The sequence below is a fragment of the Nomascus leucogenys genome, chromosome 2 (assembly GCF_006542625.1).
Source record: "Nomascus leucogenys isolate Asia chromosome 2, Asia_NLE_v1, whole genome shotgun sequence".
Lineage (NCBI taxonomy): Eukaryota > Metazoa > Chordata > Mammalia > Primates > Hylobatidae > Nomascus > Nomascus leucogenys.
In genome coordinates, this window is record NC_044382.1 from 75053712 (window position 1) to 75158597 (window position 104886).

Genomic DNA, 104886 nt, shown 5'->3' on the forward strand with positions numbered 1-104886 from the left:
ACAGGCACATGCTACCACACCCGGCTAATTTTTATATTTTTATTTTTTATTTTTATGTATTTTTGAGCTGGAGTTTCGCTCTTATTGCCCAGGCTGGAGTGTAATGGCGTGATCTCGGCTTACTGCAACCTCTGCCTCCCAGGTTCAAGCAATTCTCCTGCCTCAGCCTCCCTAGTACCTGGGATTACAGACATGTGCCATTATGCCCGGCTAATTTTATATTTTTAGTAGAGACAGGGTTTCTCCACGTTGATCAGGCTGGTCTCAAACTCCCGACCTCAGGTGATCCGCCTGCCTCAGCCTCCCAAAGTGCTGGGATTACAGGCATGAGCCACTGCGCCTGGCAGGTCACATTTGTTTTAGGGGCAATCACATTAAGGACTGAGGAGGAAGACATTATGTAAAAGGAAAGGGGCTTCGTTCAAGTGGGAAGACCAAAGAGAGAAGGTCGTGCTGATGGCCCAGGTGAAAGACAGTGAGGGCCTAGACTGACCTGAGGTGGTGGGAACAGGAGAGGGCCTGGAGACAGCTCTGGGTGTCACAGTTGAGAGAGGAGCTATAAGAGCATGCTTTTACAAGAATGGGCTGTGAGCCGGGTGCAGTGGTGTGCCCCTGTAGTCCCAGCCACTCAGGAGGGTGAGGTAGGAAGACTGATTGAGCCCGGGAGTTTGAGTCCAGGCTGGGCAACAGAGTAAGACCCCATCTCTTGAAGAAGAAGAAGGAGAAGGAGAAGGAGAAGGAGAAGGAGAAGGAGAAGGAGAAGGAGAAGGAGAAGGAGAAGGAGAAGGAGAAGGAGAAGGAGGAAGAAGAAGAATGGGCTTTGCAATCAAAAGATACAAACAAGGTCAGACACAGTGGCTTATGCCTATAATACCAGCACTTGGGAAGCCAAGGTGAGAGCCCAGGAGGCTGAGGCCAGCCTCATCTCTGCCAAAAAAAAAAAAAAAAAAAAGAAAAAAAGTTAAATTAGGGCCAGGTACAGTAGCTCACACCTGCAATCCCAGCACTTTGGGAAGCCAAGGCAGGTGGATCACCTGAGGTCAGGAGTTCCAGACCAGCCTGGCCAACATGGTGAAACCCTGTCTCTACTAAAAATACAAAAATTAGCCAGGCACGGTGGCGGGCACCTGTAATCACAGCTACTTGGGAGGTTGAGACAGGAGAATCACTTGAACCCGGGAGGCGGAGATTGCAGTGAGCCAAGATCGCGCCATTGCACTCCAGCCTGGGTGACAGAGCGAGACTCTCTCTCAAAAAAAGAAAGAAAGAAGGAAAGAAAGAGAGAGAGAGAGAAAGAAAAAGAAAGAAAGAAAGAAAGAAAGAAAGAAAGAAAGAAAGAAAGAAAGAAAAGAAAAGAAAGAAAGAAGGAAAAAGAAAATTAGCTGGACACAGTGGTGTACACCTGTAGTCCCAGGTACTCAGGAGGCTGAGATGGGAGGATCGCTCGAGCCCAGGAGGTCAAGGCTGCTATGAGGTGTGATTGCACCACTGCACTCCAGCCTGGGGAACAGAGTGAGACCCTGTCTCTGGAAAAAAAAAAAAAAAGTAAACAAGACCCCAGCCCTGCCCTTTATTAACCTTGTGAACTTGGATATGTTATGTGACCATTCAAAGCCTCAGTGTCCTGGTCTATACACTTGGGATCTTAGCAGTGGCTACTGTGAAGTTGGGAGGTTTCTGGGAGCTACCAGCATAGTGAATGCAACACATTGGATGCCCAGAACGTGATGGCATTATAATGGCAGGGAGGCAAGGACAGATTTCTGTGCTTTGAGTGGCTGGGTGGATGGAGATGATGCCATCTCTGAGGGAGAACACAGGAAGGAGCACTTTGGGGAGGATACAGCCACCTCCTTGAGGTCCCCACGTCAGCGCTAGCCATGCCCACTGTAGTCATGGATCTACTCATGGCTCTGGGGGCATCTTCAATCTCTGTCTTCTTGGTGCCCAGCTCAGAGCTTAGGCATATAGTAGGGGCTGTCTTATGGGGGGAGGATCTGGCTCGCAGGTACAGATATGGGCACTGCAGACACGGAGGTGCAGAAAGATGCAGGTAAAGAAGGAAGAGAATGCCAGGTGTGGTGGCCCAGGCCTGTAATCTCAGCACTTTGGGAGGCTGAGGTGGGAGGATCGCTTGACCCTAGGAGTTCAAGACCAGCCTGGACAACATAGTGAGACCCTGTCTCTACAAAAAATAAAATTAGCCAGGTGTGGTGGCACGTGCCTGTAGTCCCAGCTACTCAGGAGGCTGAGGTGGGAGAATCACTTGAGCCTGGGAGGTTGAGGCTGCAGTGAGCCGAGATTGCACCACTGCACTCTAGCCTGGGCAACAGAGTGAGACCCTAACTCAAAAAAAAAAAAAAAGAGAAGAGAATGGATGGAGCCCAGGGAACCCTGAGGTTGAAGGGCTGTGGGAAAAGGGAAGGACCTGGAAGGAGGCTGGGAGACAACACTCACAGGTCAGGTTAGGGGGTAGGCGGGCGGAGCACCACGGACAGGAGGGTTTCAGGAAGAGGGGCTTATCAGGGTCACATGCTGCTGAGAGGTCAGGGATGGTAAGGCCCGACTGGCGGTGTGGGATGAGGGTTTATCAGACACAGATTTGGCACCAAGGAGGTCACTGGGTACCTGGCAAGAGAATGCCGGGTGCAGTAGCCCAGGCATGTAATCCCAGCACTTTAGGAGGCTGAGGCAGGAGGATCGATTGAGAGTCAAGACCTGTCCCATTGGAGACCGGCGCCCCATTGCAGGGGGTGGGAGGAGCTGGTGTGGTGTAAGGATGGGGAGAGGAGAGGTGGACATCAGAAAAGAAGGTCACTCAGACCCTCAGGGGCACTTGATTTCCCCTCCCACTAAGGACAAATTTCATGTTCAACAGTCAGAGCCATCTGCAGATGGGCCAGGAGGTCCTGGAAGGTAGTGAGCACCCTGTCCCTGGAGGCAGACAAGCAGAGCTCCGAGACCCACCGCAGCGGGAGAGGCCCAGGCTGTGCAACACAAGCCCCGTGTCCTTCTCAGCAAGCACCTGGCTACTTCCCTGCATCGTAAAAACCACACAGAGGGTCAGTCTTTCTATTTCTAGTGTCCAAAGAGCCTCCTGCAGGAACACACACGGGCTCACACCCAGAGGTGGTCGCGCGCAGCCTCACGCAGACACCAGACACAAAACACAGCCGCGATCTGTGTCTCCTGGAAAGGGATCCACATCCCGGCTCCCAGGTTATTCCCTGAATTCATTCCCTCACCCCCTCTTTCCGCCGGGCCACCCCACCCCCCGGGCCACCCTAGCATCTCCGCTTGGCTCTCCGCATCTCTCCCTGCTCCTCGGGCTCTGCCCACCCCCACCAGCCTCCAGGCCTCTCCCGCCCCCTCCTCGGGTGTCCCCCAAGCCCGTGACTACAACCCCCAGGCGCCCCCGGCCGGGGCGCTGCGCATGCCCCCTGCTCCCTGCGCGCTCCCGCTCCCCCCGCCCTCGCTTCCTCCTCACCTCCCTCCGCCCCCCTCCCCGCGCTCGGCTCCCGCATCCCTCCATCCTACCCTGTGCCGCAGCCGCATCGCCACCGCAGCCCGGCAGAGCCGAGCCCGGTCCAGGCCCCTGCCCCTGCCCGGCCCTCGGCCAGCCGCCCCCGGCCCCGCCCCCGCCCGCAGGCCCCCGCAGCGGCCGCGGCGCCCCCCCCGCCCCCGGCGCCCCCAGACCCCGGCCTCCGGCACAGAGGCGGGAGACCCGGAGCAGCAGCAGAGGCAGGAGGACGAGGAGGAGGAGCCGTCGCAGGATGAAGGATCGGACTCAGGAGCTGCGGAGTGTGAGCTTGGGGGTGGGGAGAATGGGGGGGCGGGACCCCAGTATTGGGGGAACGTGTGGGGATGGAGTGGGGGAGGCGCTGGGACGTGGGGACGAAGGATGAGATCGGAGGTTGGTAGCCAGGGCACCCCAGTATCTTCAGGCGCCTGATGTCTCTCCAGTGAACCTGCATTTTGGGGACAGTGGCTGGAAGGGGTTGGAGGCCATTAAGACACAAGGGGGCAGGAGAGGTCTCAGGGGCCTCGAACACCCCGCATTCCCAGGAGGGCCCCGGGGTCTGGTCTGGGGATGGGAGAGAGTGGATGTCAGGAGAGACCAGAGGGGACTGTCATCCCCTGGGCAGGTTTGCCAAAGAGAAGCATGGGGGCGGTGACTGGGCCAGGCTGAGAGTCTAGCAGGACCCAGATTCAGGGGATGCTACAGGGAAGGACACAGGTTGGGACTGAGATGCCAGCACCTGGCAGTGAATGAAGTGTGTGTGTGTGTGTGTGCACACGCGCGTGTCACTCCCCGTAGGGAGGAGGCATCTCTCCGAGACAGGGAGGGAAGAGGTGGCCTCCGGAGAGAGCCAGAGGGCCAGGGCCTGAGACGGCGTGACCCAGAGGTGGGAGATGGGGATGCAGAGGAGAGGGCCATGGAACACGGGCCGCGCTCTGCTGGGGGGACCTGGGGCACCCCAGGCAGTCAAGGGCTGATGCAGGCCCCAGGTCTGCAGGCCTGAAGAGGCCTGGCTCCAGGAGTCTGGCCAGGCAGTCCCTGGTTTTGGGGGGACGGGGAAGGACTGCAGTGGAGGCTGCTACCTGGAGGAACTGGGGAATGGGGCTCGATAAGAATGGTTTCAGGGGCAGGGAGGACGCTGGGGCATTTGGAGAAATGACCTGGGGCCCCGAGGAGGCAGCGCTGACAGTCCGCATTGTGCTGGGCTGGTGGTGTTATGTTAATAAGAGTACCGGCCCTGGCTGAGCTGCCCAATGCACTGAGCCTTTACAGGGAACTGGTGGGTTGTTACCCCAGGGGTTATTACCCCACTTGACAGATGAGGAAACTGAGATTCAGGCGTGGGAAGGGACTTGCCCAAGGTCACCAAGCAAGTGGGTAGGGGGCAGACTGCAATCTGGGTTTCCTGTCTGCCAGGTTGACACAGGTCTCTGGTTTTCTGGCCTTTGAAACAGAAGTTTCAGCATTGGGGGTGAAGAGCTGTCTCCTGGATTTGGGGTTGGGGACCCAGGTTACAGACAGACGAGGAGAATGTGTTTGGAGGCAAGTGACTGCTGTCTCTGGGGACAGACAGGTTGCCAAATGGGAAGCAAGGAGGAGCTGGTGGCTGAGGGAGGCAATTTTGAAGGTTTCTTTATTACATTTTTACTGAATATACACTCAGGCATGAGGAAAATGACAGTAATAATAAACATTGTTTGAAGTGTTTTATGCATATTCACTCATTTTGATCCTCACAGCAATCCTATGAGACTGGTTATCTCATTTCATAGATATATAAATATCTTTTTAGATATACAGATATATGTTATCTCATTTTATAGATAAGGACACTGAGCTCAGAGAGGTTAAGTAATTAGACCAAAGTCACACAGCTGGTAAAGGCAGGATTCAAACCCAGGCAGGCCGGCTTCAGCATCGGTGCTGTCAACTCCCCTCCTCACGGTGCAGTTTGCAGAGCAGGCTTTCATCCGTGATCTCATTAGAGCCCCACTGGCCTCCTGGCAAGTGGACGGAGAGGCTCTTTCATTTTAGAGTTGGGGAAACTGAGGCCCGGAGTGGTTGAATAACTTGCCAAGGGTCACACAGCTAGCAGGTGAGGGATCCGGACTTGAACCCATCTCCCCTGCTACCAGGACTATTCCATGACTCCAAAACCCAGGGAAATGGAAGTGGGTTGGGATCAGGTGGTGTGGAATTGGGGTATAATTCAAGAAATAGGGAGGGAAAAGGCTAAGCGGGATAAGGGGGAGGCAGGGGAGGGGGAGGCCTCATGAATGAGTCAGGGGCCCCTGCTCAGAGGTAAGGAATCCTGTTGGCTGTGGCTGCCAGAGGTGGTGTGGAAGGGTGAAGGGGCTGAGTGGATGTGGTGGCTTTGGTATTAGTCACAGCTCAGGGAAACTGGAGATTCAAGAGGGGGCGGGCGGGGTGGGAAAAGCTGATAGATTCGGGTAGTGTAAGGGTCTCCCTGCTACAGTTGAAAGCAAGGAGGCTGGGATGCAGGAGACACCCGGCCGGGTGTGGGGGACCTGGAAACAGGGTCTCTGAGACACTGGGAAGGATGAGGCAGGGGCGGTGTGGGAGGGGACATTAGCCCAGGGGACTGATTGTCTTTCCAACAGTACCTTGGCATTCCCAAGGGGTTCTCAAGTCCGTTTGTCACACAGTGGTTTCAGGAGCCAGACTGTCTGGGTTCAAATTCTAATTTTGCTACTTTCTGTGAGACCTTGGGCAAGTTGCTTAACCTCTCTGGTCCTCAATTTCTTCTTGTATGAATTGGGAGAAGTAAGAGTACCTGTTTCACAGGGTTATCCTGAGGATTGGAAGTAGTTAATATGCATCAAGTGCCTAGGAGGGGGCCTAGCGCCCAACAGTGCTGTGTGTCTGTTACCCAGCAGATGGCTTGTTTATTTCTCTTCAACACCACACAAGCCCCCTGCGATGGGCAGGACATGGCCCCTATTTTATTTTGGAGTACATTGAGGGCCAGAGGGGGTAAAAAAACCTGACTTGTCCAAGGTCAGATAGCTCTTAATGGTCGAGGTGGGCTTGAACCAGGGTTTTCTGCGTCCAGTTTACCAGGCAACCTTGGTTGGTGCTAGGCTGGTTGTGGAGGCTGTGATGAGGAGTTAATCAGCTAAATAGGTGTCCCAGGGTCTAAGGAGTGAAGCCAGAGTGGTGCTCAAGAGGAAAGAGCAGAGCGAGTGAGGTGGAGAGGAAGGTGGGTTATGGGAGAAGACAGGAGGGGCACAGGGAGGGCTGAGGTCTGAGAGGCAGCTGTGGAGTCAGGTGGGAGAAGTTCGGAGACAACCTGGGAGGAAGGTGGGGCCTGCAGTGCAGGAGCCTGAATCTGAGGCTGGACAGGATGAAGGCTGCTGAGGGACCGCCCTGAGCCCCGAAGGCCCTCAGGTATGAGGCAGGCACAGCAGGTGCTTTAGAAACGCAGCCCTGAAATCACAGGGGGCAGAGACCAGCGAACCCTGGGTGATGGATCCATATCCTCCGGCTGCTCTGGGCTGCCTTTATTTATATTTTTAAAAATGTTTTTAGAAACATGGTCTTCTTCTGTCACCCAGGCTGGAGTGCAGCGGTGCAATCATAGCTCACTGCAGCCTTGACCTCCTGGTCTCCAGGGATCCTCCTGCCTCAGCCTCTCGAGTAGCTGGGATTACAGATGCGCACCACCATGCCTGGCTAATTCTTTTTTTTTTTTTTTTTTTTTTGAGACGGAGTCTTGCTCTGTCCCCCAGGCTGGAGTGCAGTGGCGCGATCTCGGCTCACTGCAAGCTCCGCCTCCCGGGGTTCACGCCATTCTCCTGCCTCAGCCTCCCGAGTAGCTGGGACTACAGGCGCCCGCCAACACGCCCGGCTAATTTTTTTTGTATTTTTAGTAGAGACGGGGTTTCACCCTGTTAGCCAGGATGGTCTCGATCTCCTGACCTCGTGATCCGCCCGCCTCGGCCTCCCAAAGTGCTGGGATTACAGGCTTGAGCCACCGCGCCCGGCCTCTGGCTAATTCTTTTTACTTTTGTAGAGATGGGGTCTATGTTGACCAGACTGGTCTTGAACTCCTGGCCTCAAATGATCCTCCCACCTCGCCCTCCCAAAGTGCTGGTATTCCAGGCATGAGCCACTGTGCTCGGCTGGCACTGGGCTTCTTTCTGCTATCCAAACACACAAGTTTACCCCTGTCCAAGGACCTTCACGCATGCTGTTCCCTCTGCTCAGCATGCTGTTCCCTCTGCCCTGAATTCTGTTTCCCCAGCATTGTGGCACAGTTGGCTCCTTCAGGACCTAGCTCAGATGTCACCTCCCCAGAAAAGCCCTGCTGACCGTCCTGTAGAAATCCTTCCCCAATCCCCCCCAATCCCCGAGTCTCTTGATCCCATCTTTCTGCTTATCTCCCTCCTGCTATTCAGCACAATCTGAAATGGTCTTGTTCACCTCCCATTGTCTGCCTCCCCGACTGGAATGCCAGCTCCCTGGAGGCAGGCTCTTCTCACCTGTCTTCTTCACCACCACATCGCCAGCAGCACCCAGAAGAGCACCTGGCATAAATCAGACACATCTGTTAGATGAATGAATGACTCTATGAGGCAGAGGGAGGATGAGAAAGGGGCAGGGGGTAAGGCAGGAAAGATGGAGGAGAGAGGTCAGGGTGAGAGGGCCAGGCTGCTCAGGGGGAGGGAGCAAGGAGAGGCCCAGCCAGGGAGACAGATGGACTGAAGCAGAGGGTGGGGGAAGGGGCACAGGGGGAGGCTGCTGCCTCCGATCAAACAATGATGCTTGCACCCCTGAGGAGCATGGGCAGCCTGTGTGTGTCAGTGCTGGGGCACTCATGTGTTTACACACACACACGTACACACACGCACACTCTCTCTCTCTGACTTTTCTGTCACCCAATTCCAGTCTCTTGCCGCCTCTGTGTTTTTGTCACCGTCTCACCATCTGTCTCTCTGGTCACTGACTTGCTGGCTCTCACTGTCACTCTCCTCCTTCCGTTTCTGTATCTGTCCTTGCCATCGCTCCACATCGACATACACACAAGGCCCGTGGTGGCTCCGCTGTGGAAGACTTGGACTTAGGGGGCCCATGAGGAGGTCAGGCTGCAGCTGGAGGCTTGGATCTGATGTGGGCAGTCCCCAGGTGCTTCTGGAAGGGGCTCAGGAGCACTGCATTCTCTCATTCAATCCCCCTCAAGTGCTCAAGGAGCTGTGTGCTGCAGAGCAGCGTGCCTCAGTTTGAGTCATCCCATCAGCTGTGTGATCCTGGGCAAGTTACCCAATCTCTCTGCGCCTCCACCTCCTCATCTGTCCAATGAGAATAAGAATATGACCTCATGGAGTGGTCGTGATGATTAAACAAGAAATGCAGGCTGGGTGCGGTGGCTCACACTTGTCATCCCAGTGCTTTGGGAGGCCAAGGAGTGAGGATCTCTTGAGCCCAGGAGTTCGAGACCAGCCTGGGCAATATAGTGAGATCCCATCTCTCAAAAAAAAAAAAGAAGGAAAAAGAAAAAAAGAAATGCAAAGCACTTGTAATAGGACCCAACTCGTGGTAATCAGCACATATATGTTACATGTATGTGAATTTTTATCCTCCTCGATTTGCACATGAGGAAACTGAGGCTTGAATCGTTCACCTGTAACCTGAAGCCACCATAAAGCAGACTGGGGCACATTTGATCATCTTTTCCTAGGTAGTCTGGTTTGCCCACAGCCTGCTTTCTTTTTGGCTGGCCTAACTTCTTCCAGAAATGGATGCTGTGCTCATTACTAAATATGCATCACTCAGAGCACGGAGGGCCCCTCAGAGCAGGGTGGGCACTTGCACCAGCCTGCTCATTTCAGTGACAAGGGAACTGGGGCCCAGGGAGGAGCTGAAGTTTGCCTGGGGTCACACAGCAAGATAGACGGAGGCTGGGAGGCCTGGCCTCCTGTCCAAGCTCTTCCTGCAGCCCTGGGCCCCTCCTACTGATTTTCCGTCCTGGCTGCAGTTCAGCAGTCCTGAGGACATGGCAGAGTGGGCTTTTTAGGACCAGGAGGGACTGCCATCTGTCAGCAGGACAGAAGGGAGAGAGCCTGACACTTAGTGCCAGACAGTCCTGGGTTCAGGTCCTACCTCTGGCCTCATTTGCTGTGAAGCTTTAGGCAGGTCAGGCAACCTCTCTGAACCTGTTTCCTTGTCTGTAACATGGGATCGGCCGGGGGTAGGCATTGTTACCATTCAACAAATGCAGAGACTAGGCTCAGGGGTAGAGCCAAATGGTCTTCTAACAGCTGACCTGGGGCAAGTTTTTTTTGTTTTTTTTTTTAAGAGACATGGTCTTGCTCTGTCACCCAGGCTGGAGTGCAGTGGCACAATCACAGCTTACTGCAGTCTCTTAACCTCCTGAGCTCCAGGGATCCTCCTACCTCAGCCTCCCAAGTAGCTGGGACTACAGGTGCGCACCACCATGCTCAGCTAATTTTTGTATTTTTTGTAGAGACATGGTCTTGCTATGTTGCCTAGGCTGGTCTTGAACTCCTGGGTTCAGGTGATCCTCCCACCAGAGCCTCCCAAAGTGCTGGGATTACAGGCGTGAGCCACTACAACTGGCCTGAGTTATTTAGCTCTATGCCTCAGTTTCCCCATCTATAAAAGGGGCTATAATACCTCCGAGGGGACTGTTTAAGAGTGAAATGGATAGATATGTGTGGAGCACATACAACAGTGCCCGGCACATTGTATAACGCCATCTAAATATTTGCATAATTATAATTATGTTGGCCAATGGTCCTTACAGAGTCCTAATGAAGATTAAATGGGATAACTAGAATGTAAGACTTATGCAAAAAATACCATCAAGTGCTCTTATTTTGCTAGGTTGTCCGGACACAGAGCCTTCCCCAGATTGGGACTTAGCAGGCGCTCACTGAGAGAGAAAGTAACTGGGAGCGGAAAGTCAGCAGGGGAGGTAGCCCAGTCTGGAGCCTAACAGGGGTCTTTGTGGGGCTGGGTGCCCTTGGGCAAGTCACTCTCCTTTTTCCCCTCTGGCTTCCTGTTCCTTCATCTGTGAAATGAGGACGATGATGTTTATGCAGCTTTTCTCGCAGGGCTGGTGGTGCTAAGGATCAAAACGGATTATGGATGTAAAGGTGTTTGTAAATTGTAGAGGATTATTAGCTCCCAGCTCTCTTTGTATTTATTATACCAAATAAACCACACTTAGGCCTTCTATCTTTCTTCCTCTCTTGAGGGCAAACAAATAAGTAGCCCAGGGTGCTCCAGAGATGAACCTAAGGGAGGTGGCTCCGAGAACAACAGGAGAGATTGAAATTAGATTTTAGGAAAGACTTCCTAACGTTAGCATGGGGAAGGGAGAGACACAGAACGGGAAAGTCTTCAGGCACCCGGGCCACGGAGAGGCCGCATGACCTGCGTAAGGCTGGCGGCTGAGTGAGTGGTTGAAGGGAGAGAAACAGCAGAGGAAGGCTTTTGGCTCTAGGGGAAGGAGGCCTTGTAGCACAGCTGGGTTTTGAGGACAGAGAAAGTGAAGAGCATCATGGTAGGCCGATGGGTCCTCAGAGGTGAGCCCAGCATCCCAGAGCCTCTCAGCGTCCCCAACTTATGCCACCTGTGCCGCCCCACTTTCTGGGGGCAGCTGTGAGCCAAGACGGAGGAAACCCCCTTTCCAGGTGGATGGTTGGGATTGTCTGGAAATTCAACACAAGTGCTGAACACATTTTCCGACACAGTGTGGGCTCAGCGTCTGTGTGAAGACTCCCTGGAGTTCCATTTGGGCTGGGCTTAGCAGGGAGGCTGGAGTGGGTTCAGGAGCGTGGAGCTGGAGGCCCCCCGGGCTGTGCGGGCTTTTCCCGGGGCTGTGGAGCACTGCTGATCCTGAGTTTTGGCTGTGTGGACTGCACCTAGGTCCCATCTGGCCCTGTCTAGGTTCAATCTGAGCTGTCTGGGATCTGTGTGAGCCTTGCCTAGTTCAGTCTGAGCCTGTCTGGTTTCTGTTAGGCCCTGTCTGCGTGCCGCTGGGACGATGGCAAGCTCTTCTTTTTGGATTCCAACTGACTACACCCCCAGGTGGATGCTGTTTGGATCCTGTCTTGATTTCACCCAGGCTCCAGGGGTTGGATTCTGTCTGAGCTCTGGCTGGGTTCTTTTTGGAAATCAGGATGAACTCTGTATACATTTCCACTGGGGCTGATCAGGGCTCCAGATGTCATTAAGCTTGATGGGCTCAGATTTTGCCATCAGAACTCTGTCCCAAGCAGAGAAGGACTCAGGTGTGTGTAGCACGGGGCGCCTCCCCTACAGCCTCTCCTGTCCAGCTCTGAGCGTGTGTGCAGACATGAGGCTCCGAGAAGCTGGAAGAACAAGCCCAGTGAGCCCTCCCAAATGTCCTCAGGGGTGCAGCTGAACGCCAGTGTGTCCACACATGTCAGTGCGGCTCAGCTGTGAGTCTGAGTGCGGGTGAACGCCAGCATCAGTGCATCTCTGTGTGGGTGTCCGGGGGAGGGGGGTGGCCTATTCCTGTGTGCCTTGGGTGTCAGCTCTTCTGTCTGTGTCGCGAGTCTGTCTGTCGGTGGCAGTGGTGCTGTGGGTGGGTAAATCCCTTTGTGTCTCTGAGCCCTGCGGGTGGAGGGTTGAGCAGCTGCAGGTTGCAACTGGGAAATCCAAGCCAGCAAGAGTAGGTGGGTGTGAAGTTGGAAGGGGCTGGATGAAAGCAAGTGAATCCACTGCGAGGGAGAGCCGGCTGGGAGGGGAGGGAGAGTGGGCGGGAAGAGGGGGGCACGGGGCGCGAGGGAGGTCGGGGTGCTGCCCATGTCTCTTATCCAGCCCTCACTGCTTGCTCAACTTGGTGCCTGCCGCTGGCAGTGAAGTGACCTTGCACAGGGTACATGTCTGGTCGGGTGGGGCAGGAGAGGAAGAGAAGGAATGAAGTGAGATCCGGGCAGGAGAGCAGGGACAGTAGGGAGATCCAGGCTCCCGGTTCTCCAGTCCAGGACCCTTCACGGAGCCCAGGGTCGGTTACTGCAAGCCTGACGTTGAGCCGGTTGTTGAAATATTGAAATCATCCCTATTGGCTGGTCAAGGCTGACTCTGCGCCCCCAAGGCCACATCCGCCCTGAGAGGGGGTCTTTTGCCAATTCCTTGTAAGGAATCCTTTGGGCTGACAAACACTTTTAGTGTCTTTGCCATCTCCCCTGCATGGGACCCCTCCCAGGACCCCTTCTCTGAGCCTAGAGCTGGGAGCACCTGTGTGTGCATGGCAGGGAGAGGGTGGGAGAGCCAGAGAGCCAGCCTTGGGGACCCAGGTAGGGCCTACTCACGGACTCAGCCTTCCTTGCCCCCAGGCGAAAGACAGTGATGATGAAGAGGAGGTGGTCCACGTGGATCGGGACCACTTCATGGATGAGTTCTTTGAACAGGTAATGGGCCTCCAAGGCCTCCAGTCCCAGCACCCCAGCCCCCAGCCCCAGCCCCCAGCCCCTAGTCCCACTGCCCAGCCCCAGCCCCAGCCCCAGCCCCAGCCCCAGCCCCAGCCCCAGCCCCTAGTCCCACCCGCCCAGCCCCTAGTCCCACCGCCCAGCCCCAGCCCCCGCCCCAGCCCCAGCACCCAGCCCCAGCCCCAGCCCCTAGTCCCACTGCCCAGCCCCAGCCCCCAGCCCCAGCCCCAGCCCCAGCCCCAGCCCCAGCCCCAGCCCCAGCCCCTAGTCCCACCACCCAGCCCCAGCCCTGGCACCCAGCCCCAGCCCCAGCGCCCAGCCCCTAGCCACCAACAACTTCCTTTTCCCTGTCTCCCACTTCCCTGCTCCTGCACCCTCCCTGGCCTTTTATCAGCCGTTCTGGGGCTGGTCCATCCCCCTGAACCCTGGCTGGTTCCCCTGGAACCCGTTGTTTGGCCTGACAGCTTGGCTGGGTATAGCCGATTTTCTGCTCCAGGTGGAAGAGATCCGGGGCTGCATTGAGAAACTGTCGGAGGATGTGGAGCAGGTGAAAAAACAGCATAGCGCCATCCTGGCCGCCCCCAACCCAGATGAGAGTGAGTGTGGCTGCAGGTGACTGTGGGGTGGGAGGAGAAGGGGTCTGGGGTTCCCACCCAGACATCTCACTTGCCCTCACCCTCCCCTCAGAGACCAAACAGGAGCTGGAGGACCTCACTGCAGACATCAAGAAGACGGCCAACAAGGTTCGGTCCAAATTGAAAGGTGAGGAGTACAACCCCTCAACCAGGGAGGAAAAGAACTGTGGGTGGAGAGTGTGGCTCAGGCCTTTGGGAGGCCAAGGTGGGGCCAATTGCTCGATCCCCAGGAGTTCAACACCAGCCTGGGCAACATGGCGAAACTCTGTCTCTGTGAAAAATACAAAAATTAGCTGGGCCAGTTTGGGAGGCCGAGGCGGGTGAATCACGAGGTCCGGAGTTCAAGACCAGCCTGGCCAAGATGGTGAAGCCCCATCTCTACTAAAAGCACAAAAATTAGCTGGGTGTGGTGGCGGGCGCCTGTAATCCCAGCTACTCAGGAGGCTGAGGGAGAGAATTGCTTGAACCCGGGAGGTGGAGGTTACAGTGAGCTGAGATCGCGCCACTGCACTACAGTCTGGGTGACAGAGAGAGACTCCGTTTCAAAAAAAAAAAAAAAATTAGCTGGGCATGATAGTACGTGCCTCTGTTCCAACTACTCGGGAGGCTGAGGCACAAGAATCGCTTGAGCCCAGGGGGTCGAGGCTGCAGTGAGCCAAGATCATGCCGCTGCACTCCAGCCTGGGTTACAGATAGAGACCCGGTCTCAAAAAAAAAAAAAAAAAAAAAAAAAAGGGGCTGGGCGTGGTAGCTCACGCCTATAATCCCAGCACTTTGGGAGGCCAAGGTGGGTGGATCACCTGAGGTTAGGAGTTCAAAATCCTAACCAAATCCTGGCCAAAATGGTGAAACCCCATCTGTACTAAAAATACAAAAATTATCCGGGCGTGGTGGTGGGCGCCTGTAATCCCAGCCACTTGGGAGGCTGAGGCAGGGGAATCACTTGAACCCGGGAGGCAGAGGTTACAGTGAGCCGAGATCGCGCCACTGCATTCCAGCCTGGGTGACAGAGCAAGACTCCTTCTCAAAAAAAAAAGAACTTTGCCATGCATTGAGCAAAACAGGCCTTTCTCTAACGAATTTCTACAAAGTTCCAGGAGCCAGATTATTAAACAGTGAGAAAGCACAAAACCCCAGCTTTCCCCCTTGCTCCAATTCTTTGGAGAAAGAGATATGATAGGAAATGAGGGAGAGGAGAGTGTTTGTCTAAATTGCATCTGAGCCCTGCTGGTTCCACCAGCATGAAGGTTCACCAGAAAAAGGTGATCTTCCGAGTGGCTTCGATTTCATTAAGTCCTCATCTCTCCTGAGCAGGCCCCCGGCATGGCACAGAGCACCCAGTGGGTGGGTCCAGCAAATGCCTCTGAATCGGTATCCTTGGCTCAGGACAGATTGGACTTGTGTGGCTGACATCAGGGGCTGGCGAGCTTTCAAGAGGGACTTGCCAAATGTTCGTTTATTCACTCTAATTTAAGGACTTGGGTGCTGGTAATAACCACCTTCCCCCAAAGCACCGTGGGTTGGGAACCTCCTTGTCTGCTCATACCAGGGAAATAGCAGTGTTACCGGCTTGCTGTTTTGCATGCTCCTGGTAAGTCAGTATCAGAAAATGTATGCTGAGTACCTCCAATGTCCGAGGCACATTGCTAGGCTTTGGGGAACAGGAGCTATACCAGCTACCTGGCCCAGAGAACACTGACCTTGGCCCAGAGAGAGAAGGGTAGTAACTCCATGCCCTCTGGACTCGAGGGGAGGCCATATGTGAGCCTCTGATGTGGATTTGTAAAAACAAGCCCTTTGTACTCAGGAGAGTCTGCTGGATGGAAACTGTCTGAATCTGGGAGCACGTTAAGTGCAAATCCAGGCAGACAGAGTCCAACCTCCACCATCAGCTCACCCTAGACAAGTTCCCTACTCTCAGCTTCCTTATCAGTACAGTAAGACAAATGAAAGCAATTTTAAAATCAGCTTGTTTTGGGGGTGGGGGGTGGAGGGCATCAAAATATATTTTTTTCCAGAGTCATACAAAGAATCCCAATATATAAAACATAAAAGTCAGGTTGTTCTAGCTGAACTGGAGCTGGGAGCACCTACCTGCCTGACTGCTCTTCATTCTCTGCAACAGCCCCTGAAATTCCTTCTCAGAAACAAGGTTCCTGCCGGCAGTTTAAAATCCCCTGGGCTCAGGCCGGGCGCGGTGGCTCAAGCCTGTAATCCCAGCACTTTGGGAGGCCGAGGCGGGCGGATCACGAGGTCAGGAGATCGAGACCATCCTGGCTAACACAGTGAAACCCCGTCTCTACTAAAAATACAAAAAATTAGCCGGGTGTGTTGGCGGGCGCCTGTAGTCCCAGCTACTGGGGAGGCTGAGGCAGGAGAATGGCGTGAACCCGGGAGGCGGAGCTTGCAGTGAGCCGAGATCGCGCCACTGCACTCCAGCCTGGGGCACAGAGCAAGACTCCGTCTCAAAAAAAAAAAATAAAATAAAATCCCCTGGGCTCAATGGTTTCTCTAAGTCCATCAAGCCTTGACCTTGACCACTCTCTGTAAGACCCTGAGGAGGGCTCTGTGGATGAGGGGTTCAGGAATAGACCAAGAAAGAAGCTGGAAAAGTGGCCGTGGTTTAGAGAAGCTGACCTTTCAGACCTCCAGGAAAGGAGAGAGGATTCTCTTCATCCTCTTCCAGCTGGTGGCATGAGCTCAGGCTTTGGGTGTGACCTTGAGTGAGTGGTTTTGCCCATTGGAAACTGAGTTTCTAGTCTAAAACATGAGCTGATATCACTGAACTCCCAGGAATGTTGTAAAAAGTCAATGAGATCCTGTAAGAGACCCCTCCCTCCGGACTTGGCCCCAGCCCCAAGGCTGACAGTCGGGCCCCAATCTGGGCCAGCCGATTCCAATATCCCTGGGCGGTGTGTTGCTGAGCCAGAGCTGTCACTCAATCGGGGGAGCCTTGGGGTGCCTTCCGGCCCCCGTACCTCCCCCACTGCCAACAGAACGGAAGAGTGAGGCTCTTAGGAACGACTTGGAGGCCGGTGAGGTCTGAGAGGGCCGGTGATTCATCCCTGCTGCACTTTCTGATCTCACCTAGGTAGATTTTACCACGATCTCTTTTTTAGAAAATCGGAATGATAGTGTCAGGAGTGCCTGATCCAGAAGCAGGAATCTCAGTTAATCTGTGCCCTTTTCCAGAACATCCTTCAGAAGTGGGAATTCCCGGATCCAGGATCACCTTGCAGGGCAGGGAGAGGGCTGCTTTCTCCCTTGGAATATCCATGCGTTTGCCCTTGAATTCCCCAGGGAAAGAGGGGCCACTAGAACCTGATCCACCTGGAGGTGACTGCCTTCCATCAGAAAAAACGCAGGCTGCGTCCTTGCCCCCTGTCCAGAGGCTGTAGGAAGTAGGGAGCACCCCACATACATGGCCCCTTCAGGCGGGCTGGGCCGGCACCCCTCATGGAGTTGGACAGGAGTTACCACTGATGGGACTTTCCAAGACCCGGTTCTGCCACTAGAACAAATAGCCCCCTTCTGTCTGGTGACCCTCTGACCCTCAGTATCCCTTCCTGCCGGCCTTCGGAACCCCCTCAAACGGCTGTTCGTCTGTTTATCTGCTGGCTCCTAACACCACCCTGGGGCACCGCTGCGCGCACTCGCCCTGGGGATGACGTTTCTCCCCGGGCCTGGTGCTGCCGCGGGGTGTTGACCATTGGTACGCCCCGGACCCCCGCCCCATGCGCCCCGGGTCTCCCGCCCATCGCTGCGCCCTCTCTCCCGCAGCGATCGAGCAAAGCATTGAACAGGAGGAGGGGCTGAACCGTTCTTCCGCGGACCTGCGCATCCGCAAGACTCAGGTAGGAGGCCGCAGCCCAGTGGGGGCCGGGCCAGGACCCGGCTCGGGAGGAGCCCAGGCTGGAGGCTGGCGGGCCAGGGCCAAGCACCGGCGGGGGCGTGGTCAGAGAGGGCTGGGGCAGGGCTCTGGGGGCGAGGCTAGAGGCGGGCGGGGCCCTGGGGCGGGGCTCTCGGGGAGGGCGGGGTCGAGCCGCATCTCAGCGCTGTAGCAGTGTCTCTAGCTGGTGTTGGCCTAAGGCGGGGGTACCGGGCGGGTAGGGAACCATGAACTTGTCAGGGTTTGGGATCGCGGCCCAAGCTGAAGAAGGGACCGTAAACTAATTCAGCGCGTCCTCCTTATTCCGCCCATGCACTGCCTCCTCACCTGCCTTGGTCTCTGCTCCCTGACTCCCTCCCTGATCTCTGACTCCCTCCCTGATCCGTCTGTCCTCCCACCCCCACCGTAGCACTCCACACTGTCCCGGAAGTTCGTGGAGGTAATGACCGAATATAATGCGACCCAGTCCAAGTACCGGGACCGCTGCAAGGACCGGATCCAACGGCAACTGGAGATCAGTGCGTGTGCCCCCCACCCCAGGACCCCAAACTCTTCGAGGCTGCCCAAGCCCCCTTCCAGGCATTTCCTCTCTGGAGGGGGCCCCTGGCTTAAGGCGGCCTGGGAGGGTGGGCCCCGGGTCCCCGCCCCATCACCCCACCTCAGGCCCCCAGGCTGGCCCAGCCCCTGAGCAGGGAGTCCTTTCTTCCCGCAGCTGGAAGGACCACCACCAACGAAGAACTGGAAGACATGCTGGAGAGCGGGAAGCTGGCCATCTTCACAGATGACGTGAGCCGCGGGTGGGGCGGGCTCTGTTTTTGGAAAATTTTTGCCTCCCCTCCGTAAGTTCAGGTTGAACTAAGGTCCTAAGTCCACCCTGGAAAAATGAGCAGCGGGAAGCCTGAGCCGGGAACTGGGGAATTCCAAGGGAGCGGAGCAGGAAGGCACCCCCATCAGATGACGGAGTCGTTCGTGTGCCAGGCACTGTTCTAAGCACTTTCCATCTTCACATTCACCCACCAACTCATTTAATACTCACACATCCCCTTCGAGGAAACCCCATTTCACAGATGAGGAAAACTGGCCCAGAGAGATGAAATCACTTGGCAAGATCTCAGAGCGAGGGGGAGGGCCAGGAGTTGAATCCTGTCTAGTTTCAGAGTCAGAATTCTTGAGTCCTAGGATACACGACATACTCTGCTACTGAAGCAAGTCGTTTCACCAGAGAACTGATTTGCCTACATTAAAAGAAATTATTTTTTTAATTAAAAAAAAACTTTTTTTTCTTTTTTTTTTTCTTCAAGATGGAGTTTTGCTCTTGTCACCTATGCTGGAGTACAGTGGCGAGATTTCAGCTCACTGCAACCTCTGCCTCCTGTGTTCAAGCGATTCTCCTGCCCCAGCCTCCCAAGTGGCTGGTATTACAGGCGCCCACCACTCGGCCTAAAAAAAACTTTTTTTTGTAGAGATGGGGGGTCTTCCTCTATTGCCCAGGCTGGTCTCAAACTCCTGGGCTCAAGCAATCTGCCTGTCTCAGCCTCCCAAAGTGCTGGGATTACAGACGTGAACCTCCGAACCCAGCCTAATTTGCCTACATTTTGAATTTTTTTTTTTAAACAAGTTTTAGTTTTGCTTAGGTTTTGCCCCCTGTGCTGCCCTTGTCCTTTTACATGTGAAAGGATGAGCTGGTCGGGCCCAGTGGCTCACGCCTGTAATCCCAGCATTTTGGGAGGCCAAGGCAGGTAGATCACCTGAGGTCAGGAGTTCGAGACCAGCCTGGCCAACATGGCGAAACTCTGTCTCTATTAAAAATACAAAAATCTGGAGAGGATGTGGAGAAATAGGAACACTTTTACACTGTTGGTGGGACTGTAAACTAGTTCAACCATTGTGGAAGTCAGTGTGGCGATTCCTCAGGGATCTAGAACTAGAAATACCATTTGACCCAGCCATCCCATTACTCGGTATATACCCAAAGGATTATAAATCATGCTGCTATAAAGACACATGCACACGTATATTTATTGTGGCACTATTCACAATAGCAAAGACTTGGAACCAACCCAAATGTCCAACAACGATAGACTGAATTAAGAAAATGTGGCACATATACACCATGGAATACTATGCAGCCATAAAAAATGATGAGTTCATGTCCTTTGTAGGGACATGGATGAAACTGGAAACCATCATTCTCAGTAAACTATCGCAAGGACAAAAAACCAAACACCGCATGTTCTCACTCATAGGTGGGAATTGAACAATGAGAACACACGGACACAGGAAGGGGAACATTACACTCTGGGAACTGTTGTGGGGTGGAGGGATGGGGGAGGGATAGCATTAGGAGATATACCTAATGCTAAATGACGAGTTAATGGGTGCAGCACACCAACATGGCACAAGTATACATATGTAACAAACCTGCACGTTGTGCACATGTACCCTAGAACTTAAAGTATAATAATAATAAAATTAAATTAAAAAAAAATTAGCCAGGCACAGTGGCATGTGCTTGTGATCCCAGCTAGTAGGGGGCTGAGGCAGGAGGATCACTTGAACCTGGGAGGCAGAGGTTGCAGTGAGCCGATATCTTGCCACTGCACTCCGGCCTGGGCAACAGACCGACACTCTGTCTCTTAAAAAAAAAAAAAAAAAAGAAAGAAAGGATGGGCTTTCCCCGAACCTAGTTCTTGTTTCTCTCAGTGGACTTTTGCCCCGGCCTGCCCACTCCTGTCTCTATTTCTGTTTCTAGTGGCAAAATGACTCTGGTTAAGGGTTCTAGACCAGGTTTAAAGGATGTGCTATGACTGTCTTCAGCTCACTGTTATTTGGAGAACTGATCTTTGTTGAAAACGCATTGAGCAGCCCGGTGCGATGGCTCACACCTGTAATCCCAGCATTTTGGGAGGCCAAAGCGGATGGATGGCTTGAGCCCAGGAGTTCACAGACCAGCCTGGGCAACAAAGTGAGACCCCATCTCTACAAAAAAAAAGTTTTTTTGATTTAAAAAAAATTTCTTTTAATGTAGGCAAATCAGTTCTGTGGTGAAACCTGCTTTAATTAGCCAGGCATAGTGGCCTGTGCCTGTAGCTACTCGGGAGGCTGAGGTGGAAGGATTGCCTGAGTACAGGAGGTCAAGGCTGCAGTGAGCTATGATAGCACCACTGCACTCCAGCCTAGGCGACAGAGCAAGAACTTGTCTCAACAAAGAACAAAAACCAAAAAAAAAAAAAAAAAAAAAAAGACAGGGAGACTGAACACTGTCCAAACAGCCATTGGATGATTTTGGCTTATAGAATGGTCATAGGATGAGCAGGAGATGAGGGGAGAGGGAGTCTGGGCCTTGACTGCTGAAGGGAAGGTGTGGAGACTTGGGTAGTGGGGAGTCATGGCAGGCTGTAGAGCAGAGGAGTGGCTCAATGTGGTAAGAACAGTGAGTAATTTGGGAAGTGAGTCACCTGGCTGAGGCTGGATGTTTCTGGAGAGGAGGCATATCTGACTGTGGATTGCAGTCTCTTCCCCACTGGCAGTTTTTTTTTTTTGGCATGGTCTCACTCTGTGGCCCATGTTGGAGTGAAGTGAAGCAGTCATAGCTCACTGCAGCCTCGACCTCCTGGGGTCAGGCAATCCTCCTGCCTCAGTCTCCTGAGTAGCTGGGACCACAGGCGCCACCATGCCCAGCTAATTTCCTTTTTTTTTTTTTTTTTTTATGGAAACAAAGTCTCACTATGTTGCCCAGGCTGGCCTCAAACTTCTGGGCTCAAATGATCCTCCTGCCTTGGCCTCCCAAAGTGCTGGGGTTATAGGCCTCTCCCTACTGACTCTTTTTTTTTTTTTTTTTTTTGAGACGGAGTCTCACTCTGTGGCTCAGGCTGGAGTGCAGTGGTGCCATCTCGGCTCATTGAACCTCCGCCTCCTGGGTTCACGCCATTCTCCTGCCTCGGCCTCCCAAGTTGCTGGGACTACAGGCGCCCACCACCACGCCTGGCTAATTTTTTGTATTTTTAGTAGAGACAGGGTTTCACCACGTTAGCCAGGATAGTCTTGATCTAGTGACCTCATGATCCGCCCCCCGCAGCCTCCCAAAGTGCTGGGATTACAGGCGTGAGCCACCTACCATGCGCGGCCGTGACTCTTTTTTTTTTTTTGAAATGGAATTTCACTCTTGTTGTCCAGGCTGGAGTGCAGTGGCGTGATCTCGGCTCACTGCAACCTCTGCCCTCCCGGGTTCAAGCAATTCTCCTGCCTCAGCCTCCCAAGTAGCTGTGATTACAGGTGCCCACCACCACACCAGGCTAATTTTTATATTTTTAGTAGAGATGAGGTTTCGCCATGTTGGCCAGGCTGGTCTCAAACTCCTGACCTCAGGTGATCTACCCACCTCCCAAAGTGCTGGGATTACAGGCGTGAGCCATCGTGCCTGACCGATGTGCACATATTAACTCAGTCTTCACAACCACCCTGTGAGGTGGGCAGTGTTATGATCCACATTTTCTAGGTGGGGAAACTGAGGCCAAGAGCAGGTAAATAATGTGCCTAAGGTTTCAGCTAGTAAATGACACTGGATTTGACCCTGGCCACTCCACTGTGGTGGAGGCGCTCGTGGCGGGGAAGGGTGATCGTAGCTCTCTCCCTCGTCGCCCTAGATCAAAATGGACTCACAGATGACGAAGCAGGCGCTGAATGAGATTGAGACGAGGCACAATGAGATCATCAAGCTGGAGACCAGCATCCGCGAGCTGCACGATATGTTTGTGGACATGGCCATGCTTGTAGAGAGCCAGGTACTGGCTCTACCACCCATGCCACCCTGGGAGCCTCCCTGGGCCTGAGGTCCCCTCTTCCAGCCCAGCCCCCATCCCTCCCTGTGCATGTCTCCTCTGTCTGCAGGGAGAGATGATTGACCGCATCGAGTACAACGTGGAACATTCTGTGGACTATGTGGAGCGAGCTGTGTCTGACACCAAGAAAGCAGTGAAATATCAGAGCAAGGCCCGGAGGGTGAGCGGGGCAGGCAGCCTGGGGGTAGGCGGGGGAGCCCAAGGCTGAGCCCGGGCTGAGGTGAGTGATGGCAGCGGGCGGGAGGCCTTATCTCTGGCTCTGACCTCTTCCTGTTTCTGTTTTCTCTCCCCTTTTCCCCCTGCCACCCTCTGCCCCGTCTGTCCCTGCATCTGTCCATGTGTCGGTCTCTCTCACTGTCTCCCTGTCTCACTCCTCTTTCTGCTGCAGAAGAAAATCATGATCATCATTTGCTGTGTGGTGCTGGGGGTGGTCTTGGCGTCATCCATTGGGGGGACGCTGGGCTTGTAGGCCCCCCACCCTTCTCTCTCCCAGACCCTTCCCCCACCACATTGGGAGCAATACCCCCCCACCCCTTTCACTCCATCCCCTGCTCCAGGCTCACCCCCAAAACAGACCCAGGCAGCCCCACCCCTCCTCCACCCCCACGGCAGACCCTGGTGTCCCTGGACCTCACCGGGCCATGGACCCCCCCCCCCCGCCCCCGCACGTAGATCGCAGCAGGCGTGATTACACATGCACACCAACATGCATGCCGCCGGCACATGCTCGAGACGTGTGGACACCCCAGCGTGCGTGTGCGTGTGATGTGTGTGATGCACCAGAGCACCCCCCCCCCACCTTGGGTGTGTGTGCGTGATCTGAGCTTCCCCCTTCACTGGGGCTGCTGTGTAGACTGCAGCCGAGTGTAACACAGCAGCCCATCACGCCCTCTCTGTCCTCTGTGAACGGTGTGTGTGCGTGCGTGAGACCACAGATCTGTGGACACACCATTTGTGTACGTGGAATTTTGTGTTTGAGTGAACCTAATGCAACAGCAACAAAGCCACTGATAACCAAGCCCTTTGTGTCTGCTACAAACCAGGCAGGTGGTGTGTGTGGACTCACACTCACATTCTCAGAGGATCCAGGGAGGCCCAGGTACACACAGGCCATGGCAGACACCCCATGTCTTTGTTACCCCAGGGGCTGCGACGTGTCCCAGAAGGGTGTGCATGGTGTGTGTGGGTGTGTGTGTGTGTGTGTCCCCAGGATGTGCCTGAAGTGTTGATAGGTCTTCTCAGATAGAGCCCTCCACACTGTGGACTGGACACCTGTTTTGGGAGGGCACAGAAATGTGTATTTCTTGCTACCTAGAATGCAGCTGTGTGTGTGGCATGTGTGTGTGTGGCATGTGTGTGTGTGCATGTGTGTGTGTGTGTGCATGTGTGTGTGTTAGGGGCTCTCTACATGGTGTGCTTTTTACTTTTTTTTTTTTGAGACGGAGGCTTGCTCTGTCACCCAGGCTGGAGTGCAGTGGCGCGATCTCAGCTCACTGCAACCTGTGCCTCCCTGACTCAAGCGATTCTCATGCCTCAGCCTCCCAAGTAGCTGGGATTACAGGCGCCTGCCACCACGTCCGGCTAATTTTTGAATTTTAGTAGAGATAAGGGTTTGACATGTTGGCCAGGCTGGTCTCGAACTCCTGACCTCAGGTGATCTGCCCACCTTGGCCTCCCTAAGTGCTGGCATTACAGGCCTGAGCCACCACACCTGGCCTACATGATGTGTTTCTGCCCTGCCTGACCTACATGGTGTGTTTCTGCCCTGCGTATTACACACACACACACACACACACACACACACATGCGTGCATGCACACACACTTCTAAGGACGTGGCCCCATCCGTGTTTGTCTCTCCAGTTGTCCTTGCCCTGCCCCTCTCCCCAGAGGTGCTGCCCAGTGCCGGTGTGGCCACACACGTGGCTACATCATTGTGCAGCCAGAGCTTCCTGCCTGCCCGGCCTCAGGGCTCTGCATGCTCACACCTAAAACCTCATTGTCCTCCATGTTTCTGCCCAGCATAGCCCCGAGCCCCTGGAAGCTGGTACCTCTTAGTGTGCTCACACGTGGCAAGGCTGAGGTGGCCCCAGGCAGGGGCCATACCAGGCACAAACCATGCATGCTGGCATGGGTGCGGGGATCACACGAATGCCTCCTGGAAGGAAAGGGCTACTTGTAGGAATGTTACTGATGAGGCAAGATGCCAAGGACTTCCCTGCACAGATCAAAGATCAGGACACGACCCCTTCCTCACACACCCCCCTCAGACCTGGGAGAGGACTGTGTCCCCCACTGCCCCATCGGATGCTCTGGGCTCTGCCTCAGGGAACTCGGGTTTGGGGAACTGTTTATTTCAGACGTACTGGAGTGGCCAGTGTGGCAGTGGCCACTCAGGGTGGGCTGGGTCCTGAGACCCATCCCCGACACCTCTCCTGCTGAACCCTCAGGCTGCTCCCCACACCAGGGTGTGACTGAGGGGTACACAGGTCTGGGTTTCCAGTGTGAGGAAGGGGCTAGCGCCTCCCCTGTTGTGTAGCCAGCACAGGCACAATTTGTGGGTTTGGTGGCAGGTAGGTGGTGCGTGGGAGAAAGGACAGTGTTAGAGGTCCCCGCTCCATGGCCCAGGAGCATGAAAGGTGAACACACAAGTACGCAAATGTGTCATGCCCTGGCATGGGGCTTATGTGTGCACAAGCGAGGGACTCGGTGTGTGTGTGCGGACCCCAGGGTCCCAGGTCATGTGAAGCGTACATGTGTGTGCATTGTGTGTGTGCATTGTGTGTGCATGTGGCCATACAGATGTGACCTCCCAGAACACAATATCCCTCCATCTCTACCCGAGCTCAGACAGCCGAGCTCTCCCTTGTCCTGTGTGTGTGTCAGTGTGGCCACGTGCGTAACCCCAGGTGGGCTGTCCTGAGCTGGGGGCCTGCCTGTCCCTTCCCAGAACGCCCCTCTGCAGGACAGGAAGTCTGCCCCAAGTCTGGCCGCGGCCCTCCTGCTCCCATCTCGGGCTGCTTGGGAGACGTCAGAGCAGGCCCCAGCCCCTAGTCCCCTCTTCCGGCCGCCCGGACAGGACCCCCATTCAGCCCAGGTGTTTCCGGATGTCCCACGGCCTTGGGGCCACAGGAGAAGGGTTGCAGCATGGCTGGGGTACCGCTCCCGCTGCCTGGAGTGGCATTGGGCCCACAGCTGCCCATCTCTGGGCCTCAGGTGGACCAGGGGATCTCTAAGGGTCTGCTGTGCCCTGGCTTTCTATGCGTCCCCCACATCCTATGATGTGCCTGCTTGTTGGCTGCTGTCTGTGTGCGTCCTGGCGTGTTGTCTGGGGGCTGGTGTCTTTTGCATGTTCTCGGACAAACGTGTGCCACCTGCCCAGGCGCCTACAACCATTGAGCCCAGGTGTGCCCCACGTGTGCCCTGCGGGTGGTCCCGGGCCTGGCCAGGACCCAGTGCTCCTCTTCCCCCTCCTCTCTGTTCCTGCCCCTCACGAAGCACACTGCGTGTCCATCCCATGTACCCGTGGGTCGACGCACGCTCTTGCCACGCCCTGAGCGTGTACACATGACGTGTTCTATGCATTCACCCTGCCCCCCAGCCCGCCCCGCAGAGGACAAGATGGGTGGCCCTGGCTCCCTTTCCCCTAACCACCCCTGCCCGCTGTGCAGCCGTGTGCGTTGGCGTGTGTTTCTGTGTCGCTGGCGTGTCACGTGATGTAGCCGTGTTTGCTGACATGAGCCCCTGCCCCCTTCTCTGTTTCTCCATTGGTTTCTAGAGCTCTCTCCCTCCACTTCCCAGAGGGGACAGGACTCCTGGGGCCTGGCTGGGGCCCAGAGCCAGGCCGCCCTCTCCTGTTAGCCCTCAGAGTCCCATTTCTCTCTATTGGTGACCAACTCGCAAATGGATAAAACACAGGAAAATCCTGCCCCCCCCCTTCCGCCCTGCATGTCCTGTCCCCAGAGCCCCCCACCCCACCCCAGGCCAGGTCGGGCCCTGTGGGACGGGAGAAATAGCAACCAGTCCAACAGTGGGTGTGCTGTGTGCTCACTTCCTTCTGTCCCCACGTGGGATAGGCGCCGTCGGGAGGCGGACATGGGGTGGCGGGGCGGGAGGGAGAGCTGGACAGACAGATGGACATGGTTGTGGATGAGGCTTTTAATCCGGGCTCAGCCAGGTACAGCACTGGGGACATCCCCAGGCCCAGGGCTGGCGACGTGCCGGGAAGGAACTTGGGTAGAGAGGTGGGAAGTGAAAGCGCAGGGAGGCCATAGCCCTCCAGAGGGGAATTCTAAGACAGACGGTTGAAAGTGAGGCCTTTGAAAAACAATGGGAACATCACCTCCCAAAGAGGGACTGAGGTGGCTGGATGAACCAGAGACGCTTCTGCACTCTGCACCAAGGGTCGCGTGTGGATGTCAGGAGAGCGGCGTATGCCTGTGGAGCCTCTGCTCGCTTCCTGCTCAGAAAGCCAGAAGAGAGCCGGGGCAGGTCACCAGGGCACCAGACACTCACCAAGCAGCCATCAGGACTGGGGTGAGAGGACAGAGGAAGGACACTGGGTCCCCAAACCCTGCCCTTGTGTCCTGACGGCCCTAGAACTTGGAGGCGTCAGGACACAACACAGACTCAAGGCTCCTGGATTCAAAATGTGGAGGGCTTGGGCTGGGCGTGGTGGCTCACACTTGTAGTTCCAGCACTTTGGGAGGCCCAGGTGGGAAGATCGCTTGAGCCCAGGAATTCAAGACCAGCCTGGGCAATATAGTGAGACCCTGTCTCTACAAAAAAAAAAAAAAAAAAAGCCAGGTGTGGTGGCATGCACCTGTGGTCCTAGCTATTCAGGAGGCTGAGGCAGGAGGATTGCTTGAACCCAGGAGGTTGAGGGTGCAGTGAGCTATGATCACGCCACTGCACTCCAGTCTGGGTGACAGAGCAAGACCCTGTCTCAAAAAAAGAAAAAAAAAGAAAGAAAGAAAATGTGGAGGGCTCTAGGACAAGGACAGCCATTCTGGCCCCAGAGCCCTGCCTCCCACTCTGGAATGCAGCCGTCCCTTCCCGTCTAGGGTGTGAGGGCTTGGGACCTGGGTGGATGTGCTGTGATGGGCCTCCAGGCCCCAGCCCCACTGTCACTGGGCTGAACCCCTAGCGGCCTGTACCCAGAGAATGGTGCGGGTCCGGCTATCCTCCCACGAGAACAGGGGCTCATAGCCGAAATGGCGCTGAGCCTTGTCGGTGCTGACGGTGAAGGTGGTGTTGGCCACGGCCAGAGTGTAGGGGTTCAGCAGGGGTGCGTAGAGCACCAGCGGCCGCAGCAGCCACTGAAGCAGGGCATTGAGGGCAGCCAGGAACACCAGCAGCCAGTAGGGCAGCAGTGGGCGGGCGCCTACCAGCCGCAGTCCGCAGGGGCCCAGGAACTCCATGTTGAAGTCCTCGTAGCTCTTGTAGGGCGATCCATCGTAGCAGAAGTATACCTGGCCACCCATCAGGGCTGCCCGCTGCTCCAGCTCCCGGGCTGCCAGCACGTGCATCCAGGCAACATTGCCTGCCGGTGGCAGAAGAGAGGCGGACACACCCTGAGCGCCCTTGCAACACCACATCGAGGCTGCTCTCCTGGGCCACCCCCTCTTTGGGCCCAGGTAGTTGCCGCCCACATCCCCACAGCAGCCTGGGAAAGGCTGCCTTCTCCCTCGCCCTGGTAGTCACTTGCTCTCCTGGGCCAGCCTGCATCTGCAAAGAACCTGGGGAGAGGATGGAGAAGCCAGGACCTGCGTGGTGGGCCCTGAGAGGCTTGGGGACTGCAGGATGGAACGGCAGGTGACCTTATTCCCTGTGTAGATGCTACTTCCTCTAAAAAAAATAGTTTTAGAGACAGGGTCTCTCTCTGTCATCCAGGCTGGAGTCCAGTGGTGCGGTCATAGCTCACTGCAGCCTCCAACTCCTGGGCTCAGGCCATCCTCCCGCCTCAGCCTCCTAAAGTGCTGGGATTATAGATGTGAGCCACTGAACCCAGCCCTTTTAGTGCTGTGTAGACACTGTCCCTCTCCTCTCCCCTCCTGGGGAATGGCTGCTCCCATAGCTGCAATCTTCTCTGTAGCCTATGATACACTTTTTAATGTCCCAACTTGCATGGATCCTGTATTCTCTGCAGGCTGTGGAGACACATAATCACAGTCTACCTTGGCCCATGTATAGACAATATTTTTCTAGCCAGAGTCCACACTTCTCTCCCAGGGCCATGTGGGTCCCGCCCCCTTCTAGAGCAAGTCCTCATGCCATATTCTCAGCCTCCCCCTTCCTAGCCCAGTCCTCACCCACATAGACCCGGCCATGCTCCACAGAGGCTGGGATGGCCCGGAAGAGCCAACCTCCCAGGCGCAGGCCCTGGCGGTAGAAGTCCCTCATGATCTGGTGGCCTTCACCGTAGATGCCCGTGGGACGAAGGGCACATGTCACCAGGGGCAGCCCCCCACGGACCTGGTGGCAAAGGCAGGCACTGCTGAGACTTGGGACCCGACAGCTCGCTCTCGGCCCTGGCCTCCTTGGGCTAGCGGGGTAAGTGGGTGTGCCGGGCAGGAGCCCCATTTCTGCGCCTCCTTTTTCTGGGCTCACCTTCCTCCCGTTGGCCTCCAGGACCAGCCACTCAGCCAGGGCCTTGCTGCAAGGATAGGGGTGCCTATGCACTGCTTCGTATGGGGTGTCTTCGTTGCCCCTGGCGGGAGGAGAAGGAAGACTCAATGCTGAGGGAAATGGGCTCTTAGAGGACAGGAGGGCCTGCCACTCACCTGTAGAAGGGGTGACCTTTGGTGTTAGGCCCCACAACTTCCATGCTGCTGGTGTAGACCAGGAACCGTGTTCCAGTCTGCACACAAGCCTCGATCACGTTCCGGGTGCCTGGCAGAGGAGGGGGCGTATCCAGGCTGCAGCTTCCTCCCTCTCTGCATCTTCCTCCTCCCCATCCCAGGTCCAGGGAAAAGAACGACAGGTCAGGGGAGGCGGGGGCAGGGCTGTCAATAGGACAACTTGTCCCAGGGGAGGCACAGGAGGTCAAGGCCAGAGTGGGGAACAAGCAGGCAAGATGGCCAGGAGTGTCCAGGGCTCCTCACCCTGCACGTTGACCTCATGGATGGTCTCGGGACTGGCCCTGCCAAACACGTCTACCAGCCCTGCCGTATGGATGACCACATGGGCTCCGGCCACAGCTGCTGCCACCTCATGGGCCTGGGTCACGTCCCCCTGGATGGCAGTCACCCTCACAGGCCCTGGCCGGGGTTGGAGGACACAGGCCATGTCACAGCTGGGTCCAGAGGCCAGAGGCTGGGTTCATCTTCCACCCTGGAGTCACGTTCCCAATGTGACTCACTCAAACCATCCATGTGGACAGAAACCAGCATCATCTGTTCCACTGCAGGGGTGGGGATCCCAGCTTGGGAAGGGGTGGGGATCCCAGCTTGGGAAGGGGTGGGGAAGCGTCCACACCCTCTCCACCACAAGCTCCCCCAACAAGAACCTGTCTTCAGCTCCTCTAGCCAGGGACCCAGGTGTCGGTCAAAGACCCGCAGCTCCCCGAGTCGGGGCTCCCGCTGCAGCAGCATTCGCACCACATGCTCTCCCAGGAAGCCGCAGCCCCCTGTGACCAGGTACACCAGCTTCTGGGCCTGTGCAGAGTCGGCCATGCCTGGCTGGGGAAGAGACCTTGGCTCACCCAGGGGCTGGCTGCCACCTGCCGCAACCACCTGTTACTGCTGGAGGTGCCCTGGAGCGGTGACAAGACTGGCGTTTGTGGGGAGGGCAGAGCGGATCCTGGGAGCTGCAGCAACCAGGCCACCTGCCGTCTGCCCCTGCTGATGGCTCAGTTATGGAGAGAGGGACGGGCTTGGGGTGCAGGAAGGGGTCAGGGTTTAGGGAGAGAGATTTGAAGGCAGTAAAAGGGTGGGGAGGCCAGGAGTTGAGGGAGGTGGAGGGAAGGTTATAGGAAGGCGGGAAGGGCCGGATGGAGGGAAAGGCCACTTGGGCACTGGCAGCGCCTCTGCCTACCTGCAGCCGCTGTCCCAGGGTGCCCAGACTGGCCCGGAGGGGCCCTCTTCTTTCGTCCAGGGCTGGCCGGCCCGCACACCGTCCCCTTCCGCTGGCTCCTCCTTCTCCCTCCTGCCCCATTCCAGGAACAGAGACCCGCCCAGCCACAACCCCCACCACTCTTGCCCCAAGGCGCCCCCTGGCGGCCGCTGTGTGCTCCACTGGCATCCGGGTCCAGCGGAGAACTTGCGGGGATGAAGCTCGAACTTGCAGAGTGGGCTGAAGGGCTCTGGGGCTGTGGGTGGGTGGAGCCAGCGGTGACCTCATCCCACAGTGTGACCTCAGGCCTTCCCTCCTGCTGGGCTTCCCAGGAGGCCAGAGGCCCAACCGCAGCTGTGATTCTAGGAAGGGGAGGCCTGACCTTGGCACCGCCCTGGCGGGCACTGGTGGGATATTCCTGATGCGGGTGCGGCTGCTGCAGCCTGTCAGGGGGTCCAAGACAGTCTCGGGGCCTCTGCAGGTCTGGGCTCTTGCCTGAAGGTCCCTTTACCTGCCCCACACTTCAGGTACCCACTTTTCTCTCTCTTCATCTTGCCCAACCCTCCGTGCCCTCCACCCCCAACCCCTCGCTCCTGCCCAAATACACCAACCAAACGCTTTTGTACAATAAAGTTTAATCACAATTATAAAAATGTGGCGTCGGGTTTGCACTATTAACATATGTACAGTCCAGCCCAGCAGAAAGGGCCCACCCCACCATCCTGGCCTGGCTGAGCTGGGGCGTGACACCAGGGTGGGAGGGTGACCCTCAGGGTCTGGCAGAAACAGATGAGGCAGGGTTCCAGGCACGGAGTCCCCAGGACTGGGGGTGCAGAGCCCCCCCAGGGGGAGAACATGGCCACTGCCCCAGAGACCCCTAAACTGGGGAGGGGTACACGCAGGGCATAAGGGGAAGTCCCCATTAACACAAAGCGAGAGGACTGTGCAGCCCCCCAGGACAGAATCTGTACAGGCCGGCACCCCAGGTTTCCACAGGAAACAGCTGCTGGCTGCTACAAAACATTTACAGCTTCTTCTCCGCAAAGAAAAACAATCAGGGGGTGGTGGGCAGGGGTGACAGGAGAGGCAGAAGCTGCCTCCAGGGACTGAGGCTCCCTCGCTGGGCTTGGGGTCCCCAACCCCACGCTTGGAGATGGGGGCATGTGGGCCCTGCTAAGCCCACTAAGGCTGGGGGGGGGGTGCTGGGAGCTCAGGGCACCAGGGGGAATAAATAGGGGTGTGGGCACCCGTCCTGCCCCACCTCAGTTTAGGGAGCCCCGGCAGCTCTCTGTGCCACACAGACACGGGATCTTGTTGTCTTCCAGTGGGAACTTGTAGTCGTAGGTGATCTCCTCGTCCACGCCGATGGGCTGCTTGGAGTAGATCACGATCTTCTTCTGGGACTCGATGGTGATGACCTTGGCGTAGCAGTTGGGCTGCAGATGGAAGGGCGTGTGAGCCGTGGCCACCCCCACCGACCCCCAACTCCTGCCCCAGCTGGCCCCTGGCGCACCGTGCAGCAGTGGTTGATGAATCTGGCCAGGTTGCCACACTTGGTGGCATCGATGATGGTGTCGTGGTCCACCCGGAACAGGTAGCTGCTGCCAATGCCCTCCTGCACGTAGCGCTTCTCCCGCATGTCGGCCACCATCTGCCAGGGTGAGATGCGATGGTCAGGGAAGAGTCCCCCACTTCCTGCCCCTGAGCACGCCTGCCAGCCAGTACCTCAGGTCCACACCCACCAGGCCTGGAGCTGCAGTTCTGCCTGCGGCTCCCGCTAACCCGGCACTGACTCTCTCGACTGCTTCCAGGAGCCCTCCCTCTTTGGGGCAGCATCCTAAGCCTCTGGTGGCCATTCTAAGTCACCCGCAGGGGACTCCAGGGAAATCTGCACTGGGTAGGAGAGCCACTGGCTTCTTCGAGCATCTGCCTGGTCACAGTGGGGTCCCCGGACTGCCAGGGCAAGTCTGGGGCTGGGGATGCTCCTGAAATGACAGTGGCCATGTCACCGACGGCACCCCGCTCATCGCTAGTCCCTGGACCTCTCTCCAAAACAGGCACCTGTTGGCTGCCGCCGGCCAACGCAAATGGCAGGCCGCCCATGTCAGGCCCCGCACCTCCGTGTGAGGAGCAACCCTTACTTCCCAGAAGACAGTGAGGAGCCTCTGCGCACCCTCTTCGGGTGACCTCACTCCCTTCCAGAGCCTCGGCCGCCAGCTATGTGGTGGGGACTCCTCCCAAATTTCCATTTCCAGCCAAAAGCCACCTCAGTGGAGCTGCTGGGCGTCGTCCCCTAGATGTCCCTGGGGCATTGCAACCCCACATGTCCAGACTGGAGCTCATCTTGACCACATATTTGTTGTTCCTCCTCGCACCCATCTCACTGGCCATCCCACCATACCCCCAGCAGCTAAGAGCAGCACCGAGAGAGGGCCTCCCGTCCCCCCTCACCCTCTCACTGCTGAGCCCAGCCAACCACCTTGCACCCAAAGCCTCCTCTCTGTCACCTCTGCTGCCACTGCTTGGGTTGGGCCACCCTTGCCTTTGCCTGGACACTGGTGTCAGCCTAGACATAGAGCTCACTAGCCATGGGGCCCTCTCCTGAGGAAGGACCCTCTCCTGCAGAAAGCTCCAGGACTTTCCTCCTCTCACCACAGGCCCGAGTGGATTCACAGGCTCCCAAGCCCTTGCGGTCTGGGCTCCCCGTTACCTCCAGCCGCACGTCGTTGCCACTGACCCGTTTTTTTTTTTTTTTTTTTTTTTTGAGACGGAGTCTTGCTCTGTCGCCCAGGGTGGAGTGCAGTGGCGCGATCTTGGCTCACTGCAGCCTCCGCCTCCCAGGTCCAAGCAATTCTCCTGCCTCAGCCCCCCTAGTAGCTGGGATTACAGGCGCCTGCCACCACGCGCCTGGCTAATTTTTGTATTTTTAGTAGAGACAGGGTTTCACCATATTGGCCAGGCTGGTCTCGAACTCCTGACCTCGGGTGATCTGCCTGCCTCGGCCTCCCAAAGTGCTGGGATTACAAGCGTGAGCCACCGCGCCTGGCCATGGCCCTGGTTTCTAATGAGCCAAGCTGACCTCCACACTCTCACAAGACGCCCTGCCTCCAGGTTCGTGCACATGGTGTCTCGCAACCAAGTGTGCACACACTGCCACTTGTCTGGGCCTGCGAGCTCCTTTCAGCTTTGCTCAAGCACCATGGTCTCTGGGAGGTCTTAGGCCCCCCAGGTGTGTGTTCTCATAGCCCAACTCCCCAGATCTTGTTAATACCAAACACCATCCTTTTGGCTTTTGTTTTTTCTAGAGACACGGTCTCGCCCTGTTGCCCAGGCTGGAGTGCAGTGGTGCAATCTTGGCTCACGGCAGCCTCCACCTCGTGGTCTCAAGTGATCCTCCCACCTCCGCCTCCCAGGTAGCTGGAACCACAGGCATGCACCACCATGCCCGGCTAGCTTTTGTATTTTTTGCAGAAACGGGGTCTGGCAATACTGCTCAGGCTGGAACACCATCCTTTTGTGTGGATACTTGTTCAGTGCCTGTCCTCCCGCTTCCCAGGCCCTTTGAAAGGGAGCAGCGCTTAGCCGGATGCAATGGCTCATGCCTGTAATCCCAGCACTTTTGAGAGGCCAAGGCAAGCAGATCACAAGGTCAGGAGATTGAGACCATCCTGGCCAACATGCTGAAACCCCATTTCTACTAAAAATACAAAAATTAGCTGGGCATGGTGGCGCATGCCTGTAGTCCCAGCTACTCGGGAGGCTGAGGCAGGAGAATCGCTTGAACCCAGGAGGCAGAGGTTGCAGAGCGCTGAGATCACACCACTGCACTCCAGCCTGGCAACAGAGAGAGACTATGTCTCAAAAAAAAAAAAAGGGAGCAGTGCCATCAGCCGTGCCTCCTGCTGGACCACTGACACCTGCTGACCACACCAGAGGGAGGCTGGTCTCGCTGGGTAGGTACCAAGGCTAGGGAGTGTGCAAGGCTTTAACCGGACAAATGGCATGTGTGTGAGCCCCCATGCTGTCTTGTTGCATCAGAAGCCGGGGCGGGGCTGGGAGCGCAGCCTCACCTGACGGATGTTCTGACCCACGTATTCGATGACCATCTCATCAGCAGCAATGGGTTCCATGGCAAACAGACCCCACTCGTGGATCCGGCTCCGGCCAAATCGGAGCTTCTTCTTCCGGAACTGGGGGGCAGACGGGAGACTCAACTGCCAGACACCTCCCACACCCCGGACCCTCGCTCTTCCCACAGACTTCCTGGGCAGAGGGCGTTCTGGCCACTCACCCCCCAACTCCACTCGAGGGAACCACAGAAGCCTGCTGGGTGGTCCCCTGGCCTCTGCCCCTTCCTGCCCCACCCCATCCCACCAAGCCCCTCCTGCAGCCCAGCCTCACCTTGAGCTGGTTGAGTTTTAGCAGGTCACTGTCCATGATGGCAGAGGTACCGATGGCACTCAGCAGCCGCCGCTGCTCGGACCGGCGCTCGGACAGCACGCGGTTCGTCCCCTGTGAGACACAGGGCAGGGAAGAGGTGAGCAGGGCAGGGAGGAGGTGAGCAGGGCAGGGAGGTGAGTGGCAGGAGGACGATGCGGCGGCGGGGTTGGGCCCACCTGAGTGTCCACGCCCTCCAGCTGCCGGGCCGAAACTGGGCACACGTCCAGGTACTTGTCCTTCTCCTTCTTGCTGATGGGGTAGTAGCCTTCGCTGCGGGCCGAGCCTGTCTGGTGCTCCCGGGGCCCGTCCTGGGGCCGCCGCTTGCGTTTTGGGGTGGTCAGGTTGGTGAGTGCAAGGTGTTAAGGAAGAGAACGGCTCCTCACTGGCCACCTGCATCCCAGCCAAAGGAGAAGGTGGGGCCCACGCCGCCGAGCATACCCAGGAGAGGGAGAGGGGAGGAAGCCCCAGCCCCATTGTTCCTGCCAGAAATGCTTTGGAAGGCAGAAAAGAGGCACCAGGCAGACAGAAAAGATGGCTTGGAGTCAGAGGGGAGGCAGACAGAGTGGGGGACAGATGCAGGTGCCAGGAGGGGTCGGGGGAGGACCCAAGCCCGGGGAAGGCCACCCACACTCAGGATATTTGTGTGATGGACCCAGTGAGTGTCGTTGAGCCAGTCGGCCCCGCTCGTCTGCTGCAGCAGCCGCTCGTACGTGAGCCGCAGGTAACTCATGTCCTCTGAGTCCAGGCCTGAGTTCCAAATGTCATACAGGATGGTCATCTGTTCAAACTCACTGCGCGGCTCATAGGCGCGGGGCGGCGGCGGCGGGGGTGGGGGCGGCGGGCGGCGGCGCCGGGCGTGGGAGCGGAGGCTGCGCCTCCGGAGGGCACCCTCCCCATCGCTGCTGCTGCTGCTGTCAGAGGACTCCTCCTCCTCTTCCTCCCCCTCTTCTTCCTCCTCCTCTTCGCCCTCCTCCCGCTGCTGCTGCAGTTGCTGCGGCTTGGGCTCCTCCGCCTCAGCCACCACCACCTCGGGGGCCTCCAGGACCTCATCAGCTGGGGAACTGAAGAGGGCGGCGGGTGCGGGCACTGGCTCCGGGGGCCGAGGGGCTGGTGCAGGTGGCATGGGCTTGACAGCCAGGGCATAGTTGTGCTCCAGGAGGATGTGGCTGAGCAGGGGCCCAGGGCGCTCGGCCTCGTCCGATGTCTCTGTGGCCTCTGAGTCTTCAACAGCAGGCAGGGCAGGCAGCCCGCGCCGGGCAGGGGTCAGGGCCAGGTCGGCCAAGACCGCCAGGTCCACTTCTGTCCCTGGCTCAGCCTCCTCTTCCTCGGTGGCGCGGCCTCGGCCTCCAGCCCGGCTCCGGCCTCCTCGGGACACCTCCTCAGGCCAACTCTTGACCAGAGACGCGTGGTCCAGGGGCAGGTTGCGGATGGTCCGCTCCACGCCCCGGGGGGCCTTGCGGGAGGCTGGGCCGGGAGACTTGGCCTGCGGCGGTGTGGCTGGAGGGGGCTCCGGGGCTGGCACCACCTCGATGGCAGAGAAGGAGACAGTTTTCCGGCGTTTTTTGGGTGGAGGCAAGAGCGGGATGGGAGAAGAGGGACGCTCGTCGGGGCGTGGGGCAGGGGCCGGGGGCCCAGCAGGTGGTTCTGGGGGAGGCAGGGACACACTGGGGGGTGGCTCCTCCTTGGGGCCTGGGAAGGAAGCACATAGGAAGGAAAGGAGGTCAGGGAAACCCAGGCTCAGCCGCCCTGGCCGCCCATGACCACAGGCTGTGTGCTCTCCCCCGCTTCTGCCCAGGAACCTCGGGGGGAAACAGACGCCCTGGCCTCAGCCCCACATCCCAGCAAGATGAACTCCCCTGATGATAGGGGGTTTTTCACCCATTCGTTCCCGTTGTGACACATGTGGGGGACACTCGGAGTCCACACACACACCTTCCATGTCCTCCCGGAGCCACAGTCCAACAGGGGACACCACCACAACATAAGCTGTAGCCATGCTGAGAAGGGCGGCACCACTCGCCCTGGACTCCACTTTCCTACCCAGACTGGCGGGACAGCCCTGTGCCCCGGCCCCAGCCATGTCGCATGCCAAGGACCCAGTCAGCCACATTTCAGCTAAAATATCCATTATCTCCATCATAAACAATATTCTCAGTTTAGCAAAGTGAACACGATACAACCTAAAAAGCGGCATCTTTTTATTAAAATATTTTATGAAACTTGCCTTCCTCCCCATCCCCTACAGAACTTGAACATGCCCTGCAGGGAGGGGCAGGAGACAGCGCTGCTAGAGAAGCAGGGCTGGAGCGGAGATCCCAGGATGCGGGTGGCTGGGGAGGGAAAACACTTGCTCCGAGCTAGGGGTGCTGCCTCCCCAGCACACCCCCAGGACGGGGAGTGCATCCTCCCTTGGCCGCCATCCCTGGGAAAGCCTGCATGAGGCTCCCAGAGCCAGCCCAGTGGATTTTGTGCCTAACACAAATCACATCTCTTACGTAGAGTAACTCATGTAATCCTCACAACAGCCCAAAGAGGTTCCTATCTTTTTTTTTTTGAGATGGGGTCTCGCCCTGTCGCCAGGTGGGAGTGCAGTGGCGCAATCTCGGCTCACTGCAACCTCCGCCTCCCGGGTTCAAGCGATTCTCCTGCCTCAGCCTCCTGAGTAGCTGGGACTATAGGCATGCACCACCACAGCCAGCTAAGTTTTGTATTTTTAGTAGAGACAGGGTTTCACCATGTTGGCCAGGATGGTCTCGATCTCTTGACCTAGTGATCTGCCCGCCTCGGCCTCCCAAAGTGCTGGGGTTACAGGCGTGAGCCACCGCGCCCAGCAGAGGGTCCTATCTTACAGACAGGAAAACTGAGGCACAGAGATGTGGTCAGTTACCACATGACAGAACAAGCTCTGCTCCCAGGCCATGTGGGTTGAGCTCATGCTCTGAACTGCAGCCCATGGACTCACTGGCTTCACAAATGGCTTCCCCGCTCAGCGCCAACAGGGCCGCCAGCACCAGGCCCGGCCCTAGGAGGCAGCAATTCACCTGAGTCCACCGCACTCCCAACCCTGGCGCCCTGAGCCAGGCCCTTGGCTGCACCTTAGGCTCTACACACCCCCTGGGGTCTCAGCCTGTGGCAGCAACCCACTCCAGGAAGCCAGGGAGGACCCAGATGCGCCCAGGCCTCCTCTCATCTTCCTCCCCACCATGCTGGGGTAGCGCCCCCTACGGACCACCTCGCGCTTCAGCCTGCATGTCCTCAGGAAGCCTTGCTCGAAGGAGAACACACTCCTCCACCAGCACAGCTGCTGCACACACACTTCCCTCTGCGATTGTCCCGAAGGAAACCTGCCCATCCCTTTCATTTAGGAGACAACTTTTGGGGGCACCTGCCCAGTCAATACGACTCCCACCACCTTCCTCTGAGAACTGCTCTACTGCCATGCTCAGGTCCATGGGGCGAGGCCCCAGAAGTCAGTTCCTACTGCATAACCTGCCCCTCCCCAGGGCCATCACTAACATCCCAAGGCAGCAATCACTAAGACGGTGGTGACTGAAACCGGTTCTGGTTATGAGAAACTCAGTGAGCTGGCTGGGCGAGGGGGCTCACGCCTGTAATCCCAGCACTTTGGGAGGCCGAGGCGGGTGGATCACGAGGTCAAGAGATCGAGACCATCCTGACCAACATGGTGAAATCCTGTCTCTACTAAAAATACAAAAATTAGCAGGCGTGATGGCGTGTGCCTTAGTCCCAGCTACTCAGGAGGCTGAGGCAGGAGAATCACTTGAACCTGGGAGGCTGAGGATGCAGTGAGTCGAGATGGCGCCACTGCATTCCAGCCTGGTGACAGAGCGAGACTCCGTCTCAAAAAAAAAAAAAAAGAGAGAAGAAACTCAGTGAGCCTTCACTAAGGCCCCCTTGCTCTGAGCCACGGCTCCTCTGTCCTCAGTAACTCAGACTCCCTTGTGGTGCCCTCTCACTATCCAGACACCAAGGAGCTGCCTGCATCTTCCTCTCCTCTTCCACCTCTGCCACCTCCCCAGGGGACTTGGCAATCACACCTGTTTACCTGGATTCTTCCATCTCCAGTGATCCCCTTCAATCACCCTCAGCTCCCCTCAAGCAGCCACACACCTGGCCTTGTCAACCCCAGAATGGCTCCGCCTTGGAGATTCCCCATCCTCTCCAACATTCCCCACTGTCCATTCAGTCCACCCCACTACACCTTCAATTTCCCATCCTTCAGTTTCCCTCTAGCACATCACCCTCTTCCTAACTTCCTCCTCCATCCTGCCAAGACCCCAGGGCCCGTACTTTGCCCTCTCTTGTCCCAGCACAGCCCCAGGTCCTCATCATTCCACCATACCTTTACCCTGTGGAGCCAGCCAGCAGCCTCTTCTCCCCTCACTCCCAGGCCCCAGCTCTGGCAAGGCCTTCCAGCATGGGGAGGCCCAGGCGAGAGGCTTGCTCTGTCTCCAGGATATAGTGCGGCAGCACAATCACTGTTTACTGAAGCCTCCTCGACCTCCTAGGCTCAAGCAATCCTCCCGACTCAGCCTCCCCAGAAGCTGGGACCACAGGCACATGCCACTATGCCTGGCTTTTTTTTTTTTCGTTGTTAGCCAGACAGTTGGTCTCGAACTTCTGGGCTCAAGAGATCCTCCTGCCTCGGCCTCCCAAAGTGCTGGGATTACATGTGTGAGTCACTGCGCCTAGACTGGAGCAACTTTTCTCCACTTTCCAAGGTTCTTACTCCACCCTTCCTCTCACACTCCTACAGCACAGGGTTAAAAGAGGCCTCAGGCACAACACCCCCATCTCCCTGCCTCCCCACCGAAGGGTATAACTGCATCAGATCTGGAAGCTACTCCACCTCCCCAAAAAGGCCATGCCAGCAAGCGTTCCTCTCTCCTGGCACATCTACCTGGCCCCTGTTCCCTTCAGTGGAACATACCCAAGCCTCACCTACTTGGAAAAACTAACCCCTCCCTCAACCCTGCCCTCTCTTCTTGCTCTCTCTCCAGCTCTGGCTGGTAACCTTGAGTTTGTCCCTGCATCTCACTAACCCTTGAAGCCATCATCTATAAAATGGGAATCATAGGGAGGCTGTGGGGCAAGCGCAGTGGCTCACACCTGTAATCCCAGTACTTTGGGAGGCCAAGGTGGGCTGATAACTTGAGGTCAGGAGATCGAGACCAGCCTGGGCAACATGGTGAGACCCTGTCTCAACTAAAGATACAAAAATTAGCCAGGCGTGGCAGTATGCACCTGTAATCCCAGCTGCTTGGGAAGCGGAGGCAGGAGAATCGCATGAACCCAGGAAGCGGAGGTTGCAGTGAGTCGAGATTGTACCACTGCACTCCCAGCTGGGTAACACAATGAGACTCCATCTCAAAAAAAAAAAAAAAAGTGGGGGAGGTTGTGGGGATTCAATGAGAAAATGAATTGTCAACATGCTATGCCTTGCCTAGAGCCTGGCACACATAGGTACTTGACACATGGGAGCTGATGTCACAACTCCCAATTCTTTTTTTTTTTTTTTTTTTTTTTTTGAGACGAAGTCTCACTCTGTCGCCCAGGCTGGAGCGCAGTGGTACGATCTCGGCTCACCGCAACCTCCACCTCCCAGGTTCAGGTGATTCTCCTGCCTCAGGCTCCTGAGCAACTGGGATTACAGGCGCCTGCCAGCATGCATGGTTAATTTTTTTTTTTTTTTTTTGGAGACAGTCTCACTCTGTCACCAGGCTGGAGTGCAGTGGCACGATCTCGGCTCACGGCAACTTCTGCTTCCCCGGTTCAAGCGATTACTCCTGCCTCAGCCTCCCGAGTAGCTGGAATTACAGGTGTGCGCCACTATGCCCAGCTAGTTTTTGTATTTTTAGTAGAGACGGGGTTTCACCATGTTGGTGCTGGCCAGGATGGTCTTGATTTCTTGACCTCGTGATCTGCCCGCCTCAACCTTCCCAAGTGCTGGGATTACAGGCGTGAGCCACCGCACCCAGCCTAATTTTTGTATTTTTAGTTGAGACGGGGTTTCACCATGTTGGCTAGACTGGTCTCGAACTCCTGACCTCAAGTGATCTGCCCACCTCAGCCTCCCAAAGTGCTGGGATTACAGGTGTGAACCACTGCGCCTGGCCCCAACTCTCCTATCTCAGCAAGAGTGGTCCACCCTTCCAGAAAACTCCCCTCCCCTCATTCCTTAACACTCTGTAACTTGGCTTCAGTCTGAACCACTCAATTGAAATTGATAAGGTCACCAATGACCTCCTAACTGTCAAATGCAACAGATACTTCCTATCTCAGCCTTGCTGGTGGCCTGGTGACACAAGGCCACTCCCTGCTTTGCAGAACCTCTCCACTACCTGCTTCCCTTCTCGCCTCTGGTCACCGCTCTCAGCCTCCTTGGGTCCTGCTTGCCCACCGCTCGCACAGGATGGGAAGGCTGTGCCCTTTCTCTCCCTCCACTCACCTAGCTGGGTCTACAAGTGAATTCACCGCTACACTTTCTTTTTTTTTTTTTTTTTTTTGAGACGGAGTCTCGCTCTGTCACCCAGGCTGGAGTGCAGTGGTGCGATCTCGGCTCACTGCAAGCTCCGCCTCCCGGGTTCACGCCATTCTCCTGCCTCAGCCTCTCCGAGTAGCTGGGACTACAGGCGCCCGCCACCACGCCCGGCTAATTTTTTGTATTTTTAGTAGAGATGGGGTTTCACCGTGGTCTCCATCTCCTGACCTTGTGATCCGCCCGCCTCGGCCTCCCAAAGTGCTGGGATTACAAGCGTGAGCCACCGCGCCCGGCCTTACACTTTCAAGACCTAAGCACCGACCTCATATCCAGCCTACGGTTCTTTCCAGACCCCAGATCCATGGATCCAACTGCCACTGTTTCTACTGGGAAGCCCGAGGGGCATCTCAAACACAACCCCAACTACACTCATCAGTTTTCTTCCTAATCCTGGTTTTCTTCCCAAGTTTCTTTTCCTGGGGAAGTTTAACCAAGTCATCCTACCTCCTAAATTTCCCTCCAATCCTCACCCCCATTTCCACTCTTCTGCCACATTAGAACCCCTCGGCTTTGGTTCATGCCATTAAATCTCACCTGCATCCTTTCAAACCTCCTCATGTCACCCACCTCCTTCCTCCTCTCTTCCAAATCTCTCCTCCCTCTGCTAGAATGGGCTTTCTGAAATGCAGATATGGTCAGGCCCCTCTCCTTCCTGCTCTGATGGGAATGGAAGAGGACTAAGATCCATGCCTTCTGACCTGCCGGTGACCCCACAGGCCCTTCTGCTACCCAATGGGCCCAGAAGAGGTTGGAGAGTCATCTGAGGTGCAATGAGAGCCTCAACTCCCCTCTCACGGGGTCTGGAGCTTAGTAGAGTGCACCAGTGTGAGGAGGTCTCCTGTGGATGCTGCCTATCTCAGATCACAACAACATGCAACTGGGAGATCCCTGGGAGGCCATGCACATCTTCACAGCACATCTTATTTTTGAGATGGAGTCTCACTCTGTTGCCCAGGCTGGAATGCAGTGGCATGATCTCCACTCACTGCAATCTCCACCTCCCGGGTTCAAGCGATTCTCGTGCCTCCACCTCCCAAGTAGCTGGGACTACAGGCACACAACCCCACATCTGGCTAATTTTTGTATTTTCTGGTAGAGACAGGGTTTCACCATGTTGACCAGGCCAGTCTCGAACTCCTGACCTCAAGTGATCTGCCTGCCTCGGCTTCCTAAAGTTCATAGCACATCTTGAACACTGACTTATTTGAGCTAACCTTGCAACACCCGAAGTCCAAGCTATCACCATAATTCGCCTTACATTCTACAATAGCCACTTAAAAGGCACCCTACATCCACTGTGGCCCCTTTCCAAGCTTTCTCTGCACTGCATTTTTTCGAAACATACATCTGACCATGTCATTCCTCTGATGGGTTTCTACTTCAAAATAAAGGCCAAATTCCTGACATGGCTGGCCTAATTTGTCTGCTGGGCCCAACCCTCACTCACCTCTCCAGTTTCAGCCACCCCAGCGCCCCCTTGTGCTCAACCCTCTGAAGGGTCGGCTTTCTTCCAGTCTTCCAACCCGCTGCTTCCCCTGCTGGAGGGCCTTTGCACACGCTAAGCCAGCCGTGCTGCCTGCTTTGCCCAGACTTCAGCCCAGCAGTACCTCAGCAGGAAGCCTTCCTCCTCCTGCAGATGTGCTCCGGCTGGCTGCCCTGTGCCTCTTCCTGGTGCTTCTCATGGTTCGTAACCACAGGTTTTCCTAGGTATTTTTTTTTTTTTTTTTTTTGAGACTGAGTCTCACTCTGCCACCCAGGCTGGAGTGCAGTGGTGTGATCTTGATCTTGGCTCACTACAACCTCTGCCTCCTGGGCTCAAGTGATCCTCCCACCTTAGCCTCCCGAGCAGCTGGGATCACAGGTGTGTGCCACCACACCTAGCTAATTTTTGTAATTTTTGTAGAGATAGGGTTTCACCATGTTGCCCAGGCTGGTCTTTTTTTTTTTTTTTCTTTTTTCGAGACGGAGTCTCGCTCTGTCGCCCAGGCTGGAGTGCAGTGGTGCGATCTCGGCTCACTCTAAGCCTCTGCCTCCTGGGTTCACGCCATTCTCCTGCCTCAGCCTCCCGAGTAGCTGGGACTACAAGCACCTGTCACCACACCTGGCTAATTTTTTGTATTTTTTAGTAGAGATGGGGTTTCACCATGTTAGCCAGGATGGTCTCGATCTCCTGACCTCGTGATCTGCCTGTCTCGGCCTCCCAAAGTGCTGGGATTACAGGCATAAGCCACCGTGCCTGGCCTCCTATGTATTTCTTACTCAATGAAGATGTCTTTCCCTATAGACTGTAAGCACGGTAAGAGTGAGAACACTGCCTGTGAGGCTCAGCATCCCATCCCCTGTACCTACTGTTTGGCTGCGATGAGCACTCAATAAATATCTACTGCTTGAAAGAGCGGTTTCCTCAGCAGGCTAAGCTATGCGAATGTGCTAGAGTGTAACAACTAGACGTACAAATGAACAAAGGAAAGCAGCTAGGACCAAGTTCTGTGTTGATGTTAATACTTGTTTTCTACCTATTTGCCCATTTAATCACCTGCACTTGTTCACTACTCACTGAAGAACAGGCTTAAGAAAAATTAGGAGGAAGAACTTATTCAATAGGGCACTTTCTCCCTAATTTACTTGAGAAGAGACCAACCCATTTTACTTTAGTAGCTAGCTTAGCCTGGGGTTCTGTAAATCACAACAGTGCAGTTTGAGTGTGTCAGACAATCAATGTCTCTAGAAAGGAGTGACAGGAGATGGTGACATTTTCTTTGTATGTTTTTCTAATAAAGTCACACACTTGTACACAATAAATGCAAGCATCAGTTTACACCACACACACACACACACACCACACACACACACACAGAGATCCAACCGACAACCCTGTGGCACCTACCTGCAGGCCTTGCTGGAGACGCCTCCTGTTCGGGCAGGGGTGTGACTGGGGAGCCTGCAACCCTCTCTGGCACTGGCACCTCCACAGGTGCTGGCGTGGGCACTGGGACTTCCCTGGGAGGCGGGGAGGCTGAGGGAAGGGCTGCTGGCTGCTCCTCTTCCTCTTCATCTTCAGAGGAGGACTCAGAGGATGAAGAGGACGAGGAAGATGAGGACGAAGAGGAGGAGGAGGATGAGGAGCTGGAAGAGCTGCTGCTCTCGGAGTCCGATGTGCTGTCATTTTCGCCATCTGAGTCAGCATACAGAGAACATTTGGAGGACGAATCGCTTTCCTCGTCCTCGCCTGGAAATCCAGAAGGGGCAGTCAGGAGAGGTGGGCAGACCTCACTTGGCCAGCCGTGGGCTCCTCACTCACTCCCTGCTGTGGATGCTGGGCTCTGGGCTAGGGATGGGGAAGTCCAACAGACCAAGGAGCTGCATAAGCAAACCATTTTCACGTGGGATAAACATCAGCACGCGCGGAGGATGGCAAAGGAAGCCCTAGACTCTATCTGAAGAGGCCCAACAAGGAAGGCATCCTGGGGGACAAGCTGAACTCAAGGACAAGCAGTCCACCACACAGACATGGGGACTGCACAGAGATGTCCGAAGCAAGAGGAAGTGGAAGCTTGGAGACTGGGAAGCAGGCTGCTCTGGCACTCAAACCTTACTAAAGTGGGTCTCAGGACCCAGTTTGGACGAAGGACTGGGTGAAAAAGGATTCTGGGCTGAAAAGGTTAAAAAACATGGCAGGCAGGCCGGGCGCAGTGGCTCACACTTGTAATCCCAGCACTTTGGGAGGCCGAGGCGGGCGGATCACGAGGTCAGGAGATCGAGACCACGGTGAAACCCCGTCTCTACTAAAAATACAAAAAATTAGCCGGGCGTGGTGGCGGGCACCTGTAGTCCCAGCTACTCGGAGAGGCTGAGGCAGGAGAATGGCGTGAACCCGGGAGGCGGAGCTTGCAGTGAGCCGAGATCACGCCACTGCACTCCAGCCTGGGTGACAGAGCGAGACTCCGTCTCAAAAAAAAAAAAAAAAAAAAAACATGACAGGCTCTATATTCTGAGACTGCTCATGTACGGGAAGGGCTCGAAGAAACTGAAGAATTTCACAGTTTTTGAGGAACAGAATTGGATAAGTTAGACTAGAAGGTGGTGGCAGCTGGGGAGCAGACTGGGGGAGGGCAAGATGGAGCTGAACAGAGCAGGGCCAGGAGATAAACGGCCCATGGTGTCGGCCTGGGGAGACACCCTGTGGAGAACAAGTTGCCAGGAAGGACCTTACGGAGGGAAGTCACAGGGTCAGGAGTGCATTTTAGGAAAGAGATTCTATAAGCAGTTTGGAAAATGGACTGGAACAGAGGGAGAAGGACAGAAAGAGAGACAGGGAAAGCAGTCAAGACTGCTGCAAGAGGCTGGGTGCAGTGGCTCACACCTGAAAGCCCAGCACTTTGGGAGGCCGAGGTGGGTGGATCACTTGAGGTCATGAGTTCGAGACCAGCCTGGCCAACATGGTAAAACCCCATCTCTGCTAAAAATACAAAAATTAGCCAGGTGTGGTGGCTCACGCCTGTAATCCCAGCACTTTGGGAGGGTGAGGCAGGAAAATCGCTGGAACCAGGGAGGCGGAGGTTGCAGTGAGCCAAGATCGCATCACTGCACTCCAGCCTGGGCAACAAAGCGAGACTCCATCTCAAAAAAAAAAAAAAAATCCAGGTGTGGTGGCTCATGCCTATAATCCCAGCACTTTGGGAGGCTGAGGTGGGTGGATCACCTGAGGTCAGGAGTTCAAGACCAGCCTGGCCAACATTGTGAAACCCTGTCTCTACTAAAAATACAAAAAATTAGCTGGGTGTGGTGGTGGGTGCCTGTAATCCCAGCTACTAGAGAGGCTGAGGCAGGAGAATCGCTTGAACTCAGGAGTTGGAGGTTGCAGTGAGCCGAGATTGCACCATTGCACTCCAGCCTGGGCAACAAGAGCGCAATTCTCTCAAAAAAAAAAAAAAAAAAAAAAAAAAAAAAAAAAAAAAACAACAACGTTCTGCCAGGCTGTCCTTTTGGACAGCTATGTCTCAGCAGAAGAGGGAGCAGGAGGGAGCATTCTGAGCACTGAGCTTATTGCCATCAAGGGGCCAAGGGTTCCTAAGAATGTGGCCCAAACAGATGCCCTTGCAGAGGGCAAAGGTGACCCACAAGCCCAGCAGGAAGGTCACGTGGGCTCAGAAAAGGGCTAGCCAGGCAGCCGAACCCCTCCTCCGAGCCCAAAGTCGATTCCACTGTCTGTGCTCACCATCCGACACCCCTGACTCCTTCTTTGTGGTATCCACAGCTTCCTCTCGATCTTCATCTTCCTCATCTTCCTCGTCATCCTCCTCATCCTTAAGAAAAAAAAAATGGAGACTAACAGGAAAGGGACAACTAGTCCTACACCAGGCACAGCTGCCTGGGCTCCAACCACAGAGATGCTGGCTATGGGGAAGTAGGCTTCGGCTAGGAGCCGGCACCCGAGCCCTCACCTTCTCCGAGGAGGACTCCTGGGACGCCTCCTCCCCTTCACTGTCCAGAGCAAAGGACTTGCGGTGCTTGCCCTGGGTCTTGCCTCGCTCTTCATCCCGTTTCGGGGGCTTGGTCCCCGGACGTCCGGGCTCTCCAGCCTCCTTCTCTCGCTCAGGGTCTAGGCCAGCAGAGTGGTAGTTGAGGAAATTTACCATCAACCACAAAATACTTGCCCTGTGCAAGGGGCTTTACATATACTATTACCAATCTTCCTGATGGTCTTCATTTTACAGATGAGAATTTGGAAGCTCACCAGAGAAATTCAAACACCTTAGTTACCTCATGTTTCATAGTTTTGTTTTTGTTTTTGAGACGGGGTCTTGCTCTGTCACTCAGGCTGGGGTGCAGTGGCATGATCACAGCTCACTGCAGCCTCAACCTGCTGGGCTCAAGCGACCCTCCTGCCTCAGTCTCCTGAGTAACTGGGACTATACAGGGGCATGCTATCACACCCAGCTAAGTTTTTAAAAATTTTTGTGGAGACAGGGTCTACCTATGTTGCTCAGGCTGGTATTGAACTCCTGGGTTCAAGTGATCCTCCTATCTCAGCCTCCTTAAGTGCTGGGATTACAGGCGTGAGCCATCGTGCTTGGCATATATATATATATATATATATATTTTTTTTTTTTTTGAGACGGAGTCTCGCTTTGTCGCCAGGCTGGAGTGCAGTGGCAAAATCTCGGCTCACTGCAACCTCTGCAGCCTGGGTTCAAGCAATTCTCCTGCCTCAGTCTCCCAAGTAGCTGGGACTATAGGCACCCGCCACCACGCCTGGCTAATTTTTCTATTGTTAGTGGAGACGGGGTTTCACCATGTTGGCCAGGATGGTCTCGATCTCTTGACCTTGTGATCCGCCCACCTCGGCCTCCCAAAGTGCTGGGATTACAGGTGAGCACCACCTTGCTTGGCTTTAATATATATATATACACATATGTGTGTGTATACATATATATGTGTGTGTGTGTATATGTGTATATATGCATATATATGTGTGCACATATAAATATATATACGTACATATAGGTATATATATGCATTTTTTTTTTTTTTGAGACACAGTCTCATGCTATCACCCAGGCTGAAGTGCAGTGGCATAATCTTGGCTCACTGTAACCGCCACCTCCTGGGTTCAAGTGATTCTCGTGCCTCTGCCTCCCAAGTAGCTGGGATTACAGGTGAACACCACCATGCCTGGCTGTTTTGTATTTTTAGAGAGACAGGGTTGCGCCATGTTAGCCACGCTGGTCTTGAACTCCTGACCTCAGGTGTTCCTCCTGCCTCAGTCTCTGGAAGTGCTGGGATTACAGTCAGGAGCCACTGCGCCCAGCCCACACAGTTTTAAATATGTCCTGTCCATTTGATCTTGTATCATTTTCTGGTCGGGTGGAAGAGGGAGCTGACTTGTTATGCCTGGCCCAAGAAAAGAGTATGAAGGCCAGTGGGTCTCCAGGGAAGCAGATCTGACTCAATGGGCAAGTTTCCAGGCCATGGTAGCTATTAAGCAAGGGCTCAAACTCAGGCAAACTAGGAGGAAGGTGGTAGGAGGGCATTAGCATCAGCTGGGAAACTTGGGGAGATGCCTCGTTTAACTCGGAATTCTGTGATTCCAAACACTGAATTTCATGGGTGGAAAAACCCAAAATACAGAAAATGTAAATCAGCAGAGCAGAGAAAGACCTGCAACTACAATCCGGGGAATAACCCTACCTGGTGCATCCCACACGTCCCAGAACTGCTGCATTTCAACCCTGCACCTCCACCTGGCTCTGCCCTCAGGACGACCTGACCCCTTCATCCCCACCTCTTGCTCTCACATCAGAACCCACACAGCACACCCCTTCTCCTTATGCCTGACCCTGCTCACCGTCTTCATCTTCCTCAGCAGGAGTGGAGGGACGAGGCCTCTTTTCCTCACTGGCCTCGGAAATTTCCGATGGCTCTTTCCGCTTTACCTGGGGGATGGGGAAAAGATGGGGCCTGTTTAGAACTCAAACACTCAGGCAGAGCACGATGGCTCACTCCTGTAATCCCAGCACTTTGGGAGGCCAATGCAGGTGGATCACCTGAGGTTAGGAGTTCAAGATCAGCCTGGCCAACATAGTGAAACCCCGGCTCTACTAAAAACACAAAAATTGGCCAGGCATGGTGGCGGGTGCCTGTAACCCCAGCTACTCGGGAGGCTGAGGCAGGAGAATCGCTTGAACCCGGGAGACGGAGGTTGCAGTGAGCTGAGATCACGCCACTGCACTCCAGCCTAGACAATAGAGCAAGACTCCATCTCAAAAAAAAAAAAGAAAAAACTCAAACACTCATGGTTCCTGACCACCCCTACCCCAAGGAAGGAGGCCCCCTCTCCCTCTCCCCACCATACCCCATAAAACGACAGTTCTGAGTACCTTGAATGAAGGCAGCCGCAGGGCCCCTCTCAGCCCTGACCCAAAGGCGAAGGCCTCAATGCCCGTAGTGCCCCCGCTCTTGGCCCAGTCCACGAGGGACAGCAGGCCAGGCTCCTTCAGCTTCATCTTCTCTTTATCCTCCTCCTTGGCTTGCTGCTTGGCCGCGTTCTGGAATGGCTGCAGGCAGCAGTGGGGCTGAGCCCCAGCGCCCAGAACCCAGGCATTCCCTCCTGCCTGAGACCTACTCCCGGACCCCAGGAATACAGAACGCATCTACTTGCTGCTCCATATCTTGGTCACACCTGTCCCAGCCCCCACACAGCATTTTCTCAAAAGTCTGCTCATTTCACCCACCAGTAAGAAATAGCCACCATTCCCACTTCACAAATGGCAAAATGGAAGACCAAAGCTTGAAGAGACCTAAGGGCCTTGTCCACCGCAAGCAAGCAAGCAATGGAGCCAGGACAAAGCTCTGCTGCCTCCCAGGCCCATCTGTGCCTGCTTCTCTGTCCCCTCAATTCCCCTGCCCAGCCAGGGTGGCCTGGAGGGCCTGTGGCCTCTCTCCACTCGCCTCTGTCACCTGTCTCCTCTGAGCTGTGCAGCCTGGAGGAGCCAGAGGCCCATTTCCTCCTGCAAAGCCCAGGGCTCCCCGGTCCCAGGCGCTAGCCTCACCTTGGCCTTCTCCTCCTTGCTCTCCCACCACTGGTCAAAGGCTCCGAAGGCCACGTTCTCCACCATCTTGCGGTTGAGGTCTCGCTGCATGATGCTCTTCATCTCCTGGACCAGCATGGCGAGCACACGGCCCACAGTGCCTGCTGTCGGGAGGGTCTTGCCCTCTGCCAGCTCTGCTTCTTCCCTGGGTGGCAGCCGGGCCTCCTCTCCCGAGACTGAGGAGGAGGGCAGGGGCTCGGCTGCCACGGGCATGGGCAGGTGGTAGGCCTCCCGTGAGTATGCCCCTCTGCCCTCCTGCCCCTGTGCATATAGAGCATAGGGCAAGCCATAGGCTGCCTCCTGCGGGGGTGGAAATGGGAGGAAGGCCTCCCCAAAGGCCCCACTGGGGGGGCCAGCTGAGGTGGCAATCAATCCCTTGCCCTGCCGCAGCTGATGGAGCCGAGTTAACATCTGGGTCTGCATCTGGAAGGACATGGGCATCCCTCCCCACTGAGCCCCAAGTCGGTCCATGAGCTCCAGGGAGTTCACAAAGTCATAGATGTGCGGGGGTGGTGGAGGAGGTGGGGGGTACTCAGGGGGCGGCGGCCCATCAGGTCTGGGTGGGAGGAGGTAGGCAGGTTGGTGGGGAGGATAACCAAGAGGAAGGGATGCCAGGTAGGGAGGAGGAGGCGGCGGGGGAGGGGGAGGCGGCGGAGGCTGCTGAGGGGGCGTCGGGGCCGGAGGGGGTGAGCCACCCCGGTCGTCGTCGGAGATCTCCATGTCGTCTCCAGAAGAACATGGAGAAGCCTGCGGGGGCAGAGGAGGGTCACAGAAGGCTTCTGCCTGTCCCAAGCCCTACTTTCTCATCTGGTTCCCTTCCCTCTCCCCTAGGCCCAACCCTGACTCCCAGAGCCCAGGTGCCTCCTCTGGCTGACCCCAGCCTCACCTGGTTCTGTCCATTTGCCTTGGGAGACTCCCGGGTGGCCCCTGGCTCCCCGCTCCCTGTAGGTGCCACATCCTCAAAATTAGCTGGGGCTGGAGGGGGTGTGCAGGGCCCATGCCCTGACCCAGAAGGCACCTCACTTCCTGCATCTCTGGCCCCAAGGCTCACGCTGCTGTTCTCTTCCTCCTCCTCTGTGTCAGAGGCCAGGAAGGAAAACTTGGAGCGCTGCTCCTTCAGCAGCATCTCGATGCGGGAATCCAGGCTGCTGTGCTGGGCAAAGGGCACACTCTCATTGGTGGTCTCCGGGGCTGGGGAGCCAGAGCGGGCAGGTGAGGCTGGGCGGGGGGAAGTCCGAACTTCTTCTCTCTCAGGGCTGGGCCCTCCTCCACCCCCGCCTCCACCAGGTTCTGGAGGCTCCGGGGGTGGAGCCTCTGAGGCAGGAGGCCGGTAGTCCTGGTCGGTGGGCCGGCTGGGCTCGGGGGGCAGGTAGGAGGTGTAGGAAGGTGGGAAGCGCTCAGCTGTATTTTCAGCAAAAGGGGCTCCAGGGGGTTCCTCCCGCGTGGCCCGGCGTGGTGGGTAGGAAGTATGGCGCTGGTAGCGATTCCAGCTTTCATAATACGCTGGGTAGTTTGCATCAGAACTACGAAACTGAGAGGACGAGGAGGAAGAGGACGACGAGGAGGAAGAGGACAATGAGGAGGAAGAGGCGGAGGATGAGGCAGTGGCTGCAGTGGTGGCGGCGATGGCCGTGGAGGCGGTTGTGGAGGCTGAAGATGCAGAGAAGTGGCGGCGGGAAAAGGCATCTTGGTAGCTGTTCTCTGACCGCCGGGGCTTGAAGGAGGTTGAAGTGGTGCTGGAGAAGAAGCAGGGGAGTTAGCTGGGCTCAGCTCTCTATGAGCAAACCAGAGCATCCTGGGTCCCAAGGCCCAACGCCCCGCTATGCTGCCCTCAAAAGAAGAGCTATATGTTGGGTTCCTAGCTAGTGTGTTCCCCGAGGACAGCAATTTGTTGACTGAATCCACAGAGAAGCTAGGACAAATTATTTCCAACTCCCTCTTGGAGAGACTCTGGGCTTCTTCTTCCCAGTGGCAGCTCCCAGAGTTTGTGGGCGGGGCCCCAGGCAGGGTCTGCCCTGTACCTGCTGGAGTAGGCGGAGTCCTGAGAGTAAGGGGTGCTGCCCCGAGACGTGTAGGGGGTTCCTTGGGAGGACTGAGGGGTGAACTGGCCAAAGGAAGATGGGGTATCTTGTCGACTGCTGGAGAAGCTTGTGTCCTGGGAGCAGGGGGTGCCGTTGCCAGGAGTGCCCACCGCAGTGGCACCTGCTGGGTAGGCAGCTGTGTCGGAGGAAGAGCGGCGGCGGGATTCGGCCTGGAGGGACAGAGCAGGGCAAGGAGAGAGGAATGGGCTCAAACACCACTTGAAACCTGCCCTTCCCCAAACCAGGAATCCTAGTTCCCTCTTTTTTTTTTTTGAGATGGAGTCTCGCTCTGTCGCCCAGGCTGGAGTCCAGTGGCATGATCTCGGCTCACTGCAAGCTCCGCCTCCCGGGTTCACCCGATTCTCCTGCCTCAGCCTCCCGAGTAGCTAGGACTACAGGCGCCCGCCACCATGCCCGGCTAATTTTTTGTATTTTTAGTAGAGACGGGGTTCCACCTTGTTAGTCAGGATGGTTTCAATCGCCTGACCTCGTGATCCACCCGCCTTGGCCTCCCAAAGTGCTGGGATTACAGGCGTGAGCCACTCCGCCCCGCCCCTAGTTCCCTGTCTTTTGAAAGCATCTCAGCAGCTTTGCTTGGCTCTTCTTTGTTTAACGGGGAAGCCCGGAACTGCCCGAAGATTGCTCCTGCTCCGGGCACCCGGGCACCATGCCCACATGGCTAGGGGCTGTGGCAGCCACAAACTTCTCACCGTCTCAGTGGCTGCACCCGAGCCTTGGAACTTCTCACTCAGGGCCTTGCCCCCAGTGGGCACAGTCTGAGGGGTGTAGGAGCCATTGACAATTAGTTCATAGTATTTCATTCGTTGTTGTCCTGGAGGGAGGGAAATGGGAACCAATTGTCAGATGGAGACACTAACTCCTTCCTAATCTGGTATTCCTGCTTCTTTCTCAGGCCTCAAGTTTCCTACAATTTCTTGGAATCTGGGTTTCAGGATTTCAGTTCTCCTACCATAACTCTACCTTTGGGACCTTCTACCTCATCTCTACCTCTGAACTACCACAAACAACATATTTTATGACACTTCACGATTTATCAAAAACACTTTTACTTATTTTACCATGTTGGATCACCAGAAGGGAAGCATCAGTATCTTGTTCTATAGGCTTAAAAGTGACCTACACAAAGTCACAGAATTGGTCATTGGAAAAATTGGAATTCAAACCCAGAGGCTCCATCACCCCATGCTCTTTATCCTGTAAACTAAAGCCCGCAGAACAGCAACCCGGGGACTAACGGAGCCCGCAGGAGCTGTGGAGTGAACACCTCAGAAACACCTTATGAGGAACGAAACATGATATTTAAAAACCAAGAGATTTCACACAAAAACCCAGATTTCTGGCTTGAGTGCAGTGGCACGATGTAACCTCCACCTCCCAGGTTCAAGTGATTCTCATGCCTCAGCCTCTCGAGTAGCTGGGATTATAAGCATGAACCACCACATCCAGATAATTTGTTATTTTTAATAAAGATGGGATTTCACCATGTTGACCAGGCTGGTCTCGAGCTCCTGTCCTCAGGTGATCCGCCCACCTTGGCCTCCCAGAGTCTTGGGATTACAGGTGTGAGCCACTGCATGCCTGGTCCTGGCTTTCTTTTACAAATCAAATTCAAGAATGTTAAACCTCATTTCCACTTGCGAACTGGCCAGTGCCTACTAATGGCTGCCTCCTCCAGACAATACTGCAATCTGCAGCTCGCCACAGACCCCACTGCTCCCCATCACTCAACACAGAAGCCCAGACCACCTCGCTTGCATTCACAGCTCCTTTACTCTCTATCTCAAATTTCCAAACCAAAAAACCCAGAAAATCCAGTATTTCTGAGAATCTGGCATCAAAACCTATATGGGTTATAGAATGGCACATAGAAAGATTAAAAAGAGGCCAGGCACAGTGGCTCACGCCTGTAATACCAGTACTTTGGGAGGCCGAGGCAGGCGGATCACTTGAGGTCAAGAGTTCAAGGCCAGCCTGGCTAACAGGATGAAACCCTATCTCTGCTAAAAATACAAAAATTAGCTGGGCATGGTGGCGTGCAAATGTAATCCCAGCTACTCAGGAGGCTGGGGTGGTTGAGCCCAGGAGTTGGAGGCTGCAGTGAGGAAAGATCACGCCACTGCTCTCCAGCCTGGGTAAGAGAGCAGGATCCTGTCTCAAAAACCAACCAACCAACCAACCAACCTGACCTGGGCTGATTTACTATAATCTATTCATCTTACCTAGTACAACCCTTCATATGATTTTTTTTTTTACAGATAGTTATGTGCTTGATTATGGCCTATTGCCCAACCTTGCTGGAGACACCACACACACAAAAATCCATGCACCATAATTCCACTCTAAAATCTGATCTGATTTCAGAAACACAACTGGCCCCAACAGTTTCAGATCATGACCCTGGGTGCCTACCTGACCCTGACAGGCATTTGCGTGTACAACCTCCGCTGGAGGCCAAGCCTGAGTGGCAGGCAGAGGAGTCCTCACCTTTGATGTCAAGCTGGGCATGGATGATGTTGCCCATGACGGAGGTAAGGTGGAGGTTTTTGACCGTTTCCTTGGCGCCCCGAGTGCTGGTGAAAAGCACACGGGCCAGGCCCAGGTGCTTGCGCGTACGGGGGTGAAGGAGGATCTCTACCTCTTCCACCTCACCGTACTTACGGCACATATCCTTCAGGAAGGTCTCCCGCACGTTGTCATTCAGCCTTGCAAAAGTCACTTCCTTCAGTGGAATCTGTCCAATATAGAACTCGTCCAGCTGGGGAAAGAACAGGAGTTGGTATGGCGTCTCAACACTGACCACTGCTCCTTTGTCCTTCGGAAACTTTAGCAAGCTCCATGAAGTCAAGAGAGAGGTCCAGGAAAGTGAGGGACAAGGGAAGGGGCCCAAAATAAGGGATCCATCAGACCTGACCCCTTTTCCCTGAATTATTCTCACCATAGAATAACAGCAAGAATTAAGAACAGAAACGTGCAAACTAGGCTGGGTGCGGTAGCTCACACTTATAATCCCAACACTTTGGGAGGATGAGGTGGATGGATCACCAGAAGTCAGGAGTTCAAGACCAGCCTGTCCAACATGATAAAACCCTGTCTCTACTAAAAATACAAAAAAAAAAATTTAGCTGGACATGGTGGTGGGCACCTGTAATCCCAGCTACTCAGGAGGCTGAGGCAGGAGAATCACTTGAACCTGGCAGGCAGAGGTTGCACTGAGCCGAGATCACACCACTACACTCCAGCCTGGGCAACACAGCGAGACTCTATCTCAAAAAAAATAATAATAATAATAAAAAAAAAAAGAAATGTACACACTGAGTAATAAACATACGTGGAGAGAACGAGCTACAGGGCAATGATTCCCCAGCTCAGCCTTTACTAGGTAACTACCATGAACGAGGCACTGGAAATACAGAGATAGAAAGGAAGAGATTCCCGTACAGAAAAGTAGCAAGACACGCACATACAAACACAACACGACCCAGTGGCAGCTGACGCGTACGTGGTGTTCTGGAGCCCAGCGAAGGAAACCTTTGTACAGAGTATGATCAGGGAAGAATTCATAAAGATGGTGTCATTCTTACTGAGATTTGGGGATTAACAATTCATCAAATGACAAGAACCCCTAGGACATGGAAATATAAAACAACTTGGTGTTTTTGAAAAACTGCAAAGCGTATGGTGTGGATGTAACACAGGGGTGTGGTGTCAAGGCAGAGGATAAGGCCAGGTCAATAACCATACATGTCAATGTCCCAAAACATGGACTTGGCAACAAAAGGAAAACAAAAGAGCAGTGAAGCCAAAGAGACAAATGACAGCAAGGCAGAGGAGAAACTGAGGCAAGAACGAAGGCAAGGAGACCAGGTGAAATGAATACCAAGGTCTACATTAAGTGGCAATAAGAATAGAAAGATGAAGAATAAAAAGGAAAAGAGCCAGGAGGATTCGGTGACCGACTGTGAGAGAAAAGGAGAGAATCACAGGCTGCCAGGCTGTACAGCTGAGTCGATGGTACTGCCATGTATGAGTAGAGGATAAATGAAAAAGGTAGGTTAAGGAGGTAGATAATTTGTTTTAAATCCCTTAAACCTGAAACGTGTGGTCTCCAAATGAAACTGTCCCCCTACTAGGCATACAAGCCTGGAGATATTGGCTGGAAACAGATATTTGGAAGTCATCAACATTTAGGTAATAGTTGAAGCTGTGGGTGTGAAAGAGATTGTCCAAGTGAAGTGTACAAAGTAAAAAAAAAAAGAGAGAGAAGAAGAAGAATGAAGGGACCCCACAGATAATTTATTTAGAAAGGAAGAATAAAGAATCAGAGAAGGAAATGAAGAACCACCAGTGTTCCAGGCCCAGTTCAAGGCCTGAAGCATATCCTGCCTAGGGTGGGGAATGGGAGTCCTCCAAGGAAACAAGATGGAAATGACATCGCCAAAAGAGAGGTGGGGAACAGTGCAACTCAAGTAGGCAGTGGCCTTGTCACTCCCCTTGACTGTCAAGGAACTGGGAGATCCCACTCTTGTGTGCTATGATGCACTGTCTAGGAATATACAGTGATACGTATAGCAGCTAAACAGTCTTTACCTCACCCTTCAAGAAGTCAACACCCCAGCTACCAGGGATACACTTAGGACATCTGACCTGTACCTTTCTAGAAGATTAAGTGTACCTCCTGTCCAAAACAACTGAGTCTCACAGCCTCAGAGGTTGCTAGATCTGGCTGAGACCCTTTCATTGGAAACCCTTTTATTCAGCTATAGTGCCAAGACGCATCCTCCACACCCTCTTAGGACTACCACATCAGGAGCCCAGCAGACACTTACCTTAAACTTAGGGACTGGGAGGGAAAAGTCTCTGTTTTTGGACCTGACATGGCAACGGGGGTCTTGGAGGTCTTCGACTGGTATATACTTTGAGTCCTAGGAAGGAAAGCAGCAGCAGAAAGAGAGCTCAGGGTGAATCCAGGCTGGGGAGCTCTAAGCAGCCCACCTGGACACGCACATGCAAAAGAGCTGGGTTCAACTGCCCACTTTCAAGAAGGCAGGCTACCGTTCTAGGTGCTGAACAGAATCACAGAGGACAGGGGCACCTGGAGCTCCCCAGATGGCAAGCAAAGGCCCGGGCACTCACGTTGACACTGAAGTGGACTCCATCATAGCGGTACACCTTCTGAGAAGGCCTGCGCAGGGCAGGGTCCAAGGCAGGATCCACGATGAGCTTGTAGTTCCGCCACTGGAAGCTCGGGGCCTTCTGCCCATCTCCCCCACCTTCCTGATCCATCTTTGCTCATTTACACTGTTAGGGACAGGGGGACACGCAAGAAGGGTCAGGACTTGGGCCTGACTCCCCTGCCTTTCCTCATTGGCCAACCCCGATTCCAGGTTCTCCCATCACTCCAGTTTCCACCCCTCACCCTGACCCAGGGCTCCCCCAGATTCTCCCCTAAGTACCCTCTGTTTCGCCACAACAACCCAGCCTCTCTCCACCTCCCAACTCTACTGTCAGGCCCCCAGGCCCGTCTCGAGCCCCCTTACCTTCCCGCTCTCCCTAGCGCGCGCCCCACTTGGCCTCGGCGCAAGACCCCTCCCCCGCCCCCTGCAGGCCCCGCCCCCTCCCGCCTCCTCACCGGCCAGCGGCCCGGGCCGAGCCCGGCCACGGCTCCCACACACCCGCTCTCGTCCCGGCGCCCCGATCCTCCGGCCGAAAGGTGGCACCTCGTCGGGGCGCTGGAAACACCGCGAGACCGAGCCCGAGACCCGGCTTCGACCCCGAATCCGGGCGGGGGGTGGGGGGAACGCGCGCCGCTGCCCTCTCCTCCCGCCCCGGCGCGTTCTGCACCCCCCCAGCAGGTCTCCGCGCACGCGCGCCGCGCGGCCCCACTCACCCGCTCCCGTCGAGCGGCTCGCCCTCCCCCCACCTCGCGCGGCACCTCAGCGGCGCGAGGCGGCGGCAGCGGCAGCGCGAGACCCGGCCCCGCAGCGGTGGCGGCGGCGGCGCCCCCCCACCACCACCTCCCCGGCGCGCGCACCAAACACCACCGCCACCTGCGCGAGGCCCAGCGGACACAGGGTCTGCATTCGCACTTTCGCCACAGGCGCTGCCGGGGGACCCACGGGGCCGAGGGTAGCGGCTTCGTCTCGGCCGGCGCCCTGGGAGGCTCGAGAGTTGCGGCCCAGGGAGCCTGGAGATTGGCCGCATCCCCCGGAGAGTCGGCTTCGCCACGACGATCCAGATGCTGCGGCCCGGGATTTTGACGAATCGGCGGCGACGAAAGCTGCGACTAGTCCCTGAGGAAAAGGGGCGGGGCGCAGGGGAGGAGGCAAGCCAGCGCTGGGGAACCTTCAGTGGCGCGTTCGGCAGACGCAGATTCACCGGGCGGGCGGGGCGAATCGCTGGACAGGATGCGCGCCGCCTTGCTCCTGTTCCCCGTCCCTTCCTTGTACGGCCAAAGTCTGAGAGGCTGCAGATTCGCCACTGTTCCCGGCCTCAGCCGTAGCCTCCCCTTCATCCGCCTTGGTGGAGTCAAGAAAATAACGGCCCGTTAGCCAATCCCTGCTGGCAGAGTCGACAACTTTTTCTGGATTTTTCTTACTGGCCCAAGTGAGAGAATAGCCCGCTTCTGACCCTGGGGAAAATGCCTCCAGCCCAGCGCTCCTCTCAGAGTCCGATGAGAATTTTCAGCCGAGTATCGAGGGACCCGAGGAATTCTGAGGATCCGGCCTGGCGAATCTGCGGATTCTGCTGTGGGCGGGGCCGAGTCAAGGGGCGGGGCCAGGGTGTGCGGAGCCTGGGACTTAGGGGGCGCCTTCGGGAGGACTCACGAGGACTCACCCGGATGGGAGGGACAGCCGGGAGGTGGAAAAACACAACCGTGAGCGGTGACTCAGGCGGTTTGCCCCGCCTCGCACATAGATGCAGGGTGCCTTTCCTTCCCGTTATCGCCCTTGAGCGTCTGGCTGCTTAGGATACCCATTTGCCAGATGGGGAGGGTGAGGCCTGTAGAAGGTACCCTAGTTTGCCGTACTCAAACCCACCATTAGTGGTTAAATCCAGGGACTGTCTCAAGGTTTTCTGATGACCCTAGTGGGGCCTAAGTGCTCTTAAATGGGCCCTGTAATAATAAACGAGGTCAGACAGGAACGGGACTGGACTGGTGTGTCCTCCTGGCGTCATGGTCCCAGTGCCCGCTTCTTTGGCTATGGCGCCCTATGCTCACGGGATGCCTCCGCACAAGGGCAGCAGCGGCCCAGGCCTACCCCTGGAACTCGGGCTAAGGGCTTCTGAAGGCTGGGCACCGTTTTGATCCCGTGTGGACGCAGGCACTCCCGGGAGGTCCCTTTTCCTGAGCTGAGGATGCCCCAGGCTCCTGATATGTGTACATCAGGCCCTCGCTATATGGCCTTGGGCAAGTCATTGACGTCTCTAAGTTTCGGAGTCTTCCTTTAAACTTGTATGTCAATTTGTACACATCCGAACAGTGCAGAAAAGACCCTTAGAGCCTGGTTTATGCAAATTCACCATTTTAAGTAATAGGAAAAGGTGGAAGGGAGACTTATCCAAGGTCTCATACCACAAGATAGAAGAAGATTAGGACTCTAAAATTTTGAGGGAAACAAGGCTGAAAAAATTAATTTACGTGGAGGCATAGGTGTTGAGATCAGATTCCTCTCTGTTCTAGTTGAAAGGCACTGGTTCCTTTTCTCATATCAAAGAGAGATTCCCATGTGAGGGGTAGATAGTCCAAGTTCAGTTTCATGGACTAGCTGTGTGGTTTTGAGCAAGATCTTCAGCCTTCTCGGGCCTGTTTCCTTATCTCTGAAATGAAAATGATAAAGAACGCTTGAGGTGTTGTGGGATTTAAATAAGATAACCTATGAAAGGCCCCTAGTATGTGGTAGTTGCTCAAGAAAGAAACTTGAGGCCAGGTGCAGTGGCTAACACTTGTAATCTCAGCACTTTGGGAGGCCAAGGTGGGAGGATCCCTTGAGCCCAGGAGTTCAAGACCAGCCTGGACAACATAGTGAGACCCTCCTCTCTACAAAGAAAAAAAAATTAATTAGCTGGGTTGGTGGGACGTGCCTGTGGTGCCAGCTATTTGGGAGGCTGAGGTGGGAGGCTCATGAGCCTGGGAGGTCAAAGCTGCAGTGAGCCAAGATTGCACAGCTGCACACCAGCCTGGGCAAGAGAGTGGGACTCTGTCTCGGCTGGGCGCAATGGCTCACGCCTGTAATCCCAGCACTTTGGGAGGCCAAGGCAGGTGGATCACTAGGTCAGGAGATCGAGACCATCCTGGCTAACACAGTGAAACCCCATCTCTACTAAAAATACAAAAACAAAATCGGCCGAGTGTGGTGGTGGGCACCTGTAGTCCCAGCTACTCGGGAGGCTGAGGCAGGAGAATGGCGTGAACCCAGGAGGCGGTGCTTGCAGTGAGCTGAGATCATGCCACTATATTCCAGCCTGGGTGACAGTGCGAGACAGAGCGAGACTCCATTTCCAAAAAAAAAAAAAAAAAAAAAAAGAGTGCTTATACTAAACACTCAGGGAGGGCTGGGTGTGGTGGCTCATGCCTGTAATCCCAGCACTTCAGGAGGCCAAGACAGGTGGATCACCTGAGGTCAGGAGTTTGAGACCAGCTTGGCCAACATGGCGAAACCCCGTCTCTAATAAAAATACAAAAATTAGCCGGGTGTGGCAGCACACGCCCGTAATCCCAGCTACTCAGGTGGCTGAGGCAGGAGAATTGCTTGAACCCAGGAGACGGAGGTTACAGTGAGCCGAGATCGTACCACTGCACTCCAGCCTGGGCAACACAAGACTCCATCTCTAAATGAATAAATACTCAGTGGAAGAGATAGAGACTCTGAACTCAGGGACAAGAGTTCAAAGCCTGTGGCCTTGGAATAACTCTCCCCATTCAGAAGCTGTTGGCCCTTGTTAGCATCTGACAGGGTTACACCTGAAACCCACTCCCCTCCCAGGTCCTGTCCACCCAAACTTGCCACCACCCAGCTCTTGGGAACAAGTAAAGTTATCCTAAGAAGGCCTGCCCCGCATCCCCTTCACAGCAACAGGGACATCTGTGAAACACGATTTATTATATAAAAGAAGGTGCATCCAAATTCAGTGTCAGAAGAGCTTTGTATTCCAAGGGCTAAAGACTGGACCTTCTCCCTTAAAACCTCCTCACCCAATCCTTGCTAAGGACTCAGGCCTGGGGCAGAGGCTGTCAGTCTCTAAAGACCCAAGCCCTGGCCCAGGAGGGGGAGAACAAGTTTAGTGCATAGCGTGGGGCTAGGGCAGTGGGTCAGGCACCATCCCTTCTGTGAGTGGCCACAGGTCACCACGGTTGGGGAAGGTGGGGAGCTTGAACCTCCAAAGATAGGTTCGTTGTAGGACAAGCTAGACCAATGCCTGGGGTAGAAACACCCAAATCCCTCTACAACAACTAAAGCAAGAATGTGGAACCCATCGAAATCTTCCCCCAAAATGCCAACCATAAAATAGATTCTACAGAAATAAAGCAAGGAATCCCAGCACTTTGGGAGGCCGAGGTGGGAGGTTCACTTGAGCCCAGGAGTTTGAGACCAGCCTGGGAACATAGCGAAACCCCGTCGCTACAAAAAATACAAAAAAATTAGTCGGGTGTGGCCGCACACACCTGTAGTACCAGCTACTCACTACCTGGGAGGCTGTGGTGGGAGAATCTTTTGAGCCTGGAAGGTCAAGGCTACAGTGAGCTGTGACTGCATCACTACACTCCAGCCTGGGAAACAGAGACTGTCTCAAAAAAAAAAAAATCAAACCAACAGTTGGCTGCCTTCTGACCTTCACATCCTGTATAGGAATGGAAATGGTGGCTAAAGTCAGCACCAAAGGTCCCACAAGCTCTCCCTGCCTCCCCTCTACTGTATGATCCTTCAACTGAGGCCAGCCCAGGTGCAGAGTAGCTTGAAAAACCCAAGGCACAGACTGATGGGGAAAATCCTTGGGAATGTGGGAGCTGCCCCAAGGCCCAGGCCAGAGGACCCTGCAGGCAGGAATCTGAACTCTGCCTGAGAGTGGCCACTGGAAGTGGCTCCAGCCAGGGGATGGGGGGATGAGGTCTGTAGGCCCCTGCGGCCTCTCACAGACCCCGGAGGGAGGCAGTGCTTGCAGTGAGCGGTGGCTAACACCAGCCTCACACAGCCTGCAGCTCCCCCTGCAGGCGATTCAGTTCCTCTAGTTCCTGCTTGTAGCGGTCTGTCTTGTGTGCCACCAAGGAGCGGTAGAAATGCAGGGCAAAGGCCACAAACACGAGCCCCACGGGTACCATGATGGCCGTGGAGGCCATGGCTGCTTGCCAGCCTGGCCCATGGGCCCCACCACCACCACAGGCTTGCCGGGGTGGGCAGGCTGGCTCAGCCTGGGACGGTGCTGCGGACGCAGAGGATGGTGGGAGATTGGAAGCTGGACTAAGGGAGGTAGCCACTGGTGCCAGAGTCCCGGGCACCCGGGATGTGGGCACCATGGGGGTCGGTGTGTCCAAGGGAGCCCCAATGGGCACAAACTTGACCCAACCAACCAGGACAACTTCAGCAAGGAAGAGAAAGGTGCCCAGGGCAGTGGAGAAGCCCCAGGCCAGCTCCACATAGCGGTGCAGTCTCTGGTGTGGTGACTGGTGGACAGAGTTGAGGTTGTGGATGTTGCTCACAGCTTCAATGTGGGGCAGCAGACACGTGGAGACCATGAGTGCAAACAGGTGCACAGCCACCAGCACGGTGGTGCAGGCACTGAAGGCCACCAGCAGGCCTGGTGGGTACTCGTGGTCGCTCTCCAGCTGCACCTCCACCATGGCCACCTGCAGGGACAAGAGGGGATGTACTGATCTCCCCATAACCTCCTCAACTGTAGAAATTTTTTCCGCCTATTGGGATACATCACTGGTACATATCCCTAGGACCTAGAACTGTGCCTGGCAGAAAGCAGAGACATTCAGTCTCTGTTGAGTAAACGAATGGACAGCTTTGCAAAGGCTCTGTTCTGGTTTCCCCACCTGCCTATCAAGAGGGCTGGATGGGCCGGGCGCGGTGGCTCACGCTTGTAATCCCAGCACTTTGGGAGGCCGAGGCGGGCGGATCACGAGGTCAGGAGATCGAGACCACAGTGAAACCCTGTCTCTACTAAACACACACACAAAAAAATTAGCCGGGCGTGGTGGCGGGCGCCTGTAGTCCCAGCTACTCGGAGAGGCTGAGGCAGGAGAATGGCGTGAACCCGGGAGGCGGAGCTTGCAGTGAGCCAAGATTGCGCCACTGCACTCCAGCCTGGGCGACAGAGCGAGACTCCGTCTCAAAAAAAAAAAAAAAAAGAGGGCTGGATGGCCGGGCGCGGTGGCTCATGCCTATAATCCCAGCACTTTGGGAGGCCAAAGTGTGTGGATCACCTGAGGTCAGGAGTTTGACACCAACCTGGCCAACATGGCAAAATCCCATCTCTACTAAAAGTACAAAAATTAGCCGGGCATCGTGGCACATGCCTGTAATCCCAGCTACTCGGGAGGCTGAGGCAGGAGAACTGCTTGAAACCAGGAGGCAGAAGTTTGAGTGAGCCAAGATCATGCCACTGCACTCCTTTGCACTCCAGCCTGGGCAACAGAGCAAGATTCTGTCTTTAAAAAAAAAAAAAAAAAAAAGGGCCAGATGACATGTTTCTAACAGGTTTACTGCATAGGGATCAAACAGCAGATTCTGGAGCTGGGCTGCCTGGGATCATTCTCTGCTCTAGCTGTGTAATCTTGAGCAAGTCAGTTCTCTGTGTGCCTCAATTTCCTATCTGGAAATGGAGATTGATAACAGCACCTCCCTGCCTTATAGGGTTGGTATAAACATTAAATGAAATATACATGAAATGGGCTGGGAGTGGTGGCTCACGCCTTTCATCCCAACACTTTGGGAGGCTGAGTCGGGCGGATCACCTGAGGTCAGGAGTTCAAGACCAGCCTGGCCAACTTAGTGAAACCCTGTCTCTACTAAAAATATAAAAATTAGCCGGGCGTGGTGGTGTGAGCCTGTAATCCTGGCTACTCAGGAGCTTGGGAGGCTGAGGCAGGAGAATTGCTTGAACCCAGGAGGCAGAGGTTGCAGTGAGCCGAGATCGCGCCACTGCACTCCAGCCTGGGCGACAGAGTGGGACGCTGTCTCAAAAAAAGAAAAAAAAAAAGAAAGGAAAGAAAGAAAAAGAAAGAGAAAGAAAAGAAAGGGAAAGAGAAAGAAAGAAAAAGAAAAAAGAAAGAGGAAAGGAAATGAAAAGGAAAAGCAAGAAAGAAAGAAAGAGAAAGAAAGAGGAAAGGAAAAGGAAAAGGAAGAAAAAGAAAAGAACAGTGCCAGGCACAGAATAAGTACTAGGTATGTGTTTGCTGTTCTTGCTATAGTGAATGCTGAAGTCTGAGGACAGAGTTTACAAATTGGCACACTGTGGACCACTGCCAGCTTGCAGACGTGTTTTGCTTGGCTCACACAGTGTGTTTCTTAAAAAATGGAAGACGTTGCCAACTTGTAAAACTCAAGAGATTTCTTATATCCCTATTTCCAGATCCCCCTGAAAACTTGGAAGAACTGGCCACACTTGGCCTGCGTTCCTGCATGGCAACTATCAGCTCAAATCAGTCATGGCTGCTCCCCTTGGAAAGGTCATGGGGTCTCTCTCTCTCTCTTTTTTTTTGGTAGATGCCAGGTCTTGCTATGTTGCCCAGGCTGGCTGGACTCGAACTCCTGGGCTCCTGGGCTTAAGCGATCCTCCTGCCTTGGCCTCCCAAAATGCTGGGATGAAAGGCGTGAGCCATCACCCCCCAATGTCATGGGGTCTCTTGCTTGCTAGTCCCTACCCAGCCAACTTGGCATACATATTACCTGCCTGGCCCTTTGCAAACATTTGAGTTGATGACCCTCTTCTAGGAATTTATAAATGTGGAGTCTGGAACCAGACTGCTTAGGCTCAAATCCTGCCACTTACTTGCTGTGGGACCTTGGGCAGGTGTCTTAACATCTCTGATCCTCAGTTTCTTCATCTGTAAAATGGCCAGAGTAGCAGTACCCACTTTGTAGGCTATAACAGATGACGTATATAAAGGCACTGAGGGCAGTGCCTGGTGCTTAGTGACAGCTGGATACAATTTGTATAATGCTACTCTAACTTAGGCCACCTGAGTTTCAGAATCCCACTCTCTCCCCATCTCTGGTCCTTGTAGGGTCTGTTCGATTGCTCTGGGCCTGGGGAAAGAAGGTAGGTGTAGAGGCTGGCGGGTGGAGGTAGGAAAACAGGGCTGAGTATTTTGGGAAATTGGGCCATAGCAGGTGTCAGGAGGTGTTTTCCACAGACAGGGATCTGGGCCAGGCTTAGTCCTGGTTTCTCCCAGAGCCTGGCCCAGCCTCAGTCACCCCTGCTAGGACTGCAGCCAGTCCTGTCCCCAGAACCTAAACCTCCAGCCCTTTGCTCCTGCGGAGAAGGCTCGGGCCCTTAAGCTGTCACCCCAGCAACCTGCACCTGCATATTCTGCCGTGGAAGGATTGTCTCCTTGGGAACAGGCTGGACCAAGGGGTTGACCTCCCTCAGCTTGGGTGGCTGCTCCCTTCCCTCTGCAGGCTGTGCAGATGAAGGGGAGCCAAAGCCCTGTCCCCAGGTGATGCCCCCATCATGAAAGGTAAGCTGGTCTGTGGATTCTGGGACCCCACATAGAAGACCATAGGCTTATGATGACCCTTAGGGTTAGAGAGTTTCCCTGTCATTGTTCAAATACGGAGGTTGTGGCACAGACGGGGCAGGGACTAGCCCAGATCCCCTAGCGCCATGGTCCCCGCCCCAAGCGCCTCTGATATCCACCCCCACAGGAGTGCGTTCCCCAAAGTACCTCCTGCAGCTCACTTTCTCCTTTTTCCTGGGGTGATGGTGGGGAAACCCCAGACTAACAGAGCAGCAACCCTGGGTCCCAGTTCATGCGCTCCTGCCCAGAGGCAAGGCTTTTACTTTCCACACCTGTCCAATTAGCAGGCTAGTCTTAGCCATCCTTGGTAGGTGACCTGCTCTGACATGCCTGGCTCACCCTGGGGCGGTTACTTGGCGGGCTACAGAGGGCGCACCCTCCATGATCTCAGTTTCCCACTGGCTTGCAAAGGGGGGTGGAGGCCTGTCCAGGGTCACACAGCTGGCCACAAGCAGGGAGGAGCCAGGACTGTGTCTGCTGATCCTCACCCTGGGACCTCCCTCCATCCCACTTCCTGTGAGGCCACCGCTGGGGCAGACCGTTAGCCGACACCCTCCTCCTGCCCCTGGGGTTTATCAGCTTGAGACTCGCTTATCAGTTTCCTCATCGGCCTCCTTCCCCAGCGGCTCCCTCCCAGGCATGATCTCGTCAGTTTTCCTGGTTGACACTAGCACCTCTTGGGCCCGCTGGAGAGTGGCCACCTTCCCTGGGACGGGCCCACCCTCAGCTGGGTGACCCTTCCACCCAGCTGATCCATCTCGAGCCCCCCACCTGTTGATGCAGCCCCCACCCAGCTGACCTGCCTTTGAAGCTGGCACTGGGACTTAGGAACCACTTCTGCCAGGAACAGGCTCCATCTGGACCACTCTGCCTCATTGTTGCAGTCAACCCCACTGGTGATTTGTTCACCCCACTCCCACTATGACACCTTTAGGACTTTCGTGTCCTCCAGTGGCCCCGTCTCCTGGGGTCCCCTGTACACACACATCCGTAAGAAGGGACTTGCTCAGTCCCGTGGGACCTTGTTCCTTCCCCCTTGATGAAAGCCCCCTCTGCCCTGTCTCCCTTGGAACCTGTTTACTTCGCCCCCCCGACCTGTGCCCCCCACGTGCTCTGCCCCCCTGGGTGTGACCCCTCCCGGCCCCTCACCATGGCGAAGCCCGAGAGCAGGGCAGACGTGCGGCTGGAAGCTTTGAGCTTGGCCCGGCTGAGGTAGAGGCGGCGCCAGCTGAGTGCCCGCAGCGAGTGCTGACTGGCCCCCATGAGGTCCAGGTAGCCGCGGTGCACGAACTCCCGGTACGTGGCCGAGCCTGCAGGGCTCTCGCCCTCAGGGTTCAGCGGGGCCTGCTCGCCCGCGTCCCCCTCGCCGCCCTTCATCCTGGGGGCGGCGGCACCAGGCGGTCACTACGGGGCGGAAGCGCCTCGGGGGCCCCAGTCGGGCCGGCCCAAGCCCGGGGGCGGCCCCATTCCCAGACAGGGCGAGCAGGATGCAGGCGGCGGGCGCCCAGGAAGAGGCAGCCCCAGTGGAGCAGGAAGAGCAGCGTCTGCGGGGAGCCCCAGGGGCCGGAGCGGGACAGCGGAGGCCAAAACAGGAACTGGGACAGAGGCGGAGCCGGGGCTAGCCACATGATGGGGTGGAGCCGAGGACCGAGTCCCCGCAGTCCCGGGCCCGCAGAGATTCCCCGCGACCCCTACCCACCAAGAACATTATCCAAGCGCCCGGACCCCACCGAGGTGCACGCCATCCCCAGCCAGCCCCCACCAAGGTACAGCTGGACACCCCAGGTATCCACACTTCCAAATCCCTCCCACAATGAGCCCAGTAGAGGTGAACCCACTCATCTGTAGGTAGGGACCCCGCAGATACACACACGAACTCCGCGGCCCCGGCTGGAAGATTTTGAGTTTTATAGCAAACCGTATTGTACAGACCCGGGGCCCAGGGGCCCAGCCCGGCTGGGTCCCCGGCTTGCCCCTCGCCGGGCTGCCTCTTCCCTCCCGCAAGCGGCCCCATCCTCAAGCCTCTCGCTATCCCCAGGCCCCACCCCTCCGGCCTTTGGTCCGCCCAGCCCTCCCCCCACCCGCGCACCTCCCTGTTACCTGAGGTATGTGGATAGATCTCCCCTCCCCTACATGGTAAGCCCCGGCCCCCCGGAGGCCTGCGCGGAGGGGCGGGACCTGGCCCGGCTCATCCCCCGGGTCCCGAAGCCCCACCCCGCGCTGGAAGAAGGGGCGGGGAAGGAGGGCCAGGAGAGTCTGTTACTAGGTTCCCATGGCAACTAAGAGGGGGCCATTTCCAGCCTTAGCACTGGCATCGGGAGGTGTCCGTTGGCTGCTATTTCCATGGCAACCAGGAGTGGCGGTTCCCTGGGCAAATGGGATACAAGTTTCCATGACGATGAAAGAGTGGGAAGAGCCAGGCTGGAGGAGTCCCATGGTCCCCATCCTTGGGCTGGTGCCCCCAGCCATAATACGGGTCTGGTGGGTGCCGCCGCTCAATACAGTAAAACAAGAACAAGCCTGGGGGTGGCGCAGTCCCAAATGGGCGCCCACTGGCCCGGTCTCAGTCCAAGCTGGTCCAGTCCCCTCACACCCTGGCTCCCCCAGGTCCGAGGTTCCCCCGGTTCAAGTAACACTTCAGTACAGATGAATGTTCAAGTATTGTGCGGAGAGGCGGGCAGGGGGTTAGGGCGCCCCTCGCCACTCCCCTGGGCCGCGAGCTGAAGAGCGGCTGCCCGCGGCCCCCACTCCTTGCAATAGCTGCCGTTTTCAGTGACGTTCAGGGTCAGGGGGAAGGAACTGAAGCCTGGGGAGGGGGGAAGCAGAGAGGTGACCCCCAAGGGGGTATTGCTGTTCCCACACCTGCTCTCATCCCTACCTCCAGCTCAGCCCCGGCTTGCCCCTGGTTCCCCTACCTCTGACACCTGGATCCCCAATTGCTCCTCCGGTTTTCCTTTTGTGGCCCCACCCCCACCCCCCACTCCAAGTAACTGGTCTTTGTTCCCTGAACCCTTGGTGGTCTGCTGTCTGCCCCGCCCCCCGCCCCTTCCACCTCCCCCAGCCCCTGGCTCCCATATCCTGTGTGTCCTTTCCCCATTCTCCCCCCCAACACTTGCACCATAACCCCCCTCCCACCGTCCCTTTGGCTCAGCACCCTCCAGTACCTCTGACCCACTCCCCCCAGGGGATGGACAATGAAGCAGGTAGCAGGGGGAGGACATGGGAAGGAGAAACCCCCAGAGATATCAGTGCAGGGGGGAAAGAAGGGGGTGGCTGGCTTGAGTCCCTGGGTGGGAATCCCATGTCACTGACACTCAAGAATCCCAGGGTGGTGAGGTGGGAACCTGGCCTCCCAGCAGGGGTGAAATGAAGCCGGAGGTCCAGGCTCCTGTCGAGTCCGGGGGAGGGTGGGGGGCGCCCAACTAGCTGTCCTTGAGAAGCAGCTTCTCCTCAGGGCAGCGGAAGGGGCCAGGGGGCCCGGCAGCTGCCAGCCGGGCACAAGCTTCAGGTGAGAGCTGGCGGCAGGAGCGCAGGTCTAGGCGGCGTAGACGAGGGCAGCGGCGGAACAGCGGGAGGCAGTGGTCCGTTAGGCGGTGGCAACCTGGGGATGGGGCAGTGGCAGCTGAGACCAGGCAGGTGAGCAAGGGGTTGGCACTGGCCGTGGGGACCCACAGGCTGGCAGGACGGACAGGGGACCATGCTTACCAGCAAGATTGAGGTGCACCAGGGTCTCGCGGAGTGGGGATGTGGGGGCCGTGAGGAGGTGAACACTGGGGTCCCCGACGTGGGCGCAGTGGCTCAGGTCCAGGGCGCTCAGCTGGGGTGCGTGGCGCAGCAGGAGCCGCAGGGAGGCATCTGTCAGCTCCAGACCTGCCAGGCGCAGTTCTGCCACCCCCTGCAGCCGACCACGGCTCTCTGTTTGCCCTGGGCAGCCAGATGAGAGGTCAGCACTCCTGGCCACTCCCATCCCTGCGCCCAGGTATCCAGACCATCTGCCCTCCACCTGCTTCCCACATAAGTGAGTGACCTGGTGCACTCTGCGGCTTGCTCTTCTCAAAAACACCCTCATGGCCTGACATCATCTGTCCACTCCTCACATTACCTCCTCGGAGCCTTCCACGATTATTGTATTTGAGACTACAGTATTCTGCCAGGCATGGTGGCTCACGCCTGTAATCCCAGCACTTTGGGAGGCCGAAGTGGGTGGATCGCAAGGTCAGGAGTTCAAGGCCAGCCTGGCCAATGTGGTGAAACCCCATCTCTACTAAAAATACAAAAATTAGCCGGGCATGGTGGCAGGCGCCTGTAATCCCAGCTACTCAGGAGGTTGAGGCAGGAGAATCACTTGAACCCGAGAGGTGGAGGTTGCAGTGAGCCAAGATTGTGCCACTGCACCCCAGCCTGGGCAACAGAGCAAGACTCCATCTCAAAATAAATAATAAAAGAGTCTGTGACCTCCCCTCCTCTCTCTTGCTAGCTGTCTTGCCACGTGACATGCCGACTCCTTCACGTTCCATCAAGAGTAAAAGCTACCTGAGGCCTCCCCAGAAGTTGAGCAGATGCAGGCACCACACTTCCTGTACAGCTTGCAGAATCCTAAGCCAATTCAACCTCTTTTCTTTATAAATTACCCAGCCGAAGGTATTTTATAGCAATGCAAAAACTAATGTAATTCTCCACACTCCTACCACTTCCTTGCGTCATTTTTTCCTCTTTTCTCACCATTTGACATATTATATGCATTTTTCTGACATATATACGTTTTCCTTTTTTTTTTTCCCCCCGAGACGGAGTCTTGCTCTGTCACCCAGGCTGGAGTGCCGTGGTACAATCTCGGGTCACTGCAACTTCCACCTCCCGGGTTCAAGCAATTCTCCTGCCTCAGCCTCCCGAGTAGCCGGGATTACAGGTGCACACCACCACGCCTGGCTAATTTTTGTATTTTTAGTAGAGACGGGTTTTCACCATGTTGGCCAGGCTGGTCTCGAACTCCTGACCTCGTGATCCACCCACCTCAGCCTCCCAAAGTTCTGGGATTACACATATGAGCCACTGTACTCGGCCATATATACATTTTTCTTATTAATCTTTCTTTCCTGCCACAAGGCTGTCAGTACTACAAAGGCAGGAATTTTTGTCTGTGTTGTTCATTGCTATAGTTCCAGCAACTGAGACAGAGTAGGTGTTCAATTTATTTTCGTTCATTCATTCATCAGACACATGACATCCCTGAAAGGCCTACCATCTAGGCCCCTCTCCCACTTCCCTCCCCTCCATGGTCAGTAAGTCCCCATCAGGAGCCTCTCTTTTCTCCCTGGTCACCACTCGGGGTCAACACAACTGGTGCCTGAACTCCTGGCCCAGCCTTCTCACCTGCTCCACTTCTCTGCTCTTCTTTCTGGCATCCAGAAAGCCGATCTCAAATACAAATGGGACAGCATCCTCCTCTAAAATTCTCTGAGGGCGCCTCAAAGAGGTCCAGCCTTCTTGGTAGAACACCCCAGTTCCTATAAGGTCTCAGCTGCTAACTCCTCTCCCTCACCCCTAAACACCTGGGCCACATTCCACAAGTGGCCCTGCTTAAGAGACTCTGCCTGCCCCATGTCCCTCTGTCCCTGGTTTTCAGGTCTGAGCTCAGAGGCTCCCTGCTCCCCAGTCTGCAGGATCAAAGTGCTCACACCCCTCATCTTGGCATCCAAAGAATATGGTCTACATTTATTTTATGCCAATGGCTCTCAAACTAGAGAGGCTTCAAAGTCACCTGGAAGGGCTGGTTAAAAGGGATTGCTGGTCCCAGCTGGGCGCGGTGGCTCACGCCTGTAATCTCAGCACTTTGGGAGGCTGAGGCAGGTGGATCATCAGGTCAGGAGTTCGAGACCAACCTGGCCAACATGGTGAAACCCTGTCTCTACTAAAAATACAAAAAAATTAGCCGGGTGTGGTGGTGCATGCCTGTAATCCCAGCTACTCAGGAGGCTGAGACAGGAGAATCGCCTGAACCAGGGCGGCAGAGGTTGTAGTGAGCCGAGATTGCGCCTCTGTACCCCAGACTGGGTGACAGATCAAGACTCCGTCTCAAAAAAAAAAAAAAAAAAGGGATTGCTGGTCCCATCCCCAGAGTTTAGACAGGTCTACAGGTTCATTTGTTTTTGAGACATGGTCTTGCTCTGTCACCCAGGCTGGAGTGCACTGGTACAATCACAGCTTACTGCAGCCTCGACCTCCCTGTAGCTCATTGTAGCCTTGATCCTCCCACTTTGGCCTCCCAAAGTGCTGGGATTACAGGCCTGAGCCACTGCACCTGACCAGAGTTTACTTTTTTTTTTTGAGATGCAGTCTCACTCTGTAACCCAGGATGGAGTACAGTGGTGCAATCTCGGCTCACTGCAACTTCCACCTCCCAGGTTCAAGCAATCTCCTGCCTCAGCCTCCCAAGTAGTTGGGATTAAAAGCATGTGCCACCATGCCTGGCTAATTTTTTGTATTTTTTTAGTAGAGATGGGGTTTCACCATGTTGGCCAGGCTGGTTGCGAACTCCTGACCTCAAGTGATCTGCCCACCTCGGCCTCCCAAAGTGCCAGGATTACAGGTGTGAGCCACCACGCCCGGCCCAGAGTTTGCTTTTTTAACAAGTTCTCCAGTTTTGTGGATGCTGCTGGTTCCCCGACCACACTTTAAGAACCACAGCCTTGGGAGACAAGATCTCTGATCATCATTCCTGTTTACAGCCAGGAAATCCAGGCCTGGTGATGCTGAATCTGAACTCTTACCACAGTGTTGTCTGCCTCCCAGGCACCAGCCTATCCCTAAGATAAACTATCAATAGATTAGGTGGCACAAACAATGAGGCTGCCCTCCAAACATGTTTTATGGAGTCTACAGAATGCTAAAAATTTCCTTAATGACTAACACTACAAAAAGGACATTTTTATAAATAAATTTACGTACTGAGCTTTTCCTTGAAGAATCGTAAGATGTGGCCTCACTAGGCACTCCTTCCCACCAGATGATGACTGAGGGGAGCTGGGTGGCTAGGTGCCACTCCCTAATGTCCTGTACCAATGCATCTCTTCTGTTACCTCCCAGGCCAACTCTATGGGCACTTGACTTTGCAAGCCCTAAATTTTAACCCCTCCTCCTGTCTTTGAGGAGCCAAGGGCCTGGAGAGGGGATATCTTTACAGATGCCCTCAACCTTGGGCCACAGCTAAAGGCACAAGGAGGAAAGGCCCATAGAGGAAAGCAGAGGAAAGAGAAGTCACTTCTGGCTTGGGCAGGGAGGAGTGGGCATCAGTGAGGATTTCACTGAGGTGGTGGCATTTAAGCTGGGCAAGAGTTTGAAGGTGTATGGGACTGTTCACAATAGTAAAAGCCATGGAATCAACCTCAATGCCCATCAATGAAAGAAAGAATAAAGAAAATGTGGTACATATACACCATGGAATACTATGCAGCCATAAAAAGGAACAACATCATGTCCTTTACAGGAACATGGATGGAGCTGGAGGCCATTATCCTTAGCAAACTAATGCAGGAACAGAAATTGCATGTTCTCACTTAGAGGTGGGAGCTAAATGATGAGAACACATGGACATATCCATGGGAACAACACACCCTGGAGCCTTTCAGAGGGAGGAGGGAGAGGATCAGGAGAAATAACTAATGGTAAATAGACTTAATACCTGGGTGATGAAATAATCGGTACAACAACCCCCCATGACACAAGTTTACCCATGTAACAAACCTGCACATATACCCATGAACTTAAAAGTTAAAAAAAAAGTAAAAAGCTGGGAAAAAAAAAAAAAAAAAAAAAAAGGCCTGCCTTCCTGAGCTCCTGATAAAGGGCTGAACTGAACTGAATTCCAGCAGGAGGAAATGGACCAGCCAGCACTTTCTCACCTCCCAGGATGCACCATTCCCAATGCCCACCTTACCCCCCACCCACAGCTCTCCAACTCAGTCCAATTCCAGTAAGAGTGGACAATGGCTGAGTGCTCTGGCCTGACTGGGTGACCTGCAGCAGTCAATCCCTCTGGACCTCCAGTGCCTCATCTAGAATATGGGAAGAATCTTAGTTGCTTCTCTATTCTCCCCTTCCACGGCTGTTGTGGAGGGGGCGGGGTGGGAAGAAGGGAACTATGAAAGAGAGGGGTGAAAGAACTCCAAAAGAAAAGATTCTTTTGGCCAGGCACGGTGGCTCACGCCTATAATCCCAACACTTTGGAAGGCAGAGGTGGGCAAATGACTTGAGACAAGGAGTTCGAGATAGGCATGGGCAACATGATGAAACCCTGTTTCTATAAGAATTACAGGCCGGGCGCGGTTGCTCACGCCTGTAATCCCAGCACTTTGGGAGGCCGAGGAGGGCGGATCACGAGGTCAGGAGATCGAGACCATCCTGGCTAACACAGTGAAACCCTGTCTCTACTAAAAATACAAAAAATTAGCTGGGCTTGGTGGCGGGCGCCTGTAGTCCCAGCTACTTGGGAGGCTGAGGCAGGAGAATGGTGTGAACCCGGAAGGTGGAGCTTGCAGTGATCCAAGATCGCACCACTGCACTCCAGCCTGGGTGACAGAGTGAGACTCCGCCTCAAAAAAAAAAAAAAAATTTACAAAAAAATTAGCCAGGCGTGGTGGCACATGCCTGTAGGCCCAGCTACTCAGGAGGCTGAGGTGGGCAGGATCACTTGAACCCAGGAGGCATAAGTTGCAGTAAGCCGAGATCTTGCCACTGCACTCCAGCCTGGGTGACAGAGCCAGATGGTCTCAAAAAAACAAAAAGAAAAACAAACAAACAAAAGGATTATCTTATTTCAGGGGACTGCAAATCTCCTTTTGAAAATCTTTCCTCAAACTAGACCTCTCCCATCCTGATTGCCTGCTCATTCAAGTTATTCATTCAACAGCTATCTGCGGAGCAGCCACTGAGAACATGCTGGGGACCAGTCAGTCCTTGCCCTCAGGCAGCTGGAGACCGTGGCAGGAGAGCACAGATGTGCATCAAGGCACTCCACAATTGCCCAGTATTATGCTGGCGGGCTGCTCTCAAAGCTGAGAGGGACTCTGAGCTCAATGTGGGGTGGGATCAGGGAGAGCTTCTTGGAGGAAGTGGCATTTATACCCAGGCCTAAAGGATGATGAGATTTAAGTAGATGAAGAGAGATGGCCTCTGCTCCCAGCATCCTTCTCTGCCAATATGGGCCTCCTGCCCCACCAAACTGCTGGGTCTCATGCTCCCTGGGAAAACGCTGTTCCTTTCAAGGCTCAGTTCAAAGTACACAGCAGGTGGGTGAATGAATGAATAATGCCCAACCAGGGCCTTCCCATTCAAACTCATGTATTCTTTCCTTTCTTCAAATACTTTACCATCCAGCATGAGTCAGAAGCGACCTGAGAGGCCTCCTACCCTACCCTTGCCCAGCCCATTCTCCAGAAAAGCAAACAGAGGCTGCACCTGGTTTGGTGTCTGGTGGAGGCAGCAGCAGCTCCCGGAGCTGGGAATCTTTAACATCCTCGATCCAGCGGAGGTCCAGGAGCCGCAGGGCTGGCAGTGGGGCTGAGCCCAGGGCAGAGACGGAGAGCCAGGAGCAGCCAGAGAGCACCAGCTCCTGCAGGCCTGCAGAGAGAGGGGGCAGTCAGGAAGCAGGTGCTGTGAGGACTCCAACCCAGGCCTGTCCCTGTCCCCACCCTGTCCTCCGCACCACACACCCTACCTTGTAGTCGGTTCAGAAGCCACATGAGCTGCTTCTTGGAGACACCTGTCCAGCTGAGGTCCAGGGCACGGGGCTGGCGGCGAACCACACCACTGAGCATGGGCGGGGTCAGTGACTTCCGCCGGCTCAGGTCCATTCGAGGCCACAGACGCTTGTCATAGCACCTGGCGGCCACAGGGGGGAGACAGAGACCTCAGCCCTCAGCTCTCAGCAGCCCACAGTTCCCAGGCTCCCCAGCTCCAAGGGTGCACCCCAGCTCTCTTCTGGCCACACAGACAACAGGGTGGCAAGAAGCACCTGGCCTCAGCCAAGAGCACTGGGATTGGAACCCAACTCCATCACTAACTGGAAATGAGACCCTGGGCAAGTCTGTTCCTCTCCCTGAGCTTCAGAAGCCTCGTTTATGATTGAAGACAATAGCCCCCCACTCTGCCTGCCCACAGGGCAGCTGTCAGGTCACACAGGCTCATCCCAGCTGTGGGCCTCCCAGCATAGAAAGTGTGCTGCCCAACACATACACAAATGTCACGCATGCTGCCTGATGTCATGCCAAGGGGACTGGTGTTATCCAGTCATCTCCAGCCACCCTTGGGCTTCTTTATTCCTGACTGAGTTCCGGTGCTCATGGGTCCTTGCCTCCTTTACTCATCTCTGCCTCTGATCCACACCTGTCCCATCTTGACAGCCGGCTGCCCGCAGCTGGACTTACAGCCCTAATATCTTCCCTATTACATTACTGTGTTCCTCCAACTACAATGTAAATTCCACAAGGGCAGATTTGCGTTTTCCACTTTTTGAAAAAAAATTTTTTTTGAGACAGGGTCTCACTCTGTCACCCAGGCTGGACCCAGGCTCACCACAGCCTCAACCTACTGGGCTCAAGCAATCCTCCCACCTCAGCCTCCTGAGTAGCTGGGACTACAGGCACATGCCACCACACTTGACTTTTTTTGAGACAGAGTTTTGCTCTTGTTGCCCAGGCTGGAGTGCAATGGTGTGATCTTGGCTCACTGAAACCACCGCCTCCCGAGTTCAAGCGATTCTCCTGCCTCAGCCTTCAGAGTAGCTGGGATTACAGGCATGCGCCACCACGCCCGGCTAATTTTTTGTATTTTTAGTAGTGATAGGGTTTCTCCATGTTGGCCCGGCTGGTCTCGAAATCCCGACCTCAGGTGATCTGCCCACCTCGGCCTCCCATAGTGCTGGGATTACAGGTGTGAGCCACTGTGCCTGGCCAATTTTTTTATAGAGACAAGGTTGTCCAGGCTGGTCTTGAACTCCTGAGCTCAAGCGATCCTTCCCTTGGCCTCCCAAGGGAAGCTGTCTCTTGCCTCCCTCCCTGCCCTCATGACTCTGAAAGGCTTTTCCTTGCAGAAGCCCTGGGCTGGGGCAGTGATTCCCAAGCTCCAGTATTTGCTGTTCACTTATCTGCATAACATGATTTATCTTTGAATCATCTCCTCTTTGCACTTAAAACCAGTATTGTTTCACATAAACATGTTAATCTTAAAAATAAATACAAAGTCCAGGCGCAGCGTAATCCCAGCACTTTGGGAGGCTGAGGCGGGCGGATCACGAGGTCAGGAGATCGAGACCATGCTGGCTAATACGGTGAAACCTCGTCTCTGCTAAAAATACAAAAGATTAGCCAGGTGTGGTGGTGGGTGCCTGTAGTCCCAGCTACTCGGGAGGCTGAGGCAGGAGAATGGTGTGAACCCAGGAGGCAGAGCTTGCAGTGAGCTGAGATCACACCACTGCACTCCAGCCTGGGCGACAGAGCAAGACTCCATCTCAAAAAAAAAAAAAAAGCACCCAATGGAGAGACTCCCTTCCAATGGAGAGACTTCCTTTCCAAAACTCACGGAGGGATTAAGCCGTATTTTTGTGTCACTGAAAAATGCCAGACCTACTCCAGAGGCCCAGTGTGTCGTTTCATTATTTTTCTGAGACAAAGTCTCACTGTTGCCCAGGCTACAGTGCAGTGATGCAATCATAGCTCGCTGCAGCCTCAAACTCCTGGGCTCAAGTGATCCCCTTGCCTCAGCCTCCCATGTGGCTGGGACCACAGGTATGCTTAACTAATTTTTTCTTTTTTAATAGAGATGGGGGTCTCACTATGTTGCCCAAGCTGGTCTTGAACCCCTGGGCTCAAGCAATTCTCCTACCTCAGCCTCCCAAAGTGCTGGGATTACAGGCGTGAGCCACTGGGCCCAGCCCTGGTGTGACATTTTTTTTTTTGAGACGGAGTCTCGTTCTGTCGCCCAGGCTGGAGTGCAGTGGCGCAATCTCGGCTCACTGCAAGCTCCGCCTCCCGGGTTCACGCCATTCTCCTGCCTCAGCCTCTCCGAGTAGCTGGGACTACAGGCACCCGCCACCACGCCCGGCTAATTTTTTTGTATTTTTAGTAGAGACGGGGTTTCACCGTGGTCTCGATCCCCTGACCTCGTGATCCGCCCGCCTCAGCCTCCCAAAGTGCTGGGATTACAAGCGTGAGCCACCGCGCCCGGCAGTGTGACGTTTTAGAGAAGGCTGAGGGCACAGACACCAAGGCTTCAGTCCGAACACCTTCACCCCTCTGCCGCTTGCTCTCCTGTTCTCTCCTACCTTCATCCTGCTTTTCTGGCATTCTAGCCTCTCCCTCTCCTGATTCCTTCCTCTCAACTAATAAACATCTGCAAATCTCTCCAATTCAAAACATGAAAAAGCGGTGCTACGCTTAATCCCATCCATATATCAGATGAAACTGAAACCCGTCTCTAAAAAAAAAAAAAAAAGCCGGCGTGGGGCGCCGAGCCAGCTACTCGGAGGCGAGCAGGAGGCGGAACGGAGCGAGTGAGCTGAGATCGCCCTGCACCCACCTGGCAAAGCAGACGTAAAAAAAAAAAAAAAAAAAAAAAAAAAAAAACAACTCATGCCCGACCCAGCTTCTACCCCTAGGTCCTGCCCCTTTGCTCTCTTTCAGTGAGCAAGAAAATCAGTGACATCTGCTCTATCCAAAACCTCTCTCTGCCCACTGTGACCCTGCTACAACTGCCTCTCAGCTTAACTGTCACCACTTCCTTGAAGCCACTTCCCTTCCACGGTCCACAGCTGGAAGGAAGCCCCTTTCCCTGAGGGCACCCACAGGCCCCCAACTGTGTTTCTGTATCATACTCCACAACAGCCAGGCCACACACCTGCCCACCTACAGACAGTGCTGTCTGATGCCAACATGCTGTGACACACGCTGTGCCTCTGCCAGAAATGCCAACCCAGAGCCTTCGTGGCTCGGCTCCAGTGCCTCCTCTTCCAGGAAGTCTCCCACACCTTCCTTGGCTACAGCTCATCAGTCCCCCTGCTCTTGTACAACCAGGACACTGGGGTTAAACCTCAGAGGGACAACCAACAGTCACTGAGGGCCCTACTGATCCCAAGTGTCTGGCTTCCACTGGGCACACAGGAGGCAAAGATGACAGGTTCCTGCCATACAGTCAGGGAGACATGGACAGTCCACAGTAGCTGAGGTGACAAGGGGCATAGTAAGAGTCACCTCAAGGACTGGGTGGGGGAGCCTCCTGGGAGGACAATGCCTGACCTGAGACTCCGAGGAAAACAGTAGTTATTTCAGCAAGGGGAGGGGGAGGAGGGTGTATGTTCCAGATGGGCAAGAACCTGCGTCCAGGCCCAAGAGAGACAAAACGGAGAGCTCTGGAAACCCCAGGCCACAGGAACTCATCATCATAACCAGAGTCACGCTGATCACAGTGACTTCAGCACTACTAACCAGCCATTATCCAGGGTTCACTGTGTGCCAGGCACTGTCCCATGCATTAAGCACTGAACCTCATGCCAGCCCTAGGAGGTCAACATTACCATCATCATCTCCTTTCTATAGTAAAGAAAATGAGGCAAGTGGGCGCGGTGGCTCACGCCTGTTAATCCCAGCACTTTGGGAGGCCAAGGAGGGTGGATCACGAGGTCAGGAGTTCGAGACCAGCCTGGCCAACATAGTGAAACCCCATCTCTACTAAAAATACAAAAATTAGCTGGGTGTGGTGGCACACGCCTGCAATCCCAGCTACTCAGGAGGCTGAGGCAGGAGAATCACTTGAACCCAGGAGGCGGAGGTTGCAGTGAGCCGAGACCATAGCATTCCACCCCAGCCTGGGTAACAGAGTCAGACTCCACCTCAAAAAAAAAACAAAAAGTAGCCGGGTGTGGTGGCGGGCACCTGTAGTCCCAGCTACTCGGGAGGCTGAGGCAGGAGAATGGCTTGAACCCGGGAGGCGGAGCTTGCAGTGAGCCGAGATTGCGCCACTGCACTCCAGCCTGGGCGACAGAGTGAGACTCCATCTGAAGAAAAAAAAAAATGAGGCCCAGAAAGTTTGAGAAGTGTATTCAAGGCCCCACAACTACCAAGTGGTAGGTAGCAGAGGCGGGGTTCCACCTAGCCCGCCTGGGTGGAAAGCCTGAATTCTGAGGAGAGAAGAGGCAAGAGTGGAGCTGCAAAGGAGGGATGGGTGTCATGTCAAGGAGGGCTGGAATGCCAGGCCACAGACTATCATGGTCACAGAGCCCAGAGCTGAGGATGTGAGCTGTGGGGATCTAAATCCCAGCTCTGGCACCTCCAGGCTTTGGGGGGCCTCAGGCAAGTCACTCGCCCTGTGTGGGCTTCCATTTCCCAAACTGTACAGTGGGGTGAAGAACAGCGCTTCCTTTAGAGGTTGCTGTGACAAGGAAAGGACACAATTCAGGGAAGTGGTTGGTGCAGCCAGTGGGCCCAGTTCATGTCCATATGTCCAACAGGACTGCGATGGTGGGCGTCTGTTGTGAGGGCGACAGGGAGCCACAGGTGGGTTCTTTCTAAGCCGGAGAATGACACTGAGACAAGAGGCAGGGAAAGCTCTAAGAGCCAAGGCGTGCCATCGTCCCAGCGATGTGTGGCTTGATGCCAAAGTCCCCTAACCCATTCACTTCCTCCTGGACTCCAGCCACCCCGCAATGAGTCCTCTCCTGCTAGGCCAACCTGCAAACCCTCAATTCCAATCCTAACCCTCCCTCTTGCAAAAGCCCCCGGAAACAGGGAGCTGGACCAGCTCCTACTGCCCCTTGAGGGCTCACAGCCCCTAGGGCTCCAAGCACTGCCAGTTCCGCCCTCTTGTAGCTCTCTGGGTCCCGATGCCATGACTGTCCTCCAATCTGTCCACCTCCAGGCCCTACCCGACCATGATCACCTTGTATTCCAGTCCCTTCCTTGCCACCCTCTCTCTGTCTATGTCCTCAAAAGCCCCAACTCTCTTCCTTGCAACTCAACAACCCCTGCACGCCTTCCCTGCTGCCCTCTCTCCACTCTTCGCTCTTAAGGGATCACTTCCCTTTCAGTTCCAAGAGAAGATGGAAGCCACCAGACAGGAAAGCCTGCAGCCTCCTGCTGTCCCCTACACACGCCTCTCCAGCGCCACCCTCTGTATATCCTTCCACACTGCATCCTGCTCTCCTGTCCTTCGCTCACTCAGGGAAGATGATCTCACTGCCCACTGTCCGCCAGGTGCCGTTAGACATCAGGAACACAACAGGAACAAATGAATCAAGTCCCTGCCTGGAAGCTGATGTCCTCCACTCCATTCAATATGGCTTTGGACCCCCAACCCACAGAACACAGCTAAGGACACTAAGGCCTCCTGGTAGCAAAATCCAACCACCACTTCCTGGTCCTTGATCTCCCGTGGCCTCTCGCCAGCATCCTCCTCTGCTTACCACATTCCCTCCTGCCTCGCTCTCTACTCGGGGGCACACCTCTGGCCATGAGCTCCTCCAATTATCTGGCTAGGCTCTTGCTCTAACTCACAAGTACTGACGTGTGATCTTTTGCCCTCTTCATCAAAGCTGCTTGGCTTGCTACCTACAGGCTGAGAACTCCCAAACGTGTATCTTTTTCCTGAGCATCAGACCCACATGTCCTGAGCACACCACACACGTCAGTCATCTGAGCTCTTTACTTTCCCGGAACCTGCTCCTCCTGAGCCTGGGGAATGATGCTGTTGCCCATCCAGGCTCCTGGGTCAGAAACTCACCTGAGGGTTACCCTGCTGTCCCCACTGCCAGTTAGTCACCAAGTCCAAGCCATTCCACATGGTTTTTTTTTTTGAGACGGGGTCTTGCTCTGTTGGCCAGGCTGGAGTGCAGTGGCTCGATCTTGGCTCACTGCAACCTCCGCCTCCCGGGTTCAAGCGATTCTCCTGCCTCAGACTCCCAAGTAGCTGGGATTACAGGTGCCCACCACCATGCCCAGTTTGAGACCAGCCTGACCAACATGGTGAAACCCTGTCTCTTCTAAAAAAGTATAAAAATTAGGTGGGCGTGGTGCCGTATACCTGTAGTCCCAGCTACTCAGGAGGCTGAGGCAGGAGAATCGCTTGAACCCGGGAGGTGGAGGTTGCGGTGAGCTGAGATTGTGCCAAGGCACTCCAGCCTGGGTGACAGAGCAAGACTCCAGCTCAAAAAAAAAAAAAAATTAGCCAGGGATGGTGGCGGGCGCTTGTAGTCCCAGCTACCTGGGAGTCTGAGACAGGAGAATCACTTGCATGTGGGAGGCGGAGGTTGCAGTGAGCCGAGATCACACCACTGCACTTCAGCCTGGGCGACAGAGCAAGCCTCCGTCAAAAAAAAAAAAAAAAAAAAAAGTTATCATTGCAAATCTCTCCCCACTATCCCTGCTTCTGTGCCCAGACCTCGCAGAGCCTCCTGAGTGGTCCTGCTATGCCCCCACAGGCCCCTGCTCTGCCCGGCTCTTGTCCTTTTCATTGGGAGGTGCCATCTGATTTTTAGTACCCTCCAGGCACCGTGCTACAGGCTTTGTAGGAATCCCTTCACTTAATCCCCACAAGGTGAGTATTCATACAAACCTAGACTACAGATGAGAAAACCAGGGCCTCAAGAGGTATCGCTCTCCACACATGGCCACGCAGCCAGTGAAACCCAAGGATGCAGACTCCAGGGCCCACACTGGGAGCCACTGCCTCTCGCTTTGTCTGCTTCGGGCCACATGTCTCCCGTTGAAGCAGAAATCAGGTCCTTTTCAGTTCTGGCTCCCATATGCCAGGCACAGAGCTGGCCTTGAAGGGGCCTCAGCAAACATTTCCTTGATTAGTACATGAGGCAGGTGTCATCCCCTGCAACTTCTGTAACTATCTGCTTCTATGTTGCAGCTTAACTGTACACTCTTCAAGGGCACAGATCTACATTCTGAGACCTAATAGGCTGTGCGTTCAGCAACTATTTGCAACTAAGTAAATACTGGCTACAATGAGAGCTCTTTCAAGTAGTTCCTATTTCCCAGGTACTGTGCTCAGTTCTTTATGTGTATTAGCTCAAGAACACACTATGCAAAAGCATTGATTATCTGGTTTTTCAGATGAAGAAACCGAGACACAGAAGTTAAGTGACTGGCCTAATGGTTTATAGCTCTTCAGCTATAACCATAACCGGTAGCTCATGCCTGTAATCCCAGCACTTTGGGAGGCCGAGGCGGGCGGATCGCTTCAGGTCAGGAGTTCAAGACCAGCCTGGCCAACATGGTGATACTCTGTCTCTACTAAAATTCCAAAAAAAAAAAAAAAAAATTAGCCGGGTGTGGTGGTGGGCGCCTATAATCCCAGTTACTAAGGAGGCCGAGGCAGGGGAATCGCTTGAACCCAGGAGGCAGAGGTTGCAATCAGCCAAGATCGTGCCACTGCACTCTAACCTGGGCCACAGAGTGAGGCTCCATCTTAAAAAAAACAAACAAAAAGATTCTGTCGCAGGCAATTTGCCTCCAGAGCCTGCCCTCTGGTACTTTTGGCTGCACAATCTCTGCAGATACCAGAAGGCACCAGTGGCCCAGACCTGGTCCCAAAAGAAGACTAGAGTTTGAGTTCAGCCATGAACTTGTACTGTAACTTCAGGTGTCCCTTTTCTCTCACAGGGCTGCCATTATGAAGGTCAAATCAGCTAACCTTGGTGCAGTGCCCAACAGGGAGCCTGGTCCCAGCCACAGCAAGTCCCTGGGAAAGAGCCTGATAGCCTCGTTTACTGCAACATTTCTTGGGCACTTACACCGCCCTTTGTCCCGTGCTAGGGACATGAAGATAAAACAGACACAGTTATCTGCTCCCACCCCAGCAACTGACGGGAACATGAAATGAGTAAATGAATGAAGGCTTGTCAACATGCCGAAGGCCTCTGCTTGCTCTATGAGGGGAACAGAGCGCTGTGGGAGTTTGATGGAGAGGAGGAGGAATTTTGTTGGGGGCGAGATCAGAGAGGAAGACAAGAGGCTCAGGAGGATGACCGACATTTCTAACAGAGGCTGGGGGGCTGGGGGATGGGCAGAGGGCATTAGTGGTGGCTCCAGGGCAGAAGGAAAGCAGGAACAGAGTCAGGAGGTTCAAGCCTGGCTGTCTTTTGAGGGCAGGGGCAGCCCAGCACATGGCGTTCTCCTATGTGAATGGAACCAATCATCAGACTGTTTTCAGAAGTGGCAGTATGAGAAGTGACAATGCAGTACAGTGCTCAGTGCTATGGCTGACGCACACTAGACACTCAATATAGTCGCTACTATTAGGAGGAAAAGCACTGGAGCCAAAGGGCCTAGGTTCCAATGCCTAGTTCTACCACCACTTCTCTTCCACATGACCTTGGGCCTCAGCTTCATCTGAAAAAGGGGAAAATAACCTCTACCTCAAAGTTGTCTGGGAGGTTAAATGAGCCCATAAGCGGAAAGTAGCCTGCACACGGGAAATATGGAAGGATGCACTGTAATCTGTGCATACTATAGAAGTATCCCCAATATAAAAGCAAGGCCCACAGAGGGCCAGAGACCTACCGCAGGTCACCCAGCAAGCGGGAAGCCTGCTGGCCACGGAACGCAGGCCTGTCCAGGCCACTCACCAGCGGCTCCAAGTTCGGCAGACTCGCATGCAGATACACAGCTCCCGAGGCCCGAGGTGCTGGAAGACGCGAAGCCAGGCGGCCCGGGGCAGGGGGTGGTCGGATCCAGCAGCCAAGGGGAGTGTGTCAGGCTCAGGGCTTCGAGGCGGGGGCCGCACCACGTGCCGCTCCAGCTGTGGAGGCCGGGGTGGTGGGGCTGGGCCCAGGGGCCAGCTGAGCAGGGGCCCCCCGCTGCCAGGGCGCACAGCCCGCCGCCCCCCACGGTTCTCCTTCTCTCCGGAGCTGCCCCGGGCTGGCCGTCGCCCATTCCGGGCCTCGCCGGGGGCTTCGTCCTCACTCAGCGATGTGCCCGAAGAGTCGGAGTCGGAGTCTGAGTCCGAGGAGGAAGAGGAGGTGTCAGGAACCCGTTCCAGCAGCTGGCACATCCGCTTGAAACGCTCTAGCTTCTCCCTCTGCGGGGACGGGGACGGCACCGCTGGGCCCTCTGCAGAGGCCAAAGGCGGCTTTGGTTTCTGCAGGGAGACAGGGTTGATGCTGTTCTAGGGCCTGGGATACATTTTCCCACCCCCCCTCACCCCGAGGAGTCACCAGGGGATGAACAGCCCGAGGGACAGTCCTGAGTTCCAGCCCTGGCTCTGCTCCGGACAGTGGGAGACCTTGCTAAAGCCACTGCCAGGCTGTGGGCCTCAGTTTCCTTATCGAGGTAACAGAAGAGTGCTAATTAAAATAATTCCCAGCCGGGCGCAGTGGCTCACGCCTGTAATCCCAGCACTCCGGGAGGCTGAGGCAGGAGGATCACGAGGTCAAGAGATTGAGACCATCCTGGCCAACATAGTGAAACCCTGTCTCTACTAAAAATACAAAAATAAACTGGGCATGGTGGCACAAGCCTGTAGTCCCAGCTACTCGGGAGGCTGAGGCAGAATTGCTTGAACCTGGGAGATGGAGGTTGCAGCGGGCCGAGATCACGCCACTGCACTCCAGTACAGGCAACAGAGCGAGACTCTGTCTCAAAAATAAAATAAAATAAAATAAAATAAAACAATTTCCAGCCCTTATGGGTTTGCATGGCTTAGGCAGTTCCGAAAGCAGTAGGGAATGGAGAAATGAGAGACCCTGCTTTGAATCCTGGCTTGCCCTCAACTCTGGATGGCTGTGGGAAGCCCCTGCTTCATCATCTACTACACGGACCAGCTGGAGCAGGCGTCTGTCTATCAACTGAAGGTAACAGTGATTGGCCCCACGAGCAGCACCCCGCATCGGCTGACTCATTCCGTCCTCACAGTATTCTAACACAGTGGTGACCTGGGCCACTCTTTTCAGACATGAGAAAACCGAGGCTTAAAGGCACAAAGTGACTTGTCTAAGGTTACAAACCGACAAACAGCAGAGGCAGGATTTGGACCCAATCAGGCAGACTCCTGTGTTGAGTGTCCGTGCCAAGTAATATCTCAATTCTGGCTTTACTGTGTGACTTGGACAAGTCTTCAAACCTCTCTGGGCCTATTTCCCTTCAATCTGGGTAAATTTTATAGTTTACAAAGCTCACTGCCTTTCAGAACCTCGTTAGACTTATACAGTTCTGCGGGATAAGGGGGCAAGGCAGGCAGCAGTATCTCCACTACATGGATAAAGAAACTAAGGCTCAGGGTGGCTGACAAGCTGCTAGGATCATACAAAGAGTAAACGGTCGGACAGAAATTTGAACTCAGTTCTCTTCCCTGTAAGGCTTGGAAAGATGAGGCAAGTAGGTCAGATGAGCCCTAAGGGTTTTTGGGAAGTCAGGGGCTCCTGTGGCCTGGACTCAACCCACCCTCTCACCCAACTCATCCCAGATGTCCGGACGCCCACCGTGGCCAAGTGGGGCTGGGGCAGAATAAGGTGAGCAGGAAAGGACAGATCTTGGGCTCCAGGGCGAAGGGTGCGGCAAGGGAAGGTGGGAAGGGGAGGGAGGAGGTCCCCGGCACACCTCCCAGTTCTCGGGAGGGAGCCCAGGGTGGCAGGATGAGAAAGCCTGGCTCGGATTCAGAACCCTGGGGGGTAGCAGGCCGGGGCCGCCTGGGTCCGATCCTCGGAGGAGGCAGGCGTCTCCACCCACCTTCTTCAGGTGCCTCTCTCGGCCTCCTTTCACCTACCAGGGTGAGAGGGAGATATGGGGGAAGGGAGAGACCCCATTAGGCCCTCATGGGCCAGAAATCTAAGGTCCATGCCCTCCTCTTAGACTACAAGTCCCAGAAGTCCCCGTCCCAGGGATAACTCTGAGCATGCTCACCTTGCACCCAGCGTCCTAGCCCACTGAGCATGCTCCATCTCCTCTTTCCTCCCCTCAGGCCCTCTCCAGCTCCTCCCTCCTCTCATGCAGGGATGATCTGAGCATGCTCTCTCCTGCCTCCCTAACCCACCCAGGGCTCCCAAAGCTTCTTGCAGTGCCAGCTCACCTCACCTGTCCCCCCCTCCTCCACACTGAGCATGCTCTATCCTCCCCCCACCCAACTCCTGAACTACATCTCCCAACAGTCCTTGGGGAACCCACAGAGCACGCTCCGAGGCCCACACAGCCCAACAGATCCAGCCAGGACTACAGCTCCCAGAATTCCTCAGGACAGGCCTAGTGAGCGTGCTCTGTGGCTCACCTTTTTCCTTGGGGTGGGAGGCTCATTCCCTGCCTCCCTTTCCTTTCGTTTGGGGGGCCCAGGCACGTCCTCTGGGGGGGGCCCGGCAGGCAGGGGGCCCTTGCGCCTGGGCGGGGGCGGTGGAAGTGTGGGCTCCTCTGTCAGCTTCCATCCGCTCCCCAAGCTGGCGCCCTCCTCGCCGTTGTCGGCCCTCCGGCGGCCAGGCCCCTCACCTGAATCCTAGGCGGGACGGAAGCTGGGGGTGAGGACCTGCACAGCTCCCCGACCCCCACCTACCTACAGCTCAGCCCAGCCCAGCCCCTACCTTGCTGGTGCGGCCTTCCTGGGTGCAGCGAGGGCACTCCCAGCAGTTGGGGATCTCTGCATTGATGACACCCTCAGCCTTCCCCATCTGTAGGCAAGAGGGCAGCGAGTGGGGGGTTGGCCAGGAAGCCCAGAGCCAGGGTGATCCCCCACTCCCTGCTCCCTGACAATCTGCCCCACCCCAGACGCCGGGGTCCCAGGGCCGTCACCTTCAGGCAGCCGGGGTGGACGATCTCGTTGCAGATTGTACACTCCATGAGGCTCAAACCAAATTTCTCTTCCTCTCCCTCCACCGTGTCCTCCTTCCCAGCCTCCCCACACAAGAGGCACACAGCTGTGTGTGGGAGCACGGGCTGTTGGGGGAGAGGGGACATCAGGGGCCCCGAAAGCTAACAACAGGGGAAAGACCCTTCCTTCTAGGGACCCTGGCCAGCTGCCAGATGAGGTGCAGCACCCATGGGTCAAGCTGGGTCTGATCCTGAGTTTGCTCCTTTTGGGAGGGTGACCTCAAGCAACTGATTTAACCTCCTTAAGTCTCCGTTTCTGCATCTGCAGAATGGGGCTAAGAATCTTTCCCTCGCAGGACTCTTGGGAGAGCAAGATAATACATGAGAGACACTGATAAGTAGCTGTTATCACCTGTGACTGTTATAGCTGGACCCACGGCCAGTGTGACCCTGAAATTACAGCTGTCTTTGGAGAGGAGGACAGTAACACTCAGAGGGTGGGGAAGACAGCTTGGGGTGATATCAAGGTCGCTCCATGAGCAGCCCAAGGGTTGCTCTGAATCCCACAATGAACCCGGTTTTGGCAAGACCCCCTGGGAACACTAGGGAAGCCACTATTCCTGGGGAAGCGGGGGCAGCCTCAGACAGTGTGACTTTGGGGAAGACAGTGGTAGGACTGAGTCATAACAAGGATGCGGCAGGATCAAGGAAGATAAGGTAGGGGGAGAAGGAAAAGTGAGGCAAGGGGTTGGGGGATAAAGGAAAAGAAGTGAGGGGCTGAGGGGTGAACAGACCAACCAGGAAAGAGTGGCAGGAGGAAGAGAGGGAGGTGGCAGAGTGGGGAGGGGGACGCAGGATGCAGCTGGCTCCTCGCGGCTGCTGGGGAGGGGCCGTGCTCTGGAGCCCAGGGACGCTCAAAGGATGAGGAAGGCAGGGCGGAAACTCATGCTTCCCTGATCCCTACTGTGTGCTGGGCCTTGTGGTAGACACACTCGCATCCATGCCATTGTTTAATCTTTACAACTCAGCAAAGGAAACATTTTACAGAGAAGGAACCTGAGGTTCATTCAGCATGATTTGCTCAAGGTCACATAAAGGGTGAGCTTGGCCTCAAATCCAAGACCACCCTGGGTGAGGAAGAGGCTAAAGAAGGGCAAGACCTGTTGGAAAGGGGCCATCTCTGGGGATGGGCCCCCTCCTGTACAGAGACATCTTTCGGGGTGGTAGAGCAGGGGCTGGGCATTCTGCGGGGGTGTGACTCTGAGAGCTGGGAAGAGCCTGAAAGTGGGGACTGGGTCAGATCCTTCTGTGCACCTGGACACTGCTCCCAGCTTGGAGCTGAGGACAAAAATGGACATTGACACAAACTAGTGAATGAAGGGAAGAAATGAACCAGTGAAAAAACAGCCACTCCACAGTACAGGCTGGGAGGCAGTCACCAGCCATCCCAAGGAGGTATTGGGAAGGGTGAGCAGAGCCCAAAGGTGGGGGCAGAACTCACGGCAGTGCACTGCCGGAGCAGGCACGACTGCTTCATGCGCCCGGGCCCCCCGAACTTCTTCATGTCTCGGCAGAAGTGGCAATCCCCGCACTCAGTTCGCACACAGGCCCGGCAGCGGCGGCAGCGGGTTCGGCGTCGGCGCGCTCCGGCCCCCGGCCCCCGGCTGCTCGACGACATTGGGGGCGTCAGCAACGCCGAGGGCTGTGGGTGGATGGTGGCAGGGTCAGATGGGCCCACTGGGGCCCTGGTCTGGGAGACCCCCGACAGCTCCCTCCACCCACAGGCAGCTAGAGCCTGCCCTCTTCCTCAGGGGGACAAGGAGGTCACCCCCTCCTTTGTATCTGGGGGCCAATCCTCTACTCAAGGCCTGTCTCCCTGCAGCAGCTCAAGAGGAGCCCAAGAACTGCTTCCTGGCCTCGCTCCTCTACCACCTCCTCAGGGTCCCTTCCCTAGCCCAGGGAGCAGGAGGGGACACCGAGGCCCTCTCCTCTGCCATCCCCACACCGGAGCTCCTTGGAAAGACCAGGCACTCCTTGTCCGTGGTGTTAGCTTGGAGAGATCCCAACTCTTCCCCTGTTATCCGTGTGTAGAATATCCCAGGCTCTCCCCAGCCTCAATTTGGGGTAAACTGCCCAGATTCACCTCCCAGATACCCAGAGATTCCTAGACGGAAGCTCCGGACTTTTCTTCCCCCTCCCAACCTTTTCATCCACAGCAGCCATCCAATCTCTCTTCCCCTCAAACCAGTTATCCTCACCAGATCCAGAGCGATCCTTGCCCCCAAGTCCCTAACGATCTCCTCTGCCCACTAACTCCCCAGGGCTCTGACAGCCCTGGAGGTGCTTCTTCAGAGACCCTTCTCAGCCCAAGATCTCAGCCCCTCTTGTTCCCCATAGGGCTTCCTCCTCCAGGACACCCTCCTCTTGGATCCCTCAGGTCCACCTGGGCAGTCTCCCAAATTCCTCGGGATTCTAGAATCCAGCCTGACATCTCCCCAGAACTCAGGATGGGCTCAGTCCTAGGCACCCCCAGCTTCCCGGGCTGCTTTCATCTCTAATCATTTAGAATTCTTTGGGCTCCCCCTCCCATGGAAACCAGATCCTCCAAGATCCCATGTGGAATTAGAAGCCTGGAGGATCTCTTCCCAGTCAGAGTCTTACCCCAGATTCCCCCTTTCCAGGGACTTCCATGCCCATCCATGGGGCTAAAGGGCCCTCCAGCGCTCCAGGGGAGGGGCCTGGAGGGCGGTGACTGCAGGCGGGGGTGGGGGCTTTCAAGGGGAAGCAGGGTCTAGGAAGGAGGGCCAGTTCCCCAGGGTGGAGAGGTCATAGGAAGGAGGGCTGGAGATGAGTTTGGAGCAGAGAGAAGGTGAGGCTGGGGGCGGGGAAGGTAGAGAGAGGCCGGGCTGAGGATGAATGGGAGTGGGCGCTGCCCAGGTCTGGGGGTGAGGAGGAGCCGCATGAACCCACCTCACACGTGTCCCGGGAGCCATCTCTCCCTTCTCGGCAGCTCCCGGCGGGTCGGCGGCCATCGGCGGCGGGGGGGCCGGGCGGCGCGGGGCGCGGAACGCTCAGAACGCCGGGGTCCACGGCCCCCCGAGGGCGCTCGGCCCCTCCCTCCGGCGGAGGCCGGGACGGCGGCGAGTGGAGATGGGGGGCGCCGGGGGCGAGGCCCTCCCACGGGCTGCGGCGCGGCCCTTCCAGGGGGAGGTCCTGCTCTGGGGGGCTCAGTCCCTCAGCCCCCCCAGGCCAACGGGGGCTCCTTGGGCGCAGGGTGCTCAGTTTCTGCCCGGGGCCCACTCAGTCCCGGGTCCGAGTCCCAGCTCCCCTCCCCCCACCCCGCCCCGCCTCTCCCCAGCGCCCCTGGCCCTTTAACTAGCCCCTTCCCGGACCCCACTGCCCAGGGGTCCAGGGCCAGGCCTGGGCCCCCCCACCGTTTCCGGGGTTCAAGCCCCGCCCACCGCCGGTTCCCGGGGAGGGGGGGGTCGCTGTAACCTGCCCCCCTCCCCTGGGCCCGCCCCTGGACTGCGACCCCCTGCCCTACGGCTACGAGGCGAGCGGAGGGGGGGTGAAGGAAGCTGCTCCGGCCCCGCCCCCCCAGCCCGCGCTCACCCCCGACCTCTCCCCCTCCCCCCAGCGCGCGACCCTTGGGAGATAGGGATTTAAATAAAATTTGAATAAATCCCCCTCCTCAAGCGGGAGGGTGGAAGGAAAGGATAGAGGGGGAGAGGGAAAGGGGAAGGGGGCAGTTGGGTTGTCTTAGCCCCCCTGGTCCCCCAGCCCCGCGCTGCTACGGCCCGGGGCCCTGGCCGCCTCTCTCATCCCTCCTCAGCTCCTTCCTCCTTCCTCCTCTCTTCCCCCCTCCCCTCCCTCCTCCTTCCCTCCTCCTCCTCCTCCCCCTCTTTACTCCCTCCTTCTCCCAGAGGAACCCCGCCCCCTTCCCCCTCCTTCCTCCACCACCTCCACTTTCCAGGACGAACGCACGCAGGGCTCGACGGGAGTTGTAGTCCTGCGGCCACTGATGCTATGGGGGAACAATAGGACGCTGGGGGCAGCGGGAACTACAAACAGGATGGCGGAGGGCGTGCCCAGCCGGGAGCCGAGGATGCCGGGAGTTAGAGTCCCGTTGCCCCGAGGCTCCCAGTTGCAGAACATCGAGAAGGAGCGGGAACGATGACTACAAACAAGATGGCCTTCTCCCCAGACCCGACCTCCTTCCCAGGCACTCACACGCCCTCCTGTCCACAACCCTCCGCGTGTGTGGTACCTGACGGGAGTCGCAGTCCATCTGCTGCCTTCCCGCTGCCATTTCTACTCGTCAGGAACAATGGAAAGGTGAAAACGAACGAGGACTACAAGCAAGATGGCGGAAGAGGGACATACACCTGACTAGCCGATCTTACGAGGTGCGATGGGATTAGTAGTTTTCTAGCCTTCTAGTGTTCCTTAAGAATGGCGGAACCAGGAGGACGAGGAGACTACCGTAAAGATGGCAGGCCACCTAGCCTCTCCCGGTCTCCGCTTTCCACCACCTTGGGCACCTCGCCCTCCTGTGGTCTCGAAATCCCCCCACCAGTGGCGCACGGCCTGACGGGAGTTGCAGTCTCCCAGCTCCCGTCTATCATCTCCAGTCGAGACAATGGAAGGGAATGGGGCGGGACCACCGGCAAAGATGGCGGCTGCAGGGCCGGGGCGACGGCGACATGGGATGTGTAGTCCAGGCGCCTAGACTCTTCCCTGCGGAAATGAGAGAGAGGACTACGATAAAGATGGCGACCTCGCTCCTCGAGCTCTGCCCCTGTGCCTGCTGGGAAATGTAGTTTCCTGCCGAGCGCAACAGAGAGAGGACGTCGCTGTTGAAATGTGAATCCCGGCGGACACGCCAAATTGCGAGGCGACGGAAACGGAAAGACTCTTCTCTCCCCGCCGCCAGCTTCTGAACAGGCTGGCGGGAAATGTAGTCCCAAACTTTCACTCGCGAGTGGAGGGGGAGGATTTATGTCACCAGTGGGGATCAGTGCGGGTGGGGGAGAAAAACATCGGGCGATCCGGGAATAACGAATGTCCGCCTCCCCATGGGGCGAGGACTTCGCGTTTCAGAGGAGGGCCCTTAAAGGAAGGCAGCAGGAATCAGTCTTGTCGACCAGGGGGGCGTGGTTCTCGTCGAGAGTGCATTCACACTCTTGTTCCCTAGAAAGCCTGGGCGCCTCCCACTCGGTTCATGCTCTTCAGACCTCCGGGAATCAGTGTCTTACAAGGCGTGCCGGCTCCGGGGAAAAGGACCTGGAATCACAGCGAATCGCCGCCCCGCCCCGGGAAGCCACCAAACCTTGCTTTTTCTCATCTGCCAAATGGGGACAATGGGGATAATGATCCCCACCTCGAAGCACAGTTGGGAGTGCTAAACAAGCCAATGTTCTTGTCACCAAAGTGCCCAGCTCTGGCACGGGGCACGCGGTGGTAGATCCCTTTCTAAGGTCCCTTCCTGCCCAGCCGTTCTGGGAGCCCAGGAATCCATGATGCCGGACGGAGTTAGCTCCTGTGAGAAGAAAACTGACCGGCAGGCTCCTGCCAGATTGAACCGACCCCCGCCCCTCCTCATCGGGGTCCTCCAGCGTCTGTTACCGAGCACTGCTCCCAGGGGGCGCTCAATCTCCATTGGACTGAGGTACTACGAACACGCTTTCCGCAACCTGGAGTTACAGGCGTTGCAGGCTGTCCAGCCTCATCCCCTGCCTGATATCCAGTCAGCCTTGGAGGTCTCTGCCTAGACACTTCAACTGCCTATGCAAATGGAACGGCTTCTCATCTTTCTGCCGTTTTTTGTTTTTTTGTGTGTTTTAAGGTCTTGCTCTGTCACTTGGGTGGGAGTGCAGTAGCAGGATCATAGTTTGCTGCAGCCTCGACCTCCTGGGCTTAAGCGATCCTCCTGCCTCAGCCTTGTGAATACTTGGGACTTCAGGCACGCGCCACCACACCCAGCTAATTTTTAAACTATAATTTTTTTTGTTGTTCAGACGAAGTCTTGCTATGTTGCCCAGGCTGGTCTCGAACTCCTGGCCACAAGTGTTCCTCCCGCCTTGGCCTCCCTAAGTGTTGGGATTATAGGCGTGAGCCAGCAGCCATACCGCTCTTCTCAATCTTCCTTCTCCGCTGGAAAACCTGCTCACTTCTGACCCCGAGACAGTCCCCTCCCCTTCCCCCTGTCTTCTGTGTTTGGCAGACCAGCCCCAGCGAGGACTTGGTGGTTGTGGTTTTTCTATCAGGGAAGTCAGTGGCTGGCCAGTGTAGTGTGAAGTCCCAGCTTGGCAGAAACTTGCCCAAGGCTGGAAGGGAGGTTCCTTTGCAGCTCAGGCTTTATCAGTCAGGAAATCCTTAGCCCTCCCTAGAGGATTGTCTGTCCCCTCTATCCTCACTGCTTGAATTTGGTGTTGCATGATTGATTTCTACCCTGTTCCGTCTGCTTGAGGACTATCCTCCCCATGCCCATCTCACTTCTCCACCCAGTTCACTGTTCATCCTTTATAGGTCTCTTTGTATTTATTATTTATTTTTCTACTCTCCCACCTTTCTAAAAGGTCTCTATTTAAATGCCACTGTCAATCCCAGCACTTTGGGAGGCCTAGGCGGGCGGATCATGAGGTCAGGAGTTTGAGACCAGCAATGGCCAGTATGGTGAAACCCTGTCTCTCCCCAAAATACAAAAATTAGCCGGGCATGGTGGCATGTGGCTGTAATCCCACCTACTCGAGCGGCTGAGGCAGCAGAATTGCTTGAACCCAGGAGGTGGAGGTTGCAGTGAGCTGAGATCGTGCCACTGCACTCCATCCTGGGCAACAGAGCGAGACTCTGTCTCAAATAAATAAATAAATAAATAAATCACTGTCCTGGCCAGTTGCAGTGGCTCACGCCTATAATCCCAACACTTCGGGAGGCCAAGGTGAGAAGATAACTTGAGACTAGGAGTTCAAGACCAGCCAAGGCAACATAGTGAGGCCCCATCTTTACAAAAATACAAAAATTAGCTGGACGTGTAGTCCCAGCTACTTGGGAGGCTGAGGGGCAAGGATTGCTTGAGGCCAAGAGATTGAGCCTGCAGTGAGCTATGACGATGCCACTCACTGCATTCAAGTCTAGGTGACAGAGCAAGACCCTGCTCCTGGACATATTACTAAGTGCTTTCAGCATTTCATGTGGTCCTCATAAAAATCTTATGAGGGCCAGGCATGGTGGCTCATGCCTGTAATCTCAGCACTTCGGGAGGCCAAGGCAGGTGGGTCACCTGGGGTCAGGAGTTCGAGACCAGCCTGACCAATATGGTGAAACCCCATCTCTACTAAAAATAGAAAAATTAGCTAGATGTAGTGGTGTGCACCTGTAGTCCCAGCTCTTCAGGATGCTGAGAAAAGAGAATTGTTTGAACCTGGAAGGCAGAGGTTTCAGTGAGCCAAGATCACACCACTGCACTGCTGCCTGGGTGACAGCGAGATTCTATCTAAAAAAAAAAAAAAAAAAAAAACCCCACAAAACCTTATGAGGTAGAATTCCATTTTAGAGATGAGGAAACTGGGACCCTCAACTATGCAGAATGGATGAGCAGTACCGCCAAAATTCAAACCCCAGACTCCTGAACTCATGCTCAGAACTACTACAACATGCAGAAGCAGAGCAAATCCAGTTATGTGTGCATTTAGTTCGGCATAGCAAAAACAACACATTTCTCAGGCAAAATGGATTTCCAGCTTCTCTTGAAAAATCCTGAAATCTAGTCCAGGACCGTGGATTGTATTTAAAAAAATAAAAATAGAAGAAGAAAAGGCCAGGCGTGGTGGCTCACACCTGTAATCCCAACACTTTGGGAGGCTAAGGCAGCTGGATCACTTGAGGCCAGGAGTTCAAGACCAGCCTGGCAAACATGGTGAAACCCCGTCTCTACTAAAAGTACAAAAATTAGCTGGGCGTGGTGGCGTGCACCTGTAGTCCCAGCTACTCAGGAGCCCGAGACATGAGAATTGCTTGAACCTGGGAGGTAGAGGCTGCAGTGAGCCAAGACAATGCCACTACACTCCAGCCTGGACAACAAAGCCAGGCTCGGTCTCAAAAAAAAAAAAAAGGGGCCGGGTGCGGTGGCTCATGCCTGTAATCCCAGCACTTTGGGAGGCCAAGGTGGGCGGATTACCTGGGGTCGGGAGTTTGAGACCAGCCTGACCAACATGGAGAAACCCTGTCTCTACTAAAAATACAAAATTAGTCAGGCACAGTGGCGCATACCTATAATCCCAGCTACTCAGGAGGCTGAGGCAGGAGAATCACTTGAACGGGGGGGGCAGAGGTTGCTGTGAGCCAAAATTGCGCCACTGTGCTCCAGCCTGGCAACAAGAGCAAAACTCCGTCTCAAAAAGAAGAGGAGGAGGAGGAGAAGAAGAAAGAAGAAGAAAAGAAGAAGAAGAAGAGGAGGAGGAGGAAAGAAGAAGGAAGAAGAAGAAGGGCAAGAAGAAGAAAAGGAAGAAGAAAGAAGGAAGAGGAAGAAGAAGGGAGGAGGAGGAAGGAGGAGGAGGAAGAAGGAAGAAGAAGAAGGAGAAGAAGAAGGAAGAAGAAGGAGAAGAAGAAGAAGAGGAGGAGGAGGAAAGAAGAAGGAAGAAGAAGAAGGGCAAGAAGAAGAAAAGGAAGAAGAAAGAAGAAGGAAGAGGAAGAAGAAGGGAGGAGGAGGAAGGAGGAGGAGGAAGAAGGAAGAAGAAGAAGGAGAAGAAGAAGGAAGAAGAAGGAGAAGAAGAAGAGAGGAAGAAAGAAGAAGGAGAAGAAGAAGGAAGAAGAAGGAGAAGAAGAGAGGAAGAAAGAAGAAGGAAGAAGGAAGTAGAAGAGGGAGGAGGAAGAAGGAGAAAGAGGAGGAAGGCGAAGAAGGAAGAAGGAGAAGAAGGAAGAAGAAGGAGAAGAAGGAAGAAGAGGCCGGGCGCGGTGGCTCAAGCCTGTAATCCCAGCACTTTGGGAGGCCGAGGCGGGCGGATCACGAGGTCAGGAGATCGAGACCATCCTGGCTAACAGGGTGAAACCCCGTCTCTACTAAAAATACAAAAAATTAGCCGGGCGTGTTGGCGGGCGCCTGTAGTCCCAGCTACTCGGGAGGCTGAGGCAGGAGAATGGCGTGAACCCCGGGAGGCGGAGCTTGCAGTGAGCCGAGATCGCGCCACTGCACTCCAGCCTGGGGGACAGAGCAAGACTCCGTCTCAAAAAAAAAAAAAAAAAAAGGAAGAAGAAAGAGAAGAAGGAAGAAGAAGGAGAAGGAAAAGGAGAAGAAGAAGGCGGTTTTTATAGCTTCTGCCTAGAAGTGACATGTCAATTCAGCTCAGGTTTTATTGACCTGTCAAATAGCTAACCCTGGCCAGGCAAGGTGGCTCATGCATGTGGTCCCAACACTTTGGGAGGCCGAGTTGGGCAGACTGCTCAAGCCCAGGAGCCCAAGGCCAGCGTGGGTAACTTGGCAAGGCTCTGTCTTTGCAAAAGAATACAAAAATTAGCCGGGGTGGTGGTGCACATCTGTAGTCCTAGCTACTTGGGAGGCTGCGGTGGGAGGATCGCTTGAGCCCAGGAGGTCCAGGCTGCAGTGAGCCATGATCGAGTCACTGCACTCCAGCCTGGGCGACAGAGTGAGACCCTGTCTAAAAATATTACAGAGATAGCCATAACTAATTAAGGGGTTAGAGAAGCCGACTCTTGCCACATGCTTGGAAGAAGAAGAACTAGAAAACCTGTGGACAGCCCTTATGACAAGCACAGCTTCCTGTGGTTCCCAGGGGAAGTTAGTGCCACCGGATGGAGGCTTTTTCTGGGATACCACCCACTGCAAGGCACCCAATAATTGAACTCTTGTTACGTGGGATGGCAACATCGATATAGAACAGAGGAGTCTGATTGACACTGACCAAGGTGGGCAAGTGAATGGAAAATGCCTCTGTGAGAAGCTCAGGGTCAGCCTTGGGATCAGCAATCACCAAAAAGCCAAGCTCCCCAAGCTGCAATGGATCTGGTTACTGAAAACCCCAGAAGTGAAGTGCCCAGCAGTGTGTATGGCTTCAGATGGCCAAGGAACATGTTAGTAGACTTCACTGGCCAGTGATCCTGGGGGAATGGATGGCATCAGTGGCTGGGTTTGGGTTTATTTTCTTTTTTTTAGACAGGGTCTTGCTCTCTTGCCCAGGCTGGTGTGAAGTGGTGCAGTCATAGTTCAATGCAGCCTCGACCTCCTGGGCTCAAGTGATCGTCAGCCTCTGGAAGTGCTGGGATTATAGGTATGAGCCACCACACGAGGCCAATAGCTGGGTTTCTACTGGCAAAATTTAAAAAAATCAACTGGGTATGGTGGTGCCTGTCTGTAGTACCAGCTACTCGGGAGGCTGGGGTAGGAGATTGAGCCTGGAAGGTCAAGGCTGCAGTGAGCCATGATTGAGCCACTGCATTCCAGCCTGGGGAACAGAATGAGACCTCATCTCTAAAAATAAAAAATATAAATAAATACATAGCTGGCTACCATTGAAAATATTTAAATATCAATCTAAGATTAAATAATTTAAAAAGTCTGAGGTACAGAATGGAATATACTATACATGCTATAAATACTAGTAAGTTGAAAGTAGTAATATAATGAAGAAAAATCTGGGTGTAGGGGAAGAGTGAGGAAAATATTAAAAATAAATAGCGACTGGGCTGGTCATGGTGGCTCATGCCTGTAATCTCAGCACTTTGGAGGTTAAGGCAGGCGGGTCACTTAAGCCCAGGAGTTCCAGACCAGCCTGGCCAAGATGGTGAAAATGGTGAAAACTGGTCTCTACTAAAAATGTAAAAACTAGCCGGGCATGGTGTTGCATGCCTGTAATCCCAGCTACTCGGGAGGCTGAGGCTTGAGAATCGCTTGAACCTGGGAGGCAGAGGTTGCAGTGAGCCGAGATTGCGCCACTGCACTCCAGCCTGAGCAACAGAGTGAGACTCTGTCTCAAAAAAAAAAAAAAAAAGAACAAAGACAGGACTTGAGCCGAGGCCCACTGCCTCCTAAATTGCTGGGATTCCCAATAATTCAGCTTCTAGTGTGACCAAAACAAAGATGGAGACAAGTCGCCCTGCAGGGTAGGGCACAATGGAGGTGGGGGGGTGGTGGGCAGAGCTGCTGACCTCTGACCTCTGCCAAGACAGACGCATTGGACAACAGAGCTGGGCCTGGGGTGAGGCTAATTCCTCCAGATGTGAAGAAATACCTTACGGGGGCCGGGCGTAGTGGCTCATGCCTGTAACCCCAACACTTTGGGAGGCTGAGGCAGCCGGATCACATGAGGTCAGGAGTTTGTGACCAGCCTGGCCAACATGGTGAAACCCTCTACTAAAAATACAAAAATCAGTTGGTGTGGTGGCAGGCATCTGTAATCCCAGCTACTCGGGAGGCTGAGGCAGGAGAATCACTTGAACCTGGGAGGTGGAGGTTGCATTAAGCCAAGATTGTGCCACTACACTCCAGCCTGGGCAACAGAGTGAGACTCTGTCTCAAAAAAATAAAATTAAATAAGTAAATAAATAAATAAATAATGAGTTTATCCTTCATGATTTTCAAATCTTTTTTTTTAAACTTGGAAGAATCTTACAGGAAATATTATTTATAGTGAAGAAACATTTATCTGAAGTTCCACGGTTCTTTCAGTTAAACTTCTATTTCTGTTCCTTTTGTTAAATTCAAATAAAGTTAAATGTAATTTTAAAAATAGGATATCTAGTATTAATTGATTGTCATAAAATATTTTTCTATTTATCTGATCAGGTGTCTAGAATGATGCTCACTAAATGTTAACACAGTCATAGTTATTTCTGGGTGGTAAAATAGGGTGGTTTGTTGGTTTCTTTGTTCATTTACGATCTGCTTCAAGTTTTCTAATGAACACGTATTTTAACAGTAATGATAAAGTTATTAATCTTTTTCTTAAGTACTATTTTTTTTTTCTTTTTTGAGACGGAGTCTTGCTCTGTCGCCCAGGCTGGAGTGCAGTGACGCAATCTCGGCTCACTGCAACCTCTACCTCCCGGGTTCAAGATGGGGTTTCACCATGTTGGCCAGGCTGGTCTCGAACTCCTGACCTTGTGATCCGCCCACCTCAGCCTCCCAAAGTGCTGGGATTACAGGTGTTAGCCACAGTGCCCGGCCTATTTTTTTTTTTTTTTTTTTTTTAATACTGGATCTCACTCTGTCACCCAGGCTGGAGTGCAGTGGCGTGATCACAGCTCACTGAAACCTTGACCTCCCAGGCTCAAGTAATCCTCCCATCTCAGCCTCCCGAGTACCTAGGACTACAGGTGCACACCACCTTGCCTGGCTAATTTTTGTATTTTTTTGTAGAGACAGGAGTCTTGCTATGCTGCCCAGGCTGGTCTTGAACTCCTGGTCTCAAGCGATCCCCTCACCTTAGCCTCTCAAAGTGCTGAGATTACAGGTGTGAGACACTGCGCCCAGAACCCTTGCCTCTGTTCTGAATGGGCCCCACTGTGTGGTTTTCTGGACAACCCTGGGTCATGCTTGAGCAAAGGTACCAGGTCTCTTGGGAGCACATGTGTAGCCGGGGCATGGGGCGGGGCTCCAGGCACAGGCTCATGGGACATTGAGTCTTTGCCATTGGTTGGCGGCATTATGTGTTATTGGGGCAACCCTTGACAGGCCCAGGAGAGGCCTCATAGGAGGGGTCAGGGCACTTGGTGGGTGGAATCAGTTAGAACCTGTGAGTGAGAATTATTATCCCAGTTTCCAGAAAAGGGAGCAAACTGAGGCTCAGAGAGATTAAGGGACTTGTCCAAGCTAGTGATGAACAAAGGCAGGAACTGGGTGCAGTGGCTCATGCCTGTAATCCCAGCACTTTGGGAGGCTAAGGCGGGCAGATTGCTTGAGGCCAGGAGTTCAAGACCAGCTTGACCAACATGGCAAAATCCCATCTCTACTAAAAATAGAAAAAATTAGCTGGGCCTGGTGGCACACACCTGTAATCCCAGCTACTCGGGAAGCTGAGGCTCGAGAATTGCTTGAACCTGAGAGGCAGAGGTTGCAGTGAACCAAGATGGCACCACTGTACTCCAGTCTGGGTGACAGAGTGAGACTCTGTCTCAAAAAAACAAACAAAAAAAGATGAACAAAGGCAGGACTTGAACCGAAGCCCACTGCCTCCTAAATTGCTGGGATTCCCAAGAATTCAGCTTCTGGTGTAACCAAAACAGAGATGCAGATGAGCTGGCCTGCAGGGTGGGGCATGATGGGGGTAGAGGGGGCAGAGCTGCTGACCTCTGACCTCTGCCGAGACAGATACCTTGGACAACAGAGCTGGGCCTGGGATGAGGCTAATTCCTCCAGATGTGAAGAACACTTTGAGGGGGCTGGGCGTGGTGGCTCACGCCTATAATCCCAGTACTTTGGGAGGCCAAGGCAGGAGGATCACTTGAGGTCAGGAGTTTGTGACCAGCCTGGCCAACATGGTGAAACCCCGTCTCTACTAAAAATACAAGAATTAGCCAGGTGTGGTGGCATGTGCCTGTAATCCCAGCTACTTCGGAGGCTGAGGCAGGAGAATCACTTGAACCCAGGAGGTGGAGGTTGCAGTGAGCTGAGATCACGCCACTGCACTCTAGCCTGGGTGACAGAGCAAGATTCCATCTCAAAAAAAAAAAAAAAAGACGGGCCCGTGGCTCACGCCTGTAATCCCAACACTTTGGGAGGTCAAGGCGGGCGGATCACGAGGTCAGGAGATCGAGACCATCCTGGCTAACACAGTGAAACCCTGTCTCTACTAAAAATACAAAAAATTAGCCGGGCGTGGTGGCGGGCACCTGTAGTACCAGCTACTCGGGAGGCTGAGGCAGGAGAATGGTGTGAACCCGGGAGGTGGAGGTTGCAGTGAGCCTAGACCACACCACTGCACTCCAGCCTGGGCGACAGAGAAAGACTCCGTCTCAAAAACAAAAACAAAAACAAAAAACACCTGGGGTGGGGGTCAGAGAGAGAGAAAGGGAAGACCCAGAGAGAGGCGGGTGGTGGTGGGCTCTGGTGGGGTTAGCCTGTCCTCCCAGGTGAGGCCTGCCCCATGTATGCCGTCCACCTGTGAATAGTACCAGATCGAGTATCTGCCTCACTCTCCCTGTCCTGTCCCTCCTCTTCCCCCTGCTCCACTACCATGGCACAGCCCACGCCTCGGTGCACCCACTTAATGGGCCTCCTATAATCCCCTGACATCACCACCTGCCTGGCACAGGCCCTGCCGGCCAGCCCTGGCAGCCCCCAACCTTGGAGAGCCTGTTTAGGACCCCTCACCTCAGAATCCATCTTTTCTTCAACCTCCTCCCTCCTTCAGCTCTCAGTTCAGATCTGGAACCCCACAGCCAGCCCCAAGCTGGGGACAGGAGTCTAGCATCTGCCCTGACTCTGCTGTGTGACTCCAGGTAAGTAGCCGCCCCTTTCTGGGCCTCAGGCTCCTTATCTAAGTCTTCCCAACACCCAGCTCATCACACCAACCTGTCTGGGCTCCTTCTCAGCACCACGTCACTTTAGGAAACCTTGCTGTTTGTTAATTCACATGTTTCATGCTGGTCTCCCCTACCGGACTGTGTGCCCGTGAGGCAGGGACCTTACCTGCCTTATTATTCACCCTGGTGCTGGCACACAGTAGGTGCTGTGTTAATATCTACTGGGGTCAGGTGCAGTGGCTCACACCTGTAATCCCAACATTTTGAAAGGCCAAGGTGGGAGGATCACTTGAGCCTGGGAGGTGGAGGGTACAGTGAGCTATGATGGTGCCATTGCAGTCCGGCCTAGGGAACAGAGCAAGACCCTGTCTCTCTCTCTTTTTTTTTTTTTTTTTGAGATGGAGTCTTGCTCTGTCACCTAGGCTGGAGTGCAGTGGCGTGATCTCAGCTCACTGCAACCTCCACCTCCCAGGTTCAAGTGATTCTCCTGCCTCAGCCTCCCTAGTAGCTGGGATTACAGGGAGGCTCCTGCCTCAGCCTCCCTAGTAGCCTGTGCCACCACACCTGGCTAATATTTTTGTATCTTTAGTAGAGACAGGGTTTCACCATATTGGCCAAGCTGGTCTCAAACTCCTGACCTCAAGTGATCCACCTACTTCAGCCTCCCGAATTTCCGAGATTACAGGTGTGAGCCACCACGCCTGGCCGACCCTGTCTCTTTTTTTTTTTTTTTGAGACGGATTCTTGCTCTGTCGCCCAGGCTGGAGTGCAGTGGCGTGATCTCGGCTCACTGCAAGCTCCGCCTCCCGGGTTCACATCATTCTCCTGCCTCAGCCTCCCGAGTAGCTGGGACTACAGGGGCCCGCCATCAAGCCCGGATAATTTTTTGTATTTTTAGTAGAGACGAGGTTTCACCGTTTTTTAGTCAGTATGGTCTCGATCTCCTGACCTCGTGATCCACCCACCTCAGCCTCCCAAAGTGCTGGGACTACAGGCATGAGAAACTGCGCCCAGCCTTTTTTTTTTTTTTTTTTTTTTTTTTTTTTTGAGATGGAGTTTCGCTCTTGTTGCCCAGGCTCGAGTGCAATGGTGCGATCTCGGCTCACTGCAACCTCTGCCTCCCCCAGATTCAAGCAATTCTCCTGCCTCAGCCTCCCAAGTAGCTGGGATTACAGGCATGCACCACCATGCCCGGCTAATTTTGTATTTTTAGTAGAGAAGGGGTTTCTCCATGTTGGTCAGGCTGGTCTCAAACTCCCGACCTCAGGTGATCCGCCCGCCTTTGCCTCCCAAAGTGCTGGGATTACAGGCGTGAGCCACCACATCCGGCCCGGCCAACCCCGTCTCTTAAAAAAAACACCTGTTGGCCGGGCGCGGTGGCTCAAGCCTGTAATCCCAGCACTTTGGGAGGCCGAGGCGGGTGGATCACGAGGTCAGGAGATCGAGACCATCCTGGGTAACACAGTGAAACCCCGTCTCTACTAAAAATACAAAAAATTAGCCGGGCGTGTTGGCGGGCGCCTGTAGTCCCAGCTACTTGGGAGGCTGAGGCAGGAGAATGGCGTGAACCCGGGAGGCAGAGCTTGCAGTGAGCCGAGATCACGCCACTGCACTCCAGCCTGGGGGACAAAGACTCCGTCTCAAAAAAAAAAAAAAAAAAAAAAAAAACACCTGTTGGCCAGGCACAGTGGCTCACGTCTGTAATCCCAGCACTTTGGGAGGCCAAGGCGGGCGGATCACGAGGTCAGGAGTTCGAGACCAGCCTGACCAACATGGAAAAACCCCGTCTGTACTAAAAATATTAAAGTTAGCTGGGCGTGGTGGCACTTGCCTGTAATCCCAGCTACTCAGGAGGCTGAGGCAGAAGAATCGCTTGAACCTGGGAGGCGAGGCACAGGTTGCAGTGAGCCGAGATCATGCCACTGCACTCCAGCCTGGGCAACAGAGTGAGACTCCGTCTCTCAAAAATAAAAAATAAAAATAAAAATAAAACACCTCTTGAGTGACTGTGTGGGCCCCTCTGCCTCCAGGTCACCACCTGACCAGGAAAGCTAGAGTGGAGCAGTATTCCAGCCCGCTAGGGTGGGAGTCTGACCAATCACTGCCTGACTCAGGGGGTGGGCAGGGGATGAGAACTTAACATTGGCTCCATGATGGAGAGATTGGGGAAGTACTGGAGAAAGACCAGAACCCAGCATCTGCCTCTCCGACCCTGTCCCTCTGCTGCAAGGCTTCCCCAAGGGACAGTGTCTCAGGTGTGTGTGTGTAAGTCCAAGTGCGTTGTGCCTGGGCAGAGGGATGAGATCTCCTAGTGTATCAGAGGCTGAGACGTGGCCAGATCCCATGACCCCTGGTCCCCACCTCTGCGTGCATCTATGGGCATGAGGTGTGTGTCCCACGTCTGCTCTGTGTAGGTGCCTCTGGCTGGGCCCCCAGGGATGCACTATGGGTTCCCCTGTGTGCACACATGTGTCTGGGACTCTGTGTGTGACGTGTGTAGGCCTGGCATGATCCCACATATATGTACCCATGCCTACTAAAGTGTCAGCTCCACGAGGGCAGGGATTTTTGTCTGTCTTGTTCCATGGTCTGTCCCCAGCACTTAAAACAGGGACTGGTGCACAGTCAGGGCCCGTTAAGTCCTGAATGAATGAGCGCATGAAAGTGTGTGCTCATGCCTGTGTATGCCCACGTGCCAATGCGTGTGTAGACGTGTGACTGTTCCTGTGCCTAAGGGTGCACCTGGGTGTGGACGATGATGTTGCTCACACACCATCCCTCCTGTCCTTTTTCCAAACTCCTTAGGAG

The 104886-nt window shown here is 55.1% G+C and overlaps 5 protein-coding genes across 11 annotated transcripts; 1 reads left to right on the forward strand and 4 right to left on the reverse strand.

The window, feature by feature from the left end:
• The first annotated feature begins 3493 nt into the window (after nt 1-3493).
• Nucleotides 3494-26359, forward strand: STX1B (syntaxin 1B). Its single transcript, XM_030798191.1, has 10 exons — nt 3494-3803; nt 12868-12942; nt 13457-13556; nt 13648-13722; nt 17376-17449; nt 17894-18002; nt 18197-18270; nt 22131-22268; nt 22375-22485; nt 22714-26359. The coding sequence occupies exons 1-10, from the start codon at nt 3774-3776 to the stop codon at nt 22792-22794; spliced, it is 867 nt and encodes a 288-aa protein (XP_030654051.1). The 5' UTR covers nt 3494-3773; the 3' UTR covers nt 22795-26359.
• A 103-nt stretch (nt 26360-26462) lies between these two features.
• HSD3B7 (hydroxy-delta-5-steroid dehydrogenase, 3 beta- and steroid delta-isomerase 7) lies at nt 26463-30685 on the reverse strand. Its single transcript, XM_030798644.1, has 7 exons — nt 30359-30685; nt 29832-30003; nt 29428-29583; nt 29107-29215; nt 28934-29033; nt 28636-28798; nt 26463-27866 (listed from the first exon to the last, which is right to left on the reverse strand). The coding sequence occupies exons 1-7, from the start codon at nt 30662-30664 to the stop codon at nt 27451-27453; spliced, it is 1422 nt and encodes a 473-aa protein (XP_030654504.1). The 5' UTR covers nt 30665-30685; the 3' UTR covers nt 26463-27450.
• Nucleotides 30686-30994: 309 nt separating this feature from the next.
• SETD1A (SET domain containing 1A, histone lysine methyltransferase) lies at nt 30995-59122 on the reverse strand. Of its 4 annotated transcripts, none has more exons than XM_030797990.1 (19): nt 58119-59122; nt 57205-57369; nt 56898-56993; nt 54556-54826; nt 52761-52882; nt 51991-52220; nt 50856-51705; nt 49931-50716; nt 49259-49435; nt 48727-48814; nt 46823-46980; nt 46597-46684; nt 44266-44607; nt 35456-36505; nt 34993-35165; nt 34778-34888; nt 34447-34566; nt 31890-32027; nt 30995-31812 (listed from the first exon to the last, which is right to left on the reverse strand). In XM_030797990.1, the coding sequence occupies exons 2-19, from the start codon at nt 57352-57354 to the stop codon at nt 31639-31641; spliced, it is 5124 nt and encodes a 1707-aa protein (XP_030653850.1). In that variant the 5' UTR covers nt 57355-57369; nt 58119-59122; the 3' UTR covers nt 30995-31638. The 4 variants fall into 4 exon arrangements, with proteins under 4 accessions (XP_030653850.1, XP_030653855.1, XP_030653860.1 ...); XM_030797995.1 differs by having other exon boundaries at nt 57959-58153; XM_030798000.1 differs by lacking the exon at nt 58119-59122 and adding an exon at nt 57701-57811.
• Nucleotides 59123-59577: 455 nt separating this feature from the next.
• On the reverse strand, nt 59578-91434 carry FBXL19 (F-box and leucine rich repeat protein 19). Of its 4 annotated transcripts, XR_004026704.1 has the most exons (13): nt 90571-91434; nt 89102-89302; nt 87583-87726; nt 87375-87461; nt 87071-87289; nt 86407-86568; nt 84438-84949; nt 75531-75694; nt 75272-75433; nt 69521-69739; nt 67916-69416; nt 66965-67705; nt 59578-59889 (listed from the first exon to the last, which is right to left on the reverse strand). XR_004026704.1 is itself a non-coding variant. In XM_030798156.1 (11 exons), exons 2-11 carry the CDS (start codon nt 89276-89278, stop codon nt 69238-69240), a joined length of 1896 nt encoding a protein of 631 aa, XP_030654016.1. In that variant the 5' UTR covers nt 89279-89302; nt 90571-91434; the 3' UTR covers nt 67701-69237. The 4 variants fall into 4 exon arrangements, 2 of the variants coding, with proteins under 2 accessions (XP_030654016.1, XP_030654006.1); XR_004026701.1 differs by lacking the exons at nt 59578-59889; nt 66965-67705 and adding an exon at nt 61154-62914; XM_030798156.1 differs by lacking the exon at nt 59578-59889 and having other exon boundaries at nt 67701-69416; nt 86536-86568.
• On the reverse strand, nt 61154-67412 carry ORAI3 (ORAI calcium release-activated calcium modulator 3). Its single transcript, XM_003280448.3, has 2 exons — nt 66965-67412; nt 61154-62914 (listed from the first exon to the last, which is right to left on the reverse strand). Exons 1-2 carry the CDS (start codon nt 67190-67192, stop codon nt 62255-62257), a joined length of 888 nt encoding a protein of 295 aa, XP_003280496.1. The 5' UTR covers nt 67193-67412; the 3' UTR covers nt 61154-62254.
• Nucleotides 91435-104886: the final 13452 nt, after the last annotated feature.

Coding starts and splice junctions, on each gene's coding strand:
- SETD1A (XM_030797990.1), bottom strand. CDS start 57,354: ATGGATCAGGAAGGTGGGGGAGATGGGCAGAAGGCCCCGAGCTTCCAG. Junction 48,815..49,258: donor TGCGGCTGCCTTCATTCAAG/GTACTCAGAACT, acceptor CCCATCCCCCAG/GTAAAGCGGAAAGAGCCATC. Junction 32,028..34,446: donor TGGGTCAGAACATCCGTCAG/GTGAGGCTGCGC, acceptor TCACCCTGGCAG/ATGGTGGCCGACATGCGGGA.
- HSD3B7 (XM_030798644.1), bottom strand. CDS start 30,664: ATGAGGTCACCGCTGGCTCCACCCACCCACAGCCCCAGAGCCCTTCAG. Junction 30,004..30,358: donor CCCTGGGACAGCGGCTGCAG/GTAGGCAGAGGC, acceptor TCTCTTCCCCAG/CCAGGCATGGCCGACTCTGC. Junction 28,799..28,933: donor TGGAGGCCAACGGGAGGAAG/GTGAGCCCAGAA, acceptor CTTTGCCACCAG/GTCCGTGGGGGGCTGCCCCT.
- ORAI3 (XM_003280448.3), bottom strand. CDS start 67,192: ATGAAGGGCGGCGAGGGGGACGCGGGCGAGCAGGCCCCGCTGAACCCT. Junction 62,915..66,964: donor TGCTCTCGGGCTTCGCCATG/GTGAGGGGCCGG, acceptor TTGTCCCTGCAG/GTGGCCATGGTGGAGGTGCA.
- STX1B (XM_030798191.1), top strand. CDS start 3,774: ATGAAGGATCGGACTCAGGAGCTGCGGAGT. Junction 3,804..12,867: donor GGACTCAGGAGCTGCGGAGT/GTGAGCTTGGGG, acceptor CCTTGCCCCCAG/GCGAAAGACAGTGATGATGA. Junction 13,557..13,647: donor CGCCCCCAACCCAGATGAGA/GTGAGTGTGGCT, acceptor CCCTCCCCTCAG/AGACCAAACAGGAGCTGGAG.
- FBXL19 (XM_030798146.1), bottom strand. CDS start 89,278: ATGTCGTCGAGCAGCCGGGGGCCGGGGGCCGGAGCGCGCCGACGCCGA. Junction 87,462..87,582: donor TCCACCCCGGCTGCCTGAAG/GTGACGGCCCTG, acceptor TCTTGCCTACAG/ATGGGGAAGGCTGAGGGTGT. Junction 87,290..87,374: donor AGGAAGGCCGCACCAGCAAG/GTAGGGGCTGGG, acceptor CGTCCCGCCTAG/GATTCAGGTGAGGGGCCTGG.